Below are 144,179 nucleotides of genomic sequence, written 5' to 3' on the forward strand. Positions count from 1 at the left end.
GCTTTCAAAGCGTCTTGGCATACCAGAAGATCAGGCTGAGAGGAATGGTGTGCAAGTTGCTGGGAATAGGATTCTTTGTCATTGACTCTGATTTGAGCATCAGAATAAAAAACTGTGTTGTTGGAATATATCTGTATTTCTGTTGTGGTACCTAGATTCCCACTATGTTCAGGCCCCTGGTCATTGTATGTACAGAATAAAAAGATAGTCTCTGCTGTGTAGTTTGATGGGAGTGTTATAGGTCACACGGGCAAAAAGCACCGTAAGCCCTGTTGTTTCTGTAGGTATAATAACAAGAGGTTCAGTGAGTGTGGACATAAACAGGCAGAATATATTTGTGTTCATAGATCCATGCATTCAAACACAGATATAACTGTGATTAAAATGCACAGTTAGCAGAAAAGGGCATATAATTTCTAGATATATAAAGACAAGAACTCAGACAAATATTCCCACAGAGAAAAGCTTAAAGAACCTGTTGTTTTCTCAGAAACAATGGGTCTGCTAAGGCATTAAAATTGAAACGAGAGTTCAAACTTTACAGGTATTCATATCTGTGAAGTAGCATAACCATCAGAGTCCCAAATTAAAAATTGTCTTCAAGGAATCTCAGTGGAATGACAACTCTGGATTTCTGTGGAGCAAAGAGAAGAAAAATAATGTTTGCTTTTTTATAGCGTCTATCTTTAAACTTCTGTCCTTTAAAATCTCTTGCTTCCTGCAACAGAGGAAACAAAAAAGGCACATAATAGACTTCCTTTTACACATGGAACAAAGCTGGATGTAACTTTTATCCTTGACTTCTTTGTTGCTCCCCAAATCTATCCCTCTTTGAACAATCTGCCACTACTCTGTGCCAGCAGGAGATTTAGAAGAAGGCCATCTGCACTGGCTGCTACGTTTGGAGACAGACTCTCTTAATTCCTAATATACTGGAATGGAGATTTCACTCTGTGTCCAGAAATCCCAGCCATCATGTTTTGGGGATGTGGCAGGGCTATAGATCTCACAGACCCTAGTACTGCTGCTGAGTGAGAAATGACCATTTACTCCTGTATTGTGGAGGTGGATACAGCACATACAGAGTCTACCCTTAAAAAGTAAATGAAAGTTCTACTGTTGTTTCATGTAAGTACTGCCAAATAAATGAGTGACTGTGAGGAGAATTTTCATAGTAATGTTTTAAGTGGGTCACTTAAGTTATGCAGTTCACTGGAGAAAATGTGAAGCTTTCAGCCACTGTAAAGAGTCATCAGATGTTTATATAGTGGCAGTACTCAAGAGGGTCCCATTATGCTATGCAAGTATGGAAAAGAGACAATGCTTGTCTCGAATGTGTTTCTACTGCAATAAATCATACTTAAATCTGAGCTATATCTCTGCAGTATGCCGAGAGAGAAAAGGTTGTTTTGATAAATTTAGAGACATCAGGCAGAGCTTTTTTCTCTTTAATTCAATCCTGCAAAATATGAACTCTCCTAAGTGCTTTCTGGACTCTTGTCTTTCATGTCTTCCTGTTTCCCTCCTGAAAGTTCACCTGTGTCTTTATTATGAGCCCTGTCTTTGGGAAGACTGTTAGGATATTGCCCCAGAAACAGAGAGGAGATCTTCTTCCCAAATCCCTTCTGTTCAAGGAGAAAACGATTACATCAGTTAAAGGGTTCTCCTGCCTCTTCCAATGAGCTCATTGACCTGTCTTTTCCCCCTACCCTCTGTGTAACAGGTGAGTTGCAGATTGGTGGAGGCCATTCCCCCAGGGAGGAAGCACGTTTACAACAATTTGGTTTTTTGACAGACTCTTGTCTGGTTCATCATACTTAGTTGGTATTTCATCTGTTTTTTCTCATCCTGAAGCATTGTTCCATAACTGCCATTTTCAAAAGACAAAAGTGATTATAGTGATTTCTTCAGACACGTCATGAAAGCTTCTCTGAAGATACGGTAGCACATTTATTAATCCAAGTGACTAGACAGGGGAAGCATCAAACGTTGAAGATCGTCTGTGTCCTCTATTGAGGTATATACAATTGTACTTCATTGTAATAGCCTAAAAGTAGTGAATCCTCCTTCTTCTCTCGTTAAGAAATGATAAAACCAGATAGTGCCCTTTTGGGACCTGTTACCAGAATAGTTTTGGCCTTTTCACAGGTTTTTCTTCAGTGCTGAGCAACAATTGCATGGGTTGCATTGTCTGTACAGCTCTCTTTATAACAGGGGGATCATACACAGTGCTAAAGTCAGATACATGAAGGAGTTTGTCATCAGAAACCCAGGACTTCAAAATTTGTAAGGAAACATGTAGGATGGGGAGTCTTTAATTAGATTTTAAGTATAGAGTTGAGTTTGACACCTTCCTTTAAGTATTATGTCCAACAAGGACAGAAATCCAGGTCACTGCCAACATAGGCTTGTTCTGCACTGGGGAACATTTACAGAACATTCCCACTATTGCAGCTCCACCAACATTAGTGATATGAGGAACTGAAATATTCACAGCTCTCCAGCACTAGCAGCTGTTTCAGCACTGTGTTAATTAGATTGGCACTGAGCTGGTTTAATAGACATGATGCTACTGACAGCTGCTGGGATGCCATCTACACTAAGGCTGCCAGCACTGATAAAGCTGTAGTAGTGTTGGTAGCTGTGGCAATTATTTGCAGAGTTCTCCACAGTAAATAAAACTGAGATATGTGGGCTGAAGTTGCAGTATGTATATGAATGCATATATGTGATTTAATTTATTCCGTTTTCCCCTAGCATCCTACTGACATGTATATGTTTTACTGGTCATTTGTGAAAAATTGAAAATCTCGTGAATCATATATCTTCTGGTTTGATATAGTCTTAGATGACGGAGAGTGGAGGGAACAGGAAAGTTTGATATTTAGGATCAAGGATGTGAAATACAATGCATCTGGGTAAGAGTAAAATAGGGATAATAATTTTCTCAATGTGCATTGTGCTATCTGTGAAGTGGTGATGAGTTGTATGTTGATTGTTAAAGTACTTTCAGTGGGCTTTCAGTGTCCAACACAAGTTGATAGCGCTGGTCTCACCCACATGTATCTGTATGTGATACCTGCTTTCCTCTTTGAAGCAGGATATGTTCGCATGAACCAAGCATATTTCTACTGAAGTATAATTTATAAAGATAAAGGAATAGAAGGGTGTCTGTACATGAGAATGTGTCAGATCATTAATTATTCATACAATATTTTGTCATTTGTCTTAAAATTTTAAACAGGTAGGAACACTTTATTGAAATTATAGGTGTAATCTTTATTTCCATTTTCCTTATTCCATTTACTAAAAGTACCATAGTTCTTGACAGTTTTTTTCCTTTATTGGAAATTAGCATTGCTTGGCTTGACCCGTATGTGAGGTTTCTTAATAAACTCTTTGAAGGATAGGTAATTAAAAGAATACTGTTGGCCAAACAAAGAACATTATTGTCTCCCTCCTGTTCCTTTCTAATGCAGTTACCTTTGAACCAACTAGGACGAGATTTTTCAGAAGTAGCCCTTGGACCTCATATTGAAATAATTTTGAGACAAGTCACTTCTACAAAAAGTTGCTTCTGTGCATGCAAAAACATGTAAATAAATGAGAACAAAATTGCAGAGAGAGTCTGTTTAAACCATCCTGTACTCCTAAGAATAGTTTAAAGGAGAGTTCAGATACTTTGCTACATTTATGGATGTCAGCAACATGCTTTTTTAAATTGTGTGAAATACAGACAAAACATAGAAAAACCTTTTTTTCCCTCTTTGTTTTAATGCATGTAGCGAAACTGGCAGGGCCCCCTTTGCTCCCACACATATACCCATACAGAGGACCAAAGTCAATGCCCATCTCCTTTTCCAGAGAAATGCACACAAATTCAAGCAAAATGAAATACTCATTTGCAGCTAAATTACCTGTGGCAAACATTCAGAAGAACTCTACTGATTGCCTGATAAATCATCTACCCAGCCGTGAGTATACTTGGTTCTAACTATTGTTTTACTCAACCCCACACTCACAGAGTTTAGCTTTAAAAATCCAATAGTCTAAATTTGGTAAATTTTCTTGAATATGAAAGAAAATGCCTGTCTTTTTAAACTGTTCTGTGTAAAATATCTGTCAATTCCTTTTTGCTTGTCTTACATAAAAATTCCCATTTTTTTGAGGAAAACTTACAGCTTTTAAAAATGTAGATTTGTTGTGTTGATTACTTTGTCGTATTTAAAGCACAAAATAAAAATAGCAGTGTGTATTAGAGAACCTGTGCTGGAGTAATTGGAAGGCAGTACATGCAAATAAAGTTTACTCCTTCATTTTTGTGTATCTTAGTAGGTATTACCTGTGGTGGAAAGTGATAAAAGCAGTTGTGAACTCCAGTCATTTGAGACCATAAGAAAATTGTAATGAAAGGTCTTCAGAAAAACAATCTATGATATCAGATGACAAGCATATTTATTAAAAATCAATGCAATTATTTTACTGGGTAAGGCCATGCTTTAACTCTGCTGTTGTTCCGTGTAGTTAATTTCTAGTTCCTAAGCCTCTGTAGAACTAGCAGCCCTCTTGTGAAGTAGACATGATAATGCTACCTATCTGTTGTGGTTTAACCCTAGCCAGCAGCTAAGCACCACGCAGCTGCTTGCTCACTCCTCCCCCCTCCCAGTGGGATGGGGAGGAGAATCGGGAAAAAAGGTAAAACTCATCGACTGAGATAAGAACAGTTTAATAACTAAAGTAAAATACAATATTAAAAATAATAATAATGAAATATAATAATAATTGTAATGAAAAGGAATATAACAAAAAAAAAGGAAAAAAAAAAGAAAAAAAAAAGAAAAAAAAATCAAGGGAAAAAGAACAGTGATGCACAATGAGATTGCTCACCACCCACTGACTGATGCCCGAGCAGCAATCCGCCCCTCCCGGCCGACTCCACCCAGTTAATATACTGAGCATGATGTTCTATGGTATGGAATGTCCCTTTGGCTAGTTTGGATCAGCTGTCCTGGCTATGCTGCCTCCCAGCTTCTTGTGCCCCTTCTTGCTGGCAGAACATGGAAACCGGAAAGTCCTTAACTTAGGATAAGCACTACTTAGCAACAACTAAAACATCAGCGTGTTATCAACAGTATTCTCACACTAAATCACAGCACTGTACCAGCTACTAAGAAGAAAACTAACTCTATCCCAGCTGAAACCAGGACACTATCATGCGCTGTTCTTTGTCTTTTTTTGTTCTTGTGAACATTATCTTTGCATAAATATAAATATTTATATTCACAAGTAACCGTGAAATATTCATGGTTACCTTATGTGTGGGGAAAAAATGGATACTTGATTTTTCACCTAAACCCTTCATAGAATTCAATAGTGAAAGTTTTCTGGAACTAGTTAATTTAGACTAAGGTTTTCCATGGTTCGATAGAGATGAAAATTTTACAAATCTGTACAGTTGCAATGTGAACCTTGGATGACCTAAATTCTGTCATCCTTCACTCATTGTGTGTGATATTTTGAATGTGAAAATAATTGAAGATTTCTATAAGCAGGGACTGTTAATGATTTCACAGTATATTCCTACCCCCTGTTAGCTTGTATTATTCTTAGTCCTTTTCTTCATCTTTAAGTCCGTATTCTTTTCCCAAGCGATTCCATCATTTTATTTCTATGAAAGGGTATAGTTTGTAGCTGTGACACTGCAAAACTTTTTTTACAGTAAGGTCAGACTCACAAGAGCAGAAGATTGATACTATTAGTAGTAACACCTTTTTCCATAGGCAAAGGAGGATTCAAGCCTGACATTGCAGAGTTTTTTGGTGATTTATAGCTCCTAGACATTATTGCTGAGAGAAGCATATGCATTAGAAGAACTGAAGTCAGCCACTTGACAATAGCTCTCAGCAAGCATTGTCTAGAAGGTGCGCCAGAGATGAGAGGGATGAAGGCATGAAGGAACCATTTCAAGGATCAGAAATATGGCCACTTTTCCTCATCTGTCTCTGTTCCCTTTTCCATTCAACGCTTCTGACTTTGTCTAGCTTTGCTCCAGAATTCATAGTAGTAGCATTGAGGAAGTGAAAGAAAGAAACCTGAAACAATTCTTCACACAATGTTTTCAAACCTCAGTGAAAACTAAGTGTGTGGGGAATTCCTGATTAGAAATGGAAGTAAAAATCACACACTAAAATGCTATATGGAATAAAAATTTTACCAACAATTCATCATGGTTTAAAAAATGCAAGGTTTTAATTCAAGTTAAAGAATAATAAACAATGTCTGATTAGTCTGACAGGCAATATTATTTTGCTTGCTTTCTTACAAGACAAAAAGAACTGTCCAAAAAAATACTGCATTAAGAACAAGATTCTTTCACCAGCTACTGAAAGTTGTCATGCAACTGTCATCTACACTAATCTACAATATTGAATGTAAACAAATTAACAATGGGCTTATGTTTAAGACCAGTGAGGAGGAATGGTAAGAGTAATATTAAGTACAATTAACTGGGTCAATGAAGTACTTTGGGTAGGAATTTAATTTAGTTACTTAAAGTGAAGCAATTTTGGTAGGATTTGAAATAAAGTGAACTCAGCACTAAAGTGAGAATGGCAAGCATGAGAAAGCAGAAATGGAAAAGTATTTTTTACGGTAATGTGGGACCAGTTGGTGTAATCTGCTCTTGCTGATACGAAGCTACAAAGTTGAGACTGTCTTTTAGCCGGAGATTGTATTTTAAAATGGTTTCCACCAGCAGTAAAGAAAAATTATGATCTCAGATACTAACACTCATACTTTTATCTTCAGCAAGCCCAGCAGGTAATCTGGGAATGGATCCAGATTCTTAAACATAGCTATCTAGCGCCACCTTACATGTCCTTGAGGAACTTGGCTGGCAGGTAAAGGGGTAGATGTCTTGTAGGATGTACTTCTGTAGGAGCTGCTGGAAGCCAGATGGAAGACCCATATAAAATGGCCTATAACATAGTAAATAACTTTTGTTCCCCCTACTAGAGGCATCCTATGCCTCTCCCCCATTGAAATGCTAGAAATACCATTACATTTAATTCATAGTTTTTTCAACAGAAGCAAGATTAAAGTCCAAGTTAAGGTTTTTCTTCAAAATCAATGTCTGAAGATACTGTTATATCATAAAGGGCTTTCACTTTTACCCAAACTTACCTCTAGCCAAACATCTCTAAGAGCATTAATTCTTACTTCTGCCTTACGATACAGAAAGTGTCTATACGTCCAGACACAAACTGAAAAATGAATTACTACATGCCTTAAGTGCGGTTGTTAATCTGCCTGTGGAGGTAGCACTACTGTCATCCTTCAGTACCATACTAGACTTAATGCTTAATCTTTCCCCCTCATATTTTATAATTCTAGCCTCCAGCTAGATAGTTCTGCAGGTGGTGCTGTGGGAAATGTTTGCAGTTTGGAGACAGGGCTGGAATGGGAGTTGAGAAGGAACAACTTCATTCCTCTTCAGCTTTTCCCAGAACAGAAATAAGAAGGCCATTTCTTTCAAAAATTATTGGTAGTATGAGTGTCTTTATTTTTGAGAGGGAAACTCTCCTAAATACATGATACTCATCTCCTTGGAGCACTCACCCAAGGATCAACAAAATATATGATGGATGCAAGGTGCCTTATTCATCTGGTGGTGTTTTTAACTCACTTTACTATACTGTGAATGACTAATATTTATTTTGCATCCAGAGTAACTACACTTCTGTTTCCAGTAATAAGAACACATGAGACAAGAAGAGTAGTGGAAAAGAATAGCCTGAAAAAAATAGAATAAAAATGTATTCACAGAGAAATTACTGGACGTTAACAATAGAGTTTTGCTACTCAAAGGCAGAAAAATGGAAGTTTTCTGCAAATGTAAAGTAATATATGAACTGACTTTAGGTTTTTGTTTGTTTTTTTTTTTTGTTTTTTACTTTTTTTAAAGTTTAAAGCTGTTTGCATCAAATTGATACAGGGTGCCAATGTTTCAGCACAATGCTTTTTCTGAACTGGCAGCTGGTTTGTTAAGTTTGATGGCCATCATATTGTATTAGCAGCAAAATTGTGGTGTAGTTCAGAAACTGGAGTGGTCAGAGGTATTTGCAGGAAACGTCAATGTTATGCAAGATTAGTTGCTTGCCCTAGTAACTGGAAAAAAACCAAAAAAATTACTAAGGGCCAGTGTTCCCCCTTCCTAACTTGCATGAAATGTTTCAAAGGCCCCAGCTGATCTTAGATTTTGAACAACAAAATATGCAAGAAATTACCTACTATTTGTGCATCCGCAGATTTGTGGGAGGTGCACTTGTGAACTCTGTATGGCCCACGGATCCTGCACAGCACTGGACTCTTTCCCCCTGTAGCTATTCTCCGACACACTCACCATCCAACACTATATAAATGCAAAAGTAAGAGAAGCTTCTATGGGCCTAAGTCTGAAAGGACTAAGCCTGAGGAGGGAAACAGAGGCAGAGGGCTTGTTTGGCGGCTTAAGTCAGAGGGAGAATCCAGTGAATTTACACTCTCCACTAAATGCTTATGTTTGCCCCTGGATTCTAGTGACCAGTTGCAGCCCTGAATACGGCAGGTTCTGAGCACTGAGGGAGGCTTTAAGGATAGCATGTGGAAGACTGCACAAGGCTTTGGAGAATACCAGCCTCCCTAAAATCCTTTGGGGGAAATCAGTATCATTCACAAAGGGAAGCAGTTGTTTTCTGCAGTTCACATCATCTCCAAAACTTCCCTGCCCTTTGGAAGGAAGGAGATTTTATTTAGCTTCTGCAACCAAGTTCTAAGCAAGATACAAGTATTTCAGTATTTTTGGTGGGTTTTCATCTTTAGGAAATTATTCAAATCAATGCCAAATTGTCATATTTTTAATCTTTTTAGAAACTGTTATGATTAGAATGGGGGAAAAAAGAGTTTAGAGGTACACATATGTGTACTATATATCTATGTGTACGTAGAAATATACTATCTCATACTATCCACTGGATGGACTCATGAATAGAGTGTTCAGAATCAAAACTCAGACTACCGGTAAGGAGAAATATCTGATGTTAAGCTGCTGCTAGAGTCTGGCTCACAGCAGCAGAGTTGGGGAAAGGAGCTTCTGCACCTGCACCTTCTGTCAGTGCAAGGACTAACTATAATTTGCTAGGAGAGAGGTTCTGGCTGGCTCCCGATGAACTCTCTAGTGATGGTGTTGAAAAGACTGGAATATATCCAGCCAAGAATCTTACAGATTTCTGAATATACAAAGCATTATGTAAGTGCTTGAGGTAATTTAAATTAGACCTCTCATATGTGCTCAGAGTGCATGTAAGGGCGCCATATGGCCATAAAAGTGGGAAAGGTATGTGCTGAAATGGGCTAATAATTAGCTTTAGCAGACAATTGAATATTCTACTTGAAATGACAGGCTTATTCACAATCATTGTCTTCAATTACTTTTTTTTTTTCCAGTCACAAGCTAAATCATTATTGCTCTTTGTGTTGGTTTGTTTCCTTACCACAACCAGCTGCTTTTCACTGTAGTTGCTGTATGTGCTAAATGATGCAATACTTTGTCAACCCATAAAATCTGAACAGCTAGCAAAGGCATCAGCAGTAACCATTTCATTAAAATAATTATTTTTAAATCACCTTGAACATACAGCTGTAGTTATGCCTACAGTAAGGGATAGAAATGACCTCCAGAGAACATGCTTACATTTCCAGCTAGCATAGGGCTGTCAGAGTAGCACTGTATTATCTCCTTAGTTCCGACATCAGAAACAAGCCAAAGAATAGTCAAAGGAGAAAATGGAAAAAGACATCAACAAAGCTTTGTGACTAATACCCACTCGTATTCCAACTTCTTTCTATTTCACGCGGTGTGGAAGCTGAAGTAGTTCTTCAGCAGCTGTAATGACACTGGGGCTTGGTGAAGGTCCTGGGATACTTGACTGTAAAACTGAGTGGAGAATATACAATGACTCTATCTGATGCTTGATAAAATAGTCAATGAAGTCAGTAGGTAAGATGTCCCAGTAGTAACAAGACAATACAACACAAAAAGCAGAAGTGCCTCAGTGCTGTGAAGGTAAAGCAAACTTAATGGAAATAAATAATGAATGCTGCAAAGGAAAATAAACATGCGCTCCTACCACAGCCATTCAATCCCCACAGCTAACTTTAGTTTATTAAAGAGCAGCACCTTAAATGCTCTGATACTTTTTGGGAAGTGGATTAAACTTAATAGAGTTTTTCTTTCAAATACCAGTATAAGGCCAAGTCGATCTTTTTTCTTCCTTTCAAATCTGTAGTTGTCTATGAATACGTCTTTCTGTAAGTATTTTGTGAGAAATACGTGACTAGATTGATAGTGTAATATGTGCTATATAAGTAAAAGTTGCCAGAATCATAAAGGCATGGGACTGCAAGGAACTTCATGGAGTCACCTAGTCCAGTATGGGATTATTTTCCCTGTATCATTCCTGATGGATTTTCCATTCTTAATGCTATGAATGGCTATCCTTTTCTTAGAAACTGCCACACATAGTGACTCGGGGACTTTCCCAGGCAATCTGTGACAGTAGTTCATTATCTCTATCATTGAAAGCTGATTTATTTTTTAATCAAAACCCCCTTCCTGTGTCCTATGTTTTTTATCTAATCAACACTCATTTCTTGTCCCTGTCTGCTGTGCACACAAAGACCAAGATTATTTTCTTCTTCATTCCAGCAGATTTTTGTGTCATTGAAAGCGTTATCTTGTTCCCGTTTTTTAACTCCTTTCCTCTATTCTAAACAACCCTGATTCAAATGATCATGACAGGTCTTGAGGAAGAAATCTTATATTTCAATCTAAGCCTAATATTAGTAGATACATCAAGTGGATTTGAGAGGCCAACTTCATTAGGTTTTGAAATGAAATTGGGATTCACTGTTCCTTCCAGCCGTGGCTGACTGATCAGTCTCCACATAAAATCAGCCTGTTGCTATGGCCTTCTGTGGGATTTTTGCTGCAGTGATGATAAAATATTGTAAACTAAAGAAACAAAGACATGCTTAAGATACCACAAGAGAAAACAAGAAGTTTGTTGAGAGACTGTATTTTCCATGTGGTCTTTTAAGTGTGAAGAATCAACAGTGAGAAGATACATCTGTGAGGCAGGGTTATTAATTGAGTAAGGAGGATCAAGGTCAAAACGTTTTAACAGGATCAGCTGAAGGTGGAGGTTTGAGAAACAAGAGTCTTTTGCAACTCAGCCAGCAAATACTGAGTAAAACTAGTCTCTTGAAAGTTTGTCCTTGGCATAGAAATATACTGGTCTTCTAAATATCCTGGACGCGAGAGTCTTTTAGCAGTTTGCATGTAGTCTCAGTTTATGTTCTGAATTATAAGCCCGATTTAAAGAAGGCACCATAGCTAGTATATGATACCTCTACAAACAGGTAAAATCAGTGTCTTGGGTAGGTGTTCAATATATTGCATGGTCTTGTGAGAGAAATCTCATGCTCCATTTCTTTAACACTCTGTCAGTACTTACCTGCTACTAAAGCAGTGTCAGAAACTGTGAGTTTTGCTAGATATGCACTAATGATATCAAGTCTTAAGTGTGTTTTGGAAGAGCTCTGAATCACATTGTTAAGTCAGTCCTACTCCATCTTTCCAAAATCTGATTTAAAGTGATGACTTAAAAAACTCATTACTTGATGCAGAATGTTAACAACTGCAGTCCCCTTGCCTAGAGTCACAGTAGTAACCTGTATAAGGGGTATCTGTCATTCCTTTTCTCAGTGTTTCTCTGTCCAAAGTGCAGTTTGTAGTGCTGTAGTGTGCTGTTCACAAAAATTAATAATCCATGGGTTATCACTTGTCTGTGGAACTATGAGACAGGCCAAATGCAACAGTAATTCTAAATACCTTCTTAGTTTCTCTCATTAGCCCTTCTCTCTTACTAGTCCTGCTCATCTGAGGTTACAACCAGGCTTATTTTTCTTAATGAAAACTGCAAATCTCAAGTAGTTGCATGAACGTATAATTATATGATACTACAAATATTTGCATCGCTGGGAAACATACAAATTATTAAAAAATGTGTGATAAAATTGCAAGAGCAGGCAACGTTCTGAATATAGCACTATTCCCAGCTCACACCCCCACTGTCTGATGCTTTCCTTGGTTGTAAGTCTGTCCTTGAATATCGAGAAAACAGTGAGCACTACGGAGTGGCAGTAGCTGTAGTTCACTGCATATCATTAAAGAATACATCAGCTGTGACAATTTAGCAGCTGTAAGAAAACATGATCACATTTGCATTTCTGGAATTCCTGCAGTTTTAAAGAAACCTGATAAGTGAATTTCTGTCCTCTGTCCTACACTCTTGCTGATGCAAAGGGACTGGGCACAGAGATATGCACATTGTGCTGAATTAATAATAAGATGCTAAACTGGCATTGCATTTTCTTAATTTTAAAACCTGTAGAAGTTGTTATTAAATATTCTTCATTGCTTTTGAAAAATCTAAAGACGTTTCTTTTGCCCACCATTCTGATACTTGCTCTCATCTGAAACTATATTTGGCTATATACATATCTAGTCATATATGCAACTATATTGTATTTACTCTTTCTGAATAGAAGAAATTCTAAAATTGATGTCCCTGAGTGAGCTGCTGTTGAATGCATGAAGCCGTTCTGTATGCTTGAATTGATGTTTCACTCATTAATCGATGTAGAGTACTGGGAAACCTTGCATATGTATCATGCCATTAGAAAAAAAAAAAACCCACACTCAATTGCTTGCTCTGCTTAGTTTGGTCCTACAAAGGCTGTAATAAATCCTTGTTATTGTGCTGAATGAGGTATTTCCTTTAGACGTTAAAATAAATCTGGACAATGCAAATAGGGTGGCTTATAAAAAATTCACCTCATATACACAGGACTCTGGAAAATAATTGTCAGGGTCTTAGAAATACCATGTGCATTCTGAAAGGTTCTGTCCTGGTTTCAGCTGGGACAGAGTGAACTTTCTTCTTAGTAGCTGGTACAGTGCTGTGTTTTGGATTTAGTGTGAGAATACTGTTGATAACACACTGATGTTTTAGTTGTTGCTAAGTAGCACTTATCGTAAGCCAAAGACTTTTCAGTTTCCCATGCTCCGCCAGCAAGCAGGTGTGCAAGAAGCTGGGAGGGAGCACAGCCGGGGCAGCTGACCTGAACTAGCCAAAGGGGTATTCCATACCATAGAATGTCATGCCCAGTATATAAACAGGGGCGAGTTGGCCAGGAGGCACAGATCGTGGCTCGGGAACTAACTGGGCATTGGTCAGCGGGTGGTGAGCAATTGCATTGTACATCACTGGTTTTTTTTCTTCCCTCCCCCCCCCCTCCTTTTTTTGTTATATTCCTTTTCATTACTATTATTATAATATTTCATTATTACTATTGTTAGTATTATATCTTACTTTAGTTATTAAACTGTTCTTATCTCAACCCACGAGTTTTACTTTTTTTTTTTTCCTTTCCTCCTCCTCACCCCACTGGGAGGGGGGAGGGGGAAGCGGCTGCATGGTGCTTAGTTGCTAACTGGGGTTAAACCATGACAGGTTCCTATGCATTACTTCTAGCCCAGGACTAGTCCAGTGAATTCCCAAAGTCTAACCACCTGTAATATATTCAGACATTTTTATTGAACGGTATTGGCTAATCAAGCCATATCTAACTAAAAGGGAATATTGCTACTTATAGGTTGTTTTGGTGAATGTGAATTGTTGGGTGAATCTTCCAATAATTGTGATTGAGCTCTGTAATGATAGGTTTTATGGTGCAGTTGGTTTTCTGAGGCCAAAACTTTATTATCTATCCAAAGGGATACTACAGATTCTTGCATCCTGAAGTCTGTTTAGAAGTTTTGCAAAATTTTCTGTGTCTGTAAAAGCCTGCAGGGTTTAGGGTAGAAAACTAGCAATACACAAAACCCCAGTGTTCTTTGATGAGTATCATGGAAAAGAACCTTATTCTTTCAGTACACTTTAATAAAACTGGGTGCTTGAGTTAGTGACCTATAGAGTTATCAGTCAGTGGAGTTTCCAGAGGATGAGTCAAAGCACTCAAGTGCCATATAGGTGTCACTGACTATATGGAAGGCAAAACCTGTATTTCAGACATGTTATTAACTGAATAAAGTTGACTGTGTGAATATCCTGTTCAGCCATTTGAAGTTAGACACAATTTATATTTACTCGTGTTCTCTTATAAGTAAAAAATTCCCTTTTATATGGTGAAGTGTATTGCTATATCTGTGTCTGAAAAGAGAAGCGAGTATGGTGTGGAGGAGCATCTAATTACTTGCAATACTAAGTGTTTAAATTGTATAGCAATGTCCATTGTCACAGTTTACTCAGGCATTTTGCTCTGGCATGCAAATTAATAAAGCTACTCATGTTTCCCCCTTAATTTAAAAGGAAATGATTTTCCGGTGAGCTGATGAAGAATTAAGAGGCTTTCCATATTCATTTTTTCTTCTGTATGCCGAATCTGTGATCTTCTCTTTACGATTACTTTAGTCTGACAATCTTATTACAGTTTGGCAGGAAACTTCTCTCAAAATGGACTAAAAGAGGTCTTTTGACAGCATGAATATAGGTAAGATTTAGAGTAGAGGAGCCAGCCAACAGGCAAGGCCCCTTTTTCTTATATGGCTAGGTAGTTTCTCGAATAAGAAGGAAGAGAAAAATCCCCATTGGGGGGTGATACAGCAGGAAGGGGAATATTTCCTCATTGGGGGACGCTTACATTTCACAGTACACTGCCCACACTAACCTCACGGTGGTGAGTATAGACCCTCCATAATGCCCTGCACATCACACACAGGTTTCAGGTTTCCACAACAGTTGGATTTAACTCGTCATTTAGCTGCAGGTCCATGGTCCATGTTTAGTCAAAGCTCTTATTTTCTCACCTTACTTTCTGAACAGTTTTCTGTAAAAAGCAGTTTCTTTCCACACTGGCTAGACCTTCATCCTATGGCCCTTTCAAGGGATGTGATGTCCTTTAAAAAAAGAATGTATATGTATGCAGGGCCTGTTGTCTCTAATTTAAACAACTTAATATCTCATGTCACTCAGACAGAGTACAGCTGCTCATTTCTGTTGCAGTCAACCAGGCAAAATAAAATCTTGTAAGCTGAAAGTAGGTACATTAGCAAATGTTTTGGGAGTTGTTTAGTACTACTCATGATGTTGATTTTCATTAGTATGTCTCTCTTAAATATTTCTTTCCTGTTCTGCAGTGATTGTTTTGGGATAGACTAGATTAAACTGAGGCAACTGAATGCTGTAAGCCTTATTTTTGAGATAGATAGGTGCATGCTGAACTAGCTGTGGATTTTTATGGTACAAGTATAAAACAGCATTTCAAATCCTTTAAATTTTCTAAGCAGTTGTGTATATCTTTGCTTTTGAATTGCATATTTTTCCTTTCTGTTTCTGTTAGCTGTAACCTCTGTTGTGATTTCCATGAAGTCCCTCCTATTGCAGAACAGTCTATTCAATGACTTAAGGGTAAGATTCAACTGTGGAGAGGTAGTCAGCACAATACCATATGCTACATGGGAACTGCTGGGAGGATATAGATCAAGCAACTATACAGAGGCGGTAACATCACTGTTAAGCACTACAGAAGCGGTATCAGTACCAACCACTCTGAATGCTCTGGAGTAAACCATGGTGGGGAAATGGAAAGAGGAAACATGAGATGATAGTGCTCACCCTCAACAAATCAGCAACTGCTGACATACAGAACCAAATTATTGTGAAACCTTGACCATTTCTTTCTTGAAACTTTTAGGAGACTTTTTGTTTATTTGTTTGTTCATTTTTAATGACAGATACCTCATGAGTATCTCTACCTTGGGTTGTGGAAAAGTGCAAAAATTTCCTTTGAGCAGTCCTACCCAACCTTAATAACTGCCTATTTTATCTGGCCATGAATTAGACTGTCAATCTTATGTAGTCTTCGCAGTAGTTCATTTCAGAACTTCAGTTTAGCATTTTTATAAACATCTGCATCACTACTTAATAAATTACTCATTGTACCTTAGAGCAAAATGGTAATGCCTGTAATAGTACTTCAGTATAGTAACTAAGTGAATGAATAATAAATTTTTGTTTCATGGTAAGTACAAGGAAATGCTGCTTCCTTTCACTTTCAGTGTATCGGATGTGCAATTATTGTATAATTAAGTTCAGCTCACATGACGGGTGAATGACATTTCCACTTTGCTGTTCCAAGTTGACTACTCAAGCACACTAAATACGTTGTACAACAAAACTTCAAGCAGAAGCAATGCAGACAGCTACTTTAGTGCATTTCATGAGCCAAAATGGCTTCTGTCTCAGTTTCTGCTACCATGGATAGGCAAGATACACTTTTGCTGACATGTGTATGAACTAAGAGACCCAGTAAGCCAGTGAAGTTCCTTAATTAGAGTAATCACAACAATGAATGAGTGTGGAGCACTGGAGTTGTGATGGTTAGAATGAGTGAAGTTCAATCTTGTCCATGGTATAATTTCTGTCTTTTCTTTCTTTGTTTAAATGTAACTACACCCATTTGTCAACTGACAAGAAGTCCCATACCACATCTGCAATTCTAAATGACTGAGCCCTATGAATCATTCTGCAAGAGATGTGTAGGAAGTCAATCTCAAGGGAAGGAAAACATTCCACTAATCAAATCGATATAGCCTATCCCTCACTGCAGCTCTAAAAAGAGCGTTGAGGAAAGTTATTTTTGTTTGAAATGATGGAACTTATAATTTAAAAAAAAATTACATAGTCCTTGTAATTGCATGGGAATTCACAAAGCTGTAATAGTTAACTCTTAAACTGCTCTTAATTTGGGAGATGATTTTTTTTCACGTGATAAGCCAATTAACATTTACTATGTGGAAGGGTGTTGTAGAACCACTCTAGTCAAGGAATAGCAGATTTTACCTGTGCTAGGTGTTTCCACTTATGAGTGTTTCAAATGCAGATTCAGACAACTTGCTGGAAAGATGGGTACTATTTCTGTTACTACAAAGCTACAAATGAAGTATGTAGAGTTGCAATAAAATCACTGTTTGTCACAATGTTAAAATAAGCAGCATTCCCCAAGTCTGCAGAAGGGTCAAACCAGAGAATGCTGTTTCAAAGTTCTTTTGTTCAATCTGTGCTCAATGGGTGTGACTTTATTTTACTCTGTCTGTTCCAGGGGTTTTCCATGGGGTTTGTCTGGGCAGCATGGAACTCAAATAAGAGTTTTTCCCTTCGTTTCAGCCCATAATGAAGAGCTCCTCCTGAGGATGGAGAGAAACACAAAATGGTGAAATGTTTTGTTTAGATGTGAACTCTGGTCCATATCTGTTAAATTTAAAATATGAAGGAATTTATTTTTACCAAGTGCCCAAAATTTTCTAGTCAGAAACTGTAAAGTGAGCTAAGGTAACTCCCTCTGCCTTCAAATCAGAAAATAGAGTAAATAAGTAATCAAATCTTTTAGCTTAATCAAGTAGAATTTGAAAGAGGTTCAGAGGATTCTTTAAAAAATCAATAAGAAAAATTCCTCACCAACTCTATTCACAACATCTGGAGATAAAACACATACATAATTTTTTGAAGGCTCCAGGATCTATATTTCTCTCCCATTTTGAAATACACAGCTGATATTGTGATACAAAAGAAGGCTGATTGTGCTGGGATGAAGATATTTTATTACTACTGTATTCACTGATTGAAAGTAAGAGGTGTGAAAAATCAAAATAAATAGTAACTATTTTTTTTTAATGGGTCAGAGTTCCTATTTCTCATTATGTTGGGTTTAAGAAAAATCAGACATAAAATGACAACTTAAGATTGACTAATATAAAAATTTTAGGTATTAGATTAGATCAGTATTTGTCCAGAAAAGGTTCACTACATTTGTCTGTTATTTCAAAGTTATTAATACAAGTTTATAGAAGAAATTTGTTACCAGTGTTTGACCAATGTGAAATTCTTGTATAGTGAAATTTCATCTCAATTCTGCTATTTCTGTTGCCAACATTGTCCCTTTTCTGTACTCATGATGCCTCCCAATAGCTGTGGAATTAACATATTCCATTAGTATACTTCTTGTGCCAGGGTCACCGATACAGATTTTGAGTGATAATGTGAAATAATAGACTTCTTTGCACTGAAGTATTCATGGGCAAGAAATCATTCTTATACTAGATGGAAGTTTATTCCATGTCTTGAAATCTATTTTCATATTTTTATATATACATGTATACATATATATGAATGTATTATATGCATAACAATTACATTTTAGCTATTCTCTTTAATTAAAAATATTATTACCATTAATGTCAAATCACTATGAAACCATTGTAGGATACTCCTGGTACTGACAAGGGGAAAAAAAAATCCTTCAAGCTTTTAATCTCTGGCTCTTCTATCTATGTTCAGTCCCCTTCATTTTCAGAATGTTTATCCATCAAATATTCCCATGAATGAAATACTTTCAGAGCCGTAATTTCATGCTAGTTACTTACACAGGTCATGTACACCTTGAATAAATTAAAAAAAAAAAAAATTTTCATGGATTCATTACTGCTTATGCCATTGAATATGTCCTTGTTTTCGGTATTGTACCAAAGGAAACTCTGAATAGTCTTCTTTGTCCCTAGCATGGTTAACTCCTTGTTCTGCTTTAAAGTATTGATTGCATTAAATAAGTATTTCTTTACAGTCCCTTTAATATCATTTGTATGGCTTAACAAAGCTAACTTTGTTCCTGAAAGTTCTCTGTCTGATGGAGGTAGAATTAAAAATGAATACTTACGTCATGGCTATTTGAAAGATTGCAGAAACTAGTAAAATAAGTAGCCTGATCTAAGGAGCATCAGTGGTCAATGAATGAAGGAGATCATAAAAAATGCAGGATTAATAATCATCTATTTCTACATTTTATCAATTAAAGTTCCTAAGCATACCTAGATACATATGCATTATTCAGAAAAACTCTTCTGAAAAAGAGTTGCCTAATGCCAACTTTGTTGCCATTAGGACGATTTTGAAGACGATGGCAAATATTTATCTTGACTTTCTCCAGAAGCAGGTAAACATTCATTACATGTTTTCACAGGAAGTCAAAGGTGCTCTGTAATATTGCTTTAAATAAGGGCACCTGAAATTCTACTTATGCTTAGATTTCAATTGTTTTGAAGTATTTCCTCAAGTAGAAAACAACGTAGTAGCCTGCAAGTAGGATGACATAATTCTGGTGTATTTTGTTTTGCTGTGAGAAGGCCACAGCATCCCACCTGACCATGGATAAGAAAAGACCTAATTAAACATCACAGCTCCATAATTTTCAAAAGCTCTTGTGGATTGCTAAGTAGTCTCTTCTGAAGGCAGTTTGAGAAGGGATGAATCTTTGATGCTAGTTGCATATTCAGTAATAATTCCAGTATTGCACTTTTCTGAGAGCATCACTGCCTTCTTTTCTGGAAGAAACTTTAGCTCTTATTTTCAAGATTTGTGTTAGACATTGAAAAGGCTCACAATTTATATCTTTGAGTGTCATTTAGCACCTTAACTGTTCTACAGATAATGGAAATTCTCAGCCATGATGTGTAAAAAAAACATATTTCAATTAAAAATATGTTGCATTTGACTAATAGTGGTTTCCTCCTTACGTATTTTTATAATGTACTATATTCTCTGCAAAGAAGTGCACAACCACTTAAACTCAAGAAAATGTTTAGTATCTTAATAAGGAAATAAAATGCATAGTTCTAAGTCTGTCTATTGTGTGTTAACCTCACGTTAGAAGTAAAATAAAAGTAAAATGCAAACAAATGACAAGATTCAAGTACATTTTGTTTTTCAGGAGAATATGGCATTAATAAACAGGTAGAGAAAAAAGACTTGGGTGTACTTTCTGTAGCTGCCGTCTGGTAGCTATATAACACAGTTGTGATGGTCAAGCAGGTGGTGATTAACCATGATTCAAAACGATGTTTCACAGCAGCCATCCACAGCAGGGAATGAATCATGGCATTCAGCAATATTCTGCTGGAATTCACATGCTGGGGAGAGTGAGGTGACATGCAAGTGCTGTGGGCGGGAGGGACTGGGAGCACATAGGAGGCTCTTCTCCTTTGGAAATTGTCAGTGTCGTTCAACCATCTGATGGTTTTGTAGGGTTGTCCAAAGAATTGTAGGAATAAGGACAAGCTGTCTTCTGTTTACTTTTCATTGGGATTAACATAGGTGGTTCTAGAACTCTGAATATATTATTAAACAAAATTATAAAGGAAGTCCTTTATTCTTCAGTGTCAAAATCATTCACTGAAAAGAAACAGGCATGCTGGATAGAAGTACAAGTCCAAGTCCTCTTCAAATTGTTCCATTTTGGAACCTGTAACAGGCCAGGTGCGATTAAGAAAATAAGGCGGAAAAGGATAATCTAGACAAACTGTAGATATATTAGTCCCATCCCAGTATTTTGTTTGATTTTGGAGCAATTGGTAAAAGAACAAAAGATGCGAAGATAAATGTAGAATGGAATACAATTTCACATTCTTAGAAAAGTAGGATTAATGAGCCTGCTCTCTATGTTTTCTTTTGCACAAGTGAACTTGCTGACCATCTAATCTGGTTGAAAGTCAGTATAACATTTGGGATGGAAAATATGGATATTACTAATATTTTGCAGTTGTAAATACACAAGTCAAGAGCCTTTTGGAAGAGGTGAAATGTTAGTACTATCCCGCACTGCACGTTCATTTGGAATTATGTGTAATTTTGGTTGTCCATGTAAAAGAACAGTTAATACATACTGGAGCAGGCAAAGAACAGCAGAATGATCAGAGAAAGGAAAGAATATCATGCAAGAGAGTAAACAAGCTTGGCTTGTTTGATTTAGCAAAACAGAAATGGAAGGAGGGATATGATTCTACTTTTAAATATGTCAAGAGACATACCAGAGAAGAGAAATAACACCAGGGAGAAGAGCTATTTAATCTGAGACTGTGTTTACACACAGAAATTTTTTATAAAACTGGCTATAAATATATTTAGGATTGAAATTATAAAATGCTTTTGAAACGTGACGTCCTCCGGTTCTTAAGGACAAGAGGCAACGGGCACAGACCAAAATACAGAAAATTCCATTTAAACAAAAGGAAAAGAAAATTACTGTGAAGGTGGGCAAACAACATTTCACTTACTCTCAGAACTGGGTAGTTACATATATATTCACCAAAGTAATTCAAGTGTACTCAGAAATAGGTCACATGCTCTGAGTATTTAAGCCTATTTATCCCACTAATGCTCTCTATTTCTTTTTCAATAGGCTGCTGTGGTTCAAGACAAGGCAAAACATTTCAAAACATATAGCTCCCATCTTGTCAAAGAGACAACTGATACTGAAACCAGTTGTCATATCTTTAGAGATCAGCCAGAACAGGTAATATCTGGTTTTGCTATTTCATGGAATTTGACTTACAAAAATCCTGTTGTTTTTTTTTTAATTTAGTAGCATAAAATAAAGGAAGAATATTTGCTGAAAGACTGTAACTTTTTCTTTATTGACTACAGCTTTGTACAACCACAGATTGTTAACGACAAACCTTCTCTGTTTTATGAAAAGGATCAGAGCAGTGAATCCTTCGGTCTTCCTCCAGTATTACCTTTCCAGAGGTAACATTGTAGACATTAAAACAAAGAAAAAAAAATTACTGCAATATTTTTCTGAAGAAGGACAAGGCCTATCTTACAAACACTGAAGCTGTTGAAATTGCACTAGTTTTGTCAATCCATTTAAATTTCACAAAACTCCCCTTCTAGTATATTAAGAAGAAAATGGTGGTGTTCATACTTTTATGCACAAGGACTGGTGAAAGGAGTATATATATATAAAGAAGTAAACTTTACATATAAGAAGTAATTTTATATATATAAAGAAGTAAATGTTGTCTTTTTTTCTTACAAGAATATTTTGTTTTCAATTATCAAAGAGAACAATAAACCCTTCCTTGTGACTTAAAGTCACACAGCATAGTGTTTTTGAAGTTCTTGAGGGCTTTCTTAGCTATTCAAATGCTACAGCTCAGATACCTTCTCCACATCATGCAGCGCACTGAGCTTGCATTTCAGAGAATTTTACCAACACTTCAGACTCTTGCAAGAACAAGAAGATCAATTAGATTATGCATTCACAGTTTTGCCCAAGACAGAAAACAATCTTGGTGCAAAAGGGGAGAAATGCATACAAGAAAGCTGGTAAAGATGCAGTACACAACATCTTTTTTTTTTTTTTTTGAACCAGCAAAATTTCTCAGGAGGCAGTTCTTTAGTATTTGCATTAATTTTGGCTGTACGGTGTGCCATGGTTACTTTCTCCAGTTGCTGCTGCTACCATAGCTTCTATCCCAAGATTACTTTCTGAGCTGTGTATTTGATTTTATTTTTCACCTTTGGTCACATAAATAAAGATTCCCTCCCATACAAAAAGTCACGGACTTATGGCCTCATTTTCTTCATACACCACCTTCTCTCTTAGAAGAGTCAGTACTGCCTTCTCCCCTTCATTGTCAAACTCTTATTTTGACTCTTTTGACTGGAGAAGGTCATCTAACTTTTCCAATACTTCACCTTAGCAAGATACAGTTTTCTTTCCAAGCTCTTGATGTTCATTCCATTCTGTACCTCATCTGAGATATGAGGACCTAAGAAGAAAGTATCAGTCTTACTGATCCTGTAATCCTTGCTTTGTATTTCCCTGCCACAAAAATCATTTGCTCATTAATCCCATACATCTCCTGCCTCATCTGGCTGGTATAGCGCCTCACAGAATTTCTTCTTCAGCTCCTTCCAGGCATTTCAGCGGATTCAAGGCAGTGAAGACCTACCACTTCTTCCCATTCTTGTCCTCTCTCCCACACATCCCAATGGAGGAAGATGTTTTGTATTGTTACGTATCATACACTGAGGCTTGTTTTCCTCCTAACATTGACATCTTCTGTTTGAGGACTACAACTCTGTGAATGTTTGCCCAAATCCTACTGACTGATCATGTCTTCCTTTAAGTGATCAGCCTCCCCAGTAGTACATACTCATAACTCAATTTCCTCTGTCCTGGCTACAAATTAGATTTCATTCTTTCCTATAAAACACTGCTTATTTTAATCCTAATTATCTAAACTAGGCTGTGCAGTGCTCCACGGAGTGAACCACTGACCTTCTACTCCCACCTCCTTTTCCCTGTACATACGTTCAGCACTAAAGTAATTTTTTAGTTCATTCAGTTGATCATTCTTGGACATAGTCATAGGATCATCATTTGCTTCCCTGTAAGCTTGGTACAAGGTAGATGATGTAAAATATGAAGGCACAGTTAGATTTTCTTCCAGAGGACCAAGACTTAAAATGAAATCTTGATTTTCATGAATGATCTTGCTGATTTCAGTATAGCAGCTTGGGAGAAAACTTCTGCAGGATCAGATCTAGTTTTTTTGTTGTTCTTTTGTTCTTCTTGAGACAGTTCACATGTGAGGATCTGACTACATTGACGATTTACAAAGTATTTTTTGTCATATTATGGTTTTTACCATGCTCACTGAATTAAGAAACCCTGTGTAGCAACTCTGCATTTTAATTTCTGATTTAGATAGGGTCTATTTATTGCTCCGTTTACTTCATTCAAGGTCAACAGCTTTAATTAGTGTATTTTTAGCAGGCCATGAAATACAAATGCACACAGACATGGAAATATATTACCTAGTACAATTCAGGCAGTTAGTGGTACAACTTTTTTCCCTCTATAAGCAGAAACAGTTACTTTCTTGTAAGCATCACTAAGCATTTGTTTTCTCTTCTTGCACTCACACTACCATTTCTCCATGTCATAGTTTTGTTTTTTATTCTATTTTTATTTCCCCTGTAAAAACATATTTCTAACCAGCAAAATTTAATGAAAAGCAGTCTTCAAAAGTCATGTGTCTGCTCAAAAATTTCTAACTATAATAGAAATTTAAACTGATCAAGTCCTTTTCTAGAATGTGACTTTCATGCCTTTACCATGGACTGGAGCTAAATTAAGGTGTTTCCTACATTTCTAAAGCAAATGTTAGGATGGGATGGGGGAATTATAATGATGACATGAATGATAGGAAAAAGTAGAACAATTGGATTTGATTTACTAACACATGCAGATTAGACTTTGCCACTCGAGAGATGTTAGAAGGCCTTATGCATAGGCTGGTTAAAAAAAAAAAAAAAAAAAAAATTCAGTTCAACAATAGGGACTCTGGTCCTTGAATAGACCCTGGCTCTAAGAACAAAGTTTTTGTTGTACTAATGCATCCATGATTATTTTTCAAGTGGAGGCATTGTCTGTTAGTCCAAGGCTCTGTTAAATCTTCAGTTCCTAAGTTAATACTGTTGCAGGCAGGACAATCTTGAACAAACCTAGGCTTTTAGTACAACACGATTTTTCTAAGGGATCAGTTAGAAGTTACCATCCACAGCTCATGTTTTTCTGATATTCAGATCTTGTTGCACCCATGTTCTGGTATCTGTAGATCCCATCAAACCATGTGGCAAAGCAGGACTGCAGTTCCGATACTGATGCTCTGGGAGCTGTTGTATAGGTAATGTTTTGTATCAGGCTGGAATCAATTTGATGGGGGCTTCGGAGAAGGTTAAGGGGAGGACAAATTACCATTGTTGTTCTACAGCAGCAGTTAACACTGATCTTTATATAGCAAAATAATATACATTCTAGCATTGCACTTAATGGATGCTGCATGACAATTGATAAAAGTTATGAATGACTTCTATCAGGCTTCATTTTTTCCTGCTTTTTAGTTAATATTATAAAGCCCGATGTAATTATCCATTTGGCAGTTCTCCTTGTCAATCATCTGCTGATTCATAAGCCAGTCAAACAATATATTACACACTGGATCATCTGTGAGGACTTTCTGGCACAGCTCCTGGCATTGAATTCAGTTTTCCAGGGTATCACAATAGAATGAGAACTATCCGCATTGTTCCTGGACCAGTCTTGTTTCGTTGCTGTACACACAGCTGTAGGCTTGTAGGCTGCACCTCTCTTGTTGCCCAATATGACTCATACGCCTTTCCTCTCCAGAAAACAGACAGACAACTGTGCTTCTTTTGGCATTAGTTTTTCATGTCAGGAAATATAAGTAAGGTATCAATTTTGTAGTTGTTTTGGGGATATCTACAGTTGCGTGAAAAGCTGCTGTTTCCACTTGAGGACATTTAGTTACCTTTGTTTCCTCTGGTTAGGTAGCCTTTACTTATTAGGGGGCCTGCTTCACTGCAGATAGCAGCAGAAAGTTGTACACTACAACTACATCAGGGCCAGGAGGAACTTTCTTCATGTTTTTACTAGTAAGAAAAAGCTAGAAAAATTTGCTGAGCACAAACTACTGGCACATTGAAGTTCCCTCCTCAACAACTTTGTCTCCTTGGTGCACTTCCCTGCTGCAGCTTTCCTCTTTGTACAGCTTTGTAAGTTTCCACCTCTGACCAGTCTTGCTGTGTGTATTAAGTATGTCATCCTAGGTTATTAAGCACTGACAAGATAAACAATGCACACTGCTGAGGTCTAGATCTAGGCTAAAAAAAGTGTTTTCACAGATTGTTGTGAGGAAATGTCAGTTGTCATGTTTTCCTTTTCCAGAAAGGAAATCCAAACAACCTTTAGTACTATAACTGTGTATGGAAATGAAAGCTTGCAGGAAAACATGGAAGGAGTGATCCCAATATTTAACCGTATGAGAAGATGATGAAGTATTACAAGGTAAGCTAATTGTGACAAATGGTATCTCTAGGCCCAGGCTAAGCCTTAGCACAAGCCTCTCATCCCTGTCCTTAATGAGGAATTTCTCAATGAAGAACTCCTCTTGGCAGCCTGTGCCTTCCATTGGCAGCCTTAGTGAAAGCCTCTATACTCAGGCCAAATGAAGAAGTTCTCAGAGAAGAGATGTGATTGCAGCTTACCCCTTTCTTTGGCAACCCCTTTTCAGCCCAACTCCAACTGGAGCTTTAGAAAATGCCTCTCAAACTAAACCCAGTTAGTATTAGGGCTGGGCTTGAGAGAGAGAAAAAGCTTAGAGGTCCACTTGGGTTGGGTTAAAAAGGGGCTGCCAAGGGAAGGGGTAGGCTGGAGAAAGAGGTGTCCCCTGAAGAATTCTTAATGAAGGGCAGGTCTTTGGTTTTAGGCTCAAGCCCTTGCCTGTTATTAGGGTTAGGTTTATGACTAGTTCTGGGAGAGAGACATTCTAGAGCTTCAGTTGGGAGTGGAGCTGGAAGAGGTAGGCTGCAAACAGATTCCTCCCGTGAGAACTTGTCCCTCTTCTTCGGCAGTCCCTTTACAGCCACACTCCAGCTGAAGCTCTAGGCTTTGTCACTCTGTCACTTAGCCCGAGCCCCTCAAACATGACCCTGAGGAAAGTGATCTAAGGGGAGAGTGCTCTATCACCTTGTGTTAGAGTTCGAATTTTTCTAGCAACAAGGGGGCTGTGTGAGGAATGTTTGACTTGCCTTTTTCCAACTGTTCATTCTCATGGTTGTCTTGTGAAATGGGAGCTCTTACAGGGCTTATATTTTAGTTGTTGCAACTCATCATAACAACAATTGTGTTCATACCAGCTGACCTTCACTGGGATGTACATCACACTAAATTACTCAAAGCCAACAAAACTATCAGGCTCAGACTAGTAATGGACCACCATCTGTTCAATGTTATGCCCTGTGAAGAAAATCAAGTAGTACATCGAATAATTTCATTTTATATTATGTAGTTACTGTAGAGGTTTTTCATGGAACTGCGTGATTTCTGAGTTAGCACAAGGTGTCATTATAGTTGCCTTTTCTGAAGGGAAGAATGTTTCCTAGGAGGTTCAATTCTCTGCTCTGATACTTTATTATTCAAAGTATAAATCCTTTTTGTACTTAGTCATTAACCTATATACACATAAGCAGCCACTTACGTGGTGACACAAATTCTGTTATAATTTGTCACTTCTGTTGGTGCGCTGGAAATTTGCCCTGCCTCTTGCATTTCCCTTTAATTAATATAGATTTTCACTTTAATACAGTTCATAGCTTTTTATCAAAGCTTTCACACAGAAACCTGAGAGTTTTAATGTTTCCTTTCACCTTTTAACAGATCTAATTTCAGTGCATGTGGGAAATGTTAACTAATGAGAATTTTTTGAATTAATTTGTAGGAGTATATTTTTACAAATGATAAATTAAATGGGAACTTATTTGCTGACCACTTATTAGTCAGGGGTAGGAACTGAGAGATGTTAAACTGTTACTCATCTTAGGTTTATGTTTAAATATATAACCTCTTTTTGCAAAATTATTTTTCAGGATTTTTTTACAGTTTATTTGTTAATAAAATAATTAAAAATCAGGTTTAGGACATTATCTAGAAATAGGAATAAAAACTAGTATGAGTTTGATTGGGAGAAGGAGAAATGCTTGGCCAGAAGTTACACACAACTTATTCTGAAATCAGGAAAATTCTAAGTATAATTTGCCATGCTTTATTAATTTTTACTCACCTCAGTTTTCCTTAGCAGTCAATGAAACTGAAGAAAGAAGTGCCAGAATCTCATGCTTTATTTCTAGACAGAATGCAGACAGAAAATGCTGAAAATTTTGGTAAGATGTCTTTTATTTCTTTTTCTCTTTTTTAATCAAAAGGTGTGAAAATGAAATAGCTAACCTCCAAAACAGCCTTTTTAAAATTTTTCCTTTTACAAGTCAAAGAGCATCTGAAACCTGAAGTTTATATATCTGTAGAAAAAGGACAGCCCTCAGACACATCATGCAAACCAGATGACAGGGATCATTTTAGCATAAAAATTAAAGTAGTAGATGTTAACCCTACACTGTAGTAGTAGGTGTTAATGCTACACTGTATCTGAAAATAAAACATCACTTGAAAACCAAGGTCATTTCTTAAGAGGATGCTGAAGCTTCCTGTATAAGACTGTACATTTTTTGATTATTCTGTTTAGCAGTAGCGGAGGTAGCAACATTAACTTTAGATTAACATTACCAAGGTTAACGCTCCATTGATATGAATGAAGAAATTCAGATTCATATTAAGTCCTCTAGGTATGACAGGACTAATGGGTTGTAGATATCAAGGTTGCAGAATGATGAAGGGCTAGACAGACTGGATTAAAATCTCAGCAGTTCTGCTTTTCTGCTACATGCCTATCAGCAAATTTTTTACAGGACATCTGGGCTGTATCACACTGCTTTTTCTAACACTGGAGAAGTGACAGACAGGGGATTAAGATTTTCTTCCCACTGGAAAATTCTCCATTACTACAGTAGGTCATAATTAAGTCAAAAAGGCATTCTTGCTCTCTCTCCAGGAAGAAATTGATATCCTGACTCCCATGTTCACTGCTTGCTCAAGTGAACTGCATCTATAAGCTGCTCCAACGTAGCCCCTTCCATCTCTGGGCATTGATGAATTCTGGTCTCTGTGGTGTTGGAGCTCTTTGTTTCCTGTGGCCTGAAATTTAGATAAACTCAGTATACAAACTGTTGGAAGAGTTTGATGGTGTGAAGTTTTGCAAAATAGTGGCAATAGTAATTGAACATGTGCTCTTATTTCAGTGCTACAACTGAGATAATGAATCAAATTGTTACGTATGTGAGCAAGAATAGAGCAGTCAGTATGATCCTGATATTATCTCTGTATGTGAAATAAGTAAGAAATATATGTCAAAGTTTGCCTTTAATTAATGTTAAAAAAACTGGGACGTACGCAGAAAATAACTAAGAACTACCTGATCTAAGATCCAAAGACAAAGTTCTTTTCATTAGAGGCCTGAGCACTGTAATCTATAATTTTTTTCCAAAGAAAGCTTAAGTGTTGAAATGTACCTCATAGCAGATGACTGTTTAAAGGTAATAAAAAAGAACAGGAAAAGACCCAAACATTAGAAATTCAGATTAGAAATAAACTGCACATGTTTAACAATGAAGGTTACTAACCTCTGGAATGGCTTATCTAGTGATGTGATAGATTACCAATTACTTCTAATCTTGAAACCAAGTTAGGTCCATCTTTTATTGAAATCCTTGAATTTTTCATGTCTTCCTGCACATGAAAATCATTGGTTTATTATTAATATATAAAAATGATCTTCTTTCCATCAAGTCAGATTGTGAACCACTCATGAAGAGCAATAGCACATCACTACTCTTACGTGTATCTCTTCTGTTTTTAAAAATAATATATCTAATTCTAAACAGAATCATGCTAAATTGTTTGCCAAATCCCAGTATGGGATAATGGCTTCTTCGAAGAAGTGAAATTTAAAATGTAAAAAGTATTTTTGTCACATGGGAAAATTGTACCTGCTTTTAAACTGACACGTATGGTCCTGTGTGGTTACGAATGCTGAAGAGGATTCCCTCTCTATGGAATGCAGTCATTCATTTTAGCATTACTATTTCAGCTTGCCTTCAGCAGTCTTTTCAGTTCAGTTATAAAATCAGTTATAAGTTAAACTCTCAGTGTTGTAGTTGAGCTTTACCTTGTGGAGTATGTTCCTGACTGCTTCCATTCTGCTTTGGCCTCTCATCTTTAACTGATGATCTCTTTTTCACTTTGCCATTTCACTGTTCTGCTAATGAGCCTTTCTTCTTACGTGAGATGGATATTATGCATCTTTTTGCTTTATTGATACTCCATTTACAGCAAAGCTCAGCTAAAAATAAGTATTTTCTTCTTTTCCAATGCCCGGTCATTTTCTTACTTTCTTACTCTGATTTTTTTTTTTTTTTTTTTTAAATATAAAGAGGTATGTGCCAGTGGCTTATTATGCCTCTTGTAAATCATTGATAAACTCCAGTCAGAAGAGTAGGGCACTTTATGATCATGAAGCTAAGTTTGTTACCGTTTGGTGGGTTTTTTTCATGTTCTCTGACAAACCAGGGCTTCTTTTTGAGATCTGTCCTTGTGAATCCTATTTCAGGATTAAGTTTGTTATGCTGTATTTGGATATTCCTGGAAAGTACTTCGAGATACATTTTAGAATCAACTGACAAAATACATATACATAATTTTTATGCATTATGCAGCATTAGATACCAAATGTCGCAGAGCCATTTCTAACAGACTTGAATTCAAGAGGCATCTGCTTTTTGCTCTTTTGGCACGAACATTACATTTAGATACAACCCAAAAGACACAGTAAGGAGCTGGTGTTAGATTCCAAATAAAGTTTAAGTAATGAGTTCTGATTAAATCTTGGGAATTTTGCTTCACATTTATGTTTGATGTCACCAAAATCCCATTAACTGTTCTCAGGCTTCAGTGTCTCAGTCTTGAGACGATACATATAATGGCTTCTTGGCATGTTGTATAACCTGACGAAGGCAAAAAGGACTCAGGTAGAAAGGGATCAGCTGCCTTCTGCTCAAGAATAAGAAAGGCCTGAGATTCCAAAATATGAGTCTTCATATTCCTTGAAGCCAGCTACGTGCAACAGGAGACTTCATGCTTTTTGAGTATGATTTGGACAATTTCAGACCTCACATTTGGAGGTATTAAGGAGCATGTGTGTCACCCACAACTTCTGTGGAAAGAATGGCCCTCAGCTCACACCCCCATCAGATTACCTGGTGGGAGATCCACTTTGACTCACCCCAGGTTATGGCGTTTCTTTATGAGGTCCTGATCTGTTTTACTTTCCAGCCTCACATATGTGAGGGAGGTACTGTGGTCATTTAAATCTGCTGTGTTGCCTGGCAAACAGTTCGAACAGATAGAACCACCTTCACAGATGCATCTAGACAGACAAATACTGAGTTTGATTTGAGCAGAAACATGCTTTGGCACTTAAATGCAGCAGAGATCTAGGACCACAGGAGAAGAAACTGAATATGTTGCAGATGATCTTCTGGAAAACTTACAATACATTTTTTTGCTTAAGCTTCTCAATGTTTCTCAAACACATTTCAATCTCAGCATCTATCTATAGATAGATAGCATCTATCTCAGAAATTTTTCATCCAGCCGTATCAGTCTTCATCTCACCATGAGCTTAACAATGAATCGCAGTGTGGCTTGAAGGAAAGTGACCTATCTTCTTGGCAATTATCGTTGATTTTCATGCACAAGCAGGAGCATTGTTGAATCAGAACCTGTTTGTGCAAGCTTCTTTATTATTTCCCCCGCCCTTGGGAGAGCATTATTAGCTATACTGCTAGTGTACCTGACCCGATGATTTCCCTCACAGGAGAAGTCACTTTTCATATACAGGACCCAAAACAATGTTCATGGACATCAATAGGAGACATCGTGTTTACTTCAATGGACTTTGGATTAGGTCCAGGTTTCCCTAAGACTGTATTCTTTCCGGTTTCGTTTGATAAACACCTCTATGAAAGAAAGAAATTTTGCAACACTACTGTTCTTGTTAAAAGAAGTGCTTCATACTTCATCTTGCTTTCCACAAGTTCTGCTATTATATTCTATTTTGTTTTCTTCTTACTCTTTGGAGTTCATTGAGTGTGCATAGTAAGGAATTTGGGACTCATGACTTGCTTGATAACAATTGTGAGTCCTTTTAGGTGAAATGGAGCAGTGCTGCCAGTTGTTGTAACACAACAGGCCAGCCTCTGTCATCTGACAATTTGGCCAGCAATGTCTAGTTTTGAAAGTAAACACACTTTTATAAGCCTGGAGAGGGAAATTCATAAACAAAATTATTCCACGGATCATACTGAATTCTACTTTTCCTGTAAAGGAAGAGCGCTTACCTTTTATTCTTGGTGTGTTCTTCTGTGCTCCACCACCAAGACAGACATTTTAAAAACAGATTTGTAAAAGGCTCCAAAACACCTTCCAGGTTCTTCACAGCTAATAGTTTTTCACTTTGTCTTCCATGCAGGACTTACTCAATTTTTGTGCAAATTTTTTTGTTCTGCTCTCTGTAAAAACATTTGAACTGTTGCTTCCCTAGACCCTTGTTCTACCACATCTCTTCAAGGCTGTTAGTTAGAGTTTGTTTCTCCTGTTCCCGGTTTGTATTTCTTTTTGGAGATCAACCAAGCGAATGCAGTACAATCTGATGAAAACAGTTCCCTAGTTCTCCTTTTTCCAGTTGTTTTTCCATTGGAAAGTGACGATGTTTAGTTTCCTTGTTCATCTTATTTCACACCATTAATTAAATAACCTAAAAAGTTTACCTATTTTTCAAAATGAAAGGTTGGTAAGTTTAAACATTTCTGGCTCTTCTGCATGTATAAGAGGCTCCAGAGATGGACAACACTTTTGCTAATTCAACCCATAGGATGGTTTTGTATGACTCCATTTTATTCCCATTGAAATCCATTAGAAGTTTGCTGTTGAGTTTCATGACTTTAGGGTCAGACATATAGAGAGGTGTTTTTTCAGTAAACACTTGAGGAGGAGAAAACGGTACTACATTGAAGCACGTTATATAGCCGGTGGTGCTGCAGCCATAGGTTACTGTGACTGCAGCTTAGGCCCTTCTCAGGCTGGTACGTGGCTCTCAGGGCTGTCCTCTGCAGAACAGTTGTATGGACTGGTAAGTGGATTTGAATTTTACAGGTATTGAGGGGAAGACTCATGTATGGAAATTATTCCACAAATCAACTCTAAGAATCCAGTTACAGACCACAGAGTTACTGACTTAGCAGTTTTATCTAAACCATTGATTCTTGAGAGCTTTAAGGATAATTTGCTTAAATCAAGGTTACCTTAATTACAGAAACTTGATTAATTGCTGCAGTGCTCTGGCTTTCTTGAAACATATTAATCCTAATAGAAGCACCTAAGTACCAAAGCCTTGACAAATACCAAGTGTTGTGTATATGGCACATAATTTATGTTATCGGTAACTGTTACGTTCAAAGATACATTGTTTCCACCAAGTGTTACTGCACCTTTTTGTGTAATTGTTCCTGACTGGCCTAGCAATGTATATGACAAATGAAATATAATACAATCAAATACCCAAGAATACGTTGTGCATTGCTTGCAGAAATGCAGCACATAAATACAAAATGAGCAAGAAAGAACTGAAGTTGACTTTGATTGGAACGTAGGGGAATAGTGTAGATCTGCTCCCCGTGTAGTTTAAACAATGTGGAAAAGCAATTTATAACTAAATAAAGTGCTGGGTGTACTTATCTGAAATTGCAAAATAGAGCTGCTGGGTTCTGAAGTTCAGATGAATTCATACAGTGTTCTTTGTCTCCTACTCATTTCATTTAATCTTTTCTCGCAAGGGACTAGGTGGCTCAGGGCCTTAGCGATGAGATCTGGCACTTTTCCTTTTTTCTGGTAACATATTGAAAGCATTCTTAAACTCTGCTTTAGTTCTGGAATGACACTTAAAAGAAGAAACAGCTAAGCAAGCAAATGCTTTATAAATATTCAATATTAATACTTTCCTTCTCTCTCAAATTTGCCACCAGAGGTAAACTGGCAGGTTAATATTCCCCTCTGCAAGTCTGTCACACTGTTCCTGTCATACATGACATCACCTTTCAGCAAGCTGGTTGCCTTCAGCATTAGATTCAGAAATGTCTATTATAACTGCCAGCTTAAACAAACAAATTTCACAGTTTTCTATTGACAAGTGTTTCTTAGCTTGTTAACTTTTTGACTGTTCGCCTGAACATAATGGGCATCGTTTAGTTTTCATAGTTGCTCACCATTTTACTTGTTTGAAAGACAGAAACGGCTTGGGTTTTCAGCAGTAGCTGAGCAGCCAACAGCATAGCTTTGGAAGAGTAGGTACATGAGTGATAATATATACATACACCCACTTACACCCTTACACATAAATAGCTTTATAGGGTAAATTTATGAAAGTGCGTAGGTTTACAGATGAAAAACAGGAGACTAATGGACTTCAGATACTTAGGCACATTTATCTGCCTCACTAAGCACCCACTTGAATCTTATAGCATCTAAATACCATTTAAAATATAGCCCTGAGCAATACTGTGCTCCTTTGATCCTTGGAATAAGTAGAAAGAGCCTGAAGGCAGTTCTATATCAAGTGGGTTATTTAAGGTCCTAGTAATTTGTAACTAGTCATGACACTGTTCCTCCTTTACACACACCCCAATAGCCCGGGTGGTGGTGGCGAGGGTGCTGCTGTGTGCTACCTTTGTGCCGTGGAGAGCCTCGTTGCAGAGTGCCAGCTCAAGTGTCCTTAGGGTTGCTTGAAGCTGCTCCTCCTACAACAGAGATTAAATTCAAGACAAAATTCTGGTCACAGATGCTGAACACTCAAAAAGGAGTATGTAAAGGCACAGTGTGTGGTTATGCAATCTTTATATGCGGAAAAACATACTGGTTTTACAAGGAATTACAGTTTTACGAAGATGTAGGCTAAGTCTTGGCATTGCCAGTATCTAGAATTCATGCTATAGAAGTATTATCCAGTTACTGAACAGCAACAATGCGATGTTTGCAGATTACATGTAAGAAAAGCTGTCTGTCTCTTCAGTTTATTAAATGACTCAGGGAATGGGTACATTAATGTGGTGGGTTGACCCTGGCTGGATGCCAGGTGCCCACCAAAGCTGCTCTATCACTCCCCCTCCTCAACTGGACAGGGGAGAGACAAAATAAAATGAAAGGCTCATGGGTTGAGATAAGGACAGGGAGATCACTCACCAATTACTGTCACAGGCAAAACAGACTCGACTTGGGGAAAAATTAGTTTAATTTATTGCTAGTCAAATCAGAGCAGGATAATGAGAAATAAAACCAAATCTTAAAACACCTTCCCCCCACCCCTCCCTTCTTCCCAGGCTTAACTTTACTCCTGATTTTCTCTACCTCCTCCCCCCGAGCGGCGCAGGGGGACGGGGAATGGGGGTTTGGGTCAGTTCATCACACGTTGTTTCTGCCGCTCCTTCCTCCTCAGGGGGAGGAGGAGTCACACTCTGCCCCTGCTCCAGCGTGGGGTCCCCCCACGGGAGACAGTCCTTCACAAACTTCTCCAATGTGTCCTTCCCACAGGCTACAGTTCTTCACGAACTGCTCCAGCATGGGTCCCTTCCACAGAATGCAGTCCTTCAGGAACAGACTGCTCCAGCGTGGGTCCCCCACGGGGTCACAAGTCCTGCCAGCAAACCTGCTTCAGCGTGGGCTCCTCTCTCCACGGGGCCACGGGTCCGCAGGTCCTGCCAGGAGCCTGCTCCAGCACGGACTTCCCACGGGGTCACAGTGTCCTTTGGGCATCCACTTGCTCCAGCGTGGGGTCCTCCATGGGCTGCAGGTGGATCTCTGCTCCACCGTGGACCTCCATGGGCTGCAGGGGGACAGCCTGCCTCACCATGGTCTTCACCATGGGCTGCAGGGGAATCTCTGTCTGCTCCGGCGCCTGGAGCACCTCCTCCCCCTCCTTCTTCACTGACCTTGGTGTCTGCAGAGTTGTTCCTCTCACATCTTCTCACTCCTCTCTCTCTGGCTGCAGCTGCTACTCCCCTGTAACTTCTTTTCCCTTTCTTAAATACGCTATCACAGAGGCGCTATCACTGTTGCTGATGGGCTCGGCCTTGGCCAGCGGTGGGTCTGTCCTGGAACCCGCTGGCATTGACTTTATCGGACATAGGGGAAGCTTCTAGCAGCTTCTCACAGAAGCCACCCCTGTAGCCCCCCCCCGCTACCAAAACCTTGCCACGCAAACCCAATACAATTAATAAAGCTAAGCTAAACTGCAATTGACACTATGAAGTGTGTTTTTATATAGTTAGGCATTTTTTAAATAATTAGGAGTGGGAAAGAGTCCTGAAATCAATGTCCTGGATCATCTGAGATGTAAGAAATAATGAGTTAATTGGAAAATAGAGGTTGTTAGGCCTTATTTGGAGTTCACTTTGCTTCCTCCTTGTTGTCCATGTTTTTGTGTGACCCTGGCAATCAGATAAAGATCCTCTGAAGAAAAAGGCATATGTTTGTCTCTTTGCTAAGAACAAAGTACCATGTCTCCTAACATGAGATTATAAGTCTCTGCTTGGATTTTACAATTTATTTGGTATGTAAGTGCCCTGCTTAGAAATCAGCAAGGTGTATACATTTAATTTAAGCAAAGATATATATTTTTACTTTACTATAGGTACAACAATGCTTACATGGAATGTGCAGAAATGCAATTTACAGATAACAAGTATTTTTGAGATAACACAGAATTTAATAAAAAATAGAAAGTAATTATTTAACCAAAGTTAAAAATATTGTTTCCAAATTTACAGCAGATGTTGGAAATTATTCTTTTTACTAAACTTTAGATACAGAGTATTAGACTTAAATAATGTTTAATCCTCTTGAAATTTGGGACTTAAGTATTGTATATACGATCCATGGTCCCAGACTGAAGTTAAATCTGTGACTTATACTTTATTTAGATATCCCAACTATAGTAAAATCGCATATAATTATCTTAATGGTGGAGTACATCGCAAATTTTGAATTCCTTATATTTAGTCAGGAATTACATTGCATATGGTAAACAACTGAACATTTCAGCTCTTCAAAGGTGATAATGTATGTTCTTTCACTATACACAAATATGTAGGCATGAATGACAGATTCCTACCATCAATAGTCTTCAAAAGAGTCTATGTATTATGCCATCTAGGAGGTATTTTTTGGTGATGATAGCAGCTCTTGCTACATAAAAAATCTTGTGAACATTGTAAGACAAAGAAAAATAGTAATTCCTTCTGTGTGCTTTGGGATATGGTTGCAAATGCTATGTTCGCCTGTACTGTTAAATATCTTCCATGTGAGGAATGATTTCTTCAAATAGACGTCTCAGCAATTACTATTCTGTACACATCTTAGCTGGAACTTCTTTTATCCCTTATGTTATTTGACTTTGTTTTTCTCCTTCATTTAGGTTTTCACACTATGGTCTTCTTCACGGACTTTCTTCTGAGTCTCTTTGACTGCCCCCAGGCTGCCTGCCATCTGTGGATGCAACTTTTTATGAGCCACCCCTTCAGTTAAAAGGGTTGTGTTTGTAAGACAAACATACCCATCTATAGGCCAATATACCTGTGGTTGAAAACTGTATGTTACATTTCTATTGTCAGTGGGCCACAGAGGTCTTGTCTACATGAGGCAGTTAGGGTGCAGAATGGTGGAGTGTGAATTTACAGCATAGAAGCTGCCCCAAACTAACCCCTGGGATGAAAATTCGTTCTACTAAAAGCAAGATATCTCATCCCATTTTCACTCAGTGTTCCCTACCACAGTAGCAGTCTCATTCACATGGTGGACTACTGTGCAGTCTCTTCCCTGCTTAGGCAAGCCTGAGCATATGATTTTTAGCCAAAGTGCTGAAGACAATTGAGTGCTGAGGGACTGATCCTTCAGGACATAAGTGCTCACAAGCCAAGGGGAGGGAACAACTTGGGAGTCCTTTTAAATGCTCTGAGATATTTTATTTATGAAGAATACTAGCCATGCATGACAGTTTAAACATTTACTAATCTGCTTACTTCAAATGCTGGGACATTTGAACAACTTGCCATGCCACACATTCCCCAATGAACCATAAAGTTATAGAAGGAAAAAAGGAAACTCCAAGTAGAAAAATATGCTTGGGACCTCAGATTTCCTAGAGCTCAGTGTAAGTCTTTTAGCCTTTCAGAAACTGAAAACAGCCACAGAAAGGATACATAATTTAAATGAATGATCTATGTAAAATATACATGGTGATATTTTTTAAAATAATACCACCAAGATTATACACCTATACTGCTGGCATTACCCAGCACAAGTTATAATCTAAATTTCAAATCAGCAGTATACACAGCAGGACATCTAAAATATTAGACTATACATTAATTAAGACTCATTTACTCCCTTCCAGACCTCAAATGTTTCACACACTGAGTCACTCGAATAGAACAAGTAAGTTCCCTTTTAGTATAGACACTTGGTCTTGCTTTTGTTTAAGCTGTTAGAATTACTCACAATTATTTTAAACAAATACAAACTTTGACAAGGCCAGTGTTCTTCTTCAGGTTCTCTTTATAGGTACCAGCCTTTATATTTTGTACTTCCAGGTTTGTTTTTTAAAGTCCATTAAATTTCTCTTTACAACTTACTGGATTTTTTTTTAACTGCTTATATATTTATTTGCTGACATGACAAATTTCTCTTCTTTCTATGTGCATTTGTCGTAATTACCCTTTTAAAGACACGAATCTATGCATGTATATGTAACACACTTAAATGAAGATATATTCACAAAGACGGAGGTAGAGTTCTACTTAAGTACCTAAGTTCTAAAGTACAGATAATCTTTCATTAATAGGAAATTGGCCACAAACTTTAGGCTGTTACTACCTCTGAACCATGAATTGTATCCTATTACATTGTTATAAATGTGTGCTGACTTATTTATTAGTACTGGAGCAACACCTATTGATGTTCCTATGAAAGACTTCTGTCTTAAGCAGGTTTAATCACTTGCTTACACTGGTCAGCTTCTTGTTAGAAAGCCTTGCCAGTGTCACATATTTTTGAGGATAACTTTTTTGAAATGTTTTGGGTGCTGTTTATTTTTCCTCTCTAATGAATTTAGATTTGGATGCAATTACGGTCAGTAGGAAGCACTTCAGGTTTCTCATCTACACACAGATAAAAAAGACATTCCTTGGCTTCATATATAAGTACCATCAGCTTCATAAATCTGTCTATGTTCTCCATGCCATTAAGAGTTAAAGAGAAATCTGTTTTAACATTTAGCTCCATCTTTGTCTCTCTTGTCTTCTAGGTAAGACTGTTGCCTTTGTAGAATCCAGTATTGCAGCCCCTATTCATAAAATAAAGATTTCCTTGGGATTTCCTTTGGGATTTCCTTGGAAAGTCAGGAATACTTGACTGGCCGCAGAGCACTCAGGTTTAAAAACAAGTAATACTGCATATGAAATGAAAGAAATGTATTCTAGCTTTTGGGTATTCATATACAACTGTAGAAAATAAAAAACCAGCTACAGCTTGATTGTTCACACACAGCCCCTCATCCAATTGAACCATGTGATCAAACCTGAGGAGACAAATGACTTTCACTTTCATCTGAAAGGACTGATAAACATCCTTCTCCCCTTACCTTTGTTTCACTTGTTCACATCCATGCCCCAGTATTCAAACGAAGGTGGGAGAGGCACTCCACAGTCTCTGCTAGATCAGCTGAGGTGCTAGCACAAAGAAACAGAAATCCCTCCAACTGAATAATATGCTTGGTAAATCATGTGTGGAGCAAAATAAGATTCATCAAGCATGAAAAGCAAATTCCTCATCCAGTTCTCTGCATGGACTCTGCAGGACTGCTTAAGCAACTCTCTTACTGGTGTATAACATCAGTGATAATCAATGTCTTTTAAGATCAACAACATTGAAAGCAGAAGGTGGATTTAATAATATCAGCATGGAAACTAGCTAAATTTAAGTGCTAGAAGGAGGTCACCATACGTGTGCGAGATCCGAATTTGTACTGAAAAAAAAAAGGGTCTTTCAGGAAGCTTAATTTTGAAATGGTAACTTAACCAAAAATGTGTTAATCTTACCCCTTAAAAAAGAAAGTTGAACTTGCCTTCAAATGAAGAATTGGCCATACTGCCAGTATATGATCCTATGGAGGAAAGTCTTAATGCTTGCCTGTAACAAAGCCATTTTGAACCTAGTGCATCCATATCCATTAGCACAGGCAGGGAAGGGCAGGAGTTCCCAGTGCCTGAGTGACTGGTGGTGGCTTAACTAAATAAGGCATCAGTTTCAGCCCACTCAGTACTCTCTACACAACATTTATACTTTAATGAAACGTGAAAGTTTTTCTCATATATTATCTAGGAAAAAAAGAATGAAATTTAGCACTCAAAGGGTAGATAGCTTACTTCTATCAATGTAATACAAGTCTGTTCATGAAGAGTTTTCTTAGTGCTGTAGCAATGACAAATAATCTATTTGCCTACTATATTGAAAGTTAACAAACTCATCAGGTTTGAAAATGTTTCTGTACCTAATGAACCGGCTTTACACTGAACCATCACAAATCAATGCTCCAGCATCTTCTTTCTGACTTATCTTTCATAGATGTTTGTCTGTAAATCAAGCTGTTCTCTGAGTAGTGAAAGTATGTTGGGGCTGGGGATAGAAAAGGAGCAGTTGATGACAGAATTGCCCAGTAAAGTATTGTACTGTAAAGTAATACACTGAGAAATGTTATTATTCATTATATGTTAGAGCACAGACTGGTGGATCAAGCCTTGCCTTTCAACTAAATTTGGTGCCATCCTAAAAACAGCCTATGAATTTGCTGTATTCAGTGTTGGGGACTATTATTGTTCTCCCTACTACCAGAGCCTAATAGTGTGTGTCTGTTGGGATTACAGCCACCAAATGCTGATCTGAGCTCTTTCAGGTAACTGAGAACTTTCAAACCATTTTTATGTACAAGATAAACTTGTCACCATCAGTAAAGATCTCCGTCACTTGTCCCATTGACTCTCTTCCCTCTCTGCTTTTTTAATACCATCAGATCCCAGGGAACTTGCAATTTAAAAAGTAACATGTAAAAAGAAAAGTAATATGCTGATTCCCTGAGTTCCCACTGCTACACTGTCAGCTAAAAATAAAGCACAGTAGAAAATGATTGTTTCAACAATTCTATGACTGTCAAGAGAAAAAAAAAAATTCTCTGATTCCCTTGCCTTAAATGGACTCTCATCTGTTTACCAGAAAGGGTAAAGACTCAGAGCTTTAGCATCACATGCTGCCATTGACTCTTAGCACCTTCCAAAAGTCAACTTCCTATTCTTAACCTGGATTTCAAAGACATCTGGGTGCTTCAGCTGGTGAAACCTGGTTGTCAGTCATTTGTCTACAGACATCTGAATAGTTTTAATGACAGTTCAATTTTTCTGGGTGGAGAAGTATTGTAAGGCTGTGCATCAATGCTAATGTTAATCGTTGCACTTAAGTGCTGCCTGAGTGATGCATCTCAGAAAGCATCATGGGTTATTCTGCCTTTAGAAATCCTTAGATTATGGCAAACCAGTAAAAACTGGATGCAATATCTAGTCTAACATCTGGAATAAAAGAGAACATTTTGCTTATTTAACCACTAGACTGTGTCAGACTAAAAGTCATTCTGAGGAAAAATATCTAGTTTTGGTCTGGAGACATCAACTGATAAAAATCAATGCTTCCCTTTGAATATTGTTCCACTAGTTCATAACCTTCATTCTTAGAAGTTCTGAAAAATCAGGACTGTTTATATTTTCATTGAGCTTTCAGAGAATCTCTGCAGATTGGGATGTCCTTTACAATTAGGTGGACTAATTTTCCTTCCTGAATGAAGCCCACAGGAAAATCCTCAGAGAATGACAGTTCCAGCTCACTAAACACCAGACAGTTCACACTGGGTTGGTATAGCAGGCTCCTTGTGACATTTGGGAGCCTTTCATCCTAGGTCTGGAAGGGTATATCCCGTTCTGCCCAAATGTACTAATATTTCCTTATCCCTTTATTGTCATAGAGCACATGACCTCTGTAGTTAAAAACTGGGAGATTCTTAACTCAGTGTAGGAAAATGTTCCGTTAGTGAGACTTTTTTTTACATTTACATTGCAAATGTGGTAATTTGATAGATGTTTTGTTTTGTTTTGCTTTGGCTTGCTTTTTCTCCAAGACAAAGTTTGAATGATTTTGGTTCTACATTTTTTTTCAGTTTACTTGTCAAGAACACCTGTGATCTTTAAAAAATATTGAGGTTATAAATACAGGAGGTGTTCCATACTGAAAGCCAGGATCACTGTCCACCAACCATATGAACAGAGGCAGAGCATCTACAGAGTAGTAAGGAGATTTTGGATAAGGCAGAATTTGACCCCATTTGCTCTTGCAATTCTATCGAAGCAGAGATGGGATTGTGATGATTATTTGTTTGCTTGCAAACTTCAGGCATGCAAAACAAAATTTTAAGAACTATATCTCACTGTAAATAACTTACTAGGACTGCATGAGTTCAAGATAATAATTACAACCATTTGGATTTATAGAGCGAATTCAGTCTATTCCTTTTCCTGAGATGGGTGGTAGCTTTATGAAGTAAAAATTGGCAGTTTTACACTAGATACTATAATACCTAATTAAGCCTGCTACTTCATTATTTCATCTTGAAAATGATACCATGCAGATGTAAAGCTTAAGAGAAGTGTGGTGTAAGTAGCTGTGGTCACTGTCAAACTATTGACCATCTGCCTGTCAGAGTGAAAGTACATGATAAAGTAAACGTGCAATAGTTACCTTTCACAGACATAACCAGTTTAGAAACTTTTTTTTTTCTTAAAGAATAAGTGGTTGTAGTGATAAAAAATCCTGGAAAATAGAGTTCCTAATTTCTAGGCATTTTTTATTCATTTAACTAATAACAGTGTGTGTTTGTTGTTAAAATCAGTCTTTGTTTTTGTGGAATATCATGGTTTAACCCCAGCCAGCAACTGAGTACCATGCAGCCGCTCGCTCACCTCCCCCCCCACTCCCACTGGGATGGGGAGGAGAATCAGGAAAAAAGGTAGAAGTCATGGGTTGAGATAAGAACAGTTTAATAACTAAAGTAAAATATAATATTAACAATAATAATTAAATATAATAATAATAATAGTAATGAAAAGGAATATAACAAAAAAAAAAGAAAAAAAAAGAAGTAAACTCAAGGAAAAAAACCAGTGATGCACAATGCAATTGCTCACCACTCACTGACTGATGCCCGAGCAGCAATCCGCTCCTCCCGGCCGACTCCCCCCCATTTATATACTGGGCATGATGTTCTATGGTATGGAATATCCCTTTGGCTAGTTTGGGTCAGCTGTCCTGGCTATGCTGCCTCCCAGCTTCTTGTGCCCCTGCTTGCTGGCAGAACACGGGAAACTGAAAAATCCTTGACTTAAGATAAGTGCTACTTAGAAACAACTAAAACATCAGTGTGTTCTCAACATTATTCTTACACTAAATCGAAAACACAGCACTGTACCAGCTACTAAGAAGAAAATTAACTCTATCCCAGCCAAAACCAGGACAATATTCACCCCTTATTCTATACCATTTATGTCATGCCCAGATCCCATACTTTCTGATACATTTCCAATTAATCACCACCACTTTTACTGTCTTTTAATATATACACACAGATATCATTCCTGCAGTCTATGGGCCATCTCTATCAAATGTCTGTTGAGTTCATTCAGTCCATGACTTTGGGCTCCATCTGTCATAACAGTCTGTTTGGGCAGGAGGAACAGTGCAAAGTCCACTCAGTCAGCAGAACAGAATAGGGATTTGGTGTGGTGCGTTGGGCGGGTGACATTGGGTACAGCAGGAGGATGGTGTGTGGTGTTGGATTGTTGCATGCTGAAGTCAGTCCTGGTTCCATCACTACTGTGCTTCGCTCAGTTTTATCAAAGTTCATTCTTCATTAATCTAAGTGATTCTTACTGTAATACCATTGATACAGCATATAACAATTACAATAATAATAACAACATATAATGGCAGGATTATATAACAATCAACATCATACATGTTAATCTACTGGCTATTCTCACGTAAAATCAAGTCTCCTTGAGGCACACATCAGTCTTCCCCATCCTGTGCATCACCCACCAAGCACACCCAAGTCCTTGAGCAAAAGCAATCCCAGAATGGGTTTGAATGCCTTTGCCTGAGGCAGGAGTAACCCAGACTGTTTTCCCTAGCATATTTTTTATGCGCATTACAGGAACTTTATCCCCATTGTAAGCACATGGCGCTTGCCTTGGTGGGTTTGCAGGTGCGTGATATAGTCAATCTGCCAGGCCTCCCCATATTTATATTTCAGCCATCATCCTCCATACCACATAGGTTTTAACCACTTGGCTTTCTTGATTGCAGCACATGTTTCACATTCATGGATAACCTGTGCAATAGTGTCCATGGTCAGGTCCACCCCTTGATCATGAGCCCATCTATACGTTGCATCTCTTCCCTGATGGCCTGAGGCGTCATGGACCCACCGAGCCATAAATAATTCACCCTTATGTTGCCAATCCAGATCTACCTGAGCCACTTCCATCTTAGCAGCCTTGTCTACCTGTTGGTTGTTTTGATATTCTTCAGTGGCATGACTCTTAGGTACGTGAACATCTACATGATGTACTTTCACAATCAGGTTCTCTAGCTGGGCAGCAATATCTTGCCACAATGCAGCAGCCCAGATGGGTTTACCTCTGTGTTGCCAGTTATTCTGCTTCCACTGCTGCAACCACCCCCACAGAGCATTTGCCACCATCCACGAGTCAGTATAGAGATAAAGTATTGGCCATTTTTCACGTTCAGCAATGTCTAAAGCCAGCTGGATGGCTTTCACCTCTGCAAACTGACTCAATTCACCTTCTCCTTCAGCAGTTTCTGCAACTTGGCGTATAGGACTCCATACAGCTGCCTTCCACCTCTGATGCTTTCCTACAATGCGACAGGACCCATCAGTAAACAGGGCATATTGCCTCTCATTTTCTGGCAGTTTATTATACAGTGGGGTCTCCAGCACGCATCACCTCCTCCTCTGGTGATATTCCAAAATCTTTGCCTTCTGGCCAGTTCGTGATCACTTCCAAAATTCCTGGGCAACTGGGATTTCCTGTTTGACTTCGTTGTGTGATCAGTGCAACCCACTTACTTCATGTAGCATCATTTGCATGATGTGTAGAAGGGACCTTCCCTTTGAACATACATCCCAGCACTGGCAGTTGGGGTGCTAATAGGAGCTGTGTTTCAGTACCAACCACTTCTGAGGCAGCTCGAACTCCTTCATATGCTGCTAACATGTCCTTTTCAGTTGGAGTATAGCGGGCCTCAGATCCTTGATATGCCCAACTCCAAACCCCTAGAGGTTGACCTCGGGTCTCCCCAGGTGCTTTCTGCCAGAGACTCCAGGTAGGGCCATTCTCACCGGCTGTGGTATAGAGCACATTTTTAACATCTGGTCCTGCCCGGACTGGCCCAAGGGCTACTGCATGAACAATCTCTTGTTTAATTTGTTCAAAGTCTTGTTGTTCAGTGCCCCATTTAAAATCATTCTTCTTCCAAGTCACTTGATAAAGAGGGCTTACAATCAGACTATAAATTGGCATATGCATTCTCCAAAAACCTACAATGCCTAAGAAAGCTTGTGTTTCCTGTTTACTAGTCGGTGGAGACATAGCTGCTATTTTGTTGATCACATCCATTGAGATGTGACGACGTCCATCTTGCCATTTTATTCCTAAAAACTGAATCTCCTGTGCAGGTCCCTTCACCTTACTTTGTTTATGGCAAAACCAGCTTTCAGAAGAATTTGGATTATTTCCTTGCCTTTCTCAAAAACTTCTTCTGCTGTGTTGCCTCATATGATGATGTCATCAATGTACTGCAGGTGTTCCGGAGCTTCACCCTGTTCCAGTGCAGTCTGGATTAGTCCATGGCAAATGGTGGGGCTGTGTTTCCACCCCGGGACAGTCGATTCCAGGTGTACTGGATGCCCCTCCAAGTGAAAGCAAACTGTGGCTGGCACTCTGCTGCCAAAGGGATTGAGAAAAATGCATTAGCGGCATCAGTTGTGGCATACCATTTGTCTGCCTTTGACTCCAGTTCGTATTGAAGTTCTAGCATGTCTGGCGCGGCAGCACTCAGTGGCAGCGTGACCTCATTCAGGCCACGATAGTCTACTGTTAGTCTCCATTCTCCATTAGATTTTCACACTGGCCATATGGGGCTGTTAAAGGGTGAGCGAGTCCTGCTGATCACTCCTTGGCTCTCCAGTCGACGAATCAGCGTATGGATGGGAATCAGGGAGTCTCAGTTGGTGCGATATTGCTGCCCGCACACTGTTGTGGTAGTGATTGGCACCTGTTGTTCTTCAAACCTCAGCAACCCCACAACAGAAGGGTCCTTGGAGAGACTGAGCAAGGTGGACAATTGTTCGGTTTCCTCCGTCTCCAAGGCAGCTATACCAAAGGCCCACTAATATCCTTTTGGGTCCTTGAAATACCCTCTCCTGAGATAATCTATGCCAAGGATGCATGGAGCCTCTGGGCCAATCACAATGGGGTGTTTTTGCCACTGATTCCCAGTTAGGCTTATTTCAGCCTCCAACAGTTAGCTGTTGAGACCCCCCTGTCACCCCGGAAATACAAATGGGTTCTACCCCTTTATAGCTTGATGGCATTAGGGTACACTGTGCACCAGTGTCTACTAGAGCCTTATACTCCTGTGAGTCTGATGTGCCAGGCCATTGGATCCACACATTCCAGTAAACCTGGTTGTCTCTCTCCTCCACCTGGCTGGAGGCAGGGCCCCTCTAGTCCTGGTCATAGGATTCTCCACTCACTTCTTGTAAAAATGGATTAGAATTCCTTCTCATAGGATCAGGAGTAAGATCAGCCCTTCCACTCTGTCTGGCACACCACTAACCCGGCCCACCGGAGACTGGAGCAGCAATTTTCCTGTAAGAACCCTCATTTGTGATTGTTTTTCCTTACAATTCATGTACCTGTGCATCTAGGACAGAGGTAGGTTTTCCATCCCACTTCATCATATCCTCTCCGTGTTCACTCAGGTAAGACCACAGGGTACCCCATGGTGTGTACCTTCTATCTCCTATCTCTTCAGCAGAGGGACAAATAGCTGAGCTATTGGTCTGTACAGGTAGGAGGCAGAACTTATCCTCAAATCTCTGGAACTCTCAGGACCATTTCTGAGTTAGTATGTCTGGCATTTCTCCACAGCCGAGATGAGGAAGGAAGAGATACTTTCTTCATATTGCTGGAGTCAGCCAGCCAATTCATCCACTGTTGGTCCCTCTTCATCTTTCCAGTCCATTACTGCCAATGAGTTGGCACAGGACGATGGTGCGCTCCGTGTAAACTTCTGCTACGTGGGTTGTGTGCAGTGGGCTTCATCTGGATCTGTGGGTAACTGTGCATCGTCCGGGTCATAATAAACCATCTCCCACACAGCTAATTCCCTCAGGTACTGGATACCTCTCTCCATGGCAGTCCACTTGCTTGGATGACATACAACGTCTTCCTTGAAGGGATACCTTGCCCTCACACCTGACAGAAGTCACCTCCAGAGGCTGAGGGCTTGTGTCTTTTTTCCAATTGCTTTGTCAATGCCCCCTTCCGTAGAAAGGGATCCCAGCTGCTTGGCTTCCCTACCATCTAATTCCAAGCTACTGGCTCTGTTATCCCAGCATCAGAGCAGCCAGGTGATAATGTGCTTGCCTGGATGACAGCTGAAGTCTTTTCGCATATCTCGCAGATCACTCAAGGATAGGGATCGGGTGATTATCTCTGGTTCTGCCTCTTCCTCCTGTTCTTGTGATGACCCTGGTTCACCTTCATCCTCCACTAAGCGAGCTGGTTTTTTTGAGTATTTCTTCTTCTGTACAGGGGCGACTGATCCCGGCATGGGTTGGTTCTCTGGTTCAGCTGCAGTGCCTGTCACAGGGGTTGGAGTGGCTGCAGTGCCTGTTGCCGGGGTTGGAGTAGCAGTGCCTATCATTCTGTTGTCAGATCCAGAGACCTTCTCTTCCCCTTGAGGGTACTGAATAGTGTTGAACAGGGCTCAGTAGGCATAGGCCAGGCCCCAGCACATTGCAGTGATTTGTGTCGCCCTGGAATTGTTGGGGTGACAGCATACTTTTTCCAAATGTTCTACTCGTTTTTCAGGATTCTGCTGTTGTTCAAAGATGAAGTTCCAAAACACTGGAGGTGCCCTCTGTCCTAGGCATTTGCCCATGCTACCTCACACACCCTGCCACTCATAACTCTCCAGCCTTGGGGCAGATCTCTGGGTGATCCTCTTAAATAATTGTTTAACCCTGAACAAGACCGGAACCACATTCAGGAACGTGTTAGTTCCTAGCAATAGGACAATGTTAGTTCCAACATTCCAAGGATATTCAAAATTTTCAAAATTCTCTAACGCTACTGTAATTAGCCTGGAGGAGAAGGGGAAGGTGAAGGAGGTGTCTTCCCCATAGATTGGCTCTCTGAGGAGAAAAGGTAAAGGGTGTACTTAGTAATAGTTTCCGCTAGATAGCTCCTGAAGTGCGGAGATAACGGCAATGCTGAGTACAAATATCGGATGAGTCCCACGACTGATAATTTTATCGTACCATAAACCAGTGTTACATAGTACAGCAAAGTGAAAACCTTAATCCACCTCACCTTATGGGTGATAAGCAGCAGCACAGGGACTATATACGGCAAGTAAGGTGATACATAACAGAAGTCTAAGAACAAGCGCCACAACTCTAAGAGCGAATAAATCGACATTGTGACCAGCAACTATTAAACTAATATAACGGACGCTTATAACAAATTCGTTTTAACATGCACTGGTCAGATCTGTTGTTATCTCAACCCTTCGGGCCCCATGTTAGGTGCCAAAAAGGACTGTCGTGATTTAACCCCAGCCAGCAACTAAGCACCACACAGCCGCTTGCTCACTCCCCCCTCACTCCCAGTGGGATGGGAAGGAGAATCAGGAAAAAAGGTAAAAGTCATGGATTGAGATAAGAATGGTTTAACAACTAAAGTAAAATATAATGCTAACAATAATAATAATGAAATATAATAATAATAATAATAATAATAGTAATGAAAGGGAATATAACCAAAAAAAGGAAAAAAAAAAGAAAGAAACAAAACTCAAGGAAAAAAAACAGTGATGCACAATGCAATTGCTCACCACTCACTGACCAACGCCTGAGCAGCAATCCGCTCCTCCCGGCCAACTCCCCCCATTTATATACTGAGTATGATGTTCTATGGTATGGAATATCCCTTTGGCTAGTTTGGGTCAGCTGTCCTGGCTATGCTGCCTCCCAGCTTCTTGTGCCCCTGCTTGCTGGCAGAACACGGGAAACTGAAAAATCCTTAGCTTAGGATAAGTGCTACTTAGAAACAACTAAAACATCAGTGTGTTATCAACAGTATTCTCACACTAAATCCAAAACACAGCACTGTACCAGCTACTAAGAAGAAAATTAACTCTATCCCAGCCAAAATGAGGACAGTTTTAATGGAATATCTCCAATTGGTAAAAAATATCAACCATTTTTTCTTTGTATTCAGATGAAAAGTGATAATTTAGAATCACATCTCCTCAGATAGTATTCAGTAAGTCCATGAAACAGTTAAGACTATACGTACATAGTATGCTGGGCAAAGAAACAAGCTTTCTGCCTTCACTTTGGGATTAGAAGAACGGGATCTGGCTTTGATCTGTGTAATATGACAGCCCTTTCTAAGATATTCTATTTCTCATCAGGATTTGTTGTCTGTAGTTTAACACAGTTGCAGGATCACTTGCCTTATGGTTGGTGTGTGGTTGTTCACGTGGGTACATGAACAACTGAGCCTAAAGTAACAAAAGATTTAGGTTTTTAGGCTGAGCTCAGCAATGAGTTTTTGTGATCAGACTTTGGGAGGAAAGTGGTGCACATGCCAGCATTTTAGGGCATACAATTCGTGAGTTCATATCTCCATGCATACTGTATGGATGTATTTTGCACATTAATTCAACCCACATGGTTAGCGAATGTTGACTGATTAAAACATAAAAGGAAAACTTGTTTTCCACCATGCTCTCTCCCACTATGAAACAGTCTTACCACCATCTTGCTTCATTACTCTCCAATGCTGCCCAGGGAAGTGGTTGAGTCACCATCCCTGGAGGTATTTAAAAGACGTGTAGATGCGGTGCTTAGGGACATGGTTTAGTGGTGGACTTGGCAGTTAGGCTTACAATTGGACTCAATGATCTTAAAGGTCTTTTCCAACCTAAATGATTCTATGATTCTATGATATCACAGGAAAAAAAATCTGAAACAACTAATCACAAGCCCATCCCCCAAACAACAATACCAGCGATAAAAAAAAGCCAAAACCTAAGCCTGTCTGTTATCCTTGCCAGCACAGAGTAGGATGTACTAACACATACTTTCCTGACCTTGAGAACTAATTAGGTGAGTTCTTTACACCTAGGAATGAAGTCTCACATGCTGAAAATAGTCTGAATAGTTTCAAGGACAGAAATCCCTTTGGTCTCAAAAAAAAAAAAAAAAAAAAAGTCACCTTATTGTTCTGCTCTGTACACTCCTCCAAATATTGAAAATACAGGCCAATTCAAGATCGCTGTCCTGATGTTCAAAATCTCCATGGAGATTTTTCCTGAAAGGAATTTTCAGCTTTAAAATTGAAACTGTCAGCCACAAGGAAAGCTCACGCAGGTGAGTAGCAAATACCTCAGAGAGGTAAACAATTACTATGAAATTCTGTACAGTGGGAGATCAGACTGGCCAAGTGCCTTTTCACTCTGAAAACAGCATGTGAAGCTATCATTTTTTGACTAGACATCATTTTTTCACACAACACATCTGCTCATACAAACAAGTCTAAGTATACAGACCAGACGAGCTATTTCCTGTGGCCAATCAAGGAAGTAAAAAATGAGAGAAAAAAGGAAGGTTCTAAGTCTTATTTCTGGGTTTGGATATGTGTAATATTTTCAGATATTATAGAAATAAGCACATAAAAAATATAAAGATTGCTTTCCACTTCTTGAGGGTGTACAGGTTTTTGAGTCATCAGTGCTATACTGCTTGTTCCACGTGCTATGAGATTTGTGCATAGATATCAAATTAAATGATGTCGATTTTATCTCAGCCTTGTTCCTTGAAGCTAGTGTAGAGACTTACATCACAATTTGCATCTTTAATGTATTAAATTCCAAAATATATGTATGAGGTAGGAAATGTCTTTATGCCCATGTCACAAACTGGACAATGTAGCACAGAAAAGTTTTTTTGTTTACAGTTAGGGTCCTGGAGGTGCAGTGATGGCTAATGTTTAGAATGTTCAATATTTAGAAATGTCTGGGCTCCTATCACCACATCCAAGCTTGGTCTACATGCTTTGGTCCAGGTCCCATTGGTAGTGAAATGAACGGATCCAATTTCTTGAATGACTTGTCCTGGCAATCTGGCAGGTGGATCATCCGTTTTCTCTCAGGCAATAGCCACAGACAGTGAAGGACAGCAAACTGACAAGTTCTGATTATACAGCGCAGCCTGTAGCAACAGCATTTGTTCTGGTTTCGGTTTTGGGGGAAGAAGTTGGTGAGAAAATACTGTATTGTAAAAGAAATGGAGGTTTGTCCACTGTTGTTTTCACATGAAAAGTTTTTTGTCTACATAGCACACTTGTGTTCTCCTTTCTTGCTATGTCATGCATAGCTATTTTACATGATACAAACTGACATGAAACTGTGACACTGCCCCCCGAACTGTGACATCTTGTCAGCTGGAAGCTGTTATGTGGGGAGAAGAACATGCAGTTCTTGTAGTACAGGGTATTTGCAATCACCTCTCCATGAGGAGGAGCAGCCTACATTTCTCCATGCCAGTTAGTGCCATGAACATGGAGAGGGTATGTGGAAGTAATTTTTTTTTTTTTTTTTTTTAAGTGGGTGATGTTGTGTCTGCTTTGCAGCTCCTAGCTGGGCTTCCATGAAGAGCTCAAGGAAGACAGAAAGTTTGTGCTCTCTGTCTCTGACACAGATGCACAAGGAAGGACAAGGACTATTGCTACAGAAACGTATTCCCCAGGCACTGGCACTTTTACTGTCTGGAGATGGTAAAACTTCTCCCCTTACACCATCAAAGCAGAGGCTTGCTCAAGTTGCTAACTGATCCAGTTCTGGAAAAACTGATCAGTCCCCTTACTCTAGTGGTTTTCTGCTGGGACTCTTTAATCCTCTAAGGACAGCTTCTGCTGCGGTAGAGAGTCTGTAGGTGACTCTGCTACATCCTCAGATCTTCTCCACACAGCTTAACCTTGCACCACACTGGGACCTTATTAAGGCCCTCCCCTTTAATCAACCAGATTTTGTGTTCAGTGGAAGAGCAAAGGCAATGCATGTGTGTATACAGCTATGGATCTACTGTTGCTTTCATTATTGAACCTGGAGAGTTTGCTGGTTGACTGTATATCCGCCAAAAATACATTTCATATTCATTATGCAGCACAGCAAGAAATGGTTACTGGATTGGGAGAGGAAGAAAAAAGCACAGAAGTGCTAGCAGCACCCTCCAGCAAAAGCATTTCAAATGTTTAAGCCACTGTGTTCCAGGAGGCAAGATTTCAGTTTCTATTATTACTCAAAATGACTAAATACAGAAGCAAATGAAAAATCTTCCACAGACAGATGCTAACACGAACAGCATCTTTTTCCCCTCACAGCTATATGACCCTGCCTGAATGGGGGTTAAAGGGATGTAAATAAAAGCAACATATGACTGATAATTCTTCAGTTTCCTTTGAGGTACAAAAGGCAAGCATGAGAGGTGTGAAGTTGGCCTGAGTGTGAAAACAAAATCATAATGAAATGTGAATAAAATGAAAATAAACGGAACACTCCCTAACCAGGGTTTACAGTGTCATCTCCAGCCCAAGAGACAGCCTGAACCATGGTCTCTGCAGGTACCTCTGCTTTAGCATCACTGGCTGCTGCTGCTGCTGCTGCTACCCACAGAGCCTCTTAACAAGTAGAAGCTGTTAGCTGAACTAATGAGCCTGGGAAGGTGCAATGAAATCCATAGTTCACTAAAGCTTCTGCTGTAATTCTGGGTCTTTTCTGTTCTTTGTGGTGAGAGAAGCAGCAAGCCCTGCCTTGAAAATACAAGCACTTCCTGAATTCATTCCCATTTTGGAAACCACTGGAAGATTTTCATAGCTTCGAATGAAGATTTTACTTGAAGCTACAGAGAAGGGTGTTTTCTTTGTTCTTTTCACACAGTTCTAAAAATCTAGACAGCCCTGAAATCTAGGGAAATTGAGCACTTTGCACACACCCCGCCCCCCACATATTTCCCAAACAATTGATACTGGTAATTAATACAGGCTTTATCCTAGAGCTGCTTGGTCCAGTTGAAGTTCCAATATAACTTATGCATTTGAAGCTATAAAAATGATATATAAATATAGATAAAAACAGCATATTGCCAACTTTGCCACGTAGTGGGTTAGCCATGCAATTAGGATGCTCAGCGTGCATTTCATTGACATAGAAATGCTTACCCATTTTCACTGTTCCATGCTTTGTCTTCCTGCACTAATATTATTGTTTTAGCTGTTTTTTAAGAAAAAAAAAGCTTCACTTAATATGTTCTTAAAATTTTCACATTAAACAAAGGGGAGCTAATAGCATCTTGTTGTCAGATACATTTTTTCACATACCTGCAAGGCTAGATATTACTATCTCAGTGATACTAAGCTTTAAAGGCATTTTGCCATGAGAAGACACTAGAAGATACCCTGCAGAGCCAAACTATTGCCACTATGTGACTTACGATACCTGGACATACACCAAAGAAGAAAAATTTTGCCAGATCTACTTGTATTTTTTAATCTAAGCAAAACATTAGCATTATATAGACACTTCTTGCAGGTATTTTATGACCTGTGTAACAAACTTACATTGTCATAATGACCTTCAGGCTATTTGATGTGTACGTTAAAGCATTAGTTCCTTGGGGCATGGGAATATGAAAGCCTTTTGATTTTTATTTTAAAATATCTGAAAATCTCCCCTTCTGGCTGCAAAAGAAACTTTGGAAAATGTGTGCAGTGCAGGTTCAAAAGCCAGAAAGAAAATATAAAAGAATGAAAATATAAATTTAAGAAGTCTAGAAAAAGACAAGTTCAAGATTGTTTTTAGTGCCTGACTTCAGATTTTTTATTGTTTAGAATTGTTGAGACAGTACTATATTAGTGAATTTTACTATAAGCAAAACATAGTAACACAGAAATGAATGTTAATGGTGCTTGAAATAGTTTTTTCCATGATCTGTATGTAATTCTGACATATACCAGTGTTAAAGTCAATATGCAATACAAACCTTTAGATTTCTTTTACCACTAAAAATCATGATTTCTAATGAAAAACCTATTCTGCTAATATTTCTTCAGAATTTCCACTCCTTTCTGGCACCAAAAATGCCCTTTGGAAATTGGAGGACAACTTAGCAGTTATTTTAAACACTTTATACTAGTTGACTCGCTAAATCAAGATAAATTATAGTCAGCCTTAGACATGTTTATGAGCTTGTCGAGATCACAACCTACAAACACATGAAAACAGAGGGTATTCCCTTCCATATGCAAGCTCCAGGAGCAGTTTTAAAGTCGTGAGGAGACATCAACTCTGAGTTCCCCTTGAGCATGAGGGCTTTAAATGGCAGAACGCTGACTGCTAATTACTAGAATGAAAATGTGTGTTTTCTAAATGTGCGATAAACTGCTCTTAAAACTTGAGAACCAGCAAATAGGATGTGGTTTTCGGCTACACCTTTTCTAGGCACTATATATACTTTTTCTAGACCAGTTTTTGCATTCATTTTGCAAACTCTGTTTTAACACAAGACCTAACTGGAAGTCACAAGAGTTGTCATTTGAATATTTCTCACATTTTCCTTTTTATCTGAGGTATCATCCATAAGACAGTGCTACTACATGCTATTCACACTTTGGTAACACAGTCCTCATGGCCACAATGTAGAGTTTGGAAGACGCAACCGTTAAGCTTAGCTTTGTGATATGAAGGTGTGATATAAGGCAGTGTTGAAATGAAGTTCATGCACTTGCAGCATTTCAAAAATGATCCCTGCAGTGCACTGGTCCAGATTTTGTTAACTGGGCCAAGACTCAGATTTTCCAAGATGCTTTGCAGCTACCTACCATTGACTGTGGAGGAAGGTACGTTCTTAAATACCTCTGGCTGCCTGGACCTGGCTGCTGGGAACTAGCATAAACATAGATGTGATGGGAGTTGCTAACTGCTGCCTGCCTTTTTTACCTAAATGCTCACTTTTGCACAATGTTTCAAAGGGGGTAAAATGCTCCAGGTTCAACCACAGGAACTTGTGAGGTTGAAGCGTGCCATGCTTTGCTAAATACTATAGACTCCCTCTCCAAATACTTAAATGACATGATACTAATGGTCTTTTGAAAACATTACAATATATATAAACATTGCACTTAAAATGTGTAATATTTTAGATATAAACATTGCACTTACTGGCATGAGTCTTCAATAAGCTCCTGTGACTTTCAGGTTCCTCCCCCCCATAGGCCAGCCAGGTGGGCTCCCACTGAAGTTCAGAGTGAGGGGACAAACTGTTCTCTCTGTCAGTCATGTCATAGCCATGTATATAAATGACACATTTTGGCCTTTGCCGTATCTTTGAATATTTTATTATTTATAGTTAGTATTTTAAAGTCACCTTCTTCCCCTCCTCCCACCACAAGAAAATGAATGCTGGTACATTTTGATCTTGTTTACATGCTACAAATCTAGAATGGCTCTGTTAACCCCATATCCACTGATTATTTCACCAAATCCCAATTCCTGTATTCCAACCAACTTTCCAACCAACTTAATGGGATATTTCTCCCCATTGTAACTTGTATTGGGTTTGCGTGGCAAGGTCTTGGTAGCGGGGGGGGGGGGGAGGGGCGCTACAGGGGTGGCTTCTGTGAGAAGCTGCTAGAAGCTTCCCCTATGTCTGATAAAGTTAATGCCAGCGGGTTCCAGGACAGACCCACCGCTGGCCAAGGCCGAGCCCATCAGCGACAGTGGTAGCGCCTCTGTGATAGCGTATTTAAGAAAGGGAAAAGAAGTTACAGGGGAGTAGCAGTTGCAGCCAGAGAGAGAGGAGTGAGAAGATGTGAGAGGAACAACTCTGCAGACACCAAGGTCAGTGAAGAAGGAGGGGGAGGAGGTGCTCCAGGCGCCGGAGCAGAGAGATTCCCCTGCAGCCCATGGTGAAGACCATGGTGAGGCAGGCTGTCCCCCTGCAGCCCATGGAGGTCCACGGTGGAGCAGAGATCCACCTGCGGCCCGTGGAGGACCCCACGCCGGAGCAAGTGGATGCCCAAAGGACACTGTGACCCTGTGGGAAGTCCGTGCTGGAGCAGGCTCCTGGCAGGACCTGCGGACCCGTGGCCCCATGGAGAGAGGAGCCCACGCTGAAGCAGGTTTGCTGGCAGGACTTGTGACCCCGTGGGGGACCCACGCTGGAGCAGTCTGTTCCTGAAGGACTGCATTCTGTGGAAGGGACCCATGCTGGAGCAGTTCGTGAAGAACTGTAGCCTGTGGGAAGGACTCACTTTGGAGAAGTTTGTGAAGGACTGTCTCCCGTGGGGGGGACCCCACGCTGGAGCAGGGGCAGTGTGAGGAGTCCTCCCCCTGAGGAGGAAGGAGCGGCAGAAACAACGTGTGATGAACTGACCCAAACCCCCATTCCCCGTCCCCCTGCGCTGCTCGGGGGGGGGGAGGAGGTATAGAGAATCAGGAGTAAAGTTAAGCCTGGGAAGAAGGGAGGGGTGGGGGGAAGGTGTTTTAAGATTTGGTTTTATTTCTCATTATCCTGCTCTGATTTGACTAGCAATAAATTAAACTAATTTTTCCCCAAGTCGAGTCTGTTTTGCCGTGAAGGTAATTGGTGAGTGATCTCCCTGTCCTTATCTCAACCCATGAGCCTTTCATTTTATTTTGTCTCTCCCCTGTCCAGTTGAGGAGGGGGAGTGATAGAGCGGCTTTGGTGGGCACCTGGCATCCAGCCAGGGTCAACCCACCACATAACTACAGCACTAACCTGAGTCATGATAATATTTTACATGCAGTCTCTGTTTTTTGGACCATGCGTTGAACTTATTTCAGAGATCTGCCTGCAGAATAAACTGAGCAATACATACAATGATTTGTTTCTGTTATGTGTGTAAATATTGGCTTAATCATATTTTTATTTTTTTTCAGTGGCAGTTTGCAGTATGCAGATGGACACTGACCAGCCTGCATTTGGTAGTCATATTGAAGATAAAGGTGGAGTCATGCTGGGAGGGCTGTACAGTTACAAAATCAGCAGTTCACATGTTGAATGCTCTTCTGCTTCAGGTCAGGGGTAACTCTTCTTGTAGTGTTTTGCATATGTTATATTGGACAATTTGTCTTCCACAACATTCTGCTGCATGGCTGGGATATTCACAATTCAGTGTCATGGGCTTTATTCTCTCTGCAACAAAAAAGAATCAGAAATGCTGTGGTAAGCATTTCTGTGAATACTGCAGTAAACTGGTGGGTTAGCAGTTGGTTTATACTGCATTTGGATGCCCTTTTCACTGCTTTTCTGTGAGCAGGTCATAGTGGCTGATGTAGCTGCTTGTGTCAAGTTCACTGCCACCAGCTGCAGGGGCATTTGTTTCTTTTGTTCCTTTTCCCTTTTTTGTAAGTAGATGATTTGGGGTCAGAACTGGAAAACAGTAAATTATTTATAAGGCTTTTATCAGTATAATGCTCTAATTAACTGGTCTCTGGGTCCTTCTTTTTCATTATTGCAGTGTGACAAACCAAATTGAAAAAAAAAAAATAAAAAACTTACTTACAATATCTTTTATAGTTCTTGAAACAGAAGCTCCAGATTGATATGCATGAAAGTATTCAGACCAGTGTATGCAAAATTTCCTTCCTTTGAGATGAGTTTTGCACATCAGTAGCACAGGTAGTTAAGTGCTTGCCAGTGGAGAATGAGCCCTGCAATTGCAGTACTCATTCTGGACCTTTTCAGAAACAGATCTTGTCACCAAATCAGTATGTTTTAATATGGGTTTGGACTGTCCCAAAGAAGCAGAAGAATTTCAGTATAGCGATGTGACAGGACATGCATAGAGTTTATTCAGTCTGTACCAGGGAAACAACCTTTCATCTTAAAACAGGTAACTTTGTGATGTTGACTTCAACGTAAAGTATAATATGAATTAAAGGAAAAACTCATATGTTTTGTTGTAATATCATAAAGTGTTGTCCTGCAAGGTACTGAGTGCCTTTAACTTTCATTGTCTCCATCTGAGATATAAACTTGTATTTAATGGTGACATTGTCTTCAACGTAAAGCAAGAGCCGATGCTTCCAGAAAAATTTACATATTTTTGTCTATTTTGGAATACTGTTTTATTTATTTTTAACAGATTATATATAATCTGTTATAAATAAATCTATATAAACAGAATATATATAATACTGTTTTATTTATTATTAACAGAGGAGCTATTAGTGAGTTATGCGGATATTCCAGTGTAGGTGTCAGTAAAACTGTTTCCCATGTCAGTGCTGGAATAAGCATTTAACATAGAGAAATGCTAGCAAAACCCCAGAAACTGTATCTTGCTTCCCCTGTAACTGTTTTCCCTACTAATGATTATTGCAAATCATTTATGTTTTGAAATATTTGATTTTATGGTGTTTGTTTTCAGGCTGGGTTGTAAAGCCACCATATTACGGTGAGAACTTCAAGCAGTGCTGGGAATGAGAGATGTGTGCAAATGGCTGGGAGAGGGAGCAGGCTGCCAGAGCCTCGTAAAAAACCATCAGCCAGACTCCCATGTGTGTGCCTGGCTTAGTTTCCACAAAGCATAGTGGTTGTTGTAGTGATGAGTTTTATGTCCCCATCCAGAGAAAGAAGGAAAAAATAAAAATAAAGTAAATTAATTATATGGGTATGCATGCTGTGGTGGAAGGGATTATTCTGTGTGTCCTCTTTGTGTCAAACCTTTTTCAGTTTCTCACAGTATCATGTGTAGAAGAGATGAATTTTTAAATCACATCCTGTTGTCTCAAAAACTGGGACATATGCTGTTGTCCTACTTCAATGTAATAATCTATTTCATCATTCAAGAAGTTTCTTTTCCTATAATTGCTGATGATTTCTTCAAGGTCTAGTTTAAGTCAAATAGATTTTGCTGAAGGGTTTGCCAAAATACACTAAAAATTATTATTCAGCTTATTGTATAGGGTTTAAATGGAAAAGTAAATCAACAATAAAATAGATATTATTTCAAAAATATACTTTACCTTTGAGGTTTTTTAACAATCCTTGTTTGATACTATCATAAAAGTAGTATTGACCACATTACTTAACCCCTCCAACAATTTTGAGAATATAAACATCATATCCTTCAGTAAAAATCTGATTTTGAGGAACTAATTTAAAAATAAGTACTTACTAAATAATTTCTAACATTACATTACCAAAAATTCTATACTTTAAATAATATTCGTATTAGCCCAGGATTTTTTTTCTTTTGAGCAAAGACATTGTTTTTTGGTAGATAATTCATGACAAAGGTAAGGACCTCAAAGTTCAGAGTACTAATTCAGATTTGCCTTTTGGCTATGCTTTTGTCACTCTTATTTTTTTCTACTGAGAAGAAAGTGGTTTTTTCTTGCTGACTTATGGGCAATATATTCTCTTATTTATTTAAAATTTTATACTAAGATCCCAAGTTACTGCGCTTTGAGGTTGTTTTCCTTTTTTTAAAATGAAACTGCCTATCATTTTCACTCAAAAAGGAAAGATGGTACTAAAAAAGGAATTTCAAAGCTATTAAGATATTAAGGAAATAAGTGAGTCCAGACCTCACTGATTTCCTGGCACTGACTCTAGTTTTGAGAGGCATATATTACACAAACGAGCCATAACATTTCCAAAAAGTGTTTTTATTAATTCTACAGAGATATTACAGTTGTTTTATATTCTTTTCTAAATTTCTGTGGTTTAGGTCATAAATTAAAAGTGCCAAAAGTAAAAATACAAGTTACACCATTTTTTCTTAAAAGCTTGGTCTAATGTTTTGTAAAAGAATGACCCTGCTCAGGGTCTCCTTTCTGCTCAGGGTCTCCTTTCCCTCTTCTCACCCCTTGCAACTTCTCTTCAAAATGGTCTTCTGCCAACCATTTTTGTGCAGCTGCCCATAGATGGGTGCTGAGCTGTCAAACAGACATTCCTGTAGTTGCACAGTAGACTGGCAAAAGACTGGTTATTACAGAATCAAGGAGAATAGTTTAAAGCTACTTTGAACTTTTCTTCCCTAAAACATCAGTTTCTATACTGGAAGAGGGAAGCAGGACTTTTTCTCCCCTGTGAAAATCATGACCACTTCTTTTTCCCATGTTCATCATCAGCAACAACAAATTTCAAAACTTTTGAAAAAAAGTGACTGAGATATTTGAATTTTGGACAAGTTATAATATGGTTGTGGTGGTCTGGAGAAGCTATTTTAAGTTCTCTTCAAGACTGTGTGTTTTCTATACATGACCATTTTTTATTTCCACCTCAGGTTAGTATTAAAAGGAACATTTGTTCCAGATTGCCTTTCCATCCAGGAGTTCTTTGGAACAGCAAATGTTGGATCGTAAAGACCTTCTGTACTCACTGAGCTTAGGGTTACATTAATAATAATTATGATATAAGTGGGTTTTAGGATTTTCCCCTGTATCCTTTTCTTGAGAAGATTTTCTATGAGAAAACCTGCTGCTAGCAGGTTGTGTGTATGTCCACAGAAAAAGCAAGTAGAATACCCAATGAACTGTAAACTTCATTTTGTCTATAAGTTTTTTCCTGCTTTCCTGCTTCATTAACCAAATACCATACTGTGTGTAAGCGCTAACCTGTGACAGTGGCTGCTCTAATGCCTTTTAGCTGGCAGGGCTCTTCCTCCCAGAGTGCTGTTGTGCAGGCAGGAGGTACTTTTGGTTCTGACATGCACTTCACGTTCTGCTGTGGCAGGGTTGGTGCTGGCATATGTGCTGCTGCCATCCCTGCTTAGTGCAAAAGGGAAATAACTCAGGTAAGATTTTACCAAGGTAATCCTCAGTCAAGTTTTGGTGGAGATAGACCTCACTGTCCCCAGTGTTAGAGCTGCCCCGGACCTGTAAACCCAGACCTTCCTTAGACATGATGAGTCTACGCACATTGCTGGAGATGCAGAAGAAATAGATGATGTACTGGAGTTACAAGGGTCAGGGTCTCTGTGTAATAGGGTAATGGGCAAGAAGGTGTGCGGAGGAAATGTGCAAGGAAGGCTAAAAGAAGCCCCAGTCTTATAATCCGCAAAAGCAAAGGGGAACGTAAAAGGAAGAGGTCAAATGGACGGGGGTCCAATACAGTTGCATGGGGAGTGTCTAGCCAAAGGAGAGCTCTGGCAAGATTGTGAGAATAAGGTTAATATTGGCATTTTTCTATGAATAGAAAAGGAAGCATATGCTTCCAATTGTTTCACACAATGCATTTGAAACATATGCTTGATAACCATGGAGAACATTTGATGGAGTGTTTACAGCATAATAAGCAGAACAATTAGAATAACAGATCATTGTGTGTCCCTGGAACTGCTCCTATTTCCCCCATACCACCTTTCTGCTGCTTTTTTCCCAGTCTTAATGTCTTTTTAGATTGTTGTTCTTCTGGCAGTTTGGGCTGATTTTAAATTTCTCATCAAACTATTTTATTCCCATTGACAATATATTTTGTATACTCCTCTGTCTGATCCACAGATAACAAAGCCCTGCTGAATTTCTGGGTTTGAGCTTGAGCTCAATCAAACCAAACCATTTCCCTCTCTACCACCCATCATTATGCTGTCTTTGAATAACTACAAGGCAGAAGCCTCTAAAACAGTCAGTCTGATAGCAGCAATCGCACACTTCCTGGCTTCTCGACTTTTTTACCTGACTGCTCTAACCTGCATTTTAGCAAGTGCAGAGGCAGAAGGTCAGATTGTCCCCAGCCAGTGTGGAGGAGCTTGGAGTATACCTGAATGCTGAACACACAAAATAAGGACTTCAGCAGAGTTCAATGTTGATGCCAACTGGATGGCAAGAATTTAGACATTGGATGTCACTGTGGATGTGTTCTAATTACTTCTGTCTTGATTATAGATTTCCATTTGTTTGGCATAAGTCATGTTCCATGACAACAGATATTTAATTGGACTTTGGCTCTGGGTTCATTCACCAGAAGTTTATGAAGTTAAATTAATTAATAAAAAGACTATGCTGATTTTTGGTGATGCTTTTGGCCAATGCTTTCTTCCAGGAACTGATAAGAGTAGCTTCACATGAATTCACATATTCAATTGATTAACTGAACTGGACAATTTTGAATATTTTTTTCACACCTCCCCCCCCTAGAATTCAGTAAAGTTTGGAATAAAAACAAGTAAAAAAATTGGTAAAAAAATATGGAGAATCTATTCAGTTTTGTTATACCTGTGGGTGACATGAAAACTCTGAAGTTCAAGTCCTAACTAGATTTGTCTGTGACATTTCCCTTGATCTGAAAGATAGCAAAATGCTAGATACATATGCATTAAGTGTAGCTGCTTACCTTATACCATATGCAGAAGCAGTTATGCATGTGGATAGCTGTGCTTATGCGTGTGTGTGGGTAAGGTGAAACAAATCCAGCTAACATTACCATATCCCTAGCTCAGATCTGATGAAGCCCTAGTATAAAAGAAGATGTAAAAAATTGGAGAAAGAGGTTGTCGTGGTTTAACCCCAGCCAGCAACTAAACACCACACAGACGCTTGCTCACTCCTCCCCCCTCCCAGTGGGATGGGGAGGAGAATTGGAAAAAAAGTAAAATTCGTGGGTTGAGATAAGAACAGTTTAATAACTAAAGTAAAATATAATACTAAACAATAATAATAATAAAATATAATAATACTACTACTAGTAATGAAAAGGAATATAACAACAACAACAAAAAAGAAATAAAACTCAAGGAAAAAAATAACAGTGATGCACAATGCAATTGCTCACCACCCGCTGACCGATGCCAGAGCAGTGATCTGCCCCTCCCGGCCAACTCCCTTCAGTTTATATACTGAGCATGACATTCCATGGTATGGAATGTCCCTTTGGCTAGTTCAGGTCAGCTGTCCTGGCTATGCTCCCTCCCAGCTTCTTGCACACCTGCTTGCTGGCAGAGCATGGGAAACTGAAAAGTCCTTAGCTTAGGATAAGCACTACTTAGCAACAACTAAAACATCAGTGTGTTATCAACATTATTCTCACACTAAATCTAAAACATAGCACTGTACCAGTTACTAGGAAGAAAATTAACTCTATCCCAGCTGAAACCAGGATGGAGGTGTAGGACTTGCTGTGCATTAGTGTGGAGAATGAAACTGATGTAGGGTTCATGATTCATCTGTGACTGATGCTGTGGTATAAAAATGATTCCATGGCATTATCATAGGAGATCCCTCACATCATCTCAAGGGGTTTTTTTTTTTTTTGGTTTTTGACTGGCTTGTACTTTAGAAATAACAGTTCAGATACCTGGCGATTCAGGACAATCAGCAGCCTTCTATAAAGAGAGTTTCTCAAAAGGGAAAAAACATCCTGATGTGCCTAAATGACTTTACTTCATACCACACATCTGATGGCAGGTGTTCCCTTTGTTTCTGTCTACCAAATGGTGTGATGAAGAAGGCAGGGAATGGGAGGAGGGTTGGACAAGCAGCTCAAGACAGATGTTTTATAAGTTTTAAAATATTTAACTACTGAATAGAATTTAAAATATCCTGTTTATTTTTAGATTTTGTGCATTGTGTGTATTTTGGGAATATTTCCACATGATAGCATTAACAAGAACACTGTCTCATTAAAGTTGCCTCAAAGGGACCTTTTGAACGAAAAGAAATTCTGTCATGAATATTGTTTTTTGCGTAGTATGTGAAGATATTAAATATTATGCTTGAAGTAAAATATTGCATCTATTAGAAACATTAAAAGCCTGTATATTATTCACAGTTAAATACATAAATGCCCTGTTACTTCTTTTTCACTTTCTTGGTACATCAAAAAAAAAAATTGTTACATTGGTATATTAAAAGCATGTTGTATTATATCACTTGGTTTTAGCTGGATGGAGCATGTTAACTTTCTTTTAGTCCCTCAATTGACAAACACAGGCTTGGCTTTGCCGTAGCAAAACTCTAACTGTAATTCACTTTATTTCACAGTTCTAAAGAGTATTCAAGTAGGCTGGAAGATCAGAATTAATTACAAATGACCTGGTTTTGTTTGTCTATACCAGTCTAGGAGATCCATGAGGAGGAAGCTGCAGTAAGAAACCAAACTGCAGCAGTTCTAGAAGAGCTTAAGTTACAGTCCATGCATGACTGCTACAGTGAAACTTTAAAAAGTTTTACTTTTTTCACCTTCCCAAAAGATGAAATATGCTTGAAATTCAGCTCTACACTAGATTTGGGTAAGCTGTGTGTGCAGGGTTGCTAAAGAGGAACATGGCTGAGAAGGGCAATCTAATCTTACATTTATATAGAGGTTTGTACACTGTGTTTTGCCCAAATCTGAATTTGGGCAAACCAAAGTTCAGCTATCAGAACTTTCAGAAGTTGGAAAATGAAATTTGCACAGATTAGGTTAAAAGGATAACTCAGGTAATGCGAGTATTTTAATACAGGCAAACATGAAATACAACTGACACTTGTCTCTAGTGCAGTGCTGTTATGATAAGGTAAATAAATTATGGGAATCTTTCATTATTCTCAAACCAAACATTACAAAAAGCTAGGAAAATATGTTGTAACCTGATGGGAATGCATTTTTGAAGCACTTAAATTTATCCTTGCCTTTGACTTTACGTAATATGAATGCAATACTTTTTAGAGCAATAAACATTTTGTTTGCAAGATCAGATTATAACGGTAAGGACAATTTTTTCTTACTTAGATATTTTAGTATTACTTACCCTGGGTAAAGCTAAGGTTCTTTGAGTGACTTAATTTTTATATTGCCGTACCTTAGTCCAGTAAGACACTATATTATTTCTGAATTTTCCAAGAACATAATTTTTACTGAAGTCATTGAAATATTACTTCAGTGGTTTCACAGTTGAGAAACTAGCAGCCACATTCCCAGACTTAACTTGTGGTGAATGTACATTACGTCTGGGAGTCTTCTCTTTTTTAATTAGTAAAATTTTCATACAGGAGGAGTAAACAAGAAACCTAGAGAGAATGCTAACAGCTTATATTTCCAATAGCATGAAGCTATGTGTAAATATGACATGATGCATCCACTTCCCCTATGGAGCAAATATTTGTAATTGTCAAGATGGTTGATGTTGAAATAATAATCAGTTTTTCTTTGGTGCAATTTCAGGGAGAAGCTATAATTATGTATGACAAATATGCTGGAATTGACCCTACTGTCTATAAAAACTTCCATAAGTAATCTCAGCAGGAGATGCACATGTTAAGAGATTTTTTCAGTTTGAAAAGGAAGATATTTTTCTTTCAATGTTCATTATACATTTGACAATAAGTGATGTGACATTTATTGTGGCATTTTTAGATATTTACATAATGATTTGAAATGTGGTTGTGCAAAAAGAAAGGTAGCCACACTAATCTACTTGCTAAACAGTTCCGTCAGGCTTTTAATTGAGGGGGGTTTTTTGTGAGACTTACTAAGTGACAGTTACATCTCAAGATTTTGCATCAGAGTAACTATGCTTGTATGAAACTTCTTTATCTATCTTGCATGTTTTTGCTCTTTCATTCCATAAAATCTTATATACTCTAAGTGCCTCTTTATTTGAAATTTCCAGCAGACTGTTCATTTTCAACTCAAAACATAAACAAGTGCTGGCTGTTCATGGCCCAGTACCATCTTCACGTAAAATATTTCATTCACAAATGAAACCCTGACTTGGCAGATCAGATAAAAAAAGCAGAATACCTCCTGCACCCAGATCTGTTCTGTGGCTGGAAACAGGTGGGTGGAAGACTTAGAATTCTGCTTTATTTGGAATGTTACGGTTATTTCGCAGTCCATTTCTGATGGATTTTGCTCTGGCTTGTTCTCCTGCATCACTAACCTCAGCTAGTGAAGAGAACCACATGGCTCAGGGTTTATGCATCCTGTTAGTTCTCCAGCCCTTCTGTTTCTTTCTCAAGTGCATGCAAAAAGCATGAGGAATTCAACTGTGCATGAAGCAGCCCTCCAAGCCAAGTGCACATGATGCACCACATTTGGTTGCAGACAGGAGGGAATGCAGGGCTAACAGAAGAAAGTGTCAGTCAGACTGGAACCACAGAAAGGAACAGGTGCATTTTCATGCTGCAAATTAGTCCTTCTGCAAAAGGTGATGCCTCTTGCTGGATTGTTCTGTGCAGGAAAGCAGCAATGGCATTTAGCCAGAGCCATAGGAGTTACAATTTACCCAGTAAGGATAGGTACTGGTGAGCAGCCAGTTGGAATCTGGCTTTGCTAAGTCAAAACAGGACTTGAAAGTAGCTACCATGTCAGCGTTGGGCTCCTCTGACTTCTGTTCCTGCTCAATTTATCTGATAGTTATAGTAACTACCAGTTAGTTCTCCATCTATACATGCCCTCCTTTTCCTGTTATAGTGTCACAGAATCACAGAATCACACAGAGTGGTTGAGGTTGGAAAGGACCTCTGGAGATCATGTTGTCCAAACCCCTTCTGAAGCAAGGCCACCCAGAGCAGGTTGCCCAGTACCAGGTCCAGATGGCTTTTGAATATCTCCAAGGAGGGAGACTCCACAACCTCTTAGGGCAATCTGTGCCAGTACTCAGTCACTCTCACAGTGAAAAAAGTGTTTCCTTATGATCAGACAGACCCTCCTGTGTTGCGGGTGGTGCCCATTGCCTCTTGATGTCAGGTGCTAAACATATTGCTGTAGCAAGCAGAAGCAGAAATATAACCTCTGTTACACTTATGATCTATAGAAAAAGGACAAACAGGCCATCTGCTAACTGAAAACTTTGTAGTCTAAGAAAATGTCTCTGTGTTTTTGTTGTCAGCTGAAGGGCTCTTTACACGCGTTTGTCCAGGGGAAGTACTAGTGGTATGGTCTTATATTTCAAGAAACTTTTCCATTAAGCTTACTTTCTGACTGTCCAGTAGAAAAAGAGAGCAAAATAGGCTTGTTTTCCTATATATGGGAGAGGATAATACCTCTGCGCATGCCACAACCTGTGCCTTTTTACTTTCTAGACGTTACATCTTCGGTTTATGCAAATGGTCATTGTTACACTGACTTATGTAGCACTGTACTGGTTCTCACCAGCCTGTCCCTAGGAGTTACAGACTGATGTCAAATAGTTATCTGATATGTATGTGCCCATGTCATACACTTATAACATAGTGTTCCTTGCTTTCTGCCTCCACCTCTTTGTCTTAAGATTTCCAATAAAAAACCCTCTTACTTTCCGGTCCCCATCAGCGATCTCCAATATACAAAACTGGGTTGTGGATTAGATGCAGCCTTGAGTAGAATTGGCTTAATGTCAATTCCAAATTTACTTCTCCTTGGCTTCGTCTCCAAGGATGGTATCTGCAGAGGACAGGGGGATTTTTAAAGCTGTATTTCAGGACCTTGGTTCTGCTTTGTTAACTCTAAAGATGTGTGATATATATGACAAAGACTGAAAGCCATTAGAGCCCCATGTTCAGTTGACAGTACCATTTTACACAGTAGTTTATTGCCTGCATGTTATCTTTCAGGAGAGTAGGAAGCATCATTGATTTTAACTTGACTTTTCTTTTGTTCGCTTAGCAAATAGGCATTGTGAAAAAACTCTTACCTTTACCCAAAAGTCTTTTCTTTAAATACCACAGATGATTGAGTTATGCCCAAAATATAGTCCTTTGTGAAAAATGGATATAGAACCATAGTGTATGACTGTTGAAGGAGTTTTCCTAGACTTTACTAAAAACATTTAAGTTAAAAAATAAGCTGTTTTCTGACACTATTGAAATCTCTGAGACAGCAGTATTTTACTGCTTCATAAGGACTGGTGAATGTAACTCACAAGCATCATTTTCATTTGTCCCAAATCTGCCATCCTTCTTTCTGCTAAGTCTTTATGTCATTAAAACTCCCATAGCTATCACAGCTGCAATCAGTGGAGCAATGCGGGGAACGAAGTAACTCATAGCTAAGCCATAGATGGAACAACAGAATTCTAAAATAACAGGGTAAAAAAGCTTTCCTAATTTGAACTAGAATTGATAATTTTTAAGCTTTCTTTTTATTTTGGAAATGTGTATTAGCCACAAGCAAGAAGATGTTCAGTGACAGTGATCTTACAAACAGCTCACAGCACTGAGAGGAGTATGACTAGTGCTTTCATTTTTGTGGGGTCCTGACTGTACCATGATATGGCTCTACCAAAAACACAGACACATCAAAAATGCAGGAGGGGTTTCCATTATCCTTGGCTGTTATCTTCTCTCTTGGTCATAAATCTGTGTTAGAAAAATGATGAGAGACTCAAAATAGAATTCAGCCTCGACTCTTAGTGGTGGGTCTAAGCTGTGCCTGCTGATGTAAAGGTGAATGTTGTCAAAACACTTCCTATTTCCTCTCTGACATGGGTTTTAATTGTGCATATTTTCAGTATTTGTTAATTAGAAACAACACAAAAAAACATAGTGTGAGGACTGGCAAAGGTTTATCCCTTCACTTTAAAAGAAATCAGGAATAAAAAAACATAAAATGGGGTCTTTAAAATATTTAGCTGGACACCAGTATTGTGCCCAGTGACAGACACTGAATAAGCCTCTATAAGTAGCATTGCCAGTAATATTCGGTCTAATGTGCAGCACCTCAGCTCTCCTAGCACTGGGTCTCTTTTGAGACGGCCTCCCCTGTTGTTCTACACCATGCCAAACTGGGTGGTAGCCTCCACTTTGGGCAGCTGCTCACTTGGGCTGAGACCACAGTGACATTTTGAAAACTGAGCAGGTAATTTAGTCAGAATGGATAACATGTACTGAAAACAAATCAGGAGAAACAAGTATAATGAAGATTGATTGATTAATACAATTAAGTGGGGCTATTTTGTCCATTTGTTTGGTGTCCTTAGGCTGTGATAATTCTACAGTTTGTGTAGCTGCTTTACCATTTAATGCTAGATCATTTTAAAGAATGGATCAATCTATTGACATTTATAGCAAGGTAAGCATTAAAATATTCTGCTTGACTAGCTAAGAATTTTCTGTCTCACTGGAATTCTCTGAATACATTGATAAGTAAAATGAAACTGATGAAAATTTCCCTTTTAGGTCTTCTCTAACCACTGGGTTCCATCCTGCCTTTTTCACTTGCTTTGTGAGTCTAGTCCTTTTCTCATTTGCTTTTCTTCCAAGTATCAGACTAAAATGTTCCAGAAAATCGTAGCTTTAAAAGTACTCTGCATTAGCTGAATGCAGCAGGCATGTAAGCAGTCACTTATGCCAGTGACATTAACCCCATCTTCTTTAACAAAGAGAAATGGGAACTAAGCATATAATCTATGAAATCAGGATGTCTTGTCTCCTTCTTGTAGCATAGCATAGATTTTCGTTCAGTTATTCCTGTATTGAACACAGATCCCAGTGTTTATGTGGTGTCTAGGCTTCGGACAAGACATCTTGTCCCTATTAAGAGTTTAGAGGTGGAGGATACTCTTTTCCTTCAGTATTTTCTTCCATTGGTTAACTGCCTTCATTGCCAGCATGTGTAATTTCTCTTTTGAAATTGTCTAACTGAGATTTCAAGTTGTTGGTTCTTTTGTAACTGGCAGACTCTCTCAGAGTGACAACTGTGAGTAAGACCTGTCATCTCTGAATTTGCTTTTGAGCCAAACAGAATTAAATTCATTAAAGCCCTCTTTACACAGCCTCTTTCCTCAGCCCAGAAGTCTTTTGACCCCCAATGCTTCTTCTTTAATAGCCTTTCTAAAGTATGTTTAAAATGAAAATGTATTTAAAAAGGAAGTTCAAGTATCATTCTTGCCAATGTTATGTGCTGTTATGAAAGAAACACCCTCTCCAGCTTGCTGTTCTCTCATGAACCATGCAAGGTTCATGATAATCCTCTCAACCTGGGCATCACCTGCAAACTGTTTTTCATTTTTTTTTGTCTTCTGTGATTCCTGAATCTTTTATAGTGTAGGGCATCTGTATAACAACATGTAAAGGAGCATTTGCTAACCTCTCGGGAGGAGGTGCTTGGACGAAGTTATTGATGAGAAAGGGAAGAAAAAGAAGAAATGAAGTGCTGTAATCATGTGCCTCTGTCACACAGGCAGGTTATTGGATACTTGCGAAATAGTGGTATGCTGGGAGAAAGGTAACTCCATGAAATGACCTAAGAGTTTGAATTTATTAGTTCTTTGAAAGGCACATGTGTTCCTCGATGAATTCTAATGAAGATGTATTTAGTGAGTCTTTGGAAGAGCTATTCAGCCACTCAGGAAAAAAAAAGCAAAACAGTAGATCTTTGAGATGGAAGAAGCCACTTTAAGTGATCAGCTCTGTCAACATTTTACTTCCTAGCACTGTAGAACTGATCCCTGCAGTGCATTTTCTGGGTTTTCGGGGGGGGGGGGGGGGGGGGGGGGGGGGGGGGGGGGGGGCGGGGGGGTGTTCAGGGGATTTGTCCAAGCATTGAGTGTTGGTATGAATTAGCCTTACTTTGTTCTTTATATTTTATATGAAAACACCTAGAGGGCCATGCATTCAGGAAGTTTTAAATTGTGGCACTGTTATAAAGTTTTGCGTTCAAGGAATATGTTAGAAAGGATCAAGGCATTTTGATAAGGGACTAAGAGTGAGAAAAGTCGTTTGTTCTGTAGACAGAATGCATGAGTAAAAGTCATCTGCACCAATGAGCCAAATTTTCTGAGCATTAGGAGTGAAACTTGCAGAGATTCACCAGATTAATTTGCCCCTTCCTTTACTTCATAGAGGTGGAGCCCAGTTTTCCTGTAAAAGTTCCATCTGGAGGGTAGGCTCAGGTCTTTTATAGCTACCAAGAAACCAGAATGCCTCAGCAGCCCTGGTTAGTTCTTTCTGCTCACAGAACATGGTGGTTGTTTTCAACAGGAAAGCACCTGAGGATCTCATCCATGTGGTATCACTGCATGGGTGTCACTGTGAATGATACTGTTGCAATACCAATTTTTTATGGGTAAAGATCACCATTTTCTGTGTTTTGCCTATTTCTATTCTGTTTAAAACCCAGAAACTCAAATTCAGAATATGCAGCTTTCATGACATTGTATTTTTTCATCCATTTTATTGCTAAACTTCTTCCTGTTTAAACTTTCTTACTGTTCAAAGAACTGACCAATCTCAAACTGTTTTGTAAGCTTGAATATGAGTGGATGGACTGCTGTAGATAAGGAATTCTTAGTGCTATTTTACTGGGATGTTGATACCGTGGGATGGTTTTGCTCTCCCTATCAAAACAGCACGGATTTTTTCTCACACTGTTGCTGCTTTTTTTTACTTTTTCTTCACGTTCTTTAATTCGCTGACAGTTTAATTGACCAGTGTGACAAAAATTCACTTTTAGTTTAGCCACTGACTCTTATAAATGCTATAGGCTGAAGAAAAGCATCTTTTCAATGGCTCTTTGAAAACTGAGATTAAAAGCAATCAAAGAATACAGATATTTCTTGACTTGAGGGTGTGTTTGAATGCATGGAGTAGAAAAGGCCCATACAAATCTAGTTAGGCAAACAGTTTAGTTCCCACAAACCCCCCAAAAGCACTATAAATGAAACTGATATATCTGAATTTTGGAAGTTTCTTTGAAATTTGTTTAAGAAAATTGATATGTTTTTCAACCTCACAAGTCTCCACAACGGGGTATTTTTAGCTGTCAATATTCTTGCACATTCTTATTTCCTGTCAGCACCATGATATCACTGTCATGAGTCAAGGGCGTGCACTGGTGATGATCAGAACAGCTCAGTCAGAAAAGCCCCTGTGTTAGAGGGGCTGGGCAGCTATCACTTGAGAACACGAGGATTAATGGTGGAAGGCTTATTGCTTCAATGACTGGTGGAAGAAAAATGAATTGGTAATTAAAAAAACAAAAAGGTGTCTTGTCCTTTGGTGAATGCACTTATTCCTTTTTGAGCTGTAGAATGGCAGAAGAGTTAAAAGTAGACAGAAAGATTAAAAATAGATATGCAGGTGACTTTATATACTCTCTTTTCAAGTCCTCTTGCATGATAACAGTAGTAAGCTGGTGTAGGTTTATTGGCACTAATAACACAATAACTACAACCAGGTTAAGAAAGTGCATTCCTTTTTTTTGAGAAATATAGTTTATTTAGATTCCTCCTACCAAAAGAATTACATATATATTTAATAAAAATCAAAACATTTTTCATTGCCCTGAACGCAGAGCACTTTACTGCAAATCAGCTCAAATTAATCTGGTATGTCCACTGTATCTCTGCCTCTGCCTACCTCTTTTCTTTAGACAGTATCTTAGGTTGGTCCCAGTGTCTTGTGCTGGAAGGACATTCCCCTGGCAATGTGGTACATGAAACCACACAGGTAAGCAAGGTTATCATGAAGGGTGCATCGGACCAGTTACCCATCAAGGAAAGCATGTGGAAGTTGCCCGAATTCCTGAGACATCCTGGACACAGTGTCAAGCTGACTCAAAACAGCATCTTTTGATGCAGAAGTGTAACAACTTCTTAACCTGAATTAAAGGGTTGTCATATGAAATGCAGTTAATATTTCCAGTTTGGCTCTCTTATTGGAGCTGTCAGTTCTGCAAGTTGATATTTTGACCTCACCTTTGTCCCTGTTTCAGGGAAAACTCCCAAGGCAAAGTTCATCTCCTTTGAACTTTCTGCATTCTTCCCTGCCTTTCCTCTCATACAGGATATTATAATACATAGGTAAGGCTGAGTCTGCCCCCACCAGAAAAATCTGCTTTTTATGTATTCTTCTCTTCACTGGCCAGACATTGTTGCTGCAGTACAGAACCAATTTCATCCTTGTCAGGTAAAAGGATTTACTGCTCGATTAAAAAGTAGCCCAATGTAGAGCTTCCAAATAACACATGTAAATTACAATGCCATCTTTACCCTTAGGCTTCAGGCCAATGCTTCTGTCCACCTTGGAAAATAGAATTCCTTCCTCATGGTTGTCCTGGTTTTTCAGTGTCCTAAAATGATTACAAGATGCTACTGTGCTCTCAACAAAGCTGCTTTTCTTTAATGTCAATGCTAGCCAGCTTGGCTTTGGGAGCTTCAAAAAGATTTTTAGTCTCAGTCTCCCTGTTTAGAGGGACAGAGATTGTAGGCACACAGCAATTAAAGCCTTTTACCTCTCATTACTGGTCATCTTTCTTTCTATGTAATTGTAGCAAAAGTCTGAATCGCAGAAATCAATATTTTTGCTGTTAATACTGTCTGAAAAGAAGCAGAATTCTGTGAAGAGGTTGTTGAGGTCCCAAGTTGCTCATGAACCATATGGAAATGAATATAATGGAAATTCAGCTTTGTAAAAACTAAAGAAATTAAACATAAAAAAGCTGTTAAAAGCATATTGTAATACTATACAATAGTCTTAATAGAGTGTGTTACTCTCTTTTCCTCCTCACTTCACCTATATTATTCAGTAGAGAGGATTGTCTTTATCTGGGGTTGAATCAAAGCAGTTTATTACTTCCAAGAACTTTTTACATTGTTGTAGTCCCATGTAGTAAATACACCAGACTTTCACACAGGGTCATTAACGTAATACGATGTTAGCCCAAGATTGTTGGCTATACCCTTTGTACAATGTTCCTGTATGATCCTGAGCAAGTCACTCAACATATTTTGTATGGGATCACTAATTAGCAGGATTTAGTTGCCTAAAGAGAAACAGTACCTAATCCAGATACTTCCAGAGGAGACCTGGAACATATCAGAAGTGACTATGCAGCTCTGAGGGTGAGAGTGCAAGCCATGGGCAGTTTCTCCTTGATCCTTCTGGTGAAGGGACAAGGCTTAGGGAGGAGCAGACAGATCCTGTGGGTCATCAAGTGGCTTCACTACTGATGTTGTTGACAGGGATTTGACTTTCAGGATCAAAGGACCCTTTTTAAATATCAAGGACTGACGAGGAGAGGCAGGATCCACCTAACAAAGCAGGGCTAAAGCATCTTTGCCAAGAGGCTAGCCAACCTGCTGAGGGGAGCTTGTAACTAGGAATGATGAGGGGGGGAGCTTACTAGAGTGAAAGAAGTGATTATTGCCCTCTACTCAGCGCTCATTAGACTGTATTTAGAATAAGTGGTCCAGCGTGCTTCCCCCACACCTCCTTCCCCAATACAAGAAACAAGTATTTTGGTTCATGACTTGGACTGGAAAGAGTGCAGGGGAAGCCACCAAGGTAGCCAGGCCCTGGGAGGAGAGGCTCCAGGACCGGGACTTTTCAGGCTAGGGAAGGGGTGTCTTGGGGCCTCAGCAGCAGCCTCTAGCACCTATGGGGAGGGGACTCAAGAGGTGAAGCTCTCTTGTCTTTGTAGCATTGAGAGATGACAAGAAACAATGTGCATAAATTGAAACAGGAGAGGTTCAGACTGGATCTAAGGAAAAACTTTTTCACCCTGAAGACAATGAGGGTTGCCCAGAAAGGTGCCATTTCCATCCATGGTGGTTTTCAATCCACAACTGGACAAAGCCCTGAGCAACCCGGTCTGATGACAGAGCTGACCCTGCTCCGAGCTGGAGGATAGATCAGAGAGGTCCTTCCAACCTGAATTATCCCATGATTGTATGGTCCTATCTTGAGGCAACTCAATTTTGCCATGCCAAAGCTGTCTGGCTCATTTTATGTGAGGCTAGATGGACACACAGTCCTGAACTGCAGATGTGATAAGGACTCACGACAGAAAATAAAGTCAGTTTTACCCGTGCCAATAAAATATAAAAACTGTATTTTACACTTTACTATAAAATTTTAATTTCTTTCCAAATCCAGGCCTTATCAATGTTGGGTTCGTTCCGTTTTCCAAACTAATGTAGTATCTTTGTGCTTCACTGTTTCTATAAAGTGGTTAGTGCGCAGCTTTCATGCAGGTGTTGTAAAATAAATGTGTATTTATGAACTGGTCACAGCGACTAATGTAGAAGAAAGACCTTGAAGAAATTAATAATTCTGTAAAAGGATTTTAATCACGTAAAGTGAAGAAGGCATAGGATTACATATTTAATAAGGGAGATAAAACCTAGAGGTGGGGATCTGCTCATTAAGTGAGCATACTCTGTCCCATGAGTTGATTTGAGTCCTGTGAAAGAAATAGGTGAGCATGTAATTAAAACTGAATGTCCACGTGTACTGCACATATGTAATGGATACACACAAAGTAGAGGGGATTTAAAATTGAATTGGCAAATTCTGCTATAGTATTTCTTACCTTTTGTATGATTCACTACCAACCTTAATGCTTCCTGGTGTAAAAGATTTCTTTTTTCCCCAATGTTGTATCTTTTAATGAAGTCTTCGGTCAACAAATGTATCATGCCAGCTGCTCAAAAGAGAAACAAAATAAAACTCTCAGATAAATTTCACATATGAGTTAAAACTGTTTGGACGGAATTAAAGCTTGGGCAAAATTACTGATCTGACATATATATTTGTATATGCTCCAGGCTGAGTCCAGTATTCATGAACACAGTCACTTCATGAGAACAACCAGGTTGCAAAATGCTGTCACAGATGTTGTCAGCTTTTCTTATACTGAAACTTCTGTCCTTGGTGGCCCCTTTCAGGTTGCAGTGTGGTACAGTGCAGTCTAACTACAACGCAGCTGTAGCCACTGGCACTGTGAGGTTTCAATGTACTGAAGGACTTTATTTTTCACATAGTGTGAAATTTGATAGAAGAGTATATACATTTCTCTGGGAGAAAAAAAAAGGTTTTATATATGAAATTGTAAATCACCAGTATTTACTTTAAATTTTAATGAAATCCAATATGGTACAGACTGCATAAAGCACTTTAAACCACTTCTTTGTACATGTGAAAAAGTATAAATAAATAGGTCTTTACTCTGTCTCTGTATTTTAGTTATTTAATAAAGTTTTCATAAGTAAAAATTTATATAGGAAAATAAACTTATTTTGGAATATGATGGCAAAGCCTCTAAACATAGCTTTACAAGTCAGACCAGAGGGGGATTGTTTATGTATAAGCTGAGTAGAAAGAACATACAAATGAATTATTGCTGATAGGCAAATGGCTCAGCTTGTAAAAAGGTAAAAGCAGAATTGGTCTCATTGCAAAGTACTATAGGAATATTTGCAGGCAAACAACATGTGCTTTATGCCTTTGCTAGAGTAGATAATGACCCTGTAGTGGCAATGAATCTCCTGATAAGACAGGCTTAAACAGTTGAGCATGTCCTAGTTTATGTTAGAAATGGGTTCAGGGCACTATTGCTTTGAACCTGTGACTCATTTCCAATGAAAATGTTTCAAACAGTTGTACATAGTCCTTGCCACTGGTCTCCTGTGCTTTCAGTACTGATCAAAATAGCATTGCCCTTTAGATATTGTCCAGGTTGAGCTGGTCAGAATCAGAAAGAATTCGGAAGGAAAATAAATATATGAAGCAGTTTACATTTCACAGGCTTTGGAACTGATCAGTCCTTTCCCCAGGCTTCATGAAATTTGATATTTATACCATTTAAAGTAATGGTATTTTTAAATTAAAGTAGTAATATTTTTTAGGCAAAGGAGAAGTGTCATACAGGGTGATATCTAGCAAGTGAATTTTTTGAAAATTAGATTTCAATATTGATAAAAAACAGTTCCAAAATGCTGCGAAAGACTAAATATGTTCTACTTTTTCAAGTTTCTATATAATAGAAAACCGTATTACGGTATTAATAGTAATGAAAAGGAATATAACAAAAAAAAAGAAAAAAAAAAAGAAGTAAACTCAAGGAAAAAAAACAGTGATGCACAATGGAATTGCTCACCACCCGCTGATCGATGCCTGAGCAGCAATCCGTCCCTCCCGGCTGACTCCCCCCCATTTATATACTAGGCATGATGTTCCATGGTATGGAATATCCCTTTGGCTAGTTTGGGTCAGCTGTCCTGGCTATGCTCCCTCCCAGCTTCTTGTGCCCGTGCTTGCTGGCAGAGCACGGGAAACTGAAAAGTCCTTGGCTTAAGATAAGCGCTACTTAGCAACAGCTAAAACATCAGAGTGTTATCAACATCATTCTCACACTAAATCCAAAACACAGCACTGTACCAGCTACTAAAAAGAAAATTAACTCTGTCCCAGCTGAAACCAGGACAACCATTTACGTGCAGAGGGTCTATTCCTATGTAACCTGTAATGATGAAATGACTGGCCTACTAGATGAGGGGAGAACAATGGATATTGCCTACCTGGAATTTAGGAAGGCTTTCGACACTGTCTCCTGTGAGATTCTCACAGAGAAGCTGATGAAGTATGGGCTGGATGTGCAGACAGGGAGGTGAACTGAGAACTGGCTGATTGACTGGGACCAGAGGGTGGTGATCAGTGCACAAAGTCTAACTGGAGGCCAGTAACTAGCAGTGTACCCCAGGGGTCAAGACTGGGTCTATTTCTGTTCAACGCCTTCCTTAAAGATCTGGATGATGGGGCAGAGTGTACTCTCAGTAAGCTTGCAGAGACACAAAACTGGGATGATTGGCTCTTACACCAGAGGGTCATGCTGCCATCCAGAGGGTCTTTAACAGGCTGGAGAAATGGGCTGACAGGAACCTCATGAAGTTCAACAAGAAGTGCAAAGTTTTGCACCTAGGAAGGAGCAACCCCATGCACCAATTTATGCTGGGGCCCACCCAGCTGGAAAGCAGCTTGGCAGACAGAGACCTGGGGGTCCTGGTGGACACTAAGTTTAAGATGAGCCAACAAGGTGCCCTTGCTGCAAAGAAGACTAACTCTATCCTGGACTGCATTATGAGTGTTGCCAGCAGGTGAAGCGAAGTGATACTTCCCCTCTACTCAGCACTAGTGAGACCACACCTGGAGTACTGTGTTCATTTCTGGGCTCCTCAGTGTGAGAGAAACATGGACATACTGGAGAGAGTCCAATGAAGGACCACTAAAATGACGAAGGGACTGGAGCATCTTTCCTATGAGGAAAGCTCGAGAGAACTGGGACCATTTAGCCTGGAGAACAGAAGTCTCAGGGAGGTTCTTATTAATGTATATAAATACCAGAAGGGAGTGTGCATAGAGGATGGACCTAGGCTCTTTTCAGTGGTATCCAGTGAGAGGACCAGAGGCAATGGGCACAAACAGAAATACAGGAGGTGCTGTCTGAACATCAGGAAACACTTTTTTACTGTAAGGGTGACTGACCACCTGCATAGGTTGCCCAGAGAGGTTGTGGAGTCTCCATCCTTTGAGATACTCAAAAGCTGTCTTGACATGGTCCTGGGCAACTGGCTCTATAGGAAGCTGGACCAGAAGTCCCTACCAACCTCAACCATTCTGTGTTTTTCTGTGATTCAGGAGTGAAAAAAATCCACTAGAACTTGAGTACAGCCACGTACACAAGTGTTTCCTGCTCCACGTAACAGGAAAAGAATAAAAATAACAACCCTCCGAAATTGTATAAGCTTCAAATCTTTCAAAAGTAGAAATTTTTTTTTTTTTTTTTTTTTTTTTTTTTTGCATGCAGAAACAATCTCCATGGAGCTACAGTGCAAATTAAGACTAAGGTGCATGGTACATGTGAACTGATAAGCATAACAGGGGAGCAATGGAGCCCTTCTGGGCTATGAACTTCACCCTAAATAAAGAGTTGTTCAGTCTACCCTTAAAAGCATCCATGTTTGCAAAGTCTGATAGCCACACCACAGGAGTTACTTTCAGGGTCAAACAGTGTCAGCTCTTCTTATCGAAAAGCATAGTGTAATGTACCTTGGGCTGCAGTTCTCTTCAGTGCCACCTTACAAATTCAACAGTCCAAGGCTTTGTCTAAGTATTGGGTCAAAGTGCCTGTGTTCCTGGTGGAGGCATGGGCTGCTGTGCCCAGTACTGCTCCCAGCACTTCAGCTGATGTCAGGTGGACTCAGATCCAGGCAGTCACGGGAGGAGGCTGGCATGGGACAAGTTATATCTGTATTTTCATATTGCTGTCTCTTTAAAAAGCATAACATTCTCTTTGAATTTCATGCAAGGTTTTGCTCATCCTTTGGAGGAGACTACGTTTTTCATTAACATGCTGATAATTACCATCATAACTCCCATGGTTCCTTAGCAGAATATTGCACCATTTATGCCAATCAAATGCTTCCCTTATGGCAGAGAACTCCAGAAGGGTGATATAAAAAAATAGCCAAGAGACACTTCACTATGAAAAATAGTTCCCAAATTCATTGCCAGACTCAGGAAATGAAAAAGAAGAGATTTGTTTCTCTGTTTCTTTAGGAAGCAATAGTAAAAGGACAATGCATCTATATCCCAACAAAGAAAAGGTTTATCCCATTCTGAATTTTTAACATCAAGTGAAGTATGAAGGAAATTCAGCTATGTCTGTAATAATAATAATAATAAAAAAATCTAGCTTTGTTTGTTTTTAGTGTGGTAAGGAGAAACATATTTAGAAACCAGCCACAAGGCACTAAAATTGATTTCTGGTTTATCTGGTATAGCTCTGAGTCTCTCACTGAGCTGGGAAATAATTGATTGCTTGAAGCCTTGTAGCAGTAGTTAAAAATTGATAAATGCTAAAGCCAGCACAGTGTTTTATGGGTTCTCAAGAATTGTGGAGCCTCCATATTTCTTTCTCATCACCAGCTCTAGATCATGAGGTGAAATTTAAAAGAAGCTTCATCTTAGTCTTAGTAAATTATATTCAGCAACTCTGAGACCTTTTGCTGTGGGAGACAAAGCAAAATCTTTCGTTACATAGTACTGATCAGTAATGTACAAAGCCAAGTGAGCTTTTTGCAGGTCCACATATTGTTTTAGATCAGCTGATCAGATTACATTAAAAACCAACAAAACATTTATGTCTGTAATCATAGTTTGTTAAATCAATGTCTAGAAAAAGTATTGGTACTGATAGCTAAGATGTCATCCCATGAAATGAACTGCTGTAAAAAATTGCAGAATTGGGTCCTATCTAGCAAAGAAATGCTGAAAGATTTCATTAACACGAGTTTTCCTTTATTAGTGCAGGAAGTTGGCTTTTTATATCAGCTGACTGCTGACTTTTATACTGGGGTAAAATTTAACATCTTTATTAAAATATAGGGAGAGAGATCTTCTCTCACCCACTTCCAGATGCTCTACATTCTGTCAGCAAGAGAAGGAGGTCCAAAAGTTGCTCAGGTGGTCATTTTGGATGAATATCTAGACTTTCATAATAATATATAGAGTTGTCACGCTGTGAAGAGAGAGATGAAATTCTTTTATTTTAGATAATTATGGGTCTCCTGCACTGAATACAACTTAAAACAGATACTCACATTAAACTAGTACTTATGGGGTCCTTGACACAGCCTCAAGCTGTAACAGTAAGATGGTTTATACAGAGAATCTAGTTACTAAATGACTTATTTATAGTAATTCTTATCATCTTGAGTAGTCCACATAAGAAATCAAGCACACAACCTAACTGTGTACAATGTAGTTTAGAACCATGAGCCGAAAACTAAATTTTATGTGAACAGTGGCTGAGACTGAACTGCAAAACTTTAAGGTAGTTTACCAACATAAACCCCTGAAATTAATTTTAAAATTCACTTTTACTTCATGTGTACAGAATTAGACTCAAACTACCTGAGAAATAAATCACAATTAACTTTTTGCTTTCAAATTGCTAGCTATATGCACCTTAGGACAAATTATCACAGCATAATGATGCTTTTTCCATATCAGATTAGTAAATACTATTCTTAGTATCATAGCTATGCTTCACTGAAATAGAAAAGCAATAAGTGAAAGAGACCAATATTGAGGCAAATTTCACTACTAGTTCCTTAACTGAATAGAAAATACAGCAGGCAATAGAGCTCAGACTCTGCCTTTTACATCTTCTTATATTTAGAGGTAGGGCTCAAATTATTTATTTGCTGACTACATTGCTTAGCAAACAAAAACATTTTAAATTGTTTCTGTAAACTCAGCAACTCAGTACTTATCTTGAACATTGCTGGCAACACCTCTGATCAAATTGCAGTTTCCATTTGCAGATCAGTGAGACAGGTGATTAGCATCAAAATAGCTTGTTTATTCATAAAAATCCTGCTTTTTAAGGCCGTGGGCTTAGACTGATCTTCAAGTTGGAGCACCTCCTGCATGACACAGACCATAACATTTCACATTGCAATGCTTGTAGCAAACCCAATTGCCTTAGGAACACTGTAGTATATTAGTATTTTTCTTGTCAGTATTATTAATGTTTTAGAACACGTCCAGAATATCAGTTAATGTGATGAAGACTTAAAATATTATTACAATAATGATGAAAGTAAATCCTTCTCCTCCATTTGCTCCCTTTGCTTTTCTACTTTAGGACTGGTTTATCTACTGCCCCAAGAGCGAGGACAGAGAGGAAAAGAAATGCAGGCAAACACAACCGCATTCTGAAGGAGTTTCTTTCTCACTGAATCACAAGGCACTGAATAAACACTAATTAAAATGTCCCTGGGGGGACTGATTCTTTTTTTTCTTTTTTTATCAGGTTCTCATTCCCCCATTTCACCTCCAAACCATACTGTGGAGTCATCTGGAGCTCCATCAGAGCTGAGGAGCCTCTGAGGTTTCAGCTTTCTTCTTAGCCTGTGTACACGCAAACTTTTCTAATCCAATTAACTTCAGTACTCCAGTTCTAGTGGTGCTGGCAAAATAGGTATTAAACATACAGCTTTGTAGCTAAAAGTGCTACATTCTCCCCATGCAAGTAAGTGCATGTGTGTGCTTTTTGTCAGCTTGAGCTAAGAGAGGTATGTTAGTATGATCAACATTACCTAGACTTGAAGGTATGGTGATGACTTGCCACCAGGAATTTCTTCTTGAGGAATGTTAATGTTGCCTTTAAAAATACATAATTTTACACGTATTAATTAAATTAAATTAAATTAAATTAAATACACTAGTAGAATTCGCTCCAAAAGGCCAGAGACTTCTGCTTGGCCCAAACAGCTAGAGTTTGGATGCTATGAGATAAAATGTAAGTAAACTCTTTGATCTTTGCTTGTCCTAATAAAATGTTTCTTTGAACAGTTTTTAAAGAAAAACCTCTTTAAAAAAGAGAAGCTTGAATTATCAGAAATCTAATGTCTTTTACCCAAATCATTAATTTTGTATGGACAGTGAATTTACCCTAGTAAAGAGTGGCTCAAATTGAGCTATAAGGTTCCAGTGGATCCCAGATGGTGCTTTGAGTTAGATTTGAAGCATATATTTAACACTGGCCTCATTCTGTGCCTTTTGCACCTAGTAAGATTAGAACTTTTCCTAAACTCTCAGAGTTCAGGACTTGTTATCAATCTTCTGATTTCCTGCTCTCATCTTTCTGCAGCTTTTTGGGCTTCAGTGGGTACACAGATTCATAGGTGGGACACACTCAGATGCAAATGTTGTGCTCAAAAATATATACCCCCACAAATGCAACAGTGTGCTGAGATACTGTGCAGACAACGTATGTAAATCATCTTATAATGATATACACCATTAAAAGTAGACAAGTAATAGTGTAGGATGCAAAAAAACCAAGCAAACAAAAAATATTTCTTACTGCAGCAATCTCTTGCAGATTAATAAGCAGTTTGTAGGAAAAATCCTATGTTTTTTTTAAAGAGACTAGATTTTAAAATTGTTAAATTTGTAATTAGCTTATCAAAAAAACCTACTGAAAGACGAGCAGAGAACCATCAGTTCCTACTCAAAGCTCTGAGGTATGTCTTTATCTAAAAAGAAACATGATGAATCATCACATTTGCACAGTTCTTTTCTTTAAATATTTTCCATTTCTACACAATTCAGATCACTCTGTTGCAATAAGAATATATTGTCATTATATGACTTAAAGTATTGTCATATAATATGACAGCATCTTTCATTATGGAATCTAATTTCATTCTTTTGAATTTAAATTACTTTTCCTTACTCATCACATCTTTTCTGTAACTTTCATTACAGGCATTTTTCTTTTGATAATTCACAAACATCCATAACTTCTGATAACTTTGTCTCCAAGGACAGAAAGATAAATAGAGTATCCTTGAATAGTTCTAATCTTCTTGATCTTGAAAATGCAACTACATATTATGTTGGGTGTTTAGCAGCATACAAATAGAAAAAAACTGATTAATTGCTCTTTAAACAAATCTAGCATTAGAAATGCAGATAACCTCTAACAGTGAGCTAAAATCTTCAAGTAGCTGTCAAACATGTTTCCAGACAATATTTAAAACTTGAACTCGGTTTATCATGCTATGTTGTAAGACTCCATAAACTGGAATCTTATAAAAGTCTTAAAAAAATTCTTTATGTTTTATCTGAAAAAGGGTAAAAAGGGTAAAAAAAAAAAAAGGATTCAAGCATATGCAGATGTCTATATCAGCCTGTGAAGCCCACAGAACAACACGAATAAAATCATGGGATCATCCACCTAGTTAACATGGTGTGGTACCTGCTCTGCATCATGCCCTGATAGTCCATGTTGCACATGTGACAGTTCAATCCCAGATGCACCAAGAACAGAGGAGTACATGATTGGACATCCCAGGGAAGACAGCTCACTCCTTGCAGCACTTTGGTCCAGGTAGTCCACGAAATGAGATTTTTGCCTTTATTACTGAAAGGCCGTTGGCCTATTGACCTGACAGAGCAGGGTCTCAGGACTGGGCTTGCCTTGGGCTGAATTGGTTTTAGCTTGCTTTTACAATTGCCTAGTGGTCAAGCAACTCCTCTCCAACCCATTTGAGCTCCAGCCCTGAAAATACTATGTATGGTAAGTTTCTGACAGCCCGATGTAGCCACTGTGCAATGGGCAATAGCGCTTTATGGCAGTTGGGGATGGGTGAAGCCGTTGCACAGTGCCAAGGTGTCTTAGCCTTTTACATAGCTCAGGAGCTTTCATTGCAACTCTATATCTTACCTTTCACTGCAGCCCTGCACCATTTCACCCACACTGCTCTGGCAACATTTTCCAGGGCCCCTTTGGGAGTATTTATCCCTGATTGTCCTCATGCTGCTGTTTTTGCACTGTTTTTCTCACAGCCTTGCACCTGCAAACATCAATACTGTTGTCATGGAGGGTTCTTGTGGGAAGTGACTGCCACCAGTGTGAGAATCACCCCTACTTCCTCCCTTTTTTGTACCCCTTGGCTGTACTTTTGGTTTACATTGGGAGATCCAGTAAAAGGGATGTGCAAAGCTTAACAACAACCAGCCCCTGATCAAAGTATGCTCCAACAACCGCTACTTGCTGTGCAAGCAGGATCACAGCCCTGGACTTCAGGTGAGAAGATTTTGGCCTCCTCAGGGATCTGCTTGGAAGAATCCCAGGGGATACAGCCCTGGAGAGAAAGGGTCAAGGAGAGCTGGTTAATTTTCAAGGATCAACTCCTTCAAGCTCAAGGATGGTCCACCCCAACATGCTGGAAGTCAAGCAAAGGCAGTAAGAGACCTGTATAGATGAACAAGGAGCTCCTGACAAAACTCAGTTATAAAAAGGATGCATACAAGATGTGGAAGTAGGATCAGATGACACAGGAGGAATATAGGGACACTGTCGGAGCGTGCAGGGATTGGATTGGGAAAGGCAAAGCCCACTTGGAGTTGAATCTGGTGAGGGATGTGGAGGACAACAAGAAAGGCTCCTACAGGTAAATCAGCAGTAAAAAAGAGCAGGGAAATGTGGGTCCTCTACTGAATGAGGCAGAGAACCTGGTAGCATAGGACATGGAAATGGCCAAGGTACTCAATGTCTTCTTCACTTCAGCCTTTACTGTTAAGGTTTACCTTCAGGAATCCTAGGCCTCTGAGAACAGTGGGAAAGTGTGGAGCAACAAAGACTCCTTTGGTGGAGGAGAATCAGGTGAACCATTTCCAAACATATGAAGGACGAGAAGGTGATTGGGAGTAGTCAGCATGGATTCATAAAGGGGAAGCCATGCCTCACCAACATGATAGTCATTATGATGAGACGACTGGCGCAGTGGATGAGGGAAGAGCAGTGGATATTGGTTATCTTGACTGTAGCAAGGCTTTCAACACTGTCTTCCATGACATCCTGTGACTGTTCACTCAACTCCTGCTCAGGTTTTGGCCTAACACACAGCTCATGCTAAGGCCTGATATATGCTGGGAACAGTGCAACTAGGTCAAAGCAAGAGCAACATGAAGGCAGGACACAATGGACAGGAAGGGAAAAAGGTCATTATGCAGCTGTTATCACCTGCAGCTTACTGTCTCCTGCAGCCACCATCATTGCATATTAATTGTCTAGTGGTTTCTTTATAGTATGATGACTTATGGAAATGGTATAGACCAAATCTCCAAGCTGGAAGGTATAAATATGTCAGCTTACCAAAAAAGATTTTGAAGTGAAGCTAACAGCAGCTGGACTGCTGAGGTTTTCGTGCTTGCCTGTGTGATACAGGTGATGCCTACACTGTGATAGAGGAGGAAGGACGACCACTCTTACCGTTGGCTAGGTAACTATTTTGCTCATAGGCACACGAGTTATGAATTATGGGTTACGAGTTACAAGTTATGAATTAGAGAACTTGTAAGTTAGAAACTTCATGAATTAACGAAGTGATGAATTAGTGAATTCACACATTAGACTAGTCTGTACAAAGGGGATTCAACCCTTGTTTGACATGTTTGCTTTCTTTCCTAAGGAGCTGTCCTCGTTTCGGCTGGGACAGAGTGAACTCTCTTCTTAGTAGCTGGTACAGTGCTGGGTTTTGGATTTAGTGTGAGAATGATGTTGATAACACTCTGATGTTTTAGTTGTTGCTAAGTAGCGCTTATCTTAAGTCAAGGACTTTTCAGTTTCCCATGCTCTGCCAGCAAGCAGGTGTGCAAGAAGCTGGGAGGGAGCATAGCCGGGGCAGCTGACCTGAACTAGCCAAAGGGGTATTCCATACCATGGAACATCATGCCCAGTATATAAACAGGGGTGAGTTGGCCAGGAGGCGCGGCTCGCGGCTCGGGAACTAACTGGGCATTGGTCAGCGGGTGGTGAGCAATTGCATTGTACATCACTGGTTTTTTTTCTCCCCCCCCTTCCTTTTTTTGCTGTATTCCTTTTCATTACTATTATTATTATATTTCATTATTACTATTGTTAGTATTATATTTTACTTTAGTTATTAAACCATTCTTATCCCAACCCACAAGTTTTACTTTTTTTTTTTTTTCCTTTCCTCCTCCTCACCCCACTGGGAGTGGGAGGGGAAACTACTGTGTGGTGCTTAGTTGCTGACTGGGGTTAAACCACAACAGGAGCTCATAAAATAAAGTTTAATTTACAGAGTACATTGTCCTGTAAACTTGAGACATCCAAACAGATTGTGACACATCCTAATAGACTAACTGAAGTACAGACTACGTAAGCGGTCAGTGAGGTAGACTGAAAACTGGCTGAACTACCGGGCTCACAGGATTGTGATCAGTGGCATGAAGTCCAGCTGGATGCCAGTAACCAGTGGTGTACCCCAGGGATTATATTGAGGCCAGTACTGTTTAACATCTTCATAAATGCCTTGATAATAGGACAGAGCACACTCTCAAGAAGTTTGCGGATAATATAAAATTAGGAGGAGTGGTTGATACACGAGATGGTTGCACTGCCATTCACAGGGACCTCAACAAGCTGGAGAAATGGGCTGACAGGAACCTCATGAAGTTCATCAAAGGGAAATAAAAAGTCCTGCACCTGGGGATGAATAATCCCATGCACCTGGACAGGCTGATGATCAACTGGCTGGAAAGTAGCTTTGCAGAAAAAGACATAGGTGTCCTCGTGGACACCAGGTTGAACAGAAGCCAGAAATATGCCCTTGGGGCAAAGGCGGCCAACAGCCTGCTGGGCTGCATTAGGCAGAGCACTGTCAGCAGATCAAGCGAGGTGTTCTTTCCCTTCTACTCAGTGTTTGAGTGTAACACTACAGTTGGCAATGAGGAGATATTCTGTACAAAGTATGCCTATGGGGGTAAAGTTTCTGGGGACCTTACTTTGCCTCTGCTCTGAGCTGGGCAAGTACGTGCCAGGAACCTTAGATGTATAATTAGTTTGGTGTGGTAATGGGCCTGTGCTGATAACCCTGACTGCAAGGTCAGGTGTATCAGGACTGCCACAGCAACATGGTCATATGATTATACAGCTTCTGTAGCTGATGCTTATCTAGCAGCTCAGGTGTGTTGGGTTTGTGTAGCAGGCGAGGGGCTACAGGGGTGGCTCCTGTGAGAAGCTGCTAGAACTTCCCCGGCTCCAATTCGGACCCGCCTCTGGCCAAGGCCGAGCCAATCAGGAATGGTGGTAGCGCCTCTGTGACAGCATATTTAAGAAGGGGAAAGACTGTTAGAAAGAGTACTGTAGCAAAGAGAGGAGTGGGATGTGAGAGAAACAGCTGTGCAGATACCAAGATCAGTGACGAAGGAGAGGGAGGAGGTGCGCCAGAGCGGAGGTTCCCCTGCAGCCCGTGGTGAGATGGCAGGCTGTCCCCCTGCAGCCCATGGAGGTTAATGGTGGAGCAGAGATTCCCCTGCAGCCCGTGGAGGACCCCACGCCAGAGCAGGTGGCTGGGTCCAGAGAAGGCTGTGACTCTGTGGGAAAGCCCACGCTGGAGCAGTTTGCAGAGGACTTGGTATTGGAGAAGCTCGTGGAGGGCTGACCCCCATGAGAGGGACCCCACGCTGGAGCAGGGGAAGAGCGTGAGGAGTCCTCCCCCCGAGGAGGAAGGAGTGTGTTGTGGTTTAACCCCAGTCAGAAGCCAAGCACCACACAGATGCTCCCTCGCTCCCCGTCCCCCTCCCCCTGCTCCCGCTGGCATGGGAAGGAGAATTGGGAAAGAAGGCAGAACTCATGGGTTGAGATAAGAACAGTTTAATAACTAAATTAAAATATAAAATTAACAATAATAATAATGAAATATAATAATACTAATAATAATAGTAATGAAAAGGAATATAACAAAAAAAAAGGGAGGGGGAAAGGAAAAAAAAAAAAACAGTAATGCACAATGCAATTGCTCACCACCCGCTGACCAATGCCAGAGCCGCGATCCACGCCTCCCAGCCAAGTCCCCCCTATTTATATACTGGGCATGACATTCCATGGTATGGAACACCCCTTTGGCTATTTCAGGTCAGCTGCCCCGGCTATGCTCCCTCCCAGCTCCTTGCACACCTGCTTGCTGGCAGAGCATGGGAAACTGAAAAGTCCTTGGCTTAAGATAAGCGCTACTTAGCAACAACTAAAACATCAGAGTGTTATCAACATCATTCTCACACTAAATCCAAAACCCAGCACTGTACCAGCTACTAAGAAGAGAGTTCACTCTGTCCCAGCTGAAACGAGCACAGAGCGGCAGAAACAACGTGTGATGAACTGACCGCAACCCCCATTCCCCGTCCCCCTGTGCTGCTGGGAGGGGAGGAGGTAGAGGAATCAGGAGCAAAGCTGAGCCCGGGAAGAAGGGAGGGGTGGGGGGAAGGTGTGTTTTTAAGATGATGTTCTATTTCTCATTATCTTACTCTGATTTGATTGGTAACAAATTAAATTGATTTCTTTTTTTTCCCAAGTCGAGTCTGTTCTTTCCCTGTGACCGTAATTGGTGAGTGATCCCCCCTGTCCTTGCCTCAACTCACGAGCCTTTGGTTATATTTTTCTCCTCCCCATCCCACCAGGGAGGGGAGGAGTGAGCAAGCAGCTGTGTGGTGCTTTGTTGCCAGCTGGGCCTAAACCATAACATGAGGATATAGCAGGACCCTCCCCAGTATACTGGCACCAATTTCTAGAAATGTTCTCTTCAAGGCTCAGGGCCATTTGCAAAAGTGGCTTAAGCGTTGTGTCTTGAACTCACCCCATGTAGCTGATCTGCTTTAGGTGGTAGTACAGTCACATTTGAGAGGTTCTTGGTTCTCCCCATTGCCAATGTAAGGTGCCTAGAACAACCACAAATACTGATTTCATTGCCTTGGTTAGGGACCACGGGCAGGGGGATTGGATCTGCCAATGTTCAATAGAACTCCTAAAGGCCTGAGTGGCTTTCAGAAATAGTTTGAAGGACTTTAAATGAGTTAGGCTCTTAAGTCACTTCAACAGTTTAAAACTGGACCAAAGAGGTTGGAAAAGTGAGACTACTTTCACAAAATTGCACGAAATAGTTGACAAATCTGAATAAAGAAAGCTTTCTCCTGAAGGCACTATCTGCTTTTGAAAATTAAGAACTTGAGTCCAGGACAATGACGTAGAGGCGTCTCATTTTTTTTTGTAGGGTTGTAGTATAAGTTAGGTTTCTAACTAGGATTTATGACTTACTTTCTATATTTGGACCGCAATTCACAGTCCTGTGAGAAGGTCCCTGGAGGTTATAGAGCTTGCAGACTGGGCCCATCTCTATGATGTTTAGTAACGAAAAACGCAGATTTAGAAATGAGAAATTGTAAGTAAATATGACTGCTTCACAAAAAAATAAAGATAATGTCAATTTCTTTTTATGGGCTGTTAGATTTTTCTTTGGATTCAACATTTTTATTGCTGCTGAAAGGTTTTTAGTGCTGAAAAATGAAATATAGAAGTAATCCTAAAACATTGGAGTTTGGGAGAATGGTCATATTGATAATTACCCATAAGCCTTCACAACACAGCAAGGAATGTTTCTATGATTTATTTCTATTGCTTAGAAAAATCTAGAAAGCCTGTACAATATAGCATGCCCTGATATTAGCTTTACCTCAGCAACTTTACTGAAGCTTAACTTAATGAAGTAATAAATTCAGAAATGTGTTTCTCCATGCATTTGTTTCATGGATTTATTATAGATAAATCCACTTATAAAATGCATTGGGATGAAAAGTCGACACTGCAGAAACTTCCTAAATATTGATGCATGTATTACAGTCTCCATTACCAATAATATATAGAAAGCAGAACATTTACTTTAATGATGATGAACAGAGGCTAGATGCAGACTGACTGCTGTACAATACGTCAGTATGGTTAAGTATAATTCTCAATAGCTATTAAAAAGAAAAGGATATTGCCTCTATATAACAGGTAAATAATTTCATATTTGTGTAATACATTTGCTCTTGTTCCTATTTAACCTATATGGAGACTATAGACTTCAAAGTAGTTAGACAAATCTACTTATATGCATATATGAATAGTCTAGATCCTTATGAGTCTGCTCCAGCCCTCACCAGATTGAGTAGAAATACTTTCGTTTACATTGCATCAGCCCCTTCTGGGTGAAGAGTTTAGGGTAAAATTGTGACTTGCTTAAAAAGAATAGCAAGTTTCCACTAACATTTCTGGAACCTCACAGTGGCAAAAGTTTTGGGAGACTGGGCACACAATATATCAAAACATGTTTCATTTTGTAAAGCATGAGTATGCTTATAACAAAAAAATAACACTTTCAAAGGTTTTAATCTTCAACCTTGAAGTTAACAACATTAGTAAAAGTTTAACAATTATCATATCTGTGAGAAACCCTGCCAGTAAAATCACCACAACACCTAGCAAAATTTTACTTATCACCATAAGGAGCTCATCACTGTAAGAGGAAAGAGAACGTGAGGTCTGTCAAATTAATTTTAACTCAGTATCACCTGGACTTACATTAAGAGTTAAAGGTAATTCAGAAATGGCTTTTGCAATGTTTGGGAACCTCCTCTTCCCTTCTCCTGCCCTTTTTTTTTTTTTAAGAAGCTGTTTCAGATGTGCTGGAATGCCCCTCTATGCATGGTGGTTGTCATTTGAAAGACTTCACTCATGGATGACAATGAGAAGTAAAGTATTTAATATTAATTCAGGTAAACCATAATATTTAGCTATCTGAGCCGCTGAGATACCTCTTAAAACTTTATTCATAAAGTCCCTACAGTATTCCTTCTTAAGCCAGCCTTCCAGAAAAATATATTTCCTGTGATGTACGGTGGGCTTCAGAGCATTTGGGGAGACTGGTTACTGTAGTAGGGTGTGCCTCTCCTGAAAAGAGCCCGGTCTGAATAGGAACCCAAACTGTAAGAAGACTGTCTTCTCTTGAGACATTAAGGTTACACAGGTGGATGTAGGAATCCATGTTAACTCACTTGAAAAGTTTTATATCTATCTGAGGTAAAAATGAAATATTTTCAACCCAATTCAAATTAAGTTTTGACAATTTTATTGGATTGCACTGAAAGCAATATGTTTCTGCAAAACACAATTTAGTCAAATCTGTATTTTCAGAAGAAAAGTGTTTTATCAAGAAAACTTTCCACTAGTTCTCTCCTTTATAAACATACTGCCTGCACTTCATGGTTGCCCATTGCTTATAATGCTAAGCACATAAAGAAAGTATAGGCATTTTCAACTGAATTTGTTCAATAGCCCAGTGGATCTCATTTCTGATTTTCTTTCCAAGTAACACCAGAAATCAAGATGAGATATTAATCTGTGAATTCATGTAAGTTGAAGAAACTCATAGCCATCTACTTGTCTTATATATGCATTCTTTTTGAAATCTCCTGTAACAGCAGGTATTTGTGTGCGCATGTTTGAGTGGGTACATACTTATGACTTTAAAATGCCCATGGACCTTTGAGCTGCACTTTCCACACACCTGTGTATATGCATACAAATCTTAAAAGGTATAACTGTACATGAATAGTAACCTCTATCAAGGCCTGTTGTGGAGGTGCACAAGATACCTTGAAAACATGACTGCAAAAGACAGCTTCAAAATGGTTTGTCTCTATCAGCCCCATTTCTCCATCATGTCTCTATGTAGAGATGAGGTTATGCATGGCCTCTGATGTCCTAGATATGGAATTGCATACACATTCATACTGAAGAAGAACATTTGACAACAGATTCATTTTCATCTGTGTGTTGCAGATTTCAGTGCATTGCATTGAATCTGGTAGAGAAGGCTGCAAGAATATATCATTGTACTATTGTATTTAAACAGACTAGCAAAATTAAGAGGAAGTTAGGATTATGCAACTGGAATTATTTGTATGGTGACTACCATAACGTTGTGATTACATCCTGGAACTGCTTAGTAAATAAATTGTTTTAAAAAAAAAGACAAGGTGTTTCCATAGGGTGACTTCTTCCTTCAGCTCACAGGCAATATGCAGCCTTCAAAGAAGCTACTGAATATTTTATCCATTTGAAAACAAAGTGATGTACAAATTCACTTGTGAAAATACTGACCTGTTGTTCTTCGCAAGTCCACATATGCATGTAAATGAGAACAGAGTTTGGCCTGGAAGTTACAGACACAGTCTACGCTGTTACCCAGCATTTTCTAAGAACATCTGCAGCGTATCCTGAGACTCTTTTCTGTGACTGAAAGCAAACTCTATGCTTTTGGGATCTGGATGTAGTAATTCAAAGCCTCTTCAGTACAGAGAACAACTGTGTGTTGTTTAGTCTATGAGATTCCACTAAATGACAAAACTCAAAGTGCTTTTCACTGACGAAGGAAGCGGCTTGCATTAGTACAAGTCCCAAGGAACTAGCTATAGATTTACACAGTTAGCATATGGATGTTTATACAATTGCATCTAACTGCAGATGATATTTTTGAACCATGTTTAACAGTTATTGAATTAAGTTCCATTCACATACGTATCCCTTATAAAGAATATGTGATGATAGTAATAATCTAAGGAAAAGGAGGCAAACCTATTTTAATACATGTACGTTACACACAGATCATACTATGCATGCATATATATGTGTTCAATCCAACTGTGGTACACTTAAATACTCTCAGAACATGTGATCTAATCTTGTCCTCTTTATAGCTTATTCTATTCAGCAAATTTAGATCCAGATGTGTAAATAGTTATGTTGTCTGGCACTGCATGTTTTGGTGAAATTTTGTTTATGTTGAAATGAAAAAATAACTTATTGCACAGCTTTCATATTTGGGGCTTCGGATTTCATCTTTCTGAGAATGAATCCCTGCTCACAACCTGCAACTACCATAGCTATCATTTTTGTCTTATTCTTTTTTAAGTTCCCTTGTCAGAGTGGTTTCCGCTTGTGTTTGCTACTATTCCCACCTTGGAGTTGTTTTGTAAATATTAGAACAGCAGGACACACCTGTTTGTACTCGATAAAGAAATGGGCTTGCTGTTTTTGGTATAATTGCTCAAAAATTCTCGTAACTAACAAGAAGCTTTACTGTTCAAGGTCTGATGGACCAGAAAAGCTGCCTGGACCATAGTGGGAGAACCACTGGATTTTTAATAAGTTCAATAATTACTAGAAATTATAACACAGTATGTTGTGCATTGTATAAGGAGAGGGCTTTTGTATTATCATCTGATGATTACAAAGATGATTACAGGTGCCTGACAAAGTCCAACAGTAATTCTTTATGAGAAATTCAATTAATACCGCCCCTCAGTCCAGGGCACAGCCTTGTAAAGTGGCTCAGCCCCAACCTCTGCTCCTTTGACCTCCTGCTTCTGCCAGCAAGCCTGCTCTCATCTCATTCATCCCTACAGAGCTCTTCACACTGCTGATTCAAAAGTCTTTATTTTACTTAATTTTACTTTTCTGAATTGTGGTCCTGATACAAAACTCACAGTAGTGAATTTTTGCTCCCATAGGGATGCTTTGCACGCACAGAAGTGCTTGTTTTGTGGTCACATTATCCATACGGTTGCTTATTTCCTAACAAGTTATTATCATTTCTTATTATAACCCCTATCACAAGTTATGTACTTGCCCCCAGGTATCCCTATTCTTGAACTAGCAAGCAGAATAGCTAATCTTAGCTATCTCAAAATTGAGAATCCGAGGCCCCTTGGATTTTTCAGTGTCATTTAAACTAGTGTCACAATCACCACAATAGGCTAGCATATTTTCATTGGTTTAAATGTTTGACACAATATATAGTGATTGGCTCAGATATAGAAAACTGAGGTGTTAAGTAACATACTCTCAAGTTAAGTCTATTGTAGCATACTAAATTTATTCAGGACCATTTTCTGGCAGATTCCTGACATTATGGAATGGCCTGAGTCTATGCTATTAAACTTGTAGCCTCTAGAGCAGGATAACTACCTCAAATTACCAATGTGGGATCATCCTTGGCCTGTGCTAACTCTTGTACTATGTCTGCTTATTGTCTGGGAAAACACTAGATGTCCTGACCAAAACTGTGGCAGGGACCACCCAAGTACCATGAGAGTAGAGGTAATCACGTCCATTGCCCATGTGCGCTTCCTGGCATCAGTAATTTCCTCATGTTGATGAACTGTCTTGTACATGATCTGTTCCAAATTCCCATTCATTCAGAAAATATCAAACCCTGTATAAAATTCTTTTAAAAATGAAGGGTTGAAATTAGTATGTGTAGTGAGTTCTGAAATACTTGAATATGGCTTCAACATATAAAGCACAGTATATTAGCTCTATGTACTAGAAACAGCATCTCATTTTCATAACAGCAGCATAATTTCATGAACTTAAGCTCAAGTTTTTTCTTCCACATCCCCTCCCTCATTAAGTTTGAACTGTTGTTTTGGGGAAAATACAGTATTTGCTTGAGGGAATAATATATTCAGTCATCGCAGAGGTTATTTCTGTACATCAGCCTTGTTCTAGAGAACTTAAAGCTTTGCAATGAACATCTCTGTAGACACTCTTTTCTTTCCTTAACCCTCCATATATAATTTTATATGAGAATTTCTCGTGCATATTTACTATAATAATGATGATGCACAAGGTGAGATAACTCACTCAGAGGCGTGAAATGCATGCAGGAAGACTTCAGATCCAATATTTAACACTGTTCTTGTTTAAAGCTCAGCTACAGAGACAGTAACATTTTGACTCAAACATGCAGTGCAGCTGGCGTATACAAGTGTCGAAGCAATCTTGAGACTAAAGACTATTAAAATATAGAACCATAGCTGGCTGTAGAATACCAGGAATGTAACTTAACTTTGGTGTTTCTTGATATTTTAGACTCTTTATGGTGAAATATTATTAATATCTTTCCATGTTTTTTCTAAGGACAAATTGACACACACCTCAGACACATATTCAGCTTCAGTATTTCATTCTCGTTATAATGTGTGCAGGACGTAAGGGGACATTTCCATCTGTGTGATTACTTTCTCTGACATGGCTGCAGAAGGGCGCCTGAGAATGCTTCTTATACCATTTACATCAACTATTTCATTTTATCACACTAAATCATCTGCAACCATTTGTGTTCCCTGTGTGCTAGAAATGCAGCCGCTGCCAAGGCTGGAGGAGCCTGAAGTACAATGGGGAAAGTGATCGATTGGCATTTGCAGGAGGGGCCAGTCATCAGAGCAGTTACATGAGCACCTCTTGTTCTCTAACACACTAACGACGGCTGTGACACTGCCTTCCCCAGGCCACGAGAAACCAGCTACAGTACGCCAGTGACGCATTGCTTGTGGTTTTTGATGGAAAGAAAACTACTTGCGTGCCAATTCCAGTACTAACAGTTACCATCAACAGATGAGGGTCTCTGCACTGCGCTGGGGGTAAGAAATCACAATGTGATCAGAAGTCAGCTGAAGAGTTGTAAGTGCGAAGACTAATGGGAATGGCTGCCCTTCCAAACATCAGCATTTACTGCCTGTAATTGCATAATGAGATATAACAAAGCGTATCTTATGTGTAGCGTCTAGCAGATGCTTTGAGTGCCTTCTAGTTGGGTTAAAAGGTGGCCTTTCAGCCATCTGCAGTGCCAGAGCTGATTTTACACATCATGCAATGTCCAGCAATGATTTTCAGCGTCTTTTGTTTTATAGAGGAAAAACATTGTAAGGAAAGATAGATACCTCAATTCAAAGGAGCAAGCCCTATTGCTGGGGAGGGCATAGTGTGAAAATCTCTGATGGCCATACAAGGTGCAATCCAGGCAGGTCTGTAGTGTCAGAAGAGTCACAGAAACGGCAGGTCTGTGTCTACAGCCTGCACATGACAGACCCTCTGATGTGAAGGACAGCCCAGAGAAAAGGAGCAAGCCAAACAGCTTGACACCTAGGAAATTTGGTACCTTGGCTATCTCCAGGTGCCAGAACTGTGGAGTGGGACCAGTTTGGGTCACTGAGAAACTGGAAGAGCTAGATGTGAAGCTGTGGACATTGAGAGAGACACAAAGTAGTCCCTAGATGCTTGCAGTACTGCATATCTTCAATAGCGTGTGATTTCTGCTTTAAGCAAGACTCCGATGGGGAAATCCAAAGGGCAAAGAGGGTCAGGAAGAGAGATATGGAAGAGAGTAAGATGAGGAGTAGGAAACAGGGTTTTGTGGCTATCATCCTGCTGGGCGCTAACAAGTAGCACAGTTTGCAGAGGATGGCTCTGCCAGCTGTGATCCAAAGGAGGCCGTATCTCTGAAACCACCGTGTCAGTCCCTGGCAAGCTTCAGTAAACTTTTAAAATGCATTTCACTGCTGCTGTTAGCAATGAAATGGACAAACGCTCCATGTCACCAACTGAAAGAAAGGGTCATTTACTGGGGAGCTTAGAAAAAAGTAAATTTCCAATGAACTGGAAATCCTGCTGTTTAACCAGCTTTAATGGTAAGCAGAGTGCTGTATCAATTGCTTTCAACACAGCAACTGTCACTTCTTTTGGAAATTTGCATCTTTTAAATATATATTTTCAATCAACACTTTAGTCTTCAGAGCTGTCACTACCTTCACATGCCACTGCCGTTACTGCAATCACAAGTCATTGCTTATCAGACTGATTGCCAGCAGTGCACTTCTGCCAAAACTGTCAACGCAGGTGGTTATAAGCTTTAATAAAATAGTTTAAATTGTGTGTGTGTGCATGTGTGATGGGGGGAGATAGAGAGGGTGAGAGAGAAAAAGAGACTAAATTGCATTTTTCAATGCTCAGGTGGTAGAGCTGTTAGAGGATTACACAACGAGGACAAAACAGAATGAAGTTATCAACTGTTCTAATTTAAAAAAAAAAAAAACAAACCACAAACCCAAAACTCTCAGGTAATAATTGAGTTTGGAGATGTGCATCTCTAACACCCTTTTGGCATGAAATAGGCAGCAGAAGTCAGGAAACCTCAAGGCATGCACAACAACTCATATTTGTGACATCCTAAAATAAGGATTTGAATTACAGTGTGTTTTCTGCAGAGAATCCTGTTCATGTATATCTGAGTACCACCAGCAGATAAAATGTTTGGCTTAAAAGTTGTCAAACGGTAACTAACACCACAAGTTGTACAAAATTATCTGATGTCTCTAACACCATCTGTCAACATTACTTTTTATTGTAATCTCATATCCCTAAAGATGGTGGGAAACGCGTGACCTTCTGATTTAAAATAGCAAGTGTGAAAAAGTTTTGAAGCTCCATTACAGATCCCACATGTATAAGACTGTCATAATCCTTTCATGTTAAATCATCCTGTTACAAAGGTCTAGTTTAGGAGTACTTAGCCAAGGTGGACTACTGGTACTGAGCAAGGTTGACAGTATAACTAGAGCTGGTTCAAAATTTTCTGAGATTCATTTGCTGTTGAAAACATTCATTCATTCCACTAAGCATACATTGCTGGAAGAAATTTCATTAAAATTTTTGTGACAAGCATTGCATCATTATTATTAATCTGTTACAAAGCATTTTAGATATTTATAAGTATTGTATCATAAAACTGAAAGACAATTTGCAAAATAATGTTTCAGTATTATTTAGTGAACTTCTTTGATCTTTGCAAGATAAATTCTGAAATAATAAGTGTTTTTTCCTAAAATTCATATCTGTGATGAGATTTTTGGTTAAGTTCCAATAAATGGATTTTCTCTCACCATGACTTGATTTATACTCATTTTACTTGTCTCTTTCCTGAAAAAAAATGTGGGCATACACGCTAAAAACAAACATTATAACTGCATTCTGGCAGAATAATACCCCATCAAGTTGATGGTACTTCATGTAATCCTGGAAAACCAAAACACTAAATATTTTTCGTATAACTAACACTAAAAATATCTCAGTTATGAGACTGATGACTGGGTTACTCTTAGACACTTGATAAGACTGAAATAAAATAGGCAAAAAATAGTGACTTGCATTCCCACTCGTTGTGCATATCTTGTATAAATATGTTAAAGGAAAGCCTACTTTGAGTAAAGTCTAATCCTTCCAGGTGGTAGTCCTCAATATCTGTGTCACTGGTACGCTACTGTGCATGAAAGAGGTTCAGACAAAGTGATGGTCCATGGCTATTCACCTAGTGGTGTTTGAACCTTCTCAGTGAAAAGTGGACCTAAATATAGGGAATACTTAGATAAGATTTTGCATTAGTATTTTTCCAGCAAAAAAGAGTGTACAGCTTAAACAGGCCTCTCTTCAATGCGGCACACACCTAGCATAGCCTGATGTCAAAGTAGGCATGCTACTTTGCTACAGGCATGCCATAATACCTCTGCTGGTATTACAGAGGAATAGAGTAATGAAAAAAGGGATTTAATATGAGTTAATAAATCTAGGGTAACTAAAATTTGTGATTAACTGACAAATGAATGCAGCCCATGGCTTTGTTTTTTTAATTCTGTACAATAGAACGAGAGAACTAAAAGTAGTTCCAACTTCCCTTCATTAAACAAAGGAAGAATCTCCCTATCTGGAACTCTCTATTTGCTGAGGTGTTCAAGGCATCTTTCTGAGCCTTCACTGCGTACCCAGCTGGCTCCTCCTCCATTTTTTTAATACCTGCTCTGGATGTCATTATACTGTGGAAGTTATCATTTGGTTCTAGAGACGTACAAGTAGCCTTTTTTGTTTTGTAGTTACTAATGTTAAATGTGCTTTAATTTTATTTTCCTTCATGATTTAAATACTTTGACTTTCCTCCTGTCTTTCCCCATACATACAAAGTTAGAAGTATTTTAAAAAATCACATTCCAGTGGGGGATTGTCATGACATACCAATCTCTTTCTAAATGTGAAGTCATAGGTTTATAGCACAGCAATAGTTCCCTTGGATCATGTGCTTTAAGTGATTTAAATTCCTCAGACAGGATGATGGCATGATTTACAGAAGCATTGCAGGGTCACTGTTTATTGCAAGCCTATGTGAGAATGCATGTAAGTCCAGCAGCTTCTGTAATGAAGCTTAAGAAGGCTACACTGGTGTATGAAATTCTGGAGTTTAGCTGGGGTTTTTTATATATCTCCTTGTCTTTTTATAAATCTCTGCAACATCAACTGCCATTGCAATCAATGTGGTTTTAGCAGATTTCAGTTAAAGCTGGATGAGAAACAAATAGGTAGACAGATCAACGAAGTAATCACGCAGATCTTTGTTTATGTGAGTAGGTCATACTACAGTAGCCTAAATGAAATAATGGATTTAATGCCAATCCAGCTGTTAATAAGAATTCTGCTGATAATGCCCCAGCTGTGACTGGGGTGATGGCTTTTACAGAACAAGGAAAAGTCCTGTAATGCACTTGTCTGTCTCACTACTCCGAGTCCAGCCTTCCATCCAGTACATCTTTTTGACCATTGCATTTGAAGTAAGATAGCAAAACATGGTCCTGCTTATTTTGTTCAGCTACTTTGCTGTGTAAGTTTTAAGTATACCAACTGAAGATCTCACATTTTCTGTTTTAAAGTCTCTGTTTTCTTCCGTTCCAAGTAACACTATCTGGAAACAAAACTTCTGTTGGGCACCATTGATTTGACTGTAATACACAAGACACAACATTCAGTAGAAAATCCATTACAACTATGTATGATCCCTTTTAATTCTTATCCCACAATGAGTAAGATGCAAGATAAGAATCTTCTCAGCCTCAATGGAAATACATTTTTTAAAGAACAGTATTTGTTATACACATGTAATGTAAAATGGAATAGAGATGGTTACATCCTAAACTCTCATTGACAAGGCTGTAATTCCCATTAAGTGTTCTGCGTGGTTAATATTTTCCTGCACTGAGTCTATATTTTACTTGGGAGTCCAGAATGTGCAATGGATCATCCTGAAATCCGCTCAGTAGCCAATGAAATGATCTCCCACTGCTCTTTTCTTATTGCTTGGAAGTGTGCTAGGTTCCAGCAGGGAAGTCCTGTGGCTGATGGAAGAAGAGCAGAGGAAATCTGGTCACTGGCAGGGCATCCAAGCCTCTGACAGAAGCAGGCTGCTGCAGGCGATTTTAAGTGGTGCACTGGGACCCACCAGGTGTTCAAACTCATAGCACTCAGAAGATAAAGTATCTGCGTCAGCTACCTAAAGCTCTATCAGCAGAAAGTTTGCACACTGGGAACACAGAGAAGACCTCTGAAATACTGTGTAACCAGAATAAGTACTCAAACCTTTTCCTAGTTTGTTAGGACTGAATTAACTCCAACTTCAGCAGTGCTATATCAAGTATTTTGTTGAGTAGAACCAGGGATGTGAAACATTGTAGTGGGTAAGCTGACCAAGATGAGAAGGGATGAGATCAGAGAAAAAAAAAAAAGATGTCAACAAAAATAGCCACTTGATGAACACTAAACATCTGTAGGATTGCTTCAGCTTATAAGAATTTAATTTGAATTTGAATTTAATTTGGCCTGTGTGATCTGCCTCAGAAATTTTTGGATTGTCTGTTTTATGAAACCTCTATGTTATGCTTCTCTTGCTTATGGTACTACTACCTTACATTCAAAAGCCATTACTTGAAGCCACTAAAAATAACAGCTGCAAAAGAAAAAAAGTCCCTTTAATTTCTTGTTCTGATATATTACTTTGTCAAATTTTCAATTCTTTCCGTCAAAGCCACAAAACACAAAACTTACTGCTTTATGAAAGCCATGCTTTCTTATAATGGTTTCAGCAGCTGGAGCATTAAGAAAACCTGCAAATGCAAAAGATTAATAATAAAATTATGAAAACTTCAAACAATTTTTTGGCTGGGTAAGAATATGAACAGAACAGCTCATCTACATTGAGCACCACTGCAAGACCTTGAGACTGTGCTGCGGCTTCCATCTTCAAAAATGATTCCCTGAATTATCTGGAAAAGAATTGTAAGACTGTCCAGAATAATGCCAAATTATGACTTTTAATAATTGAGCACCTTAAAATTCACCCCTCCTTCCCCTGAAATCAGTACAGCTTTTTTTTCTCCTTTATATAATTTTAGTTGTTACAGCTATATATATGGCCTTAATTTTCTGAATAAGTGTGTACTTAAATAGTATGACTAAGGAAAAGTTCTCTACTGCTACCTTGTGCTGCCTTCAGATGGGCATATTTTCATATTACATGTATGTGTGTGTGTGTGTGTGATAATATATGGGACATACGTGTGTTCCTTCATAAATACCAGCTTCCACATACTATTTAATTTTTTTGTCTTGAGCAGGATGTCCTATCTTGCAGTTTGGATACTCCTGAATGCTTTGTTAGGTTAAATTCACTAAATCCAACATTTAGGTACCACGTTGGGTCTTCAGACTCTCATGAGCCTGAAGACAGATAAAGTTCACTAGTGGGGAAGCCAGCTTCCTTTCTCACCTTGCCTAATGACTGATGACTTAAACACCAGGTCTCATACTTCCTAAATGAATGCTCAAAGAATTGCCCAATTGCAATGAATACCCAAAGACAATTAGTATTCTGGGGTTCATCCCTCTGTTATTCTCACTCAAGTTGTTCAAATATTTAGAGAGTCAGACAGAAAATAAAAATGATTCTGTAGTCTGAGCATCCACCAGGGACACCCAGAGCCTCTTCTCAGCTCTCATACAAAGCAGAACAGCTTCATCTGCTTAAGACCTATTCCTGAATACAAATCAGACAAAATGTGAATTAAATTTTAGGAGCCCCACATCCCTAATGGCAAAGAGGATAGGGTGCTTTGCTTGTCTCTTCCTGGGATACTTTGAAAGGCCAGCTTCAGTATTCTGTAACTACAGAATATTCCTCTTTTTTTTTTCTCCTTACTACAGTGGTTGATATAAGCAAAGTTATACTCATTTCCTAATGCTATCTGACAAAACTTAATTAATGAATTTTCATGTTGCCTTGATTTTTCTATTGTCTGTTCCTTATTTTCATTCACATTAGCTATACAAGTCAATACCATTATATTCTCTTGATTTTTGCAGTTCTTCCTATTGCTGTAAGTTCTTTACCTCTCTCTAGAATAATATCTGCTTTTTTTTTTTCCCAAATAAATTTTCCTTTCATAGGAAAAAGTCAATGTATTTGAAGCTATTGTAAGGAAAGGGTACGTTTTGAAGAAGTTTTTAGTATGAAAAATAGAAAAAAAAATCTAAAGTCATCAAATAATTGTGTTATATAGCTTTCAAAATGAAGATTGTTTTTGTTAAACAATTTTTTCTTTTTTAAATTCCATTCATTTTTTTGCCAGCAATTCTGCTACGTTACAGAATATTGCAAGCTTTTTTCTCTGCTGATTAATTCCAATCAGCTCCAAGTTGTACATAAGTGAGAAAATATTTTTACTAGTTTTGTTGGGGTCCCTTTCAAAAATTAAGATCTTTGACAAGCCTGAAAGAATTCAAGTGCTTCCTCTGTTTTCTCCAATCCATGACTCCACAATCTCCATGACACTGAGCTACCAGTACCATACATTTTATTTCTATACAGCAGCCTTTGTATATGATTTCACAAAAAGCATTGTGGAGGCAGTTATCACAACCTACATGGAAAATGATGGTTTTGCAGCAGAATTTAATGAGCAAAACTGGCAATACCTGTGAGGGAAGAAGTGAGGGTGTCAGATAGCATAGCGTGGCTAAAAGCCAGCCTGCCCAGAGGCAAGAGAGGCTGAGGGTGCACAGTAAGGATTGAAGAGCTCTTCACAGGCTGAAGGCAATAAGAGAATGGAGGGAGCAACTGGAGATGTAGGAGAAAGTGACTGTAGACAGCAAACTAACTGAGTATGCCCAGTATTTCTCATTGTTTGTATAGTGACTGGTCCTTGTGTTGTTCAGAGATGAGTTTCATTCCTTCCTCCCACCCACTCTCCCTCTCTCTGTTTCTCCCTCTCTTCCTCTCTTTCTCTTTTCCTTTCTCTCTTCCTCTCTTTTGTAAAGGTAAGGAGTAGGAAGATGAGGAATTTGATATTTAGACTCTCCAACTTCTATTTACAGTTCTGTCCATTGTATGACATGGATAGAAGTTTCAAAATATTATTTAGCATAGCCCCTGTATCCCTTCACAGGGATGTTGCCCTGCCCTCCGATTTCTAAAAGTTTTTCTGTAGCAACAGGTCTCAGGAGCTCATGTACTGAGGTTTTTATTCCAGTGCTGTGAACATTCACCTACCCCAGCACATGCATCCTTGCTATCACCTTTGAGTTGCATCATTACTGACACTTTCTGAATTATTGCCACCAATTTTTTTTCTATGGCAGACAAGGAGAGATGCAACTGAAATGTATTATTAACTCAGAGCCTGATGAGGAGCTGTCTTTTATTGCAAAGTTCTGGGTTACAGGCCATCAAGATCAGGAGCTTCTCTGTTTTGTAACTTCTGTACATCTCATTATCAGTTTTAGCGTGACCCACCATATCATACAACTTCCCCACAAGACAGAAGCCTGCTTTATCCTGCTTTCCTCAGTGAATATTTGATGTCATTTATTTGGCAATATTTTCTGTTGAATACAGGACACAGGTCCTGCTGAGCTCTGGACTCTTTCTCACTTATCCATGTAACATCTTTTGTTATCTGGCTTCATTTTTTGGAGTCTGTACTGTGTACTCTCCTTTATTAATCAAGTAAATGGATGAAGCTCTCCCACATCACCCACTTCCACATGAAGGGAATGGAGGACATAAGGAGACATTTTCCTGGGCGCAGGCAGTTCAGCATGATCCCCCTGCAGCACAGAGATGCCTGCTAAGAGAAACACCTGTCACCACTGAAATAAATGGGAATTTTGGCATTTACTTCAGTGGATGTGGTGTTGACTTCATCGGGGTTTGGTCCAAAAGTTAATTGGCATCCCTAGCCATTGAGCTGATTAATTTGTGTGGCTCACATAAATGCCCATGCCAGTAGGGAACAGAATCCCATTCGTAACTGATCCAATGAGCAAACTATAAATGTTACTCATAAACACACTCACAGGTCCTCACAGAGACGCTATCCCTCCTCTTGTACTGGATGGGAAGCCAGCACCCGTGTACTATGTGTGTCTAGAGATAAGGCCAGAATTTAGCCCTAAGCTGCCTTTGCTGGCCATATTGCTGGCTTCCTTATGCCACTTCACTCTGCTGTTCTAATTTCCATGCAGGCTTTCAGATATTCAGTGCTCACTGATACACAAACTGCTTAATCTTCTTCCAATTTAGTTTTTAGTATCATCAGTCTCTCACCTCTGTGCAGATCACTCGTTTCAATTTCCCAGTGTGCTTTTAGTAATCAGGTGTACATTCATTTCATCTACTGCTTACCAAAACATTAATGCATGTGTCTCTCAATCTCTACAAGAGACCTCTCAGGGGATATTTCAACTTATTTATTTATTTGATGAGTGTAAGGCTTGTTTAAAGGTACGGAAATGGGAGAACCAGGAACACAAGACTTCTGGTATTACGTTTGGCAAGTGCCAGACATGTTCCAGTCCATACTGCCAATATATCTCAGTTTTAAACTGAGTCTATCAGAGCTGGCTGAGATGTTACGCACAGGCTCCTGCTAGAAATTGTTGGGAAGAGCCTTCTTTAAATTCCTTCTCTCTGAGTGTGACTCTCTGCAAGGGACATGGCCATCATCCGCCTGTACTAGCATGAAATTTGTACTGTTTGTTACCTACGCCAGAACTGTGGCAGGTGGGACCAGAATCGTAACCTGCTGAAGGAGGGCATTTTATTTGCTCCTCTTTTAAAGGTCTTGCATTGAATTTCCAGGCCAACCTGCAGCTGGAAGCAAAGCAGAATTCCTCACGAGGAGAAGTGTGGGAAGGATGGTGCTAACCAACGAGGCAGATCATGCTTCTACTACAGCTCCTTATGACTGAAGTGTAGCAGAGCTTGTGTTGGCTTAACTGCCCCCCTGGGAATCAGCACAGAAGCCACAGACAACACAGAATTTGTTTAACACTGATGTGAGAAATAATACAATAGGTAACAGTTTTGAGTGTGTGCTGATCAGAAAGTGTGGGACACGTATTAGTATTTAGAAAGAAAGGTCAGAAAACAACAAAAAACAGCTTGCAAATTGAAACAATTTGAGACATGATTTTGGTGTTAATTTTGCCATTTCTAACATACACTCACTCCTGCCCAACTGAAAATTAACAGACCTCTCCTTTATCTGCATTTAAGAGTTCTGTTACTTCTCATGGGTGTTCTCCATTCTTCGTATATGCTAATGATTCTCAGTGCACCCTACTGATCTTTGTAATGTAACATGCCCTTCTACATGTCTTTATAAATGCCTGAAAATATCTTGGCGTGTATTTGCTGCAAAGTCTTGGCAGATGGGGATTTTGGGGAACTTTGAGATTCATGCAATTTTTTTAGCACAGCCATGAGTCTAAATAGTCAGTCTTTCCACAGACATTATTTTCAGGTGTATGGGCATGGTTAGCAAAGGGAGCAAAACTTACACACATGCCTATTTGCAAATAACATCTGTACAAACCCTAGTAATATAAAATTGATGGGGCTAAATACAGAGGGAAACTGTTGTTACTGTGAAAGCATATTTATATCAGGTAATAATGAAAATACAGTTCTGCTAACATTGGTTTCCATACCACTTTCTTTATTACAGATATTACTTTTCTCAGAAGATAAACTGAAGCAATTTGTAAAGTAGTGAGTTTTTAATGACATTCTGAGTGCAGCTCTCAACACGCTCTTCAGTGTGGCTTGACACTTGTTTGGGTACTGTATGACTGTATTTATCTTTTGAGTTACAAGGAGCAGAAGCAAAATGAAACAATCAAAGTTTAAATTGAACTGAGTACTTGAAAGACACTATTTATGAAGAAAGAACATATTTGCACTGTGTTAATCTTCTCATGTAAGACAGAGGCATCTAAGAAAAGTGTAAACTTGCTTGTTTTAGGAGATTCTTTAGACTGTAATGGACTTTCTCCTTTTCGAAGTTATGGAAGACGGCAGGCTGGCATCCTTCTCCAGCAGCCCCAGTGAGACAGAAGGCAATGCCCTTCTACTTCCCTTCAGGAATGAGCTGTTCTTTCTCTGATGTCTCTTTAAATAAGAAACTTGCTTATAGAAGACATAATGCTAGCAGAAACTCCTTGACAGCACTAAATCAACAATCCTCATGCCAGTTGCCTGTTAGCGATATGGATATACTTTTGTCTTTTGCTGATAAGCACACTGAAATCTGTCAGGATATATTCTATTACCTCCTTTTAATTAAAGATAAAAATCCAGCATTTGATGTTACTGAAACTGAGCCTGATTACCTATCTTGAGAAGCTGAGCTATTGCCGCACTGAAGACTAGGAAATGTTGTTTATCAAACTGAGCAGAACTGAAATTGGAACAAAATTTCTGGGCATTGTTTGAACAATAGCTTATTTCCCTTCAAATCTCAGGACAAAGTAAATATCATAGATTGCTGATAAAAAAATTTTCCCTACCAATTTTATTCATGCCTTAAAGGTCTTCTGTTAGCTTGTGTCTTGCAGAATGCATGCCTGAAGCTGTGAGAAACTTTCAGGGTAAATAGTTTCCCACAACAATAACCCTTCATGGATCACAGTTACAACTATGGGCTTTTATGCTCTTGTTTCCAAAACTCATCATGAGAAAATTACTGGCTGGCTGCTATTTCCCATCTCCCTTCACAGAACCTTTAGTTGCCTTCACAGAAAATGTTTATGAATATCTGAGTAAGAAAAAAAGGAAATTGCTTATGCAATTAAAAGTTACTAAGAATATTTTGTAGAGAAGTGTCTTCACAAGTTTATATTTTAGACCCAATTCATAAGTTTTTAATTACTCAGTTTTTCAGAATGAACATTTTAACTATTAAAAGCTCCAAATATATGACATCAGGCTCTAAAATAGAGCTATGTCTTCCAAAAATATGGTGCAAAATGTTTCTATTCAGATTTTTTTTAATTTAAAGAAAATAAAACAAATCATGATTCATAAAGTTATACTAATCCAGACAAAACTACATTCAACATAAAAGTACTAAAAGTCTTGTCATGTGACATACAATCTCATCATAGAACAAGCTTTTCAAAACATAGCTTCTTCGTTCTTATTTACCTATGAAATGTTAGAGACATGCAGAAGAAACCCACAGACAGATGTTTTCTATAGCCTTAATAATTCTCACTTGAAAGAATAATATTTCATATTATTTGAAAAGGTAAAAATCAAAATTAAAGCAAAAGATTACTTCTACGCTGCAAGCAAATATTTTGCAAAGTTCAGTTGCCAAGTTCATTTGCTAAGTTCTGTTTCCAATTCTTGCGCATGCAAATGTGCGTCAAGTAAGCCCTTCTATTTCCATAGTCCCGAATCTAGTATAGTTTAAGTACTTGTTGAAAATTTAAAAAAGCCCTGCAATTTTGTAGACAACAATATTTTGCATTGGCAAGTGTTTTATGTTCACAAGAAGAAAGCATTTCAATGGATTCATAGCCGCTCAGAATCTAGGGATTACTCTAAGAGTTTCTGCAGAAAAGGACCTGAGTTTGGAATGCTATGACCTACTATAGTATTGTTTTCAATATAAAATAATAGTAACTTTTTTATAAAAAAAGCCCACAGCATCTTACTGAGATAAGTAAACTTCCAAATGAAGGAAAATTTGAAACAGAAATAATCATAGAATTTGATCACTTACCTAAACACTATGTAAATTATTTTGTGTTTCCAAGTATATCAACCACAGCAGAGAGACTTGCCTTTTTTGGAAATATTTCTAGTACTTCCTTATTCTTCTCTTGATTAACTATACTGTGAGTTTAGTGTGCTCTCTGGGGTCTCCACCATTGTAAATTGTTCTTACTGCCTGAGTTTCCTGATTTGTGACCCGATCTGATTTCTGTGCATGCCTTTTTTGGGTACCATTTGGATAAGCGCTGCAGATTGTGCTAATGCTTTTATAATTTGAGCTTGCTTTTTTCCAGTTGTGATTTCACAGACTTCCATTTATCTGTAATGCCACACTGTATGAATATCAAGTCCTACTTTTTCAAGAACATGCAATACACAAGAATCCTTACACAGAGGTGCCACAGGATTTCTCAGTGGATAGACAGGAAGTCATAGTGAGGAGCACAATCGTTAGATGTTACAAAGCATATAGAAGTATCTGCAATCCATTAAATAAATGTCACAATGGAGCTGAGAATGTCTAAAGAAAATTGTGTGACTGATTTTAATGAAATCTGGGGAGAAAATTCTGGCAACAAAGGCATGCAGAAGTTGCTGCTTTTGGAATAAGGGGTTAGGAGCTATTCCAGAGCCAGACCCCTAGAAACCAGAAAAGAAAATCTGTAATAAAAGTTTACATAGAAACACAGAGGTTAAAATTAGTTACATTTTGATTTAAAATTAGTTACATTTTGATTTGAGGCTCAGTGAAGAAGGCAATATCTCTACATCGTCTCGGGTTCCATTTTTTTCAGTTCAGTCAGTATAAAATAAGTATAACTCCACTAAAGCTAATGCACTGGCAGTCATGTAAGGTTGGTTGAAAGCTCAGACTTAGAAATACAGTTTTAACAGGAGCAAATTAGCACGGCAAACTGACATCAGTGGATCTCTATATATTTATTCCATATGAAGCTTTGGCAAAATTTAACACTAGATTACATGATGATGTAATATACCTATATGAGCTTTCATTTAGATGCAGCTTATATGTATTTTGCATAACTCCACTACACCAGACTGACTGTACAATGCCAGCCTAAAGGCTGCTTTTCATCTCCAGAGCAGCATAAAACAGCAAGGGTGTATAAGTCAAGTTGGCCCTCGAAAGCAGTGCAACTTGCTTTATTTTGTCATTCAGGAAGTTCTCCAAACAGGAACATAAACTAGTAGAAGAATATCCAAAAGAAAAACAAAATATGTAACATATCTTGTGACTGTAATATGGCCTAACATGTAATGTATTATACTAGTAAAACTATGCAGCCCTACCAGGAATGTTTAGGATCACAGTGCAGTATGCACTGCACTGCACTTGTCATTTTTAATAGACTTTTGCCTGGAATTTATAGGTTGTGAGGACAACAGAGATTTCAATCTTATTTACTACTTGCTTTGATCTCCTGTTGTGTCTTCAGGCTCCCAGATATATACAACACAGACCTCTTGGACTGTCCTTCTGAAAATCCTCCACAAGAAATAACATTGTTTGGTCCCATAAGTGTAAGTTTAGTGCTAAGTTTAAAGACATTAAACAGGGGACCTTTGCATGGAGAGTTTGGTTGTTGTTTTTTTTTTTTTTTGTATAGTCTAAATTATTTCAAAACTTCTTACAAAAACAAACCGATAACAAAATTAGACCCAGCATATTTCAGCTGTGTTAACAGAAAATTACAGTGGATAAGATGTCTTATATGTACCTTATTGCTAAAAATATATATATATATATATATTCAACTATACTGAAGTCTAATCCTGAGAATGTGGGTTTTTATGCAATTGCTATGCATTTTTTCATCCATGTTAACTTTCAATATCTTTCTAAAGAAAAGCAAGTAGCTTTATTACATCCATTGCAGAAGCTTCCAAGGACTGCTGGGCTCCAGAACAGTGCTCAGTTGCAGGGGCTTTATATGGGTGAGCAAGTGTCCAGCGGGATGGGGAGGAGAATCGGGAAAGAAGGTAAAACTCATGGGTTGAGATAAGAACAGTTTAATAACTGAAGTAAAAGAATGTACTGCTACTAATAATAATGAAATATAATAATAATAATAATTGTAATGAAAAGGAATATAACAAAAAAAAGAAGAGGGGAAAAAAAAAGAGAAAAAAACCCCAGTGATGCACAATGCAATTGCTCACCACCCACTGACTGATGCCTGAGCAGCGATCCACCCTTCCTGGCCAACTCTCCCTGGTTTATATAATGGGCATGATGTTCTATGGTATGGAATACCCCTTTGGCTAGTTCAGGTCAGCTGTCCCGGCTATGCTGCCTCCCAGCTTCTTGCACACCTGCTTGCTGGCAGAGCATGGGAAACTGAAAAATCCTTGACTTAAGATAAGCGCTACTTAGCAACAACTAAAACATCAGAGTGTTATCAACATTGTTCTCACACTAAATCCAAAACACAGCACTGTACCAGCTACTAAGAAGAGAGTTCACTCTGTCCCAGCCAAAACTAGGACAGCAAGACAAAGGCTTTTCTGAGACTGTGCAGTCTATTATATGTCAATGCACGGCTCAACAGATGAATAAAAAAATAATTGTCTACAGAGAGAGAAGGAGGACAAGGTAATAACGGAAGAAGGTATACTTCCAAGCTTTGGTCTATGTGAAGCAGAAGACATCACATAGTGGTGAGAAAATCCCTGAGGAAATAGCCTATATTCCAGAACTATCCAGTGGTTGCAACCACTGCCAGTTTAGACTTTGACTCATGTATAAGAAATGACACTTCTCTGCACCGTAGAAGTACTCTATACAGTGCAGAAGACAAATTAATTAAGTAAATGAATCTGTCATATAGAGCAGAGGTGGCTGCCTCTGAAAGTCAAGGCATGGCACCACATTATCCATGAAGTGTTGTCAGTGAAGCTGTGGTAGATTAGTCAACTAAACTAGACTTCTTCCATCACCAAAGCTAGTTCAGCTATGGCAACACCACACCACAATCAGCCATGTCGAGGTACTAGCTCTTATGTTTTCTAAACTGACTGGGGATTAAAAGGTGTTTTGGGGAAATTGTCTTTTGACATATAACTGTTGATCACATTGGCTCACACTGTCTAGTTCTTCATGATCTTCATCAAATTCTCTTTTCTCCAGACCTTAAATTATGACTAAGTTGATGCTAGCTGTTCCCTTAATAAAGCTTAGGCTCATTTTAAAACAGAATCAACCAGAAGTTGTTAGACAAATCATAAATTTAAGACTTTCCTCAGCTATATGTCTGACATGGCACACATATTCTATAGCTATGTCCACCTTATCTAACATCACATATGCTGTCAAAGAATGACAGCCGGGTTTCTGCACTTGAATTTACTTATGTACATATGAATAAATCACTGATTTAAACAAAGTTTTAATGTTATTCCAATGTTACCAAAACCAGAATTTTGCCTGGAGTCTTTTTTTTTTTAAACATCTGGAATCCAGGGAATAATTATCTTAATTAAGATGTATGAAGAGTTGGTGTCTATTAGGTATTTGTATATTTAGCAATTTCAAAAATGTCCATTTCATTAGCAGATGCATGCCTCCGTTACAGTTTTTTTTAAGCTTTTTCCATTGTGATACAGAACTTTTTTTTTCTCTGAGTGTCTTTTAAAATGCAAAGAGAATGGTCTAAGACTGAATAAAGATGAAAGTTATGTCTTGTCAACTTCTATGGTGAAAAACAGGGATAAAAAGAGAGGCTCAGGGAGAAGGAAAAAAAATAGAATGCACCTTGGTGAAGAATCTCATTGATGACTGTTGTCAGCTTCAGGATAGTGTCATGACTTTTCCTCCAGGAAAGCAGAACTTCATCTATTATGGGTCATGCTGGAAGGCTCGATCAAAGATTTTCTCTGTTTCTCATGAACAGAAACTAACAAATGGGTATTGTGCAGGGTTTCCTGTAAAATCAAATTCCACCTCTGTGTCTAGTATATTTGCCACCATTGCCAGCAGTGTGAGAGGGAAAATGCTGAAAATTGCAGGTGCAGATATAAAACCAGCCCTCTTTTCTAAAAGCTACTCAGGTGTTTTTACTTTCAAAGCCTATGAGGAGCTTTTCACAGAAGTTCATAGTGAATTTTTCAAATAACTTTTTAAAACAAAAAATTTAATTCAACAAAATCCACATAACCATGAGCAGTCTCAAAATACATTAACATCATTTCAATAGCTTGATTTGAAGCTGTCACAGCATTCTAAGACAACACTGCGACGTATGGAATAGTAAAACGAATGACAGTGTTTCTTGGAGGTGGCTGACTCTGGTTACGAGAAGTTAACTTTTACTTTGTCTAGTATGATATGACTATGCAGAAAACCAAAGAAGTCCTAATGTGTTATATTGTCTTCCTTCTAGAGACAATGCTGTTAAGCTAAATCTTTCCAAAATCAATAAAGAAAAAAGGTTTCATTTTGCTTTAATTAGACTAATCAAATACACTTCATCAGGAGTTTTAAGGGACGAATCCAGACACATTTTAGAGCCTAAGAAAGAAAAGTTTGGACTGGTCAGAGAAATGATAGCATGGGTTAACTTCCCTGGGAAGTTTTTTTCCACCTTTCCATGCTAAGTTTAACAACCCAAGTCAAATGCTGACCGGCTTTACTTCAAGTATGCAGTGAAAGCAGAAAACTCTATAGCTGGCTACTCCCAGAGTTTGCTTTCCCAAACAGTGGCTCTGCTGAGCCCAAGAATTACACTTTCTGGTGTTAATGAGGTATAAATTCATACAGTAGCTAGTAATTTTGGGTACAGTAACTTGTACATTTCATGATGCTTGGAGGAACAGCAGTGAAACAATGTACGGGATTACCCCCCCATCCTTTCTCTTTTGTTCTTGGAAGTCACTTCCTGAAGGCTACATCTCCATGGTTTTTTATCAGATTGTATTTTATACTTGCATGAAACAAAGCTACCAGCCAGTAAGATGTGTTGCATTGACCAGAAAAGACAGCTATATTTGTCTTCATCAAGCTTTCTTAAAATAAACACTGAAAACGTTAATCTTACCAATGGTGTTTGGCCATGAGGCCTTTTTTTCCAAGCAATCTGTGAAACAAAACATTTGTTTAGTTTCACTCATAATTGCTAATTATGTTTATTACTAATTAACTTTTCCTTTACAGATGGCTTGTGAGGAAGACCTTCAGGTCAAAATACATCTCCAAGTCTTATTTTTCACTGACATGTCTTTAACTAACTCTTTCTCCCAACTCAAATAAGCATGTTTGCTTTGTCATTTGATTAGGAATATTCACTTTTAATCTCAAGTATATCTCAATATAACATGTATCACCATAGGCACTGAGCATGTCATAATCTCTAGCGTAACTTCACGTCAAGCCTGAAAAGTAAAGGAAATTTCTACATTTACTATCAGGAGCTGACACACAGAGAGCCTCAGGATTTACTTTAACAAAAGATTTGGGATCAGACATTTAGAGTTCCTTGCTGCTGAAGGAAAACCAGAACCCAAAGGCAGCAGTTCCCAGCCTTCCTATATCAAAGATAAGGACTTCTATGGGGTTTAGGTACTTCTAGGGCTAGATGGTTCACTGTAGACAGAAGAAATAAAGGTAGAGAAAGGTAATCGGTTTCAGACTTAGGAAACTAAAGTCCATCTAAGTTCTAACTCAGCAGCAAAATCCTTTATATCATCTAGCTGTAAGCTAACATCTTGTCTACTTTCTGTGTCAGAGCAGCGGTTGAATCCTTGTTTGTAACAGTCCACATCATCACACTAACCATTAGCTGTCAAAACTATCTGATTGGGCCCTTGCAAGGCTATTAACTGCAGCTCAAGATATAATCCACATAACCTAGCATACAGTCATTATTTTGGTGTGTTAGCTGCTATGCAGTTACTAGAACAACATTGTATTTTGTAAAATAGCTTTCTGAAAATCCGTATAAACCTTGAGTTAGTCTTCAGGGGAATACAAATGAAAAAATAAAGCAAAATAAAATGAGGCACAATGCTTTGAAATAAGTTAAATTCTATGATAACAAAACATAACTTCTCTCTTGAATAGCAAGCAGTGAATTTATGTGGTACATCAGTGTTAAATTGCATGATAGATAGAATTTTTTAATATTTCAAAGTAAAAAGCATTCTGGATTGGCTATCTTTCTGTTATCCTTGAAAATATGTTTCAGTTTCTGATGACAAAGAAAGGCTATCCAATTATCAGAAGCCTTCAGCCAAGACAAGATGGTTGAAAAAAGGCTTTCTGGATATGGTAAAAACTTCCCTGAAGTGTGGACAGTCCCCCATGGTCTTCAATCAGTCAAACTGCATATGGAAGGCCCCTCCACCTACCTCCTTGGGAATTGTGCAGACGGAGCTCCAGCACTCCCACAAACATTGGGTTTTTGAAGGCAGTTCTTAGACTGCTATAAAAAAGGGTTCCTCATCCTTGAGAAATGTTTCACTGGGGCTGAAGATTCTGTAAGCGAAATAAAACAAAGCAGAAATATTCAGACTGGGGTGATTTTTTACTCTTTTGCTCTGTAGTTGATAACACCACCATCTGCTCGAGGATTTTCTGCAAGCAGGCTAAATTCATTGAATAAACTGTTCACTCCAGATTGCTTGCTCCGCTCTATATAGCAATCTACAATTGTTGATTAATTAAAGTGCACAGTTCCCCAGTGAGAAAGGTATGTACTGTTATTCCAGATGGGGAAACCAAGGCACAGAGAGTTTATCTGACCTGTGAAAAGTAGCTGGAGAATTCAGTTTTAAACAGTAGATCATTGGAGCAACCTGTCCCCATCATTACATAGCAGCCTGAAATATTCTGTCATATGCTTTCTTTTTACTATTTTTTTAAGCAGTGAGAGTTTGGGGAAGGAACGCTACTAAAAGGTCCTTTCATGTACCCTCAGAAGCAGCTGCAACTGCTAGTGATAAATAATGAAAAGTATACATTGCCATTTGATGTCAGACTGCTTTGCCTAGTTTATACCCTGAAATTTCATAAGTCAGGGGTTTCTTCGACTGGATGAGTTCCAAGGTAGAAAATCATAGCTGGATCTTGCAAACACATACCAGATGATCTCAACTATTGCATTGATCGTTCTGCCTGGAAATTAATTAAATATATATGCATTTGATGTTAAAACTGCACATTCCTCACTCCTCAAAATAAAAGGCATGGCTAAAACAAAGGATTAAAAGGGTTAAATTATTAACCTGGTGCCTGGCCAACAGGAATGCAATCCGGGAGTGAAAATTGTTACATAAGCAGAAAAACTAAATAGGCTAACAAATGAAGTTTGAAGACAATCCAGGAGACTCACAAAATGAAGACAAATATACCTTCTTGCCACAAAAGTGCTAGAAAATAATTGCAGACTTCTTATTTACAGATTATTTGTATAGAAATATTTGTTTTCATGCTCTGTGTGCAGTTTGTGTATGTACAGCTCTGTAAATTGCATTTAGATTAGTATGGATGATTTAGCATTTATAGGATTTAAAAAACAGTAAAGGTTGTAATCACTGCACCCCTAAGCTTACATTGTAGTTTGAACAAGGATAGTTGTATGCCAATATTTCAGGAAGGAAGAGATATTATTGAGAAGCTTTGAGCCTTGGAAGAGTTAGGGAGAAAAGAGCAGATTCTTGGCAGTGAAAAGGCAAGTCCCTCAGCATGGCTGAGTTTTGCAGAGTGCCTGCAATCAGAAGATGCAGACAGCGTAGAGCACTTGCTGACTTCTGTTGTGTTTGGTGGGGATCTTGCTGTCACTCCGTGACCATGAGTTGTCATTAATGGGAAAGGAGCTCAGCAGGGCCAGAAATACCAGTGTAGGAAATAGAAACTCAAATGATCTCTCTCATGCATTAGCAACAAAATTAAATTAAGAGGACACACTGTGTAGGGTTAGAGATGAATGGTTTAAAGTGAGAAATGAAATATGTGTAAAGCAGAGCTCTGGTGCCAAGGCAAGACAAGACGATGGTTAGATGAGATGGGAGCATAACAACATCTCCTTGAAGAAACTATCATTTAGTCCTGATTACTTCAGCTTTGGATAGACAAACTTAGAGATAAACCAACAAACAACTTAGGCAATGGGTGTGTTTGAATTGTGACTTCCAAATTCAGGATAAGCACTACCAAATTAAGAAGAAAACTGCAAAACATACCTGGGCAAAGATACCAGAAGGGAAAAGGATTATTTTGGAAGTTTGCCACAGGCCTTTGCAGCAATGTTATTTTCTCCATTGCTTCAGCTACTCATGACATGTGATATTGATTGATATTAATTGATTATATTCCCGTTTCATGATTCATAGGCAGTTACAGCTCTGACAAGTTAATTCTGCTTTAACTGTTTTTTTATTTTAGCATTTTCTTCTATAACAGAGACTAAATTATTCGCTACTTTAGTACTAAATTTAAAATGTCCTATTCATCTCACATCAAGAAAATTATCACTTCTTGCATCAGCAATTTCAACCGGCCTCTGCTGCATGAAAATTGATGCTAACAACTGGTAAAACGCCAAGTAAACCAAATGCTACTTGCTGTGTTGTTTTTGCATTGTAATAGCCTGTCCCCAAACGTACAATACCCTTGACAACTAAGTATGTCAGGCTAAATTCTGATCACACTAATTCTGGTGTAGATCCAAACTGAATTACTTTAATGAGCTGAAAAGCAAATTTTCCTTTTACCAAACATGTAGGTTACTGGCTTCATTTCGTGTAAGTTGCTAATGCTGGTTGGTGAGGCTATCAGATGTGGGAAAAAATGTGAAGAGCCAAGTTAAAATAGTTCATGGTTGGTCTGAGATGCTGGAAAGAAAATAATACTGAGAATACATTTTATATTAAAGCAGAGGGCCTGGTGGAGACATGAATTACCTAAAATGTAGAAAGACCTTAGTGGTAACAGTATGTTTTGTGCCGCTGTAACATTTTCAGAGTCCAGAATCTTGCTGAGTTTGGCGGCAGTCTAATAAAGAAACTCAAGTTCCTGTCCCAAAGATCTTGCAGTCCAAGTAGTTGAGAAAGAGGTGAATACACTGAGGAAAGAGATGAACAGAAATAATAACAAATGCTTCATTTCTAAGTAATAACATCAATAATGTATTCTGATAAACAGATGTTAAGAACTCCTTCATGTTAGGTTTCCATTCATCATGGAGGAAAGGATTTTTTTTTTTTTTTAAAGAGGAAGGACACCCTGCATAGCATTTTCCCCTGTACTAAGAGCATTAAGCCCAGAAATTCACAATGAGGTAAAATATATTTAGTTTATTCTGCAAGACAGAGATAGACCATTTAAAAATTCTGTCACTCAGAAATGGGTGCACACACACACACAAACACACACACTTTCTTCAGAGACTACAACTTAATTTTTCACACCATGTGCTCCCTCCATAGCATTTTATTCTTCCCTTTGTGTTGCCTCATCAGTCCAGGATTTGAGTCTTTTTCTTGTAAGTATTCCCATTATTTTTTGCTTATAAAGTGTTACAATTTCCATGCAGCAAAATATTTTGTACAGCTCTGTGTTGTTACCATGCTGCTTCACTGTAAGCTGTTTGACTTATCATTGTTGACAAAAACCCCCAGCTTCTTGTACATATATAATGAAAGCTTTAAATGTTTTCCAAATATCTATCTGCAATATATTACTTCTAATTAAAAAATATCCTGCAGATTTACTGTTGAGACTAACGATGTAAAAAATAAAGACATCTTTCTTAGTGCTTCAGTAGTGTAGGCAGTGGGCCTACTGAAGGCAGTAGGCAGTCTGTCTGATGTGTATGATATATCCACTCTGACTTTTTTTTCAAGTGTGGGGCAGTTTTTAGAATGACAGTAAAGACAATAAGTTTTCCCTCAAGCGGTTTATTGATAGTGGCATCACCTTGTACTGTACTTATCTTCTAGCTGCTCACCATGTTTCTGTGCCTGTAACTTCAGTCTAGTGCTGGACTAAAATACCCTGAATCATTATATGCAATGGGGTGTGGTTCTTCATTGGGTCTTTCAGGACTGCAGTGACTTAATGATGGTATCGTACAGCAGAACAACCATTTTCTTTGTATTCCTATTGTCTGTTGGGGACTGCAATGTAAATCCAGACAAAGAGGGCTTAATTGCCCACATTGTGCCATTTAAATAAAAAGTAGTGACATCAACATACTAAAAAAAAAGGGAGGGGGGGAGGATTTTAGTTACTAAATGCTAGCAAACATGCAGAGAAAGAAGGAACTGGCTGGGAGGATTAGACCTGTTCCCTGCTCTTGCTTTGTGATAGAAACGCTAAAGAGCAAAGTCCGATTTTCAGCTCCACTGGTTGGGTAATGAACAGAGTCTCTGATTTCCAGTCTTGCTGTATTCATGGGTGCTTTGTACACTTCTGGTTTCATGCCAACATTGTATGGTGGTTCAGGTTTTGTGGTTTTTTTTTTCCTCTCTGTTGCTTTCCCTCCTTATGTACCCTTGGAGAGCTGACTTATCTCCTCTGCCAGTGATGTGCTCAGCTGCCCAAGCCTGGCTCTCTTGGGCTCCTCTTACAAAATAGTCTCCATTCCTCAAACCTTTCTTGTAGTTCACCTCTGCACATGATCCTCTCTGAACTTACTTCCTAGCCTGTAAAATCCTGATTCATTAGCAATATCACTGTTTTTTAACAGCTATTTCAGCCATTAGGCTGTTTGGCAGTCATTCTCAGTGTCTTCCACACACTGATACTGTACTGCAAGGAAACAAATGTTCAATGCCTCCAATGCATTATCAGAAACCATATAAGTCTTTTTTCCTCATTCCTGTCTGAAAGAAAACCTTCTTTGACTTTTTAACGAATTGTGTTAAGTTTCTCTTTCTCTGCAATGTTATATTCCTCAGTGATTGGGAACTGGAAGTGAAAATAGTCAGAGAAGTGCTAGGATTGATTAGGGTCATCTGCGTCAAGCCTTGAAATCTTGGGTAAAATACAGTGTACCTATACTTGGCCCTGATGTAATTTCAAATTACCACACATTTGCAGTGTTAGGAATACAGATAACTTGGATCAGTATTTGGACTTTTGAATACTATGGAGTCTGCTCTGAAGCCTTCAGAAAAGTATCCATTGCTCATCACAGATACATATAATATCTCTCCTGTCCCAACAGGTGAACTCTGTTACTGCAGTGATTTCTAGAAAAAGTTAATTTCTTGACTATTTGGTTCTACATTTCATTCTTCTAAATAGTTGCCATTAATGTCGTTGTACGTGCATCTCAAAAAGAAATGCAAATGTTTGTATGTGCTTAGAGCACGCATGAACTCCTTTTCCTCAGTCTGTCTTCCTTTTTCACGTCTTTCACTAACTCTTTGTCTTTCATTAGAGTTCTGCCAGGTTACCAATTATAGAAACAGGAATGATTGACTGGGACTGTTACCAATGTATTCAAGCTAGTTCAGTAATAAGATTCATCCAGTAGCGTTGTCCTCCAAAGCTGGGTATGTTTTATTCATCCAGACCACCATAAGAGGGCTGAACATGGCAAACTGAGCACAGTGCTGGAGAGGTGCCATGAAAACAGGGTAATTGCTTGCTAAGCATTATGCTCTCCTGTCTCAATGTGAGAATCCAGTTTTTCAAAAAAGGTATGATATATACTTATACAATATATGAAAAACTTTATAGGATGTATATTTTATATATATACTTCAAATGATATATAAAAAAAGATATGTACAGAGAGGTGAAGCCACAAATCCATTTCTCAGCGGATATGAACTGCTCTTTTCATTAATACTGCACTAATATCAAGGCAACACCATCCTTGATTTTAGGCTATCAACCACGTGTTTACTTCTTGTAGCTGCCAAAGACCCTGGAGGAAATAGTTATGTATCCCTTTTCACATAATGCTGCAACCTGTTCCTAAAAACTGAGTACAGCTGGGCTGAAGGTGGTTTGAGTGGGACATGGAGCAGATGATGATGCTGTCCAGCAAATGGTCACCTGACAAAACCAATGTCAGCTTCAGTGTTCCTTGCTCTATTTTTCTCTGCTTCTTTGAAGCTGAAGGCATATCAAACTTCATAAATTTGAGAAACAAAAGAGACTTCAGTTGAGAATATTTAAGTTGTGCTGTTGATTTCTTTCTTTCACAGTGGCCAGCTCAGTTGGATGAAACTCTTCTGTATAATGCGTAGGATTTTCCTCCTGCTACTTGACGTTCACATTAAGCTCAGGCTATTTAAACAAAATAACTTGTCCTCACTGGCCCCTGCCTTTCCTAGATTTCCTTTTTCCTTATACTTAAAGCAACTGTGAAGTATTACTAGTAAAGTCCTTGCAAGTCCTATATATAATACTTCAGTAGCTGTCAAAAACAGGCTGAAGCATCACCATCCAGGTGAGCACATTCAAGCTGGATGGGGAATGTCAGACTGTAAGAAAAACAAACAAAATGTGTTGTTTGATTTTATATGCCATACGCTCAAATCTATGAAAGCAAATGACCTGTTGACAGTAACATATAACCAGTTTTATAATCATTTAAAAGATCATAACAAAATTAAAACAAAATCTACCTTATAAAGTGTTCATTATGACTGAAAACTTTCATTGTAATAAGTCATCCTGGGAAGGAGGAAAAGCCATGACACAGATTATTGCTGTTTTAAAGACTATCATAATGTCTCAAATGTGAGACAAAGTTAAGCAACAAAATACACGAAGGGTTGGAATCTGCCTTCTAACAAGAAGCAAATCAAAGTTATACATAAAGGTAGATGCAACAGCTGAGTTAGCGTTATGCATAAAAAGTTCAGCAAAAGGCTCCCCAGAGCTGAATACTGATATGTAAGCCAATGTGGAAGCAGTATGAGAGTTTATAAAATGTATAGTAAAAAAATTTAAAAGTTTGTGATGAGAGAAAGCAGCTGACAGGCTGAAAAAGTCCTGTCTGAGGAAAATCTTATGCAACATGTTCATCCGTGCATTTACTTTGGCATTCAATCACTGGAAAGTTTCTAGTATACACGTACAAAAGAGTGGATATGAAACAAGGTAAAAAGTGTGGGAACTAAATAATTTGAGAAAATCATGAGACTGTAGATGGAGTGGGGAACCTGGGTAAGGGCTGAGCAATAGGCTCAGGGATAGCTACACTTGCAGTGGAGCTGATGATGGGCTGCCGGGCCCTAGCACTTACCCTGGATGTGGACAGAGCCTTAGCCCAGGCCCCCCAGCCCTGTCCCAACTGAAGATGTTTTCAAAGGACAAATCTTTTTGCAGTGTACCCCTTCCTTTATGACACTGCAGGTGCCTACTCCCAGTGGGGCTCTTACCTTTGTCTCTCTCCCAACCCTAGCAGTTATAACCTTTACCCCCCAAAATGGAGGCACTTTATCCTTGGTCTGGCCTTGTGCCACACAGTCCTCCTAAATACCAAGCACAGTGCTCAAAACTCAGCATATGAATGTGAAGCCAGGTTTATCTTTGGGTTGCCATGAAATTCAGATGCCACTGTGCTTTACCTTCTCATTACTGAGGCTCTACTGCTTGTAATCTGCTGAAGCTGTTTTTCTAAACTTGCTCCTGGGTACTGAAAACATTAATTAAAGCAGCAGGCCCATGGCTATTGAAAAGAAGGCATTTCTTGATTCAGGTTGCTATTTTTCCTAGGTCTGATGGATGTTCATAAGCATCAAAGACTGAAGGAGGCCAAGAAACTGTGAAGATTCCACTCTTTGTGTTTTCCCCAAATATTTAGGTAAAGAAAAACAAATTCTTCCTGTGTACAGAAATGATAGACAATAGTGGCACTACTCTCAGACACCTTAACACAAAATGGAACAGAGACACAGCTAATATCTGTTAATGAACAGCTTGTAATTATTTGCATCCATAGTGCAGTGCAATCACTAACATTAATAGTGTGGATGAAACGAATGGTGGGAAAATGGAGGTTATTCACTTCTAATTTTAGCATTATAATGAATACCTAACTCCTCAAATGCACTGAACAAATGAACTTACCCACTCTGTATTTATCATTACACCACTCATTAACATGGTGATAATTAACTCTATGTAAAGTTTCACAGTCTGAGGCACTATAATAATTAATATATTAACAGGTTTTATATGGTCATTATTCATGCTAGTGCATTTGACTTAGGACTGTTGCCTGATTGTTTTATAAAACTGAACTGATCAGCAGTCAAGACTCAAGTTTCTCAGTCATATAACTTGCAGAATAGCTGGAAAATGTCTGTTATGAATGTAAGTACTTCAAAATGTGCTGTAGATTTTGTTTTTTCATTCTTTTCCCTTGGTGTCTGTATGTTTCTCCTTCCTTTGGCCTCTTTATTTTCTTCTGTTCCAAAGCAGCCTCAACTTTGGCCTCTTTATTTTCTTCTGTTCCAAAGCAACCTCAACTTTCCTATTCTTGTCGTATTTATTCATTCTGTTGGAGAGAAGAATTTTCCACACCTTTTCTTAAAAAATGTTTTGATTAAAAAAAAAAGTATGTTAATTACTTCTAATGTTTTCTATTCTCTTTTGTCAGAAACTGTTGGGTTATAATTTTTCTTCAGAACTTTAAAACGACATGCTGAGAAAACAGTCATATGTGGATTCATGACTGTCTCTTCTGTCTAAGGTCCACTGAATTTTGACATTCCTCAAGGGATATCAGAGCTTTGCAGGAGTGACAAACAGCAATGGAGAGATATCAAGAAGATTCAGAAGTTCAGCTGATTCAAATCTCACCCTGTCAGACCTCAAGTAAGTTACCCTGCTGACAACTAGCAAAGGTCTGAGACAGATGTAATTCTGATTCGTGTAAATCAAATGTACATTTTGGTGCCTGGACTTTTGTTTCAGACTCTCAAAAGAAAGCAGCTGCAAGGTCTGGTTTTATACTGGAACTTCCTTGTTGTTTGGGGATATGTAGATGAGGAATACATTTGCATAGCTTCTAGAGATGCCTAACTGCTAATGAGATAGCAGGTACTTTCGCTTTGGATGAAAAATGATGCCACTCCTTCTAGAGCAGGAAAATATTCCCTTCAGGCTTGTTGGAAATCTTCAGCTTTTCAGAAAAAAAAACAAACCAGACCTCCAAAAGTTCAGTCCTAAACTGTGTGACTTTCAACTGCATTAAGAAGCAGTTTAACTATGCCTCACAGGGGCATCCATTCAGGTAACTAATGTCATAACTCTCTTTAGAGGCAAAAAAATACCAAGTCCCCTCCTGACAGAGCCATGTGGGACTCCCATTCTACACTGCATCATGGTACAAGTTATTAAGCTTAGGCCCATAAAAGACAATAAGGCACAAGGCATCTACTTACACTTTGAATAATGCATCCCTGTGACATTTCCTAAAGTTTTATTTTTCTGAATCTTTGTGGTGGCTTGGATAAAACAGTAATTTTTGGTATTTACCTTTTGACAAATTTTCAACAAAATTTAACTGTAAAATTTAGATAAGGTCATAAGAGATTACTGGGATGGGACAACCCTCCCTCTTCCTATATTTCCATGTTCTGCAGAAAAGCTGGCATTTCCAACATGTGCAACAGGACACAACCACCTCTTTCCTCTCCATTGTCTTCTCCCTGTATCTGACAGTTCCCAAAGCATCTACAGAGTTTAAAGAGTTTATTATGTGAATAGAAAGGCACATATGGTTGGAAAGAAATGTAAAAGAAGATGCCTAGTTTTTTATCAGTCTCAGAACAGGGTTAATTCCATTCGCAATTTTTCTCAGCCCCTCACTGAATACAAATGTGGAAAGTGAAGAAAGGTTTAAAATAAGCCTTGGGGTACATAAGGTTAAATACTGCAACCACAGGTGAGATAGTGATGATACTCAGTTATCTCCTCAGAAAATGTATTCTATGTTTGGGATAATTAAATCAAAGATAATTTTTTAACTAAGTGGGATTTCAAAAGCTTTCTCCATTCTCCCAGAAGAAACAAGAAAACTACTCATATTTGACGTGGCCACTATCCCTGACTCCTGTTCTTATAAAGCTTGATAAAATAGTTTTATCTTGGTCCCTCACTCAGTGAAAATATCACAGAGCCACCTCTAGCATTATTTTCAATGCATAATTCCAGTGACAGGGGCCTATTAAAAAAAAAACCAACCAAACAGCTTCTTATTCATCAAATGGCACCTTTGTAATGTTTTTTTATCGTGCCCCAGCTGACTTGACTGAAGATATTAAACGTTATTTCTGTTAGCACTGAATAGACAATGCATCTCCGGGAGAAAGTTATTTTGGTTCCCAAACCATTAATATAATTATTAGAGCCTGAGCATTTCTAAATAGGCTAAATGAATTAGACATACAAGTCTAACAGAAATTCAGAGAGGTGGATATCAAAGTACTGAGATGCTGTTTTAAGCTCCCATGGCAAAATCTCTTTGGTTCCTGAGCCTGGAAGGCTGAATGATGGCTTTCAGATTCCAGGTCAATTTCCAGGCATCATCTTTACAAATAGTAATTGAAACTTACTTCTCTGTAAATGGGGTAGATTTGCCTAGAAGTTGTTAAAAGGTTAAACAGGGTATTTCTAATTCCATATTTCAATGTCACTTTTCAGGATAGAATACGTATGAAATATAATTATTTTGGGGATCAGTACTTTTCTTTTTAAACTATCTAACATCATCACAAAAGGAAAGTGAAAACCATGTTTACTAAGTTCCAGTCTGTTAGTGCCACAAAATTAGACACCTGAAAAAACCTTCGTCAATCAAGAACGTCATCAAGGTCAACAGATTGAGAGTCATAAATTAACAGATAAATTGGTCCCAGTGTTACTGTAAATCAAACCACACAAGGGGAAAAAAAATTCATATCTTTTACAGTGATTGTGTTCAATCATAAAGTGCATTACATTCATTTAAACAAAGAAAAGGAGAAACTAGAGGGGAAAACCTCACCAGGACATGCAACAGATAGGACTTGTACAATACAGGTTGTTTCCCTGTGTGTCCATTGCAATCTGTAATCACAGACTCTTTTTTTTAACAAAGGTAGATTATTATCAAGTTCATGTTTGTGTGCTAACAAGAAGGGAAATGTGAAAAAAGGGATCTTGGCATTTTGATAATATATTTGAAGATGCATTTTTATTCTTATGCATATCCTGTAGATTCAAAGTAATGAGCATTATCCAGTAAATAAAAATAAATAGTAAGTATTTTATAAATATTTTGGATTAATATGATTTCCGTTTTTCAGAAACACTAGAAGTTGACAGGAATCAATTTCAGACCTGCTTTCTAGCTCTGAGCATAATGCTGAAGGAAGCAGGTGGAAGCAAAAATAGCAAGCATGCACTGTAAATGTTTGTGGTGTGAATATATGAGGACTGGAATTATGCCAATGCAGCTATGATTTCACCATATTTTTATAACATTTTTGTCTGTATCTCATTAAGTTAATCCCACTGCTGTGGGATGAGAAGTGGCGGTCTGCAGAGCAAGTGACTTTAATGAGCCTTTATGGCCGTATTCCCAGCCCCTCAGCCACATGCACAGCACAAGCTCAGTTAAATTCTGAGTCATCATTTATGCTATGAGGGTTTTAGAGCACAAACAGTTAATTCAATAACATAAAAAATATAAAAAGACAGATAGTGGTGTCTATTATCAGAGATGAGACCTGGCAAATGCACCTGGCAAACAGAAAGGAGAGGCAATTAATCAGTATCAAGTACCACATTCAAAGGTAATGGAAAGAAAACAATAACAGTATGTGGTGCAGTTCTTAATGAGAATCCTAAACAAGTATGAATTTATTTTGTCACAAATTGAGCCCAAAAGAAATCCAGACAAGGTCATTGGTAAATTCCCTCAAAGTCCATTTAAGCACAGATGATATGATAAAGGTTAGTCCACTCTCCAGTAGGCTGCAATTTTACTGGATGTTCTCATTGGAGGCATAGAGGAAAATTCAAGGCTAATGTAAAGAACATTCCTGTCAGGGTGATAGGATATAGCTGAATAACTGGGAGCCATTTGTCAGGCCTACCAATAAGTTCCATATAAGCTTCCCGCTTTTTTTTTTTCTCCAAAATACTGTTATCAGCTTTTTTTAGACCAAACTGATAGCAGCTTATTCATAAAGTCAATTAGCTAAACAGTATAATAAGGATACTATGTGATTTATAACCAGCTGTAGTCTTTGAACATAATTTGGTTTCCCCATGCTCTTACAACAATGCGTTTAAGAGCTAAAAGCAGGCCTATGGGATATATATGCCTTTGTGTACATTAACATCGCATTGCAAAAATCCCATTCTAGAAGACACAGAAAAAATTCCTCGCCACACATGCATTTTCATTAATAGAAAAGATTTTTCAAAGCTTTTTCATCCTACAGAAAGACCTCCACTTAGAGGAAGCATTACTTTTATATTAGATACTTAGCATCCTTATTAACGCTCTACTACTCCTGGCTGAGTTCATCAGTCACTACTATCATAAATATTGTTTATTAGAGCTTGGTTCATTTGTATAAAATTTTTCAAGTTTGACTTATCCATTAATGCCCTTACCAAAAACCATATTATATGATGGTAGTATTGGTATTACTATTTAAGATGCAGACTAAGTGAGCACGTTTAACTAAAATAATGTAATAGCTTTAGAAAGGTTCAACCTATCCTTCTTTTACATAGCCTTCCTATAACGCTACTCACAAGGCTGTGCCATGGTTGGTCTTAGTCCCCCAGCTTGGCAATGGACATCAGGTGTCTACCATCAGATGTGATTACAGAAATGTTAATGCTGGCGTACTTTGTGTAGTACACAGTTCTTAGGTCAGCTTTTGACCTTTAATGGTTAGTAAGTTCTCCCTTGCTGAAAACCAACCCCATATCACTGGCAGTGCCATACTCAGTGGGCACATCGTAGGGTTTAGGTATGTTCAGCAGCAGCTTACTCTGGTTCTAAGCTTTGTGGCCATTCAGTCTTGTACAGAGACACACCTAAATACTAATTCCCTGTAAGAAGCACAGTAAAATCGTTTTTTCCTCAAACCATGACTAACAAAATGGAGAAGGTTTCTCACCTTTTTCACAATAGCCTAATGGAAAAGTCTTCAGTACCCAAAACTTGAATGGCTTTGGATCCAAACTTCTCTTATCATAGAGGAGTGCCACAATGTCCAAGCTATAGGGGAAGGACATTTAAAATGATATTGCAACTGGATAAAAATACATAGAGACAAATGGAGCCAGAAGAAAAGTCCGTCTTCTTTCCTGTTCAAAACCCTGCCCAAAAGCTAAGAGATATACATCTTCTTGTCTGGCTCCTTCCAGCCTTTTGACTCTCGTATTCTTGCTTGTTTGTGCCCTGTCACAGCCTGATAGTTATGCTACCTACTTGGGATATAGGAGCTGGGATGAAGACTCACACTTTCCTAATTGGAGGCCAGTTCAGAACCAGTGTCTCCCATTACATGCCACTATACTCGGGCCATTGCTTGACTATTGAAACAAGAGGTACCAATTGCTTCCTCCTCCTTTGCTAAGCACCTGGTGGCAGATCTCATCACCCGTAAGGGTGCATAAGGGTATTTAATTTTGAGCTTGGTGCTTCATGGACTCACTGTGTATGAACAGTAGACCTAGGCAGTTTCTGTTTCAGACCTTAAGCTTCCTCTGTTACCCTGTAGAAGTGTCTCATTTTTGCCACAGACATTGGCATCTAATTCAGCTGGTCCGTGGCACCCTGCTGCTGCAATAGTTGTCTTATTTTTAAATATTGAAGTCTACCACAGGTGTCTGTCTTCACCAGTTGGAAACTGACCCAGAGATGTTTAATTTAAGGCATTGAGTGCTGGCAGGAAAACAGAGCCCTTCAGCTTTGGAAACAGGAACTCTTAATTCAGAGTAGCTGGGGAGAGCCTCCATGAAAATAAACCACGTTCCAAATTAAACTGCTACCATCAGCCAGAGGCATGACAGCCCAAATAAATAAAAGCAGAACTATTTCTGCATAAACTCCGTTAGTAGGCTGAGTCTGAGTCGAAGACCACAAAGACCTACAGATGAGAAATTTCTCAGGGGATGATTCTTTTTCCAGCCCACACTGTCCTCATACAGCCCCTTTCTAGCCCCACTCCCACTGCAGCTGAAGTGCTTGTCTCTGTCCCAACCCCAACCCTAGTACTGGGCTGGGCCTGAGTGCAAACCCAGAAATTTTGAAACAAAAGGGTTGTGATTTTGACAATCATTCAGCTAATTTTCATTCACATAAATGTTTTAGTGGAAGAGAGATCTAATCAAGTCAGATTACATGCAAAAACTGAATTAAATCCTCCAAAAAGAACCCATGAATTCTTTTATGTGTTTATTGCTATGTAAACAATTTGTATTTTCCAATGTATATTTCCTTAATAATTTCCCCTAGTCCTACAATAAACAAAGTATATCTAGAATATCTAGAAATTGGAAGAAGAGAAGATTTCAAAATAGTCAATCTTGCAGCACCTCTGCTGACTTCAGTGAAGTTCTACCAAGAGATGTATTTTGATTCTTCTTCTGTAAACATGGAGACTACTTTTCTATAACAAAACCATGAAAAACATAAAACAAAGGTAGAACTATTACAATTATATAATAGAAACAATGTTGAAATTAACTCAATTTGTTAAAGTTTTTTTCAGTCATTGCAATATCTTAGTTTTCTAGTCGTCACTGAAATTTTTATCTGGAGAAGTATCATCGTACTAGTAGACAAATAATTCCATGCAATATCTGCTATTCAAGAAGATTATCTGTATTGCAACATAATTATCTCAGATGACATACTGACTGACTTCTAATTACAACAGATATAGCTAATTACTTTGGTTCATCCTGTAAATAGCTCAGTATGTAGCTTTATGAGAATTCAGTAATGACACATTGCTCAGTGGGACTGTATATGTAAATTGATTCTCAAGTTTTTTATGCATAAAGTTCTTATTTTTCAATATCTGTATAAGATTTCCTTCAAACTTAACTTCTTAGAAACTTAATGATGGTGAATAGAAGAATATTCAAGGGAACTCAAGTGGTATAAATTGGTACGGTTGGGTTTTTTGGACACTGTTCTCAATACCTAAACAGGAACTGCACCCCAGAGTCAGATTTGCCACCATACCCCCTTAAAAAGCTTTCTTTCTCTGACAGGGACAAGAAAAATGGTGATTCACCAGTCCACTGCAAATGGATCTGTTCTATAAAAACTGCTCTATTCTTTTCCTCCTTGAGTTTACACCATGGAAAAACAATGGTAGGCGAAAGCTGTATAGTACTTCTGCTACCTGCCTGCAGAAGTGAGGCATGAGTAGGAAACTGCCATGATAGATACAGAGTAAGTACCCAAATGCAATCAAAATTCAGTGGAAAATGTATGGAAGCCTAAGTCTACCTAAAAACAAATCCTACCCGCGTTTTTTAGATCCTACATCAAGTTGTAGTCTGATAGTAGAAAGTTATGCAGTAGGAGACATCAAATGTGCAGATTTCTATTCTTTCAAAAATGCTGATTTTTTTTGATTTTGTCCTAATTTGGCCTCAAAAGGTAGAAATGTAAAAAATGTAAGAAGCTAGTATCAAAATATTTTTATTCAAGTGCATTTAAATGGTTTAATCAGAATATTTAATGTTGGTAATATGAAGCAGTCCAACATATGTAGTGGACAAATTAAGAGACTACAGTGACTTTGGAATAACTTTTTTATTCTGAGTCATTACAGAACTTTTAAAATAACTATTAATTGAACTTCACACATTCGTGCTATAGATAAAAGCTCTAAAAATATTCCTTGACCAGTTTCAAGTGTATAGCGTTACATTTTCTTCCCTCCTACTATGTTTTTGACCAAGTAGGCCACCAGTCTGGTTTACGTTCCACATTTTTTACTAGAATCAAGAATTCTCAAAGATTTTCACCAACTCCTGATGTCAACCAAAAATGAGAATAATAAAAATGTGTTTCACACATATACAAACTTGCCTTTATCAATTCTAGGTTGCATACTTCATTATAAAGTATAGTATTATTTAAAAAAAAAAAAAAAAAAAAAAAAATCAAACATCATCTCATGTTAGAATTTTACTCAAGCCAGCAAAGGTGATCCAAGCATGACTTTAGTATCTTCTTTTGCACTAAAAATTGAGTAACAAGAAAGCATGTTTGTCTTTTCTACTGCAATATATCTGGAAAGTACTTGTAAACAAGTGCTACTACGCACCTGGTCCCAGAAAAATTCAAAGCATTTTTCTTATTAGTAGTACGTTACTCCAAATGCCCTGGCCAAATTTACATCCTAGTGTGTATTCTGCTTTTCTTATTGTAGACTGAACACAGTCCTTACTTTTTGTCCAAGTTCTGCTGCCTACTGCCAAAAAAACTCTTTTATACCTCCAGAGACAACTGTATTTCAGTTGCAAAGAAAGTGATATCATTTGTAAAATGCTTTATATTCCATTAGGGCAAATAGCAATATATAAGTTGAAGACGTTTTGAAACAATTCCTCAGGTGGTACACACGATGAAGTTTCTTCAGAGAAATTATGGAGACAGGTGGTATAAAACTGCAAGCACCTGCCTCAGTATAATCTCTTGGGTTGAGGATTGATTCTGTTTCACTGAAAAAGGGGAAAATAACAACCTTGATAGAGAACCTGGCAAAAAGACTGTGACTCTATCTAACTTAGACTTCTATTTTTGTAATTGCCCCACTCCTCTCTATCATTAATTAGACCATTAAAGAAGATGTCTCATATTTAGATTCACAGAGCTGTGGCTTCAAAGCATTTATAAAAACAGAAATGGTGCAAGCTTTTAAATCCCACTTTATACTTTCTTATGTGTCTTCATATTCATATAGAACTATGTAAAATCTTTGTTACTTAACCATTAAATAAAAAATATCACTTCTTGCTCAGGAAGTTCTTCATCATAGGTTGCTTGATGTTGGAGAATGTTCTGAGAAACAGCAATAAAAGAATATATGTACACACATTCTTACCCTGCTTTTCTCGTCAGAGACATCATTGCAATCCAGCAATTGCAATGTTCTTTGCATGTGGATGAACATTTTTTGACACAGGCATTCAAATTGCCACAGGTGGTGTCTGCTGTGGCAGCTTTAAGCAGTGCTTCCCAAATTTTTTGATCATTGACCACCTTCAAAAATTTATCAAAATCCATTCTGCAGAATTCAATTAAAAGTAATGTGGGCTTGCAGTTGTCTTGGAGATTGTTTACCATGCTTTCGGTTCAGATTTCTACAGAATGCTTGCAATTTAATATTTAATTTGCAAACAGCAAATTGCCGAGGATCGAGTCTCAACATGACAAGAACATAAAAAGGAATCAGTACTCATGGAAGACTCTGAACTACAAAATCCCAGAAGTGATAGATCATACTGAATTTAGAATATTGAGTTCCCAGTGACACTTTAGATCATTGGGAGGTTAAAATCAACAGTCTATAGTTTCTTTGGAATGTCACCTCACCTTTTTACTACTCCACTTAGCAAACGACAACTCATTAAGATGACTATCTCTGAGTCTTATCTTACCTTACAAGGTATTTTTCATGTCTTGAGGTAGCATTAAAAAGAATGCTTTTATGGTTTGATTTATTCATGTAAAATTAATGAAGCTAAACAGTCACACTGAAAAATTATGTTTACAGAAAGACTGTGATGCTAACACATAAGAAATACATTTTTAAAGGCATAGATAAGGGTTAGAATTTATTAAAATGCAGCACCAGCATTCAAGCATAGAAGCAAATACAAATGGAAATTAATATTGGACAGCCAGGGATGAGTAAGAATTAAGATTAGGATATTTCCGGATTTCTGGTGGGATTTTGTTATTAAAGAAATATTTTTTCCATTCAAGTTGATGACATGATATTGTTGATCTTTGAAACGGTTTTGATTTAATATTTATGATAACATTTTGTTTTAATATATAATTTCTAATTATTTGAGAATGGCACAGAAAAATGAAAAAATATAGCAACTACAACAGGTTTTTTTTAGGAAGTAATCAATTGCTGACTGATAGAAATTGACAGGCAGATTGCTAGTAAATTATTTTAATTATCAATAATTATAACTGTTTTAGAGACTTACATCACCAGAGGGTTGCCTGTGATTTTTGTAACAGCAGAAACTATTAGGGTTTTCTATCTTCTGGCAAAATTTTCTCAACGTGGAAAAAAAAAAGTCATGGAAATTATGTATGACAAGGATCATCAGAATTTCTCATTATGCTATTTTTGATATATTGTGCATGTCAACCAGTTGTTAGACTTCTTGCATGTTCTGGCAGCTACAATGACCATCTTAATGCTTATTTATTTCTATTACCAATACCTCTATATGAGCTCTTGTCAAGTATTAAGACCTCGTACAAAATAAGGAAGAAAAACAGGGAAGAAACAAAACAACCTGGACAGCTTATTCAGATTTGTAAAGATTTTTCTTATATTGTTGTAAGTTTAAAAAGTGCTCATGACAGCTGGCATACTTTTTAGAGCTTCCATGGAGACCCAGTCTCTGACTATAGTGCTCTAGACAGAGTTCAGCAACTATTACTGATGCCAGTAAATCAATCAAGGATATGATGTGCTGTATGAAATGCTGGGAGAGTTTTGTTTTACAATAATGATCTTAAAGACAGCTAGATAAAGAGGGGGTATAAGCAATAATTTAATTTACATTAAAAAATGGTCTAGATCTCAAAAGTGTGGTATCCTACTGGTATGGTGCTCCCGAGGGAAGGCAGAAAGAGGTATTAGGAAGAGGCAGCCAAGTGATTTTCCAGTGTAGCATTATGAAGTTTCCTTGCTTATCACATAGTATTTACGTGTGGTTTCCACATTTTTCTTACAAGATTTTCCAGTAAGCAAATTTAATCCTGCTGTTTCTGCTTCTCTGTGCCATGTTGTTGTTTCGAGGGGGTCACCATCAGGTAGGAAACAGTTATCAGGTCTGTAAGACCACACAGTCTAGCTTGTATGGTGAGGCTGCCATCAAGTGAAGTGCAGATATCCATGTTGCAGACACTTACAGCTAGGAAGCAGATTGAGAACCTTAGTTCCTTCCCTCTGACGCAGACTATACCATTAGTCAATATTAGAGTAAGGTCCATAACTGAACAAATTGCTACCTTTCTCTCTGATTGCAGAAAGTCCCTGAAGGAGACCACACTTTCTCTACTATATTTATCACTTGAAATTATTTCAGTCATTAATATCAGCAGGTGACTCTGCAAATCACCCACAAAAAACTAACCTGAGCCTGAAAAGAAATGCAGTGTGTATAGTACACAAAATTCCTTTTTTTTTCTTGTGTCAGTATAAATTCTAATTCACATTAATATCTACAGTCATGAATTTGCATTTTACTTAGGGCTGTTCTCTGGTATTGAAGTATTTGAAAAGTGGTGGAATAATCCTCTCTCACGTCAGTGTCTCATATCATCTGTCTTGGCCTTCCTCCTAGATGCTTGACATTACAATAACAAGGTATTCTCATTAATATCTATTTCTGGTGAGCACAAGGTTTTATTTTGCAGTTGGTTTCAAGAAAAAAAAAAAGGGGGGGAGGGAATGGAGAAATGGAGAGTAACTATTAATTGCTGATCACAATTAACCTGCAAAAAAGCTGTTTCATTCAAGATGTAATTGGGATTAGTGATAAAGTACAAAATGTAATGGAGTCCTTTGAAATGTAATATGGGAGATTTATTTAAAGTAACTTAGCAGGAAAGCCTGACAAATATATATTGCTTTATGATTGCTTGTGCCTTTGTTCTTCATTTGTCCTTCTCTGCTACTTTTTATCCTCTGTTGAGATATTTTTCTAATATTTTGGTACACACTAAGACCAGAAAGGTTCATAAACATCTGTCGTGGTTTAACCCCAATCAGCAGCTCAGCACCACGCAGCCATTTCCCCCTCCCCCTCCCAGTGGGGTGAGGAGGAGGAAAGCAAAGGAAAAAAAAAGTAAAACTCATGGGTTGAGATAAGAACAGTTTAATAACTAAAGTAAAATATAATACTAACAATAATAATAATGAAATATAATCATAACAGTAATGAAAAGGAATGCAACAAAAAAAGGAAGGGGGGGGGGGGGAACCAGTGATGCGCAATGCAATTGCTCACCACCCGCTAACCGATGCCCAGTTAGTTCCCGAGCCACGATCCACGCCTCCTGGCCAACTCCCCCCTGTTTATATACTGGGCATGACATTCCATGGTATGGAATACCCCTTTGGCTAGTTCAGGTCAGCTGCCCTGGCTGTGCTCCCTCCCAGCTTCTTGCACACCTGCTTGCTGGCAGAGCATGGGAAACTGAAAAGTCCTTGGCTTAAGATAAGCGCTACTTAGCAACAACTAAAACATCAGAGTGTTATCAACATCATTCTCACACTAAATCCAAAACACAGCACTGTACCAGCTACTAAAAAGAAAATTAACTCTGTCCCAGCTGAAACCAGGACAACATCTAAGATTAACCTCAGCCATGCTTCTGCTATCTTCTTTAGAAAAGCAAATCCAGAGAAAGCCTTCAGCTGAAGTGGTAGTAGTCTGGTAAAGAGTCAGCCCTTAGGAAAACAAGATCAACAGTGAGTAATGGATCTGTAGTCGTCAACCAGCTCACCCATCAGAGGTAGCCAGAAAAGCACGGAAGATGGAGATGAAACATCTGAAAAGATAGCCTCTATCTTTAAGAAATGGCTGAATTAAAAGCACATTGGATTGTTAACCCACCGAGAAATCCTAAGCATGTACACTCAAGTCTTTTTGCATCAATCCTTCAAGTCGTAATTTAAACCTCTATCTTTCTCTTCAAACATGTTTTGCTTTTGTACTTTCCTTTGAACTATAGACCAAAGGTACTTCCATATTTACTTTCCCATTAATCTTGGTATAGAAAACTCATGTATGTTTTCTTCTTTAACCACCAATCTATTGAGCACTGGCCCTGGGACAGAACAGAGATTCTGCTATAAAGTGTCATGAAAGACTGGCAGATCAGGTGTCATTGGCTCACACTGACTACCCTTGGCCAGCCAAAGTAACTTCTGTTTAAGGTGTCAAGGGAATAGAAATGGGGAAAGTATGGAGCTACTGAAAACTGTATTTACATGCTTTACTGAAATGTAATTATATGTATTGAATTGTTTGTCCAATAAGTCTGGATCTTCGTAAAATATTTATTTTTCATCTGTGCTCAAGAAGTGACATCATCTAAGTGCCAAGTGTTTATAGAATTAGTAGGCTTTTGCAAGAGACCTCTTTGTAAGACCAACCTTGCTGTAAATGCTTAGTAACATTCTCCCCCCTAGTAATTTTGCTTCACATTGAAGGAAATCCACTATGTTGCTGACTTTTCCCTTCCTTTGGCCTCTAGTGACAGAAGTCTACAGGCTACTCAGGTTCATGAGGAGACCAAAGGCCTACAGAGACAAGGAGGCAGAAAGCCTGGTGGAGGCACCAATTCCCACATGTGAACACATTACATGATGCCAGGACTGGGTGGGACATACTGGCTAGGACTCTTCAGCAGCCACGTTGAGTCTTCTCACTGGCCTCATCAGCACATTAAAGCCCTCAAAAGATTTGACAGCATTAAGAAACAGTCTGGCTTTTTTTGTACCACCATGAGCATGCCTCCAGACCTTCATTACCACTGCCATTCACAGATGAGCTCAAACACTACAGCAGAAGTAAAGCTTACGCGTGCATTCTCCAGCTCCTATCCTCACTGCCAGATGTGAGGGAGACTGAAGGCATACTCCAGACTATTATTTAAGAAAAGTATGTCTTTCCACAAGCTATAATGTAATGTCCCACCCTCCACCATGCCTCATGAGGCAAACCATGAAAAGTAAGAACACATTTAAGCTGCACTGGACATTTTTCTTTGACATTTCGGTGGGAAAAATGCATTTTAAAAGGAAAATGATAAATAATCTTTTTTTACAGGGAAAGCTTCCCAATGTGATGTAACTATAATTTTCATAATTTTTCTTATATAGTTTTTGAAGAAACCCAAACTGTTTAATAAAAGGAGATGGAGAGTGAGGGAACACAGTCCAGTTTCACTTCAAGTCTTTATATTTTGTAAAACAAAGTATTCCTTTTGATTTTTCTTCAAAAATCTTTGTAAAAAGTCTAAATAATAGTACTGCAGTGCAGAAATAGCCTCATTTCTAAGCTTCCTGGAGAATTTGCCTCTTTCAGGGACAAAAAATCTAATAGGATTTGGAAAAAAAATCAATTGTCAGCTTTAATCATCAGTAAGGTTAGTAGGAATTGCTCTTGAGCAACAAAATTCTGTTATACCACACCTCAGCATTTTGATAGTAAAATAATTTGTTTTTCTCTTTAGTTATTTGAAACCAGTCTTTCACTAGACATACAACTGATAACACGATTTACTTTAGAAAACGCTAGTGGGTAGAAATAATATTTTGATTCGGGTTCTCATACATTTAAGTGCCTGCAAGGCAGATAGAAACATCTTCATTATTTCCAACAGAAATGTATCATACAAGGTAATTTAGGCTTCTCTCATTTCTGTTTCTGGATATGTTTAGGCCAGCTTTGAACAAGTTCTAACCATTAAAGTATAGCATTTTCAGAACACTTGAAAACAATCATAAATATAATATTTCTGATTAAAGCACCATGTAAGCTTCTTATATCAGTTGATGTGAAGCCTAGGACTATAAAAAGAAGAAAGTTACTGCAGCCATTGTTTTGCAATTTTTTGTTTTTACATTGCTCCAGATTCCTTCAATACACCTTATTAATGGTTAAATGTTTAATAAGCACAACATATTTCATGAACAGCAGTAAAAGGACATTAAACAGCTTTATTTTCAATGAGCTATCCCTCCCAAATGATAAGTATAATTCCACTACATTGTGAAACCAAAGCACCTAATTTGAAATCAGTGGAACCACGCTGCCAGAGAGAAAACTGCTGTTCATGGGAGAAACATGCGTTTTTTTCTGGGATACATGAATGCACTTGGAGACCTTGGGAGAACGGAATAATGATATGACTCTCTACGGCTGCCCAGAACAGGTTATTCACAGACTTTCAACTTACTGAAATATCCTACTGCAAACAAGAGGTTTTAGGTCCAAGTGGGGCATGCCAGTTGGCATCTACTACATTCTTAGAAATATTTCTTGTCTAATACACATATAAATATGAAATTACCTGATATTAGAAACTCAGTAAATAAAAATATACACAATTCTAAAACAATGAAAAGTCTTACCAAGATTCATGAAGCAAATAAACAAGTACCAACTGAAAACACAAACCATTCTCGATCCAAATTGCAGTGCAACCTGTTGTACTGGGCAACCAACCTGATTTCTCATCCCGGTTCTGCCCTTTACTTACTGTTTTCTTTCAGTAAAATTATTTCATTTCTCTGACTCAAGTTCTTACAACCATTACCCATTTTTCTTTCTATATTAGACCTACAGATTGACTGCTTTGTAGATGAGAGTCATAAAAGCTCATCTGAGATGAAAATTTGAATGCACAAAAGTTGAGCTATCTAAAATTGTTATTTTCTTTGGAGGTCTCAGAGCAGGTCTCATGGATCACCTCCACAGATTTTAAAAATGTATTTTTGTTTTTCAGACTGGAGTGTCATTTTGGATTCTCTTAACGTCAAGATAAACAGACCAAAGGGAAAAATGATAGAAGTGTTTTTGATAGTTTTCCCTTGAAACTCAACATTTTAATATGTCTGAAACTTTTTAAAAGAGCATTCAGATGTTAGTTTAAAATGCAGAATTGTAGGCTGAAGTAAGTCCTGATCCTGCAAAGATACATTACCTGCTTAGCTCTCCATGTTTTGGGATATTTCATTGAAATCAATAGGATTATTCACAGCGCCAAAGTTGAATTTACAGGCAAGCCTTTGTAAATTTACGTCTCTAAATAAAGGGAATATAGTTTCTTTGTGACTTTAGTAATCTCTTATCCTTTTTCCAGTTTTGTTCTTTTCAATAATTCCTAAATAGTCCATTTCAGACCTGACCGGGTAGATTAGAGTTCTATGGGACATTGTTCAATAAGTTTGGCAGATTTCTTTTCTCAATTAATCAAAACCAAACAAGTATATTTAGTTATTGAAACTGTTTTTGCAAGACTGTATATTTATTACTGAAGTCTTGTATCTCCAATGCAATCCCACTAGCCACTGGACAGGAACAAAACACAAGTAAAATCAACCACAAAGGAGAGAGATTCAATGTTTCTATATTCCTGTTGTAGTTCTGTTCCTTATGCTCTGTAGAGTGATGAACTACAACTTAGTCAAAAACATGTATTAGTGTAGTTGCTGGATAACATTCTGGAATAGCTTATAGCCAGATTCTGCCCCAGACATATGCAGACAGGGGTCTCCCACTGAGGTGCATCACATACAAAAAGAGAATTCAATTTTCTTGTGCTCATGTCATGCTAATATTCCTGTTACAAGCTACAAATGTATATCCACAGCCTAAATCAGCTGGTCACAAATTTTAAAAGCATTATATTTTTAATTAAACAAAGACTTTGTATCAGGTCCCATTCACAGAATTTATTCTATTACTGTGACCCAGGCTAGATGATGAGATAAAAATGGTGGTAACTGAAATAATCTAAATATTTCTGTCTCTTAAGTTGTCAACATGGCTTTAAAAGATGCAACTTGTCAGTAAACTGCTAAAAACAGTCTTTTGGGTTGTATCCATAGAACCTATTCCTCTTGCAATTAAGAAACCCAGAAGATTTACTGGGGCACAGACCAGTTCAATGAACTTATTTGATAAGTTCCTTCTCTCCAAAGCTCTTCTCATCTTTTCTCTGAATAAAAATGTGATAACTTTTCCTTCAGCACCAGTTAGATAACTGCTGTCTCTCAGGGAGCAGCAAGGACAGGCTGCCTCTGAGGGGCAGATGACTCCAGCTAAGGCAGTGCCCTACACATAGAGCGCAGACCCCAGTACCTGAGCCAGGTGGGCAGAGTCAGGCACTGGCAGCAAGTTCCATTGACAGCCCCAGGCACTGCAAGAGGATGAACTATGGCCAAGGTCCAGCCAAGAACAAAAGGAGACTAGGCCAGAGATGAGGCTGGAGACAAGGGTACTACAGACATCTAAAGCGTCTATCCAGGAAAGAAGCTATTTAGGGCATGGGTCTGAGGTCCATCCAGAGGCAAGACCAGAAACCAGCACTCCTTTAACATAGCTTAGGAAAGGAACAAGTCCCAGGCCTGGGCTAAAATGGAGCCCTGGGGCAGTAGGTGTGGATGGGAGTCCCAGGTGAAGATGGTCAGGGCCATTAAGGCCAATTAGTGCCCTGACAGTATCATTCTTTTCTGGATTCAACTGCGGAAGAATATACGGGCTCAAACAAAGTTATCATATTACAAGGATGTATCTGGTTAAAGTCATCCTCGCTGTTTCAGTATCATCTAAAAATGTGATTATACTACAAACTATGGTGGACATAAATGCTTGCTGGTGATATGTTTGCTCCAACCTGTTTATATTCATTTTGTATGCTTGCTTCTTGCAAATATTAGAAGGGTGAAATTTTATTTCTAGGAAAATTTCCAGTAAGCATATTTCATTGTAGCACACAAAAAGCTGAAAAAAATGTTTTAGAGAAGATGAAATAGAGCAAGAAAGCATTGCTGCTTAAGCTGCTAACTAGAGCTATAAAAAGCCCCCAAATTTAACTGCTTTCTTTGCCGAAAGGTCTGAGTTGGTCCACAACCAATTAGAGACGTTAGTAAGAATGTTTCTTAAATATATTACTAACATTTAACTGATTAATACTCCTACTTCATTTGATCTGTGGGCATACCTGTGGCACATATAGAAGTGACGGAAAATGCTTACTTAGTTCTTTACTAATGTAAGGACTTCTTACATTATTGATTAAAGGCCCAGGTCACTTCTTCCAATAAAGTTAATAGAAAACTTACATGAGTGATGGAAAATATTAATCTTCCAAAACTGTAGGCAGAAAGCAGGGCTGCAAAGATATTCCTCTTCCCAGATGTTATTCAAGCTCAAAATCTGAAATAATGCTGATGGTTTTTTTGTGCATATCCTAAGAAAGTTGGGTAAGAACACTCCCTACTATCTGTGAGTTATATCCTTTTCAAAATGTTCCAGCAATGTTAGTAGTTTGGCAACATCTCTAGCTATTATACCAAGCATTAGATTCCTAATCAATGCAAGGTAGTTATTGATAGAGCTTCTTACTGGGGAGAGAGTAGAAAGACTCACAAAAACTAGGTTGTGATTAGAGCTGATTATTACATTAATAGGGAAAAAAAATATTAAAAACAGGTTAGATTGAGTTTTTCTATTGAGCTAGGTTCCTAAATCCCACTAAAATGGAGTAGAAGTTTGGTCTATAACTAGCTTATGTTCATTTGAAAATTGTATGGTTGCTGGTCTAAGTAGAAGTAATAACAGTCTTAGCTTCCAAAAATGTAAAAGCCCTATGGCATTAATATGGAAATAGCCAAGAAGAACTATAGGAAAACAGCAAATCAAAATTAATCTTTATGCTACTGTAAGCTCAAAAGAGTTCTTTCCAATAGCTGTACTGATTTTTCCATTTTTCCTTAAGGGTGTTGTCAAACTTTTGGAGCCATCACTATAGTATTTCAAAAACGACCAGCGCAGATTACATGTGAAAAAGTTTTTCACTGTATTATGTTCAAATCCTCTTATTATTTGCTTGCCAAAGCTTCTGGTAAAATTTCTTTACCTCTTTAGGATATATGGAAATCCTTGTCAACTTTTTGGTCCATCTGTTTAATATGAAGAATAATTTTGCCCATTAAGTTCAAATTTCCTTGGAAGCATGTCTGCTGGCAAGAAAAACCCCAACTACTTTTTTATTTTTCTGATTTTTTTTTTGGTTGTTATTTTACTTCAAAGAGGCTGCAAACCAGAATAACTCTTATTGCTAGCCTAGCCTTTTTTTCCTCCTATCTGCCTAACCTGTTTACACGCTAGCAGCCCAACTAGCTGTCACTTCAGTTTAACAACAAAGACACCTGAACAAAGTGTATTTTAACTAGGCTGTGCTTCCCTCCTTCCTCCAGCTGCTCTTGAGTCCCACAGCACGTTCTTTCACTCAAGTCTTCTACCTCACAAGTCAGACTTTAATTGGCAAGTTGGAGATTCAGACACAGAAAGGAAAAAATTAGCTGCCAAGACAATATCCGGTGTTTTTTCTGTTTCATACTGCACGGTAGAGTCAGTCTAATGTATTTAGCATAGTCTTAACAATAAGAAAATCTTAAAGAAATCAAAATAAATAATTTGTGGAAGACACGGATGACAAAGCAAAGTGTGCTTTGCTTAACAATTGACTTGTGTAGCTTTAGTAAGAGACTTTATTGGTAAGCACTGTTATAAAGAGGGGAAGGCACTGAGGCTTTATTAAGAGGGACCAGCAAAGTCCCCCAGTCATTGTGGGGTAGAGGAGAAATCTGTATTGAAGAAAGTGTCAAAATGCCACAAACTCCTCCCAAAAACTAACAGAGCACCAACACAAATTGTCTATACCAGGTCTGATAAGACATTATGGCCTGACCTGGTCTTCCTCATGATCTGGACAAGGAAGGAGGCCCTCATGATGTAGTTCACAGAGTAGACCCGCTGGCATTACTGCCTCTCCTTGTAGCAACTGCAGCTCTTTCCACTGGCAGCAAAGCTCCAGCAGAGACCAGGGAGGAAATAATAGCTGTGCTCCCCTCCTGGCAGCTCAGCAGCTGTAATGAATAGGCTCTCTGGGAAGGAAGGTTGCTTGAAGATGTTCTCACTGTCAGTGAGATTACTCTCCAGATATGCTAATTAAGCATTGGAAACATGCATGGAGATTAGCCTCTAACCCCCACACGATTGCTTTACTCCTGGGTTGTCTGAAAGAGGCCAAGAAGGGGACATAGAGGACTGCCCTCCTTTTCACCTACCATGGAAAATGTGGGCTTGGGTCCTTACTGAACACAAAGAGCCAGTGCTTTCTAGACCCACCACTCTCTAAAAGTCTTGTCATATAAAGCAGGGGCTTCATAAAAAAGGATGCAGAACCAGAATGGCCAGCTGAAGCAATTCTTGGATGAAGCTTGTGAGAAGCAAGAACCTCTGAGTACACACCTTGCACTGCCTGAAACAATGCTGGGGAGGAACTACAGACAGTAACATACAGAAGAGTGATTGCTGCTTACAATGGAGACATCCTGGGTTCCTGGTGCCCTTCCAGTCCCAGCTACCCATGAAGTCCACAATCCAGCACCATAGGGGCTTGGGGAATGGGGAACTAGACAAGACAGACTTTACCATCACAGTGCAACCATAATGGTCTTCCTCCAGGTCTTTGAGCTGGAAATGAGCAGCATATGGTCTATAGACAAAGGAGGCACAATATTTATTAGACCGTATTGTTCCTCCAGCTATATCCAGCTATTCAGCTAATTCTTTTTAGCTGATCTGACACTGACAGAAGATTACACATACCATGTTGTCTCCTCAGGAAATTTTAGTAATTACGTGAAACAGCCTTTGGAAGTATGTAAAGATCAGGGATTAGTTAAGCTACTTCATGGAAAAGTGCAACCAATCAAAATATCAGTCCAAGTGAAACATCATTAATGACTGAAGATGCATTGGGCTATTGAGTTTTGAATCGGGCCTTGAAAATCCTAGTTAGGGATTCTTGGGATTCAAATAAAGGCTTAGACTGGAGAATTGAAAGGAGGCAGTAAGCTAATCAAATTTATGAATTATTTAAAGGTTGGGAAATGAAACATTAAGTATATTTCAGGAAAGGAATAATAATAAGAGCTTGATAAATTGAAAAAATTAGACTGGCATCAATTATGTAGTTGAATAAAGATATATACAGGCACTTAAATAGAGACAAATAACGAGATGTGAAGAAACAGTAGAAAATAGAGGATAACTATCTCAACTCCAATATCTTGGATAACAGATTATACTTCAAAACAGGTAACAAGAAAACAAATGCAGACTTGAATGGCATTATTAGGAGCATTATGTATAAAATGAGCAATTAGTATATCTCCCTTTATTTTACACTGTTAAGGGCCCAGCTTCAATATTTTCATCACGCTTCAAAGAGAGAAGGAACAAAGTAGAGAGTTTACAACCTTGAATGACAGAGAGTGATTAAAAGTTAGGAAAGTGAAGCTGATGATAAAAGAGCATGCTTAAACTCAAGAAAAGATAACTCAGGGAAGACAAAATTGTCAGGAAATAACAATAAGGGTGTTATAAAAAGATAGGCATTAATTATTCTGACTTCTCAGTGAGGACAAGAACAAAATAGAATGTATTTAACTTAAACTGCAACACAAATATTCTGTTTAAACATTAGGAAAAACAGTTGTCAAATGCCAAAAAGTTAGCATAGTGCTAGATATTATGGTAAAAAAGGTCATGTATCTACCCAGAGTCTTAGAAAGAAATCTAAGTATCAAAAAAATGCTGTGTGAGCATTCTCACATGGGATTGCTTTATAACCTTACTTGTCCCTTACTATAAGATTCTAAATGAAAGAGGAAGGTACATCTTTTTGCTAAAAGGAAGACTAATTCATCATTTAATAAGCTAACTTTTAAAGTAAAAAGTAAGAACAGAGGCACATACTCTCTCAGTAAATATTTATGATTCATTCAGAAACTATTTTAGAATTAGTCTGGATGAATGTTATATAGATTTTGATTTGATCAACCATACATGAGTTTTGTACAGTCTGTTCTAGTTATCTTGGAGAGCTGGTAAGGCAAATCTCATGAAGTTCATGAACTTGGTAAAAAAATCTAACTAAACAATTTTATAACATGTGAGACAAGTCTGAATTCAAGTGTAACTTGCAAATATTTTTCAATTGTAAAAAAAGAAATACGATGAACTGTATTTATTTTAAGGGTGACCACATGATCATTGGTAACTGCACGTATAATTTCTGTAGGAAATGTATTTACTATTTTGACATAAACTATGACAATCTTTGCTCCCAATGCACCCTTTTATTGAACAGTTTGAACACAAGCAGTCCACAGATCCCTGACCATAATTAAAAAATAAGCCTGCATGATTTCTTGAGAATTTAAAACTGATTCTTTTAAACATCAGTTATATCTAGTATCTTAGCTTAAAGG

Source organism: Gymnogyps californianus, chromosome 3 (assembly GCF_018139145.2).
Source record: "Gymnogyps californianus isolate 813 chromosome 3, ASM1813914v2, whole genome shotgun sequence".
In the NCBI taxonomy this organism is placed as follows: domain Eukaryota; kingdom Metazoa; phylum Chordata; class Aves; order Accipitriformes; family Cathartidae; genus Gymnogyps; species Gymnogyps californianus.